Below are 121896 nucleotides of genomic sequence, written 5' to 3'. Positions count from 1 at the left end.
TTGGGCTGTGATTCAGAGAAATAAAAATGGCAAAGTAAAAGCTTTTTGTCTACCTTTCAAGAGAGCATACTTGGATACGTCAGAAGTAAGAGACAGTCTGGCAATTTTAGAGAATTTTTTGACTCAGCTTTCCTCTTTTCTGTCTTTCCGCCTGCCCCCCCCCCCCCCCCCCCCCCAAGATAGAAGAGTTTTCAAGTTTCAAAACTTGAAATAATGTTTGAGGTATGAGCACTATTGTGCTCAAATTAGAGTTCCCACTTGTTCAAACTCTATGTAGCTTAAACAGGCACAGGTTATCTTTAAATGATCTGTTATTGCTATTAAAAACTCCCCTTCAGTTTGCATTTTGTGTTGCTTTTTCATTTTAGATATTCTTTCTTCCTTCATGTGTTTCAGTGACTGCCACATTAGCAAATGGGTGTACAGAATGGAACTTTGTTGCATAAAAGTACTTAAGGGATTGTAGTTGTCATATCAAGCATCCAAAGAAAAACAAGCTTTTCTTTGTATGGAATTATTACAAAGAGGCTTCCTGGTAACACTGAAAACCAGGAAGCTCAATAAAATTTTAAAGCTCTTTAAAATGGTCACAAACCTTAGTTTTGTCTGGCTGATGCTGGAAACGAAGAATTTCAGAGACTAACTTGTCAGTCTTGGCTTTGTAAGCTGGTCTGGTGATCTACAACAGTTTGGGGGAAAAACAAAACAAAAACCAAAGCACTAGATTAATTATTCCACTAAATCACAAAAAGCACTCAGATAGGATGGACCACCAAAGCCATGCAAGAGAGCTGTAAGAAAAGCAGTTCTACAATCCTGTTATGAAACCTACACAGCGGTAGATGTGGAAAGCAAATAAATGAATCAGTGTTTTTAGTTCTGAAGTTGCCAAGCGAGAGATTAGAATGAAATCTGATTTAGTTGTAGAGTTAATACATGACAATGGACCTGTTATTTGAGGTGGGGCTGTTTGTTGAGGGGTAAGCAAAGGATTTCCATGCATTTTACCTCCATGCTGAATTGTGTTTTCAAGTTCGTGTAATGCTTCATGATCAATGATCTCTGAGGAACTGACACAAGCACTTACACTACAAGCCGTGTGACAAAAGCTAGTTATGGGTTCGTCATGTTCAAAAGCAGGATTAATCCTTACAGCATTTTCTGAATTGCAGCTGTTGAGAGTAGGACTTCTACAATGCAGAACATTTTTGTTTAGGTAAGACTTTAAATTGCAGAAGGAAAAAAGGAATATTTTGAAATGTGAAGAAAAAGATCATGAGCGGCTTACTGCAAATGAGAATTTCTTTTGCTTTTTCTTCTTAACTTAATAATTAAAATGACGAAAAGAAAAACAAGGCTTAGTAAGCCAAGAATGAGAGGTTTAAAAATGAAGGGTTGTATGGGTTCTGGAGCAAATTTTGCACAGCGCTGTCCTTGGTAAAGCTTGTGTCTACGTACAGGACATCTAAAATAGGGAGAGGAAGAGAAAAATGTACAGAACGTGAAGGCAGAAAATACAGAGTACCTCAAATGAAAACAAAGGAAAATCTGCAATTAAATACAAGCAGAGTATTCCCAATATAATTAATTGTTATAAGTCTGTATGAAATAACGTGATTGATCATAGAAGAAAGAAAATACTCTTAGATTCATGAGAGTGACTGTTAAACAAAAAGACACTGATACATTCTTTGCCAACCTACAAATTTTAAGGAAATTATGCATTTGGAACATCTCTGACAAATTTCTAGCCCCACAGGTAAAGTTGAAATAACATTTGTGGTTTAGAGCCTTAGAAGTACAGGTGTGTTTTGGAGTATTGTCTAAACACATCTTTGAAGTCTGTATTCTGTTTATTGGTGATTTTAATCTGAGTAGCAAGGTGTGAAATAAGAGTTCTACTACAAATAGCTCCCTTTAAAGCAAGGGAGAACATTGCCTTATTTTATATGAGAATTCAGGGTTCCTGTTAGTGGGAAAACAAGCGTGGTTCTGACTAAATTCACAAGCAATCCAAGTGCTTGACTAAAGCAAATAATAGGCTATAATTTTCTCTCTGCAGACTGTACAAGCTTGCACAAGCTGTCGGTCCGAGACAGGCGGTAAGTTTGTTTGTAACTTGATATAATTCACAAAAAGTTTCATTTATTATTTTTAATACTTCTATCATTCCAGATGATGCTTTGATTATTACTGTACCTTAAGTCAGGGCTTTTCTGAAATGGAAAGGTGTTATTTTTGGTAGTGCATTGGTCTTGGAGGAGTAGGCTATACCCTTTGCTACTTCAGTGAAGTTTTGAAGAGGACCATTTTAGCTCACAGGCTGATTTCTAGTACAAAATACTGCAGCTGCACTACTGTGACTCTGCAAGTCAGGAATTTAGCAATAACTGTGGTGAATTCAGTATGATCTTATTATCATGCCCACTGCAGAAAATTAATTATGGCAGTTCTATTGTTACAGTAAAAATATCATACGAATAATTTGCTCAGTAGTTCTGGTTTTTGATGCTAATCCTAAATATGCTAAAAGATGTATCATTAACCTAGTAAAGTCAATATTAAGAGAGAATAAACAAGTGCAAGAATTGTAACTTGTGTCTTGCTTATACATGTGGCTGGTGAACTACCGTGTGCCAGTCTGGTATACAGAGTTTCACGTAATGCTCTGAAGAGTTTAGTTTTACAATGAGATGAAACTTGATACTTTTAAAAGATAATTACTATGTTCAAGTACTGTGATAGTTTTCAATATGGGCTTAACATCATTTCATGTAAAAATCCTTACGAAATGCCTTTGCAGTTTCATGGAGCTGCTAATCTTCAAGTCTTTTCCAGAAAGCCCTGAGAGCAGCCTCAGCCTTCATGTGCTGTATTGGGTGGTCTGGAATCAGGATAGTGTTCATAGGTGTGTTTATAAGAATATAGGTTTCCTTTTTAATACAACTTAGAAAAAAAAAAGTTTCTTAAAATACTACTGTGTAATCAATAGCAAAACCGTGAATGTGTTATTTCAATTTTCCAAGATGTGTTTGGAAATCTGAAAAGAATGCATGGTTTTGTACTTGTAATCTCTGCCAGTGATGCTGAATTTGTAATAAATTTCTAAAGCATCTCTAAAAAAATAACCAGATCATGATGTTCTATGTGTGCCAACAGGCAGAAATGGATTTATCCATAGAGAGACTATTTATACTGAAGAAAGGTACTGCAATGTAGCTTATAATGTCTGAATGTTGAGGTCTCAGCTTAGCATAGTTTATGCTGTTGAAAAGTATAAATGCAGCCCTGCTCGTTCATGCAATAGACATATCAGGGGTCTGTTAACAGAATTCATGTTAAGCACCATTTGTTTACCTGCAGACAGCTCCTCTTCCTGGAACTAACTCACATTTCCCACCATTGACGCAAAGATGGGGTTCCAACTCACACAGGCTTCGACAGGGTAATCCATCTTGGCTTGCATAACCAGGTTTACAAAGGCAGTCGGCCTCTCTTGTCCCCTCATCCATTATACATTCGGAAAACTCGTCACATGCCATGAATTTGCATGGGTCTGCCTGATCAGCTGTAAAGGATGGGTAAATCATTAATTGATGCATTACCCCAAAGTAACTTGGCAGGCTTTGTGGCAGCTAGAGAAAACAATTCACCTTTACTGTCCTGCTACTTGTGCATGATAATAGGAGGATATAGCCTAGCATAAAAGGACACACATCCTTCTGTAGATGGCACAGCAAGCATGCAAGCTTATATTGTATGTTTGTTTAGCCCATCACTATTAAGCTGCGATTTCATTTTCACCTCATTGACAAGGATTTTCACATTTGGATATTTTGATCCTTTTTTACTGTAAGTGCTTGTTTTATACTCATGGATACTATGCTACAGCCTTGCATATGTGTGAATCCAGAAAGGGGGGAAGAAAAAAAAAGTGTACAAAGACAAGAAGGCAGAGCACAGGAAAGGAGAGCAGATATACAGCTAGGATCTGGGCTATGCAGGACAGCTAGTCCTGAGTGACCATACCTGTTCAAAGGAAGTTTGCACATGTAGTCTTAGCTGTAGAGAGGAACTTGGTCTCAGGTCAGGTCTATAGAAATCAAAATCATCTAATATATCAGTGCAGAAGAAAACGGTCCCTTTTTAGTTACGTGGGCTTAAAATTTCTTAAGAAGAAAAGTCTGTAGTTTAAAAAGAAGGTTCATCCTGGATATTGCAGCTAGTACCTGTAGGTACTATCTGGGCTGAGATTTTTCTTCCAGAGCCACTTCATGGCCGTAGATGCTCTGTAATACTAATTTCAATGAAAAATGAGGATTGCATTCTTTATAGTAGTACTGGAAATCTCAGACATTACTAGGATATGCTTAACTGGTAGAAATTAATCCAGCAGAGCTGTTCACTTTTAACCCCTCTATAATTCTATGGCTAGTTCCTTTTTTTTTTTTTTTTAATTTTAGACTAGTGAGTTTTAGCCTGCTCAATTACCCTTTGCTGTATACAGTGTGTATGTTAATTTGGGATCTACTTTGCTCCTGGACTGTAAATGTATGTACATGTAAGCTCTAACAACTGGGCATCAAATACAATAAATTACAAAGTAACTTTATTGCAGGCAAACCCTTGCTTATAATTAAAAATAAAAAAAAAAAGTTCCAAGTACTTTGCTGTGATCATTGATACTGCTGATTGGGAATTGCAAAGTTTAGTCTCTAATGAAACAAAAGCAGCTGGCAAATCAAAAGGGGATATTGGTTCTTACAGATTTTTTTTCTTATCCCACACGGAATTGCACTCCAAGCAAAACCGAAACACTTCTGAAGGAAAAATGGTTAATAAAAGAGTTTGTATGATTGAGTAATTGATTAAAACAGTAACAGCTGCATAACTGCATATCTCCTGTAAGTATCTCCCCAGTTTTGATGGTCACAGTTTACTTTTATAGTAGTGGAAATAAAGGTTGATACTGCTAATGAGGAGATATAGGCATTACCCAGGGCTGTGTGCCACAGCCCTGCAGTTTTCAGAAGCTGAAAGGTCTCAGCGTGATTCTGTTTGACAAGTAGAGTTAGGCATGAGCAATTTGCTGGGTTAGGGGGTCATTTTTTTGTGATAATGTTTCATTTTCCTTAACAAAGTGTTGGTCTACGTACCTGCCATACGTTGTCGTCTTTTCTGTGTTTTCACTTTGTTTAGGTTACAAAAAAAATGCATGTAGGTATTTTTAAAACCCCACTATGTTATTCCTTATGGTATTATTTATGACCAATGCAGTCAGCCCTTTGCAGCTGCTAAGTCTTGATACATATTTTGGACTGTCAGTTCCCATCAGTGTTTCAATGTGATATAACATTATTACCACTAGATGGCTCTTACTTTCACAATAAATAGGAATTTACTCAGATTACCCTAATGAATTAAACAGGTTGGGGTTTTTTTGTTTGTTGGCTGTTTTCTTTCTGAAGTGAAAAGACAGTAGGACTTTTGAAACACCTGTATGGGAATATACTGGCTTTCTAAACATAATTTCTTCTATTTTGACATTTTACTACTGCTCATAAGCCTTGAAAGAACAGCAAACAGCAAACTCATTGTGATATCATTTTCCTGAATTCATGTTGCAATACCACATCAGTGAAACAGCCAATATGGATGAAGATGAAAGATTTTTAATTTTTTCTGTATTTGCTTTTTAGCAACTTTCTCATTTTAATTTTTATTTAATGAAAATTCACTACCAAAGCAGAGAATGTATGGTAGCCTGAAGTTCACTCTTTCTAGTGAACTCATTTAATACTTTATTCAGCAAAACATCATTTTATCATGGCAGTATTTGAAAGTTTGAATACTGTGATTTTGTTAACTTTCTTTACCACACACTACCTATGCTCTTAGTGGCCACAAGGAATTACATAAAATGAAAACAGATTACAAACTGTCTGCATGAATTGTAAATGAATTTCTGTTCTGGAATTGTCAGAGATTTGTACGTAAAAAGACAGCTTAACCAAAACTGCTAAAGGCATCTACGTGCTGAGGCATTGGTATCTTTCTTTTCTATGCCAGTGGACCTTCCAACATTACAGCGGTGTCTGGAAATGCTGTTACAGATTTTCTGCTGTTTAACAGAGACTACAGACTTCCAGATTTATTTGAAATTTATTACATCAGGAGGTATGCTGGGATTACAAATTTATGGAGTGTTACATATAGTAATGCTCTGGCCAGTGAGTATCTGTAGAATCCAATTATTCCTAGAAATTATCTTTTTCTGTCTTGTACTCCATAGTCCTTTAAAAATAGATTTAATGATGCCCAAAACTATGGTTTGCTCACAACATTGCAAAAATCATCAGAAATAATGTTTACATACTCAGATTCAAGGTTTGTGTAAGTCACTCCTGCCTTCGCCCAGCCCTTATTCTAGAGCGTTTTTAGTTCCCTATAATTGGTCCTGGAAGGCAGTTGGTGCACATGCATAGACCAACACCTCCACCCAACATTTCATTATAGTATGAAAATATGTCTGCAGGTAGTTGAATTTGCAGTATCTTCGGTTTTCTTATTACTCCTGATCACTGGGAGGCTATTGCTAATATTGTTACTTCCAAAACTGTAATCCTTCTGAAGCTGTAACAACCTGGAAAAGATTAACTGCTTGGTTTTTGTTTTGCACATACATTATTAACGCAATCTTACCTGGCTCAATATCGAGGGAATAGCTGTCAATCTCCAAATTGAGGTGTTGGGCTGCAGCATCACAGAAATCTTCCAAAACGCAATGTACTGCTTCCGTGATATTGTATGGCACTGTCCTGGCAAATTTCATTTTGCTGTTCACAATCACACTTCCATTTCTGAAGTTAAGTATTTCAAGATGCTTAAAACCTGTAAGGTTGGACTGAAGGTATGGAAGTAGCTGCAAAACAGAAAGTTGCCTTTATTTTAACTTACTGACAATGTCTACCTGCTATTAATTTCTCTTACAGTCACTTTTCATTATCAAGTGCACACTTCATACACTTATTTCTCTGAATTTAATACAATTGTTAAACTCCACCACTAAATTCACTTTTCTGTTTAGCACTATTTTCTTCTGGACTTCCACATTTTTCTCAATAATGTATTGAGATGGATGGGCAGCAATGTAATGAAATGCACAGCAGTTGGGGAGTTTATTCATCTGGAAGAGAAAAATCACCTCACTCAAAAGCCAAATTTAATTATTTTCAAACATTCAATCCAGGCAGGTTAGGGCATAGCATAATAGGCACGTTACTGAGCTGACCTGCTGCCTTATTGTACCCATAGAGAAAATCCATATCTGATCATATTCCCTCTGCTAAGTTACGATATTTTTTAAAAGGCCTATTTTTAAATCCAGCATGTAGACACAAGCCTTAGATGTAATCAGCACTGCTACACTGTTGACATGAATCTAAGAAAAAACCAAATAAACTCCATGTCTGGCATATATCTGGAGTCTCTTGAACAAGTAAAGACTTTCACCACTGACTTCGTAAACTCTTTCTTCATACTCTGAGAACATCCCAGGCTTACAGGTCCTTTAAAAACACAGCTTATGAGACCAAATTGTAGTAGGTCTGATAATGTTAAAATACTGTGCTCTTCAGTGTATTTCTTTAAACTGTGCCTGCCTACTGCATATGTTGTTCAAGTTGATTTTCACCCACCAATTGCATGAACTGTTGTTCTAGTGCTTTGTATTCTGGCGAACTCCTATTGAAGAGGTCATCAGAAAAGTGCATGTTGGTTACCCTCAGGCTGAAGAAAACCACTAGCTCTTTGCCTTTGGCTGCGGTTGTCATGGAGCTGGTAGTTACATACTTCAGTGTAGGAGCTGGGGTGGTTTCTGCAGGCTTGGTTGTCAGCACTGAGATATAACCGCTGCCATGCTCCACTTCATCCAGTGCTGCTGTGCTCATCACATCGATGTGATCTAACTCAGTAGCAATATCCTGCACTCCTGTCCCGGTACCGTCGGAAGGAACGCTCTCAGATGCAGGCATTGAGGAATCTGGTACTTCAAGGGACTGTTCAATGATCTCGGAGTGGCTGTAGGGCAGGCCGGTTGCTGCCGGCAGCGGTGCTGTTTGGTCTGATGGTGCCGTGTCTGTAATAATATCTTCAGGCTGTGTGGTAGAGAGATCACTTGAACCAATAAAGAAAGGCAACGTTTTGTAAGTGCTGGCTGTAACTAAAATGTCATCGCCTGATGATTCTGGTTCATCCATGATCTTAACTGCTGCAGAAAAAGATGGGAAAAACAAGTAGCTATTTTGAAAAGCAAGCATAACAAACATCAAGCATGGAAACAGCATGTATAGTTGTATTTCCACTAAAGCATTTTTAAAAACAAGCTTTACCACTATCTAAACATGAAAATGCTATTTCCATCACCAAGAAATAACTACGGGAATAAAACACGTCATACACATATTTGAGTGATGAGATTTCTGTGGGTGCTGTGTTTAAATAATAATTACACTTGGTAAGTATTTCCTAAGCCATCCTAAAGTGCATTCTTGTTTTGAAGATACATAATCACACTGTCAGTTTATATTGACTGAAAGAGTAGATAGATCGCAGCTTTGAGCTGTCTGCTCAGATCAGTTGCATGCTGGAGTCATTCTGTTCCCCTCTGCAAGAGGTTAAAGCTATTACTTGCCAGTAATCATGAAATGTGGTTAAGAAAAACAGTGCAGCCTTTTCAGATGCAAACTCTGTCCGTTTACCTAAAAGACAACAGCACCAGTGAAAACAAATTCAAACCTTAAGAAATCATCTGCTGCACCTGAAGCAGCCATTTCATCCAGATGCTGAACTTTGATGAGGTCCCCACTGGGGCTTGGCGTGGATCTGGGATGTGTGATAGCTGTAACTGAAATCCAAATCTAAAATGTGACGAATGAGACTCTTTGAATTTGGCTTGCAGCTACCTGGCCACAATGACTTCACAGAAAATAGTGGCCTCCAAGCAACAGACATCTACTCAAGTGGGCAGCTTTGTCCTTCTCCAGTGATATACTTACGTGGGCTCTTCGCATGGGACTTTTAGCAGCCCCCTGCAGGTAAAATCACTTATCAGCTAATAGGAAAGAATTTTTTCTCCAGTTGATGAACTCTTCCATTCCCTATGCACTAATTTCCTCCCAGTGGCCAATGAAAGTACTAAGGTAGAGCAAACTTTTGCATTATGAATAACCCCAGCTGAAGGAGGTGGCAACTGTCCCGTCCATGGCGTAGGAGTTGCCTGTGGATGTTCTTTGTGTCCCTTTCCATTTCCTTGCTTCTAAATGAATGAGGTCCAATCTTCTGCTTGTTGTGTTGCTGTTTTTAGGAACAAATGTATATTTTCAACAAAGAAAATCTTAATATGAGATAACTGTCTATATTCTTGACATTGTTAATTTAACAGCATGTCCTAGCTCTTTGCTTCCTCCCTGCAGATACAATGCCTTGATCTAATGCGGATTATTTTCTGTATAGCCATATATAGCCCCATTCTGCTAAGCTGACCACACTTCTCAAAAAAGCAAAAAATTGCTCTAAGGTATGGTATGTGGTTTCACTAGAATTAGATGCCTGAAAAGGATTTTCTTCCATTTGGTTACCACTTTACATAAACTTATGTTAAGAGCCGCTACATATATATTTTTTACCCTTTATCGTATGTTTTAGTATATGTATAGTGATTCAGTGATACTAGTGTAAAAAGATGAATAAAACATGCTAATAAACTAAGTTAATAATATAAAAATAAGAAATAGTATAATTTATAAAAATATATAAAATTAATATATAAACAATAAGTAGTATCAATAGATATTTTGCCATCCGGAGGGACCTGGACAAGCTCGAGAACTGGGCCCACGTGAACCTTGTGAGGTTCAACAAGGCCAAGTCCAAGGTCCTGCACCTGGGTCAGGGCAACCCTCAGTATCAATACTGGCTGGGGATGAAGGGATTGAGAGCAGCCCTGCAGAGCAGGACTTGGGGGTGCTGGTGGATGAAAAGCCGGACGTGAGCCTGCAATGTGCACTCACAGCCCAGAAAGCCAACTGTGTCCTGGGCTGCATCAAAAGAAGGGTGGCCGGCAGGTCGAGGGAGGAGATTCTGCCCCTCTACTCCGCTCTGGTGAGACCCCACCTGGAGTACTGCATCCAGCTCTGGGGCCCGCAACACAAGAAGGGCATGGACCTGTTGGAGCAGGCCCAGAGGAGGGCCACAAAAATGATCAGAGGGATGCAACACCTCTCCTGTGAGGAAAGGCTGAGAGAGTTGGTGTTGTTCAGCCTGGAGAAGAGAAGGCTCCAGGGTCACCTTATTGTGGTTTTTCAGTACTTAAAGGGGCCTTATAAGAAAGATGGAGACAGACTTTTCAGTAGGGCCTGTAGCAATAGGACAAGGGGTAACGGTTTTAAACTAAAAGAGGGTAGATTCAGACTAGATCTAAGGAAGAAATTTTTTACAATGAGGGTGATGAAACACTGGAACATGTTGCCCAGAGAGGTGGTAGCTGCCACATCTCTGGAAACATTCAAGGTTAGGCTGGATGGGGTTCTAAGCAACCTGATCTAGTTGAAGATGTCCCTGCTCATTGCAGGGGGGTTGAACTACGTGATCTTTAAAGGTTCCTTACATCCAAACTGTTCTAGGAATAGTAATAAAATGAGTAAAACACGTAATAGACTGACCAGTGGTTAAACTATTCAGGTAGGTTGTGAGAGAGCTAGATTTACTTTTTGGTTCCTCTTCTAACTCCTCAGGAGTCTTGAGGACACGCCTTTTTATGGTATTGATCTCACTTCTAGAAGGCATTTAAAAGTGAGATGCATCCTCTAAGTTGGTTATCTTTGTTCCCTTTTTAGTCAATAGAGAGACATTTATCTTGCATGAAGAAAACCATCTAAACATATGCTGGATCTTTTGAAGTGCCTATATCTTTCTGTTGACTTCAGAACATAAACAACAAATTTATGTAAGATGCCTTATTTTCCTCTTACATAGTTTCTGTTATCTAAATCAATCTCTTCAGCTCCTTGTAGCATTATTGAGGTTCACTGATATCTCTGAGGTCCTCAAGTATTAGAGTGATAAGAACTATTAAAGTTTTTTGAAAAAGGGAAACACTTTCCATTGTGTTGTAGTTTGACACTACCAGCAGGGCAGTGTGGTTCTGGCTTTAGTGAAGGAAGGGTCAGTGAGTTTTACTCTGCAGTACCAGTAACATGGTGTTACTAGAGTGTTCTTCCTCCCACTCTCCATTCTAAGGTTTTCCATTTGTTACAAGTGTTTCGCATGCTTTGGCTGAGGGAAGAACTAGGTCTTTTTTGTCTGTTCTGTGGGGAAGTGAACTTCTAGGAACAATTTACAAAAATAACCTGCATACTCTGAAGCAGAACTTCTCAGATAAAGCATCCTGGAAGGATCATTACTGCATCTGCTTCTATTTATGCAGTGACTACATCAGTACAAATGTTATTCTGTTACAAAGAAAGAAACCTATCTGAAAGCACAATGTATTTTAAGACTGTTTTTAACAGGTATTGAGTAACAGATGCTAATACGGTATTTCAGCAAGGTACTGAGGAATATCAGGCAAATTCTTGCTAGAGCAGAGTTTATCACAGCAGCAGCACATGTTCTCATAGCTACACATGGAAAAGCATTCTAGAAACAAGATGTGGGCTATTCTGACAGGGGTAATCAGGGAAACCTGATTACCTTCCACATTTGCTGCTTTCTGGATGCACAAAATATTGCAAGGTTGTAAGGCAACTGCCTGCAAGATGCTCCTCCTCTTTTGAAGACCAGGTTATTAGCTACTGTTACGTGTTCTTGCAGGATTCCTCTGTTACCTTGCAGCTAAAAGTAGAGCAGTCACCAAAGATGCTCTTCCAAACAGTTCCCAAACTGGCCTGGACAAATGATGATGATGGACAAACATTTTGTTATACTTTGGCACATTGGAACAAATCAGTAGGAGCTGGGTGCTGCCAACGTTTTCCAGAAACCAGGTTTTAAGGGAGGCAACTGCAAAGCAGTGGCATGCCACAAAAGGTGCCTATTTTGCCCTTAACACTAGCTGGCTGATGGTAAGTTACTGAAGATCGCTCATCTCTGTCAATATTTAGTATCCCTTTCCCATATTGGACAAGGCAAATTTTTATAGTTAACTTTGCTGCCTTCATCTTCATGCATGAAAACATTTTCCCCCAAGTGCCTCATTTTAACAGGCAGAATATTTGGAAACCAGAATGATTTAGATGACAAAAATTCCCACTTGATAAGAGACTATATTTCACCTATTTTGGGTTTGATATTTAGGATTGAGTTCTAATCCCATATTTATCAGCAGTGAACTTACTGAAATCAATGGAACTGTGGTAGCACAAAGCCTGAGCAAGTGAGACCAGGATATTTGGATTTGCCCTGAGGATCAGGAGTGCCCAGCCCTATGGCCCTTAGGGGAAAAGCTTTCTGCCAGATCATAAAATAGTTCCTTATGTTTCACATGATGAGCTCCTGCCACCTCCCTCCCACATCCCCAGTGGCTGTTCATGACTGAAGTGTACAAAATAACAAGTGAGCTTAGAGTACTGCTGATTCTGGAAAAGACTCTGAAGTACACTGCTAATATGAAGCATCTGTGTTGGATGGGATGCAGAAAAAACCAAGTGCTGCATTTGCGTTTCCTGCAAGGCTGGACTGTGGTGGTCTGGAAGCACAACAGGACCACAAAGTGAGTGCAGCAAATTCCCATTTAAACTAGCACAGCTGTGCAGCCTCCTTTTATTTGTTGTGATATGTAATTTGCACTGCTGACAGTATAATACAAGGGCTACAGTCAGTCCCTCCAGTCCTAGAGAGTCACCAAAAAAGAATAGCAAAGTGCTGTATGGAACCCAGGGTTGTGCATGCCGCATGTAACACCAAACGCTGCACCACAGCTTGATGCCCTAGTACTTCATTGAGAACTTGAGATGCTCTTCTCTTGTCGTGTCCTCGTATTTCTTGTGTAATCAAGGATATGGACAGATTAGAAAACCAAAGCCTAGTGATGTTCTCTGTTTACAAAGCTCTTGCTGTTACTTGTTACACTGATAAGGAGTGAGAGTCACTTATTAGTTAAGGGAACTCAAAGCAGATTTCCTAGCATTAGTGCTTGAGGCATTAATGCAGGATGATCTACTGATGGGATGAACCCGCAGCTCCACAGAGCAACCTTCTCTCAGCATGACAACATACACTTGAGCATATGATCATGATGGTATTTGTTAGGCAGATTATATTTTAGAAAGAGGTAACTACAGAAGAAACAAGTACTGAAATGGCTTTGAAACTGCAGCAAGTTTGAAGCAGAATAACCATATATATATTACACATTTGGTATATAGCTCTGTATACGTGTGTGTATATATATAGTCTATACATAGACTATAAAGGCCTTCTGGCATCCTCTTATTACAAGCAAAGTAACTTAAAAGGCCTTGGGGGCATACCAAGATGATCTCTGTGCACGTATCATCTGTTTTCATAAGCTGCCAATTTTTATTAGTCACTGTTTCTCCAGCTGAGATAGACAGTGACTGACCACAGAGGTGATGTTAGTCCCGTGCAATGTGAAAGCAAACGGGCTTTTCTAAAAGGCTGCTGAGCACTTACTGAAGCACAACACCAGTCCTGAACCCAGGGGTTACTGACCCCTTCTGTTGGTTGCACTTTGTCTAACGCATGTCATGATACTGCTGCAAGACTTGCCTGCTGAAGAGACATGTTGAAATCATCAGTAAAATGATTGGCAACTGTTTTGCGAAGCTTTTCCACTGTCTATATGAGGCTTTGATAGAAATCAGTCCTAAGAAGTTAAAAACTACAGATGAAACAAAGAAAACCTAGGCATTTGGAATGAAAAAAAAAACCCTTTGCATTTAAAATACTGGTTTTGTATGTATAACCAATATATATTGGTTTTCAGACTAGATATAAGGAAAAAATTTTTTATGATGAAGGTGGTGAAACACTGGAACAGGTTGCCCAGAGAGGTGGAAGTTGCTCCATCCCTGCAAACTTTCAAGGTCAGGTTGGACGGGGCTCTGAGCAACTTGGTCTGGTTGAAGATGGCCCTGCCCATGGCAGGGGAGTTGGACTAGATGACCTTTAAAGGTCCCTTCCAACCCAAACTATTCAATGATTCTATGATTCTATATGCGCATATATATATATATAAAATTTTGAAATAGAACACAAAATACACCTAAACTGGTTCATCAGAAAGCAATTATTTGTAAAACATCACCCAGTTTGCCTTGTGGATGAGATTTTTACAGCAGAAGGCTAGAAAAAACACATGCATTTATTTTATGAAACCTCTAAAAGTACAAACACTGAAGATTTAGACATTCTTAATCTCAGCATTTTTCATTTCAGAATACAGTTTGGTCTACAACACTGTCATTCAGGTGTAGGGAACTCGCAGAGAGCATGAAATAACATGCTGAACTCAAATATATCCCCAGAGTAACCGTATTGAAGGTTAAACAATGGCATGGGATTAAAAACTGCGGTCAGCAATAAAAACCTCAACTCTAACTCTCAGCCACCACTTACCTTTCCACAAAGATATTCACTGAACTCTCCAGATGTTTTTTTTTGTATTACATGGACAAGGCATGACAATATTGTACTGAGGAGAGTTTTATATCTAAAATTAAACTGCTGTTGGCAAAGATGTGTAAACACTAAATTAAGAGGCAATTTCCTGGGTGCATTGCTATATTAAATCTTTGTAAAAGGAGTGCTGCATGCAGGCATTTATTCCCAAGTGAGGGAGTTAAATACATAGGTTTGACTTTTCAGAAAAAATCAACTGCCGTTTCAACAACTTTGTTTTAGGTATCTAATTAGTTGGTCCTCTTACATTTTTTTAAGTGAGGAAAACCCTCCTAATTGACCATGAATAAGGAATTATTGTTTGGGAAAGGTCAAATTGTCATGAGACATTTTTCTAGTGGGTTGCATTAATAAGCAGACCCAGAAGGTTATACATTAAGAGGTCCTGGCATTTCATTTCATTCATAAGCATAATAAGCACTGACATTTCCTATTGGCAATAGACAAATTTTCCAAGTCCACTGACAGATATTGTTCTGTATATGAAAGTTACAGTATTACAATGTATATGTATATATTTGTATACATGCTGGCTGAGGAAAATAACTAACGAAGGGAAAACTGTGCAATTAGGAGATTGGTCCATAAGGCAGGGTAGGAACCTCCTTATGGGCAGCTCTGCTGATATAAATACCAGATGAATTGGGAAGCAAGTAGCTGGATTCAAATTTACATATTTTGTTGGTGCCTGAAATGCCACAAAATCCCTGGATGCAGGACTGTTGTGTACAAACAAATAGATAAAGTGCTGAATTTGTGTTTGAGGTCTTTCATTTTTAACTAGGGCACAAGTAAGATTAGGATTAAGAGAATTAAGAGAAGAGGATCATTAACCTAACGTGTCACAACAAATGTCTCACAGCACATAATTACTGATTAAGTTTGTCTTTTTAACTGTAAGGCCAAGCCAAAAGAGCCAGAATGATCTATGGCTGTCATTCTGTCTGTCTATATGAACTCTCCAGAAGCCAGGTTCAGTGTCCAGTGAAACCAACAGAACTCCTTCTCCACTGACTCCAGTGAACTTCAGTTCACTGGGAGTGAAGCCCATCTTTTCTCCATCTCCAGTCCTAAAAATTCTTGTATCTCTTGACCTTTTTTCCTTAGCATCCTCAGTGAAACTTTCTGACTAGTCTAATTTTTCACAGAACAGCCTCATAGCTGCAGCTCTAGTTCCATTACTATGTAGTGCTCTGTGTAACTTACATAAGAAGCCTTCAGTTTATTCTGAAAATTTTCATATGTTGCAGCTGTGCTTCGTCATCCTGTTCTCACCACCAAAGATGCAAATAAATATAATTCTGACATGATGTCACAAGAACAGTATTTTCTATCCTAATAAAATACTACTTGTAATGATAATCTTCTCTCATTGTTCTCAGAACCATTCAGTTCTCCTTGACACTCTGAAAACTAAGAGGTTAACACAGAATTTGCAAAAGCAAGACCTGAAAAGCTAAAACACTGCAGAATTCAGGGTGTTGAGCAACTACAGTTTACTAATCTTGTTTATGTTCATTATGAAAGAATCTTCCAAGGGTGCTTCTTCAGTTGGGCTCCACACACTGGCATCAAGGCCCACCTTCTATTTGGTAACAACTGGCCAACCTGGACAACTCTGTTTTACTGACTTTCATGCTTAGCTGAGTAATTTGACCGGGGAAACAGACTGTGTGTTTTATTTGGGACGTTTGCTCCCAAACAGAGTTATGACATGGCCCTCATCTCACTTTGGGATCTTTACCATGATTCCTTTTATTGGACGTCAGTAGTATTATATACTTCTGCAATGACTGAAGAAATAAAAAGCAAAGAATTCTTCACTTGTTTCTCAAAGATGCATAAAGATTTAGAGTAAATCATTAAGAACAAAGCCAAGCCCTGACTGCTTTTACTCCCCTGCAAATTTTCCCTCAGTGCAGCTAATTGTGCCTGAGAGAAGCAGAATGATGCAGCTCACAACGGTCTGACTGCCCATAAACTTTTCACTGATGTAAATTAGCTGGTCTTACTTAGCTCACACCAAGTTTTCAGTACAGAGAAAGAATTCCCTTTATGGAATGTCTAAGGGTTAATATTTTTGCTGATCCATCTCTCCTTGGGAAATGCAAGCTCCCTTAGCTTTCGTGGAAGTCGGTCAGTAGCAAAAGGGAGTCACATCTGCCTTTAGCAATTTCATGTTTGGTCACCGTACCCATAAGAGCCCTCTGAAATATTGTTTTCTTGTGAGATTACAAATTCATTTTTTCTTTGATTGTCATTTTCACATGCATTGGCCAATGCATGGCTTAAAAATAGTAATTCAGCTTGCCATTTTATGTTTTATTAAGGACTTTCTTTACTTCAGTTAACTATATGCTACTAGTTTTCTATTAAAAAGGCTTTTAAAGCTTTAAAAAAAAGTGCTATTTAAAAGCTATTAAAGCTTTTTGCATGTTTTTTGAATAAGCCTGTTTCTTTAAAGCTTTGAAATAATGCAATAAATACATTTAATATATGATTTTTTAAATTTTTTTCAGCTTCAAAGTAGTAATTTAAGTACAACAGGTGGAAATACAATAGATATACAATTAATTGGGCAAGCTTACTTTATAAACCTGTGTCAAATTCTTGGCTGTTAAATTTTAACAACTCTTTTTGCCATTCTCATGTTTCAGCAGTTCTAAAGGATTAAGCATTTCAGAAACACATAAGTACTTTGAACAGTACAGGAATAGCTGGTGTTTAAAGCATCCCCCAAAGCTCTGCATAGCAATGTTTGACTTCATTCTGCACTGAAACTATGCAATGGAATTATCTGCGGAAAAGAGACTGGAGAGCAGTCAGTGATAATCTGTTAAACCTGGGCCTGAAGCATCATCCCACTACCATCTCTTCACTGACTTCAAGAGCTGCTGCACCTGGTTATGGTGACTGTTCTGCCTCTCCAAGCTAAGACTCAGAAAAGATGTAGAAACATCCATTTGCCTCAGCACTCTTCTGACTACAGCAGAAGAAAAGTCAGTATTTCCATATTAATTGCTTTAGCCAGTTAACAGCATTCACACTCATAATTAAGGGATTATAAAGTTGGATGTTAAGACAGTATTCCTGCATTTTATAAGAATACTATACAGACAGGTCTATAATTAGATACCTTGTATGGACAGTAGGTCCATGTTAGGTTATTTCTGTAACATGACAAATCACTTTCACCATTTACAGAACCTTTACCTCATCTGCTACTGAGATTGACAGATAAAATGACATTCTAGTGCTCAAGTGCTCTAAAAGTCAGTTTTCTGATTAAAGTCCTCACTAAAGAAGTGATTCAACTGAGATTAGAATACTCTTGTAAAGCAGGGGAATTAGTAAGTACATTTACAATGAAAACATGTCAAAAATGCCAGAGACTCCTGTGACTGTTATTTAATGTAAGCTATTTTGTATTGAAGTTCTGCACTATTTGCTAGCATAATAAAATAATATTAAAATATATATTAAACAAGTACAATACCATGCTAAACTGAGAAGTCTGGACTTGATTGGTATTCACATCAATGAATTAAATAGAGAAGCAAAACTGAGAAGCAGTGAATTTGCAAATATGAACACACTTCTACAAAGGAATGGAATCAAAACTGAATAATAAACATCTCGCTTAAAACCATAGCTTCAGGAGGATTCTTATTCCTTTATGCCCATTGTTGAGTGGTCTACAATTAAATTTGAAAAATTTATTTCATGAATTTAAAATAACAAAGTCTGTGTGAAAATAACCTAAAGCTTTACAAGCATCTGGAAACATAAACAAGCATCCATCTAAATGCAAATACTCCTACATGCTACTGTAACCATTTTGGAGCTCCCCAAATGGAGAACCTGGAACCTGGAATACTATTTTTGATGTATTCTACTTTAGAATGATTAGAAACAAAAGCTGACAGGTTACAACACCTATCCTTCAGAACTGAAAGTAGCCTCCAAATCCCTATCCACTTTCTCTATTTTTCTCAACTGTGTGATAGGAAAAAAAGAGCAAATTTTTGTAGGTGATGGGACGATCAGGCAGTTTTGTGGTATTGAAGTTTATTAGTTTGCAAAATGGTAAAACCAAAATAGAAGTCACACAATATAAATTCGAGTAACGTGTTGACCCAAGGACCTAAAAACAGAAAAGACAAACATGAAATTAGAAAGTTAAAACCCATGACTCTCAAAATCTTGTTATCAGATGAGCACTGTAAAACTTGCCAAGAAAAATGAAAACACTGAATACACTTTTTTTTCCTATACTGTATTGCCACTTGTACATGAATACCATGGAATTAATGGAATGAAAGTCACAGAAGAAGGAGTAATTTATTCTTCTAAACTTGTGCCTTGGATGCAGGTAATCTGATTTTTCTCATAGTTTTGAAATGGAAGAAGCAACTCTGTGAGAGAGAGATGGAAGGAGATGTTTAACTGGGAAGATCCTGCTGGCTTTGCGCTATGTTGCATTGTAAGAATACATTTCAATTTTAGTGATATCGATAATGACTTTGGATCAGATGCCTTAACACTGACTTGGCTTGCTAAATCCATCCATCATGGTTGGATTCTGAATCTGAGCAGCTCATAATATCCAGAGCACTGTTGTTAGGGAGCAGGCAGTTTAAATGTTAAAACCAGCAATAACTACACAGTACAGTAAAACGGATCCATACAGCTTTTAGCTGTATATTTGCTTTGAAATTCCCTAAGAGACTTTCCTATAAGACTGGTGTGCGGAAGTCTTAAGACATATGCTAGTTTCTAAAAAAAAGACATTTAAATAAATATTTGTGATTGTTCTCATGTAAAACGTTTGGATTAAGGTACATGGATTGCATTTAATTTTTCTTAACTGTTGTTGGGTAGCGGTGATAATACAAAGATGAAACATTATTTGTTACTGTAACAAAAAGAAAGAGTCACTGATCATAGAACTTACAGATATAATGGGAAACTAAAAGGAAAAAATAGCTAATTAGCTGTCTGTAAACTACCCTGCTCCCTCCACATGAAAGAAATACTAGATATGACTAGTATTAACCTTACAATAGTTTAAAGAGAAATTGTCAATGAAAGAGGAGAAAACTGGATTGTAATAGATGTGCCTGGACAAAAAGAAACTGATACTTTCTCATTAGCCCTTCCCAACAGAGGAGGAAGAAATTTTTTTTTTTTTTTTTTTTTTTTTTTTGTAACTGCACCTGATGCTGAGCGTATTCTCTTCTGCCCTGCCATGTATCCCCAGCAAATTTGTCTGTCCTGATGCTTTCAGGCATGCATTCTCCTCAAGCTACACTACTTTTTTCTTTATTCAAGCTTTGCAGTATCATGTAGGCATATTCTGAAGTTCTTCAAGAATTGTTCAGCATAATTATGATTTACATTGTTTCACTTTAGAGTGGCATTTAATACCCAATTCTGAAAGGAGGAATAAGATATTTAATAGGGATGAGAATGGAACTTATCTTAATGATCTAAGGCAAGTTTAGCCAGGTCTTCAGCCACTGCTCTAGGCTATGTATACATTTAGGGGAAATGACTGAAATATATTACTGTTGCAGTATTTTTCCAAGCTCATTCCTCCTGATCTCTAGAAAAATAAATCAAAACAATGGCAGGTTTTATTGAAAGTTATTCCATAGGAATTGAAATCGTCAGGAATGAAGATGTAACACATGAATAATACTTCTTGTTTTCTCAGTCAACTCCTGGCAGGTTTTGCTATGCCAAGAATACCCTCCTCCCACTCTGCTTGAAAGCCCATCATTCCGAACTGCATGGCAATAAAGATGGTTATTAAAGGAATATTTGGCCATATATAAAATTTCGACTGTAAACTCAGTTATCTGTTATTGGCACCTCTATTCTACAAGTATTGTATTCTACAATACTTTAATTAAAAAAAAATCCACCAGCTGGAGAAGAATGGAAAAGAAACCTTGACACGTCAATGCAATAAAATGAAGAAGAAACTAATTTGTTTGCATCTAGGCTTGGTTTAATCATGTTCTTACTGATGCACATAGTGATCTTACCATTCTACAGAATGAAAGTGAAACTTCTGCCTTCTAACTTACACCTAGCTATCGTTGCTTGAAACTGTGTTTTGTCCTTTCCTCTATATACTTTTCTATAAAATTGCATCGAGAAAGCAATGTTAAGAACGTATTGCAAAAAATGCTGTTATCTTCAACCAGAAGTCAGAACTTTTTTGTTTCTTTCTTTTTTTTTTTTAAAACTGCAAGGTGCAAATATATGAGATCTATCCTGGCAGGAGTTTTGCACATTCTAGATTGTCACAAACACAAAACCCATTAAATTTAGCATAAACATTATTGCTAATTTGCCTCCATTTAAGATTTTTATGTCTTTTTGTCTGTTAGTTTTAAATAGTATGGCATCTTTCAAATGAAGAACATGCAGCTTAGTTTGATATTAGCATCGGTGTCATCTATGTGAGCCAGCTCAGGTATGGCTGAGAGAATCAAAGTTGGAAGGCCAAGCCCTCTCTGTAGCTAGTACACAGAAGTATAAAACTCTGACCAGAGAGGTGATTCAGAGCACGCAAGTTACAACTTGCCTATAATTGTCTAGTACAGGTGGCATGATTTATCCCCTAACAAGGAATTCACTATTAAAAATGCCAGGCTGAGCTCAGCTAGACTTTCTTACACTGGAAGAATACTGAATCATCTGAAAAGAGGACTGTAATAATTTTAGAAAATAAAAATTTTAGTACCATTTGATCATAACAGGTTATTTCTCAAAGCCAGCATTTCTAACAAGACCAAGGATTTTTAATGAGTGAAGGAAATGCATTATTTAGGGCATATTAGTCTCAGCAGTGCCACTTTACCTGGTATTTGTTCCAACTGGACTATATGATATGTATACTTCATTAGATTTATTCATTTATAACCTGGCAAAGGGTAATCTTACACCCTCAGCCTAAAAATCTGTATTATTTGTTTTAAAATATTTTTCTTATTTTACTACGGCATTGGTCACAGGTTTTTAAATAATTTTATTCAGGACATGAATATGTTATTTTTCAGCTTTAAATCTGTCTCTGCACACAAGCAGAAAGGTGATCATGGATTGGTTTTAACACAAGATGGGATCTGAGACTGGAATGTACGAAAGTCTATATTATGAACGTTAGATCTCACTCGTAGTGGAGGGTTACCTGCAACCAATGAAAAGCTTAAGTTTTGACTAGTGGCCTGATTTTAAGTCAGCAGTATGAATTATGGTGAATTTGGAGGGAAGGAGATGATTAATTTGGAGTGAAATAGCATTGAACATGGAAGGGGACAATCATCAGGGGAATCCTAATTACAGGAGAAGTGATAGCATTTGGAAAACAGAGGTGCTGAAGGACAGTTAGCTTTGAAAGCCTAAAAGGAGGCATGTGAGGTACATGAGAATTAGCTGTAGGAGCAATGGAGTTTACTAGCAACAGTGATGACTGTGTGAGAGAGAAAGCCCCAGTGTGTTTGCAGAATATGAGCATCTGGTGCAGGTGTGCACCTGTGGAAACAATGGGATAGCAATGTGTGCCTGTGTCTGGGAAAGAGACTTAAGAGTAAAAAGTGTGAGTGACCAAGTGGCAGAGCACTGAGGTTTATCTTCCTGCTATCTATATAGATGGAGAATGTGGTGTTACATTTTTTCATTATGCTGTAGCTCAGAAGATTTGCCTCTGGATAAGCAAATTTTCTTAGCAGAAATATAAATTGCTTTCTGTACTTCACACAGTAATTTCAGTAAGTCATTGGAATTACCAATTGCATATAAAGTAAAGTTTCATTTGTTTTGGCTAATGTGCATTTATTTGTGGGGCCATGAATAAGAAATAATATTTTAAGGAAGTAAAGCTTAACCTTAAAGTAAATCTGAACTGAAGTGATTGGAGAGCTTAATAATTTAAACAGGTGATGTGTCTAATTGGGAAAATAGACAGTACTCTGTTTCTCTTATACCTTTTTGCTTGGATTAGGCATTTAATTTTAACCTTTTTAAGTATGTTTTGAAGACGTGATGCAGGTTTTGTTCTATTCAGGTTGTTCCTGCTGTTCCCAGCACAGAGGTAGCTGAGCAGCAGACTGTCATTAAATTTTGGCCATGTGCTAATCACGTACTCTAATATCTTTAGGACTCTTCAGGATACCTGTAGTAGTCCTAGTATGCAATTCTAACTTTATCAAAACATTGAACATACTATGAGCTTTTTCTTAAGTCTGACATATCCTAATACGGGCTTGCTGAAACTTTTGCATTCAGCTTCATCTTCAATTCACAGATAACTTTTAGGCTAATCAATATCATATATAATGCTTGAGAAAATGATGTAGCTAGACCTACCTCTTCACTTCTTCAAGCATCAAACTGAAGCAACACTTCCATGAAAAACACTCTTTGCACAGCTGAAGTGGCAAGTGACAAGTGAAAGGGCACAGAGAAGAGCTGATGGGGGATAATGTTGAGAAAAGCCTGTCAGTTTATGGTCAAAGAGAACATAAGAAAAACAGAAGAACATACAAGGAAACAGAGGCATTCTTACCCTGTATAATCATCAATGTGAAAAAACTGGTGAGCATTCCTGGACCGAAGAATGGGTGACTTCCAGTCCTGGGAACATCCAGAGTGCTTCTTGCAAGAAGTAATGCGGTTTTCTTTTCCATGACAATGCTGGTTATGCCAAATAGAAATCTATGCTAAGCACAGATAGATGGTGCTTAGGCAGCTGGGGATGAAGCAGAGGCAGAAAGAATCCCCAAACATCCAGAAAACTGAGTTTTTCTAGAGATTGCTTAGCAATAGCAGTGGGTGAGGAGTGCACAACGAAATTAACTGTTGAGCAGGAGGAAGATATCAAAGGGGACCACTCACAACAAGGCTGTGTGAACATGAGAGCAATTATGGAAATTAATGAGGTTCTTATCAGTTACACATACAGAGATGTGACTATCATCCACTGCTCACCAGTGTTTTCTTCTCACAGAAAAAACTCTGTGTTACACTCTGCAAAGTCGTCTTCTCTCAGAGTCTTTCTTGAGAGCTTGAAGATGATCTAGGCTGGTGAGTACAACAGAATAGCTGAAGTATTTTACTGCTAGCTTTATTTTGTCTTATGCTTCTGGAATAACTTCTCCAGAAATATTGCTTCCTCCATGATGGTCAAGATTTTGGGATAACCGTTTACCTGGATTGTATAATTTTTTAGTAGCTACAATTAAAACAAATACAAATTAAAATTCTTCTTGCTGTTTAGGAAGTAAAAGTATATCATTATTGTTGTTACAGACTTCATGAACTCTTTTATCTGTTTATACGTTTGTTTGCATTTGTTTTGCTGCTGAAATTTTCTTGGTTTTTGAAATAAAAATCTGTCTAATACATTACACAAGTGGCTTCCTTTCTGAATGTTCATACTGTTTTAGACAGAGTCACAGTAATACTGCAAAGAGAGGGAGAAGAAATTTAACCATACAGAAGAGATATTGATGAGTTAAATCCAGAGGGGAAAAAATATGAAGAAAGAGGAATGCTAGAGAACACTGAACAGGTATCATATCAGACAGAAGAAAAATGCAGGTTTTTTGCACTGGTTGTAAATGGAAAATGGAAATAGCCTAGATTTTGAAGGTGCTACAGCAAAGCAAAACCTTTTTGACATCTGATCCAGGCATTTCAGAACTTTTAATTAAGAGGACTGGAAATTTGTACCAGGGTTTTTCTCTTAATTCTATTGAGAAATCTCAAAACAGAATTTGACATTCGAATGTTAGGCTTAATTTAAAGACAGCTTAGCATCTTCCTAGTAGTTCTGGGCTACTTCAAGGGGTGTAGTAACTGCCATAACAGTGTTTAAAGGGTCAGTACCAGGTGCTTACAGGATCAAACCTGTACTTACAGAAGATCCACACCTCTTAAGTGAATAATTCCATGTTCTTTGGGCACTTGCAATAATGGCTTTAGGAAGAAGATGTATTTTTTTACTGAATTTCAAATTATGTGAGAAAAATTTGTTGAAGGAATCTGGGTTAGTAAGCGGTGAACTTTCCATTTGTATTATCCTTCCTAAAATTTCCTTTGGTCCTGATATTTGCCTGATGACATTGAAACTCATTAAACTATGAGTTTTGTCTCTGAGGATCATTTAGAAACACATAATCTAATCCCCATTTTAATCCAAGGTATCAGAGCCTGTGCGAGAGTCAAATGAACTGTGGTCCTACACTACCACTAGGGAACAATCAAGCAAGCTTGAACTTTGGGGCCAGAGAAAGGTCCATCTCCTGTATCCCTCCTCCCATCCAGTGAAAAACAGTCAGGCAGTAACTATAATAAATTGCAATAAACAAATTCTTCACAATTTTTGATCTGAAGAAAAAGAATGGAACTAGTATCTTCAGCATAAGTTGCTCTGTGTTTTTGGTGAGTCAAATACCCTGTGCTGCTTCTCATCAGTCATTTGGAGCTGTTAGGCTACAAGTTTTTTCAGCTATTTAGTAAATTGCGAAATAGATACGTGGTCTTACGTGGTTTTTATGGCATCAAATCCCTAACCCAGTGAGTGAATAGAAGGAAAAATGCATATGACATTTTTTTTTCCCCTGCAAATGTAACACTTTTCCACAGTTATAATGACTGTTATTTGAAGGTATGCTGTGCTTTTATCAGTAGCATGACAAGACTTCCCAGCATGCATTTGAAAATAGTTGTGTTTAACACTTTTAAACATAAATTTTATTTTCAGGAACTGATTCTTATAAGAAGTGATTTTTCTAATCTTTAAGTCACTCTCAGAACTTTGTGTATAAAGGCAAGACTATAGAACAGGAAGTTCTTATTCAGTACATGAACTGCCAGGTGCAACATGATCATGGAATATGCTATGCTCTTCCCTGTCCAGAGCTGATTAGTGTATGATCCCAAGTGGCAGCATTTGCATTCTTTATTCTTTTACTGGATCCAGAAAGAACAATAATATACACAGCATACTATATGGGCATTCCCCCCTGCTCCCCATTTCTGCTGTGTGGGCCGATTGTGAAGGATGTTATCACCCCGCAGCGGGGTATTTCCGATCAGCTATGCAAACATTGCCTGGTTTGCCTTACAGGATGTGGCCGGGCAGCAGGGATGAAGGTGCCTTCTTGCTGTTTCTGGGCATGCTGGGTCAGGAGGAACATCTTGAAAGCGGGAAGAGGGTTCATTATGCTCTCTCCAAGAGGCTTCTGGAGTGCAGGGTGCGACATGAAAGGCCAAGGACTGAGCAAATCTGAATATTCATCAAAGAACTAATTCCTCCCATGTGTTTGTAGTGACCTCTTGCGTCTCACACAGCTAGCACAGGCTTCTTAGAAGTGTAAGTAAAATGAAAGTTTGCTGACCTAACACTGCATTGGTGAGACCAGGTCAGGGAGCAGGAGAAGGAGCGGACAAGAGCTGGGACAGATGGAGTGCATCGGCAGGAACTGTGCTTTTGCTGTTTTGCCAGAGGACGCTGCTGCCCCGTACAATCCAGTTACCCCCACACCACAATTCACAGTGTCTAGCATGGCTTTCCAAGCTGCTGATGGTGGTGATGGAGGCAGCAGCCTTATTGACATTTTGCTGCTCTAGGGGAAAGCCTAATTTGCCTGAGCCCTAAAGATGACCCCCACTGTCTTTGTCTGAACTTTTTTCATCGTCAGGGTCAACGCTTTTCTGATAACTGTGGGAAACATGTCTATCATGTATTTTTCATTTTAAAGGCTAAATTATACAGACTTTTCTCCGCCAAGGCATATGTATGTGTATACTTTTTTGATTTATTATGTGTTTTTTCTCATATATCTAGGTGTCTCTAAAAAACCCTACTGTAAGGATAAAACTGAATAAACAAACATCGAAACCAGAAATTTAAAATTTTTTTTCACATTGAGCAGACCTGTAGATATGTAATCTTTTCTGGCCCATGGTATTCTTTGCTTGGAACAAATTATTTCATGATATTCTTGCTGCTATCATCCAGATCTGTCTGTAGAACCCAAAGTAATTTACCTTCCAGGTTTAAAATACCAGAATTTTTTGTGTTATCCTGGGATTTCCTTTTTTTTTTTTCCCTGACATATCTTTTTTCTCTGCCTTTTTGCATTTTTACCATAATACTTTGTAGAAAGTGTGCCTTATCCTTAGGCATTTGTTGTTGGGTTGGGTTTATTTTTTTGCTTTGACAACCTTGAAGTCAGGTACATTAGGATTTTCCTGAAGTGGGCATCAGATATGTAAATTTTTCACCTTTGATGGTCCAGAAACATTTCTGTCACAACTGAAAGGAGTGTTTACTGTACTTATACGTGACTGTATGTGTAGTAACAACTGGATCTCTCCTACTCTCTCTATAGAAAAATGGAAAAATCTTTTGTGTCTTACCTTGTCCAGACAGACTATCTTGGTCAGCTTCCTTGAAAGGTGGTTCTGTTGTATCAGTCAGGTCTTTCTTCTCCTCAGCTTCACTATTGTCATCTCTGGCTTGCAGGAGACTAGGTGGGGTAAAGCTACCTGTGGTATAAACTGCCAGTGTGATAGCGTGCTCCGCTGGAGACTCATAGCCATCGGTGATTAAGTCATTGCTAGCAGAATCATCTGCTGAAGGAGGCGAATAGGAATCCTTTGTTTTTGGAGGACTGCTAGTGCTACCCAGAACATTGAAAGGCACTGTGAAACTTTCGTGGTCAGTAGTGATATCTTCTGCGTCTGGAGGAGATTTGTCCTGAAATGGTTCTCTGGAGGGTTTGGTAGGGAACACAGGTTCAGATGAAACAAAATTATTAAGGTCTTCAGGGGCACTGATCTCTCCACTTAGCACAGGGGTTCCAGCTGTAAATTCATTGACCAAGATGCCTCCTCTTTGGTCCACTGTTGCTGGGCTGGGGTAACCTAGTGGGAGTTCCACACTCATGGATTCCTCCTGAAAATTTTTTTAAAAAGCAGCTTTCATTATTATGTTTAACTTTCATTGCTAAAAAGGCCAATCATCTTTAGCCAGGAGCTTGCAAACAGCTAATTCAGCATGAAGTCATGGGATGTATAAAATGTTTGGCATGTGCATGTGAGCCTAATCACATATTGCCTGCAATTTTAAAAATGGTCAAAGAAAGATGACTTTCACTATCCCTGTCAATTGTTCTCCTTCTGTCGCTGAGATTTACTACTGAATTGGTGAAACATCATTGTTTACAGAGTCACAGAATCACTAAGGTTGGAAAAGACCTGTAAGATCATCAAGTCCAACCATCAACCAAAAAAAACCACCACCATGCCCATTGAGCCATGTCCCACAATGCCACACGTCCACACGTTCCTTGAATACCTCCAGGGATGGTGACTCCACCACTTCCCTGGGCAGTTTATTCCAGTGTGTCACCACTCTCTCAGTAAAGAAATTTTTCCTAATATCCAGTCTGAATCTCCCCTGGCGCAACTTGAGGCCATTTCCTCTTGTCCTGTCAAGGACATTACTTTGTAATTACTTTGCAATTAAAACTGGAAAAGGTAATCAAGCAGTAATATTCACCTGTAAATGCTCTAAACAGTATCTCTGTTGCAGTGTAACACCACAACATTCATCCTCACAGCGTTTATAAAAGGCAGATATGTATTTCAGCATAAGAGCCTTTTTTTGTATATTTATGTACATCTTAACACTGTTTAATTTTATTTCTCATGGAGAAATAAATAAATATAACAACCAGTGTTAACTTACCAAATCAGGGCCTGTCAGAGGAATAGTGACCATGGCCTGGATATCATTATCAAAATCACTAGGTGGTATAACAGATTCTGCAAGAAAAAGAGAGAGCACAATATTTCAGCAGTGGCACACTGAAAACTATTCAAAGCACATAAACTCAGTAAAAACAGTACTAAAACTATTCTCCACCAAAAAGTTACTTTTAAAGTTACTTTTAAAAATCCATGTTAAGAAGAAAGAGGCATAAATTTCCATTTAAACTGGCAATTATGAGGAAAACAGGAATTTTATATGCAGTATTCTTTGTACTCTTTATTTAGTATAAATGGGATAGGTCTGCAGAGAGCTGAACTATGGATGAATGCTTAAAATCAGCAGAAGTATGAACCACTCAGTTAAATCCACATGGGCTATGATGACTCATTATATTGTGTTGTTCATTAAGCCTAAATTCTTTTCAGTTTTACCCAGAGTCCACACCATTGTTACTCTCAGTGTTTTGGCTTTAGTGCCCAGTTGGTCCCTTCAGCACCTCAGAGAAACTCTTTAAACACACTTGCATGCAAGCTGTTTTTCTAAAATGGTTATTGAAAAAAACTAGTGGAAAAAGTTGATTAAAATACTTATTATTAAGGTGTTCTATATCCATTAAATTTTTTCTTGGGACTTTTAATCTACACTAAAAGATAACATTTTATTCTTACAGAAAGTATTAGTTCATCTAAATATTTTTTTTGCAAGAAAATACTGCTGTTTGTAAATGAAAGACTACAGCTAAAATTTGGTGTGTATTTTAAGATTGTTTTGGTAAATATGCATATGAAAAAATATTCTAAATTATTTTCCCCATTTTTAACCCACCTCCCCAAAACTAGGGCTATGCTAGCTTTGAAAAAAATAATTGATGGACTAGAGGGGGATATTTATCAGCTGGATTACTGAATAGGATGCAGCCCTTCAACCTTCTGCTGGAGGTCTTCACACCCAGCTTGTCATCTACACTCCTTCTGTGTTTCAGAGAGCAAAATGCACCTTTACAATGTGATTCACACCACTGATTTTAGCTTGGGATCAAATGCTTTTTAAGGTGTCTGTCTCTTTGACTTCACTGGGAGGTTAGATGGCTTGCTTACAATCGAGACTTAGCTTTCAGAAAGCTAAATTTATGTTAGAGGAAGTCCTCACTTTTTGTCTTATTAAAGAATGGAGACTGTCCATACTGGGAAATTAAAATGACTTGGTGAATATTCATAGTCTGTCTTGTTTTTTTTTTCTCCTCTTACTTGTCTTAGTGTGCAAAATATCCAGCTTTTCTAAACAAACATCTAAGAAAAATAGATCCTCCAATATGTCTGGAAGTTAGGCTGTAAAATTATAAGGGAAAATTTTGCTATAAAATTTGACTTAGATCTATGCCTCCTTTGGATGCTATGCAACACTTAGGAGAATGGGATACATCAAACGAAAACAATCTGTTAGAGAAGCAAAGGAGACCTTAGTGAAATTACATCAGTTTGAAAGGGCAAGGTTCAGACTTGTGCCTGGCACCGCCTGCCTACTGACCATCAGTAAACTGAAGTGTTCCAAGGTCCATTGGCAGGGACTGGTCTTCGTGGAGTGCTATAGCAACCAGTTGCTGAAGTTCTGTTACTGTGAGTTTAGTTGCTGATATCTCCCTCTCTTCCTTTGGAGAAAGTGGAATTTTTTCACTTTCAACCTTATTAGATCCAATAGTTGAGATGTCATCTGCTGTGCTTTTGATCTCTGAGCCATCTCTCTCAAAGTTTACCACATATCGTGCTACAGTGCTGCTTGATCTGCAAGGGGAAGACGCAAAAATGCCCAGTGCAGCAAAATCAGTTATTGGCTGAGCATTGATTTTACAAACAAACAAACAAAAATATATGCAACCACAACATATTAGCTTCTGTAAAAATAATGCAGATATACTTCTTTCTAATGAGACTGACATCGTCAAGATACTTCTGTAATACCTAAACCTTTTTTTCTTCAATGCAAAATTTTTAAGAGAAATTCCAATATTGAAGAAAATTATAAAAATATTCTAACATAATCCAGTTTAATATGACTACTCAGAGATCTGTAGAACTGGTAATATAGTTTGAAGTCATTGATTATTGGTTCAAAGAGTCATAAATGTATGCTGGGGTTACTAGAAGTCATAATCACCTATTAATTATACAGGAACCTATGAAAATCATAGAATCATAGAATCATAGAATCATAGAGTCATTTAGGTTGGAAAAGACCTGAAAGATCATCAAGTCCAACTGTAAACCTAACACTGCCAAGTCCACCAATTAACCATGTCCCTAAGTGCCTCATCCACACATTTTTTAAATACCTCCACGGATGGTGACTTAACCACCTCCCTGGGCATCCTATTCCAATGTCTGACAATCCTTTCAGTGAAGAAGTTTTTCCCAATACCCAGCCTAAACCTCCCCTGGTGCAACTTGAGGCCATTTCCTCTTGTCCTGTCACTAGTCACTTGGGAGAAGAGACCAACACCCACCTCTCTGCAACCTCCTTTCAGGTAGTTGTAGAGAGCGATGAGGTCTCCCCTCAGCCTCCTCTTCTCCAGACTGAACAACCCCAGTTCCCTCAGCCACTCCTCATAAGATTTGTGCTCCAGAGCCCTCACCAGCTTCGTTGCCCTTCTCTGGACATGCTCCAGCACCTCAATGTCCTTCTTGTAGTGAGGGGCCCAAAACTGAATACAGTATTCAAAAGGCGGCCTCACCAGTGCCGAGTACAGGGGGACAATCACTTCCATAAAAATGGGATTAGACAGTTCATAAAACTACAGATAAGGAAAAATATCATCACATCTGGGGCAATTTTTTACTCTTTCTTGAAGAAAAACAAGAAAGTTAGCTAATGTGGCAAGCAAATCACTTTCATAATGGGAGTTAGGTTTTCCAAGTCCAAATGAATGTGTATAGCTTCTTTCTATATATATGCTTGTTTAACAGAAGTCTCAAATTTTCACAATTAATACATCAATTTTCATAAATGCTAAATTCACCTAATTGAATGAAAAATAATGAGTACATTGTAAAACATTTGTACTCCACTATGTTGCTTTTTATAATATCAAATAACTAGAGAGAGAGGAATTTCACTTTATCTAGCATGTGCTATGTATATACGTTTGCAAGAATTCAGGAAAAACATTAGAAAATTCTTCCTTTTAAACTATGAGTAAAAGAGAAATTCTGGGAACTGCTAGACAAACAATTCCCCAGCATCACTTTTAAGCAACAACAGACTCTGTAGCTGTTTGTATTACCAGTCAAAAGCTCCCTGCATTTTATGAAGCTAGTAACTGGTCTCTTTGCCATTCTATCTGGCTTGATAATGCAGATAACAAATCAAATTCTACGTACTTATTGAAGATGATATATACATGGGAATACAGCTAGGAAACAGCAGATCAAAAATGAAAATTTAAATACAAGGCTTCCCTATTTTTTTTCACTTCCTGTTTATGACTGATAGAAACCTTTAGTCATCTGAACGGGAATTTTCTTAGGTCAAACAATTTTCTTTCCTTGAGAGAGATTCTGACAAAATTTGATTACATGAACCTTTCAGATAAAGGTAAAAGCTGTCCCTGCTGCTTTATATCACAGATTTTGTAATTAGGCAGAACACAAATCAATTCACTTTGTCACATCAAGATCAAGAACATTTATTGATGTCTCTATCTACATCTAATAGCCCATAAAATGATTAATCTTAATTATTAATTAAGACAAATTACCCATCTTTCTCCTTCTTCTGTCTTCATTTCATCACAGAAGAAAGGGTGTGATGAAGGATTGCAAAAGAAAGAAAAACAAAGATTCATGTATACCAGTAACTCAATCAGTCATACATCAAAAACATCTTTTGACAATTTATCTTATCTTCTATGTGTCATCTATAATTTTTATCTCTGTGTGAAAATGACAGCGTACTCTCCATCATTTCACTTTTTCCCTTCCAAATGGGAATCTCCATGTTTTGAGTGGGGAAACAGGAATTTTACTTTACCCTGACAGTTTGAAATATCTGCTTTCCTATTTCCCGCTACAGATGGTGCAATTTGACCACTGTCATTGCTAATCTGTATTTTTATGGTGGCAATGAACACCTGTGACAGTAGTAGCAACTATTACTGTTACCACACATGGTGCCTACTCAGATCCTAGTCACAGAAGTAACTTGACCTATTAATTACCTCTGGAAGACATGCCTGTGTTGACCTTCTATAATACAATGCCCTGTTATTTTCCCTGATGAATTCTCTAATGTATCTCTAACATTGTCCTTCCATACTACCTTGTGGGAAATGCTGCTAATATATGTAGCAATATGGCTAAAGGAGAATGGACAGCAACACCTGTCTTTGCTGATCTGTAACTCTCAGGAGCTAACTAAATTACTAGATGATGGGAAGCAATCCCAGTCTTCCACATTGATGAATGTACTTTCATATCAGCTCCTAAGACCAAGATACTAAACAGAAATGAATCCCAGATATTCTGGACTCACAACTGAAAGAGGTTAGTTATTGCAAGTTGTAACTGTGCAATGCTACTATGGATTTTCTCTGCTTGTTCTGCAGTTGCCAGCTTTTTGTTTTCCTACTTTCATTATCAAAATGTAAGTAAATAATTTTCCCTTTATTTTGCTTTTCTCTCTCCTTTTCCCCAGCGATTTTGCACAGAGAAAAGCTAGGAAGAAGTATGCTCTTGTCTAAAATTGCATTGCGATATGAATGTTCTTCAACATGTATTAAATATTACTAGAAGGACTGAATGTTCCCAATGCTGTGCCATAGGCCCACATGAATTTATGTCTTTTTTCCTGCTCTTTATTCCTTTTCAATTTTATGTTATTTCTTACTATTAGTAATTTGTTTTTTCCTTGATTCTTTACATAATGTGCTCTTATCTATAGAAGCATAACCATATCAAATACTCAGGTTTTGATCCGCCCTCCCCTGTAGATTCTCTATTGAAAAAATACACAGTAGCTTGTACTAGCAGTAAACATACAAGGAAGCTAAAACTAAAAGAAACGGCAAGACAGAACACAAATTTATTAAAAAATGAAACATTTTTTATTGTTTGAAACACCTGGAAAACACCTATTGGGAAAGTTTCATGTGTGTGAACATGTATCCTTCTGCAACCTTCTTGCCAAGGCACCTCCACTGTGATCTATGAAGGGCACAGGATCCACACACAAAAAGTAGCCACCTAAATAATCACACTCCTAACTCTCTTTACTATGGCATTTAAGAAAGTCCTTAATACAATGTTACTAGCAAACAATTTCAAAGGATTTATTGATTACTTCACCCCTCAGGGAATCAAAGCTACTTCTACTTAGTAATTCAAAACCTCATAGTCTCACCTGGGATGTGTTTGCACTTCTCTCCATATTGTCTCTGTGTTGTTCCCAGAAAACTATTTTCTGTTTCTAGCAATACACACCCCATTATTATACAGATCTCTTAATGTTGGAGGGAAAGAAGGAAGAGGGGAATCCTGGTAGCCAATAGAAAAATGAGTCCCATTTTCTTACTTACTTAAATCCTAATACGTGTATTTCCTTGAATCCTGGAAGTTTCTCAAATATTTTTTGCATCTATAAGAAAACATAAAATCATTAATTCAGTGTAAGTTCTACCACTAAAAAGCAAGCACAGGTTGACTACCTAGACAATATTTTTCATATTTCAGAAAGAACTTGAGGAAACAGTCTCAACTGCCCTCTTTGTGGTATCATAATTTCTCAGCTTAAACACAATATTTGGTTTGTATGTGCTGCCTGTATTACCTGTTAACAGTCAAAATGAAGTACAAAATACAGCTTTTTTTAGTAATGTAATTATGTAAAGCAGTGATAATCTAGTTCATAATAGAGCAAGTCAAACAACATGAATCAAATGTTTTTCTAATTTTCTGCAGTTTTGGTTCATGAATAATTTTGTGATTCAAGTCCCCTTAACTGTAAGTTGTTAATTCTTTAGAAATATTTACCAAATGCAGATGGCTTTAGATTATTCAACAAATCATTTATAAATTAAACAGTTTTAACTGTCTTATACAAATAGAATAACTTAATATATTTTTAATTCTAATGTAAGCAATTGTACAATTACATGGTTTTGAATAGAAGAGACAATATGAAGAATAAACAATGAGCAGAAAAGGCAAATTCTGTATACATTTTTCAGACTCAAGCATAATGAATGTTTTTATCAGCACCTCAAGAATTAACAATTTTTTGAGATCCAGCTGATTGATCTTTTGGTCTTTTCCAATTGTAGCAACATTTATACAGCTAAAAGTCAAATGAAGTATTTTATGTACATTTACTATGTCAGAGGAAAGGGATTTTTTTTAAACACACAGTTCCACAGTTCCTGTCTGATTCAATTCCTGGTTATGTTAAGTACCAGGCAACACATCGTCTAATCCTTTCATCTGCGAGCAAAGCCTGTGAAGTTGAGAGAATTCAGCACTTGAAAAGAAGTGAAAAAGCCTTTTAAGGAATCAGGTCCTTTTAATTCATCATATCACTTAAAAAGTAAATGAACTAATGTGAAGATCTTTCCTCTTAGCTATATGTTTCTGTACAAACCCAGCATACATTTAAAACTCATTCATTCATGCATGAGAGTTTGTCAGAACTGGTAGGGAATGGGCAGTCAGACCCACAGCTTTCTCTGCATCTCTAATGTAGGTTAAGTGAAGAAGAATCACAGAATCATTAAGGTTGGAAAAGACCTGTAAGATCATCAAGTCCAACCATCAACTAACACTACCACGCCCACTAAACCATGTCCTGCAATGCCACATCCACACGTTCCTTGAACACCTCCAGGGAGCGTGACTCAACCACTTCCCTGGGCAGCCTGTTCCAATGCTTCACCACTCTCTCAGTGAAGAAATTTTTCCTAATATCCAGCCTGAACCTCCCCTGGCACAACTTGAGGCCATCTCGTCTTGCCCTATCACTTGTCACTTGAGAGAAGAGACCAACACCCACCTCTCTGCAACCCCCTTTCAGGTAATTGTAGAGAGCGATGAGGTCTCCCCTCAGCCTCCTCTTCTCCAGACTGAACAACCCCAGTTCCCTCAGCCGCTCCTCATCAGACTTGTGCACCAGACCCCTCACCAGCTTCGTCGCCCTTCTCTGGACACGCTCCAGCACCTCCATGTCCTTCTTGTAGTGAGGGGCCGAAAACTGAACACAGGATTCGAGGTGCAGTCTCACAGAAGATCAGTATATTATCACAATACTAGGTATCAGCCACGCTGTATCAGCCTGGATGTGTTTTCCATCGCGGCAAGCAGAAGAGAAGCTGAAATCTAGCACAGAAGATGGCCTACCATCTACACTCCCCTTGCCCATCTCCCACGAGAGGACACTAGGAAAGGAGCTGAGGTAAATACTTAATTTTGAGTTTGGTCTGACTTAGTGAAAGTGGTGCAGAAGTAGCAATTAGACCATGGGAGGATTTTAAATGTTATTCATGTTACTAATGTTCACTGAAAGTAATGGAGATTAAGGGCCTACATCACTAGGATGCAATTAATTTTTCTAGACTTAGGCAAGCACTATCATTTTAGATACCTTAAGGTTGTCTTCTGCTCAGTTGCTGGTTCAAGAGAGCACAGCTCTCTCATATTTGAGAGGCCCTTGCAGATGTGTTGGATAACCTGGGGCACCTAGTCTGTGTTTAGGCAACTGAATCCCATTTTAGCCATGTTCTGCCAGCTGACTCTTGGCATGGGCTCTGCTTAGCCTCTTCTTGGTTCTCTTTATATCATAATGAAGCTGATGCTTTCTTTTAACTGTATGCACATATGTATCTTCATATTTCCTACTTTTGCCAAATGATTCTCGATTCACTGAGAAGCATAAGCATCTGAATCTGCATTCCATTTTTCATGTGATTTTAAATGTCTGTTGGAGTTTACAGAGGTACAGTCTGCTGTAACTCTTCCCTCTTGCTGTGTCCTGGAATGAATTAGAAACTGAGCTTGGAACTCCATGGCCCCAGCCTTTGCAAGGGCTTCTCTGGAATTCGTACAGGAGCTCATGTAGCTGGATGAGGTTTTAATTCTGAATCAACCTCCTCACTCTCACCCTTTGAGTGCACTTGTAGAACTGTCTTGTATGAAGATTGCCCTTTGCCTCATCCGTGACCTATCTTTGGAGGAAAGTACGTCAGGTGTATTTCATGGTACTGGACTACAAATCCTTTTCTAGTCAACGTTGCATGTCAAGAACAGCTTTGGACTCTTTAAAGTGACAGATAAAATTTAATGACAATGGAAAATAATTTAACAATCAAGAAACTTTGCATTTCACCCCTTCCTATTAATGAAATTAATGAAATAACTTAAAAGTCAGATTGCTGAATTACATTATTGTATGTGTAGTAAACAAAGTCTGCAGGCAGTTCTGTTTGAGGATAATACTGGAAATCTCCAGAGAAGCCACTTTTTATCAGCTCTGCCAGCACATTCTTCACTGTTTTTCTATGCATATCTGAAACCGAGCCAGGATAGTGAAATAGCTTGCACTAAGGAATCCTTGTGAAACTGATGAGAAGCTTTAGTTAATTTTACTAAGAAAACCTTTTGGGAACCTCAAGTCATTAACTGTTATCTATTAAATTGATAGATGAACATTCAGTTAATATTATTAATTACATGAAAACACCGCAGATGTTCCAGTTCTTATGGAAACTGTGGTAATGCACAACAAAATGACTGGAAGTCCTTTGAAGAATAGTTCAGACAGCAGTAGCTAATTACTTTTAACATTTACATTACATTTCTCATTAGGTTTATTGTGGAAATTAAATTATGACAAAGTACTGTCCATGAATTCCTGATTAAGCCCAAATGATATTCCTAATGTTACTCTGTTCATCAGTTATCTGAGGCTCTACTGCTGACAAAGACATTGGCTTGTTAGCTTGGTGGCTGAACAGATGGCCTAAACCAGGGGAAAAGCTGACTATAAATGAAGGAAAACTGAAAGTCTTGAGATAACAGGAATTATCTATTTCAAACGAGGGCAGTAAATTCTAATTCTGTTTCATGGTGAAGGTAGTTTCATATTATGAATCTCAGCCAAGGTACAAAGCCAGCATTTTGGCTTTCACTCAGCCTCCTTACCTGTAACTGAAATTTGGCAGCGAGTTGTCGGTACTGTGGGGAGTTGGGATCATTAAGTTCAGCTGTGTACTCCTGATCAGTGAGAGTGACACTGAATTCTACCATTTGCTCCACAGGCAATTCTGGGACTATATTTGTTCCCAGCTCCTGCAAAAGAAGAGGAGAGAAAAAAAGGGGGACAAATAAAACTAAGTGATTTTTTACCACATTTCAGTATTTAATATGCAGAAGGGTTCCCTTTTAAGCCCGTCCCCAAAATAACTTTATGAGCCATATCCTACAAAAAGCGAGGGTTCCTAGCCACATCTGTTGGCTTAATTCTTCTGCCTTTGCAAACAAGTTTCTATTACTGTGACTTGAGAGTTGGCTTTGATACGCATAAATGAAGGTGATGAAGAGAATCAAGCCATTTCTTGCACAGAGACTGTTACCAAGTCTTTTTTCCGTCATCATTAAAGTCATATAGCTTTACTTGCCTTTCAGAGGAAATTGTGTGACATTAAGGAGAGTGACAAGCAAATGCTAAAACTTGGTTGGTATCCTACCCTCAGAATACCCATGGTCAGCCAGAGCAGACTGCCAGACTCTCCGTTACTGTTTCATGTTCAGACATTTGCATTTAGTTTTTCCTCATAATAAAGCAGAATTAGCCCTACCTCTGTTACAGCTTTCCTGTGCAGTTGACTTTACTGTTATTAAAAGTACTCTTATTTTATTTGCTGTTTCCCGACACAATTTGCAGTTTTGGCCTACACTTACTAATTTTTTCCTTTAATAATGTTAAACTCCAAAAGCCCATTCATTTGTAGGCTATGATGTGCTGGCCACAAGGAAGAAAGCCACTATGAGTGTATTCAGAAAGATTTCCTAATTAATCCTAGATATAAAGTTACACATTTGCTAATTTTAAGATCAGAAGGTATCTCTTGTTCCTTATTCACAGAGCTGAGCTTCAGATTTCAAGTCTTGGAATGCAAGTACCTGAGGAGGTGATGCAGAGAGGCCACCCAGGAAACTCCTGCCTTCTACCAGTCTCTCAGTCCTTCTTCACAAATCTTGTTACTAATGTTAACAGATACCATCCTTGTGTTCCACTGCCAATGTAATTTATTAGACAAAAAAGCCTTTTGGTTTTTTCTGAATAAAACCTTTCAGGGTTCTTTAAAGTTTGCCTGTTAAAAATATGAAGGTCTTGGAACACAAAATAAGTTTTTCTTTAGTGTAGGTACTACATGTAAGTTGCATGTTTATACTTATTAGCAATACTTAGACATTCTGTATTCTTTAAACCCTTTTTAATATTTTTATTTGCTTAAGGACAATTCTACTCTCAGCCAGGCTTTTTATACCTTGGAAAACCAAACAAACACAAGAGCAAGACAACGTTCAAGAACAAAATGGCCCAAAAAAGCAGCAAGCTCATCGTCCTGAACCCCACTGAGAGGTGGGGTTTCCACTTCTGCTGCCAGGTGGGTTGGCACGAGGCTGCTAGAGACATCTGTCCCATACATAACACCTAGGTTTTGATAGCTTCCAAAAATAAGCAGAACAAGAAATATATGCAATTACAGTGCATCAGGGGATAAGAGAGAAAATAGGTTGTTAATATAATAAAGAATGGGTGGAACAGGAGAGAACACTTTCTGCACCCATTGACTCTGCGTAACTCAACTCTGCTAAGTAATTCCTTAGGATGCCTCAGTTTTAGAGGAATGTATGTTTTGTGCTGTATGTAGAAATATGGCTCATCAGTTAGAGAAAGAGCATTCTGTAATGTTCTATCATATAAAAAGGTGGTTAAGGAATATGCACTTTCTATATAGCGGCCCTATGACTTCTGAGGAGCCAGCCTTTAGGAAGTTGGTCAAAAGGACTGGGCTGAGAAGGAATGAGGAGACCTATAACACGGAGGAACTGGTTAATGCCAATCTCCCAGTACATCTCAAACATCACAAATAAGCGATTTTAAAACCATTTTTTCCTCATATTCTATCTGCTCTTTCACTCCAACAGCTATGATACAGGTAGGTAATACTCAGTTGAGAATATTAAGATTATTTTGCTTTCTTAGAGCCTAAGGATGAAATCATTTCAGACAGTAAAAATAGAATTTATCTGGGATCACTCTGGTACAATTCCTGTGCTGGAGCTGAGAAGCTTGCAGAGGCGGGATAGAGAACAGTGGCCATTTGCCAGGGGTGTAATGGGCGAGGTTTCAGCACTTCCACCCTCAAATTCTTGGCACCATGGTCGAGACCTTAAGATCACCCAAGTGGGGAGGAGGTGGCACAAGCCTCTTCCTACAGCCAGTATGCACAAACAACAAAAAAACCTCAGAGTGGCTTTTTGAGGAGCTGCTCTAGAAAGGCAAACTTTTTAGAAAGCGAAAAAAATCTCAGAGCAAAGTGGAGGGGAAATGCAAGGGGCCAGCTCCTGCCTGAGGCTCCTTGGTGGCAGGGCCCACCCAGGGCCCTCAGGCCCTGGTGAGGCCTCAGCCTCTCTCCAGAGGAAGGTTCCGGAGGTTCCCCAAAGCCACGCAGCTGTGCTAAGGCCAGGGCTACCTCCTTGCCACTCGAGGCAGAGGCCAGGACAGGGAAAATAACAGCCCCTCCTCTCACCCCCACCCCATCTCAGACATAATCTGCAGCCCACGGTAGCTGCTGTAAACCTGCAGTGAAGGGGGTAGCCCCCAGCACCATGCTGCATGGCTGCTCTGAGGAGCCATCAGCGGAGATTCCCCGTTTGCCAGCTGGCTGGCTGACAGGAAAAAGGCACGAAGGTCCAGTCCTATCCCCTGTGTTGTGGAAAGTTCAGAAGATATGCAATTTTACATTATTTCATGAATAACAAGGTTACAAAATGGTGCAAAATAGGCAACAACCCCCTCATTAAAATAATGAAGACTCTGCCTAAAAGCTGGTTGCCATGTTTTTATACTTTCTACCATGTATGCAAGAAACATCATGCACTATTCCAGTACAGAACAAATGCTTCCTTCAGTCCTACTAGCAGAAACAGAGGGGAGCACATGTGATTTATAAGCACTAAGTGTTTATAAAGCTTCTCCCTCTTTTCTGCTAGCTGAGCTCAAAAAGAAGAGGTGAGTGAAAAAGTGGGATAGGAAAACAGGCTGCCCTCACCTTCACAGGAGTCTTCGTGTCGTTAACAATTTTGTTCAGCAGCGTGACGTTAGGTACTGGTGCATATGGAGAGAGGGATGTGCCGGGAGATCCTGGGGGGGGGTTAAAGTAAAATCAGGCAAGAACAGATTTGCACATCAAAAATCTTCCCCTTTCTCTTTTGGTCAGGTATCAGCTTGTCAGAGAAGCTTTCCTTATGGAGGGTGTGTTTGAGTGCAGGCCTGCTCCAGTGAAAGGTGGTCATCGCTTATGGCATGGGTAAAGCTGCTACCTTTTAAACACTAGACAGCCTTTCTTTCCAGGTCCAACCATCAGTAGCATTGCATGTGAGTGACTGAAGGCAAAAAATGGCGCTGACTATGCATCAATGAAATTTTGTGAATTAAATAATAATATTTGATCATTTCCTGTCATACTGCATTATTATCACCAAATGTCTAAGCTTGATTTTGCCAGTTGAGATCTTTGTTTCTATGATAGCCACCTTTCTTTAGGGCTCGATTTAAAGTAACAAGAGGCTTTGACAGAGTTTTCCAGCTAGAGGCAAAATTACCATGCTGGAAGTGGCTATCAATAAGATTCTGTCATATATGGCCCTCATAAAAAAATGTGTGCAGGGTGTTTCCTCCTTGAACCAAAATGCTCATATTTACAGGTTTGTATCATTGCATACATTTTTAACGTTATTTTAAAGAACTGTAGTACACAACAGTGTTGGTAGGTCTAATTGGAATAATCTGCTCAAATTAATGTTTTGGCGTCACTGTGACTTTCTAGCTAAAGTTGTTCTTTATTTTCATCCACTTGATTATTTTGGCTAACAAAATGCAGCAGCTGACACTCTAAATGTTATTTCACAAGGGAAGCAAAATTAGCTCTACTCTCAATTCTCCTTAAACTAGGAAAACCTATGCATTTAAAGACTGAAACAAACCTGGAATGCTACATTTGAGTAGCAGACATGCGGTAAAGAAATCAAAAAATGCTTCCTATAGATTATTTTGCTGAAGCATTTTCACTGTACTTCACTGAACTTGTCTTGCTTCTACTGCATTCATTAAATTACAGCCTTCTAAGATATATGAATCACTGGTTTTAGCAATTCTATTTAATGGGCAGACGCACAGCAAGCATATTTGACTTTACCTGTCGAAATGGAAGGAATGTCTTCCAGCTTTTTGCCACCTGTTTTCTCTGTGGATATTTCATCCTTCCTATCAATCAAATAGAAATGAGTGATTTAATGATCAGCATGCTGTACTGGCAATGGCAAAGGTGTAAAAAAATGTAGAAATGACTCCTATATTAAGTGTACTTTAAATGAGAGAAATTATTTCTAATGGAATATTTGATAAGCTGGTTAAATAGGCAATGGAACAGTAGTTCGTATTTTATATTCAACAGTTTATATATTTCATTTCCTCTCCTTCAATATGGTATTTGCTCTTACAATGAACAAAAATACTGATTCGATATATTCCTCCACCAAGGACTAGCAATCCTGTCAGGAGTTTGCTCATGAGGTTTCTTGATTCATTTTCTCTGAGCAATCAGAGTGATGGGGTCACAGAGATTAAATCAGTGCACAGAGCCTGCTTTTTCTCTCTTTGAAGTCTATGAATGGTTGACTACTGACTAAAATGGAAACAAGACTTCTTGTATGTTGCTGTATCTCATCCTATCAAGATAGTTCAGTGAGGGCTGAGGGCTTTGGGCTTCTAATTTTAGAACCAATGGACATCTCATGGACATCAAGGGTGTTTCATGGTTTGGTGTGAAGAGAGGTTGGGTGGACTTATAGCTCAGTTGTCAGCCTGCATTATAATATCATAAGGACAATTCCAAATAATGATAGTTTCAAATCAGATTCCTGGATCAAGATTATTACGAATTGTAGGAATGTTTATGTTTGGATCTGGATGTAATATTGATGAGTTAATGCCTACCATGGTCCCCATAGCAGACAGCTGAAAACTCAAGTAAGAATATGGTGGGTGTGATGTACAGATTGTCTGCCTTGTGTCACAGGATTTGTTTTGGTATTGTTGATATTGATATTGCTGATAAAGAAATTTTGGAACTGAGTCTGTTAGCTTGCCTGAAAAGCATAATTGGTATGTATATATAAGTACATTTTATAATAGATGTGTCAAAAATTCCTGCAGTTAAGGCTATAGAGTAATTTCTGCTCTAAAACGAAATTTTTATTCATTTGTAGCTTTTGGAAACATTTAGATTCTTAGATAAGAATCTTCTAAGTGACATTTTGAGACTTTTCTTTCCTGAAATTGGGGAGTGAAGAATTACAGTTGTTTTGGGTTCTAAGTAGAGTGTGGAAAAAACCACAGCATAAAATAAAAAGCCCAATCATGGAAATAAATGAGCATAGAATTCCTCAAAATTTCTATAGAAATAGCTATTATTAAGGCAGTGCACACAGGTGGAGTGTTTGTGAAAACTGATATGAGTGAAAGAACTAAGGGCACAGCAAATGTGTAGTGTGGTGTTAAAGGAGATAACATGAAGCTTGTAGTATAGACTAAAAAGATGGCTGGGCTGCATTTCTATACAGGACCACCCTAGATGTTTAATAATATAAATAAAGACTACAAACAACTCCTGATTTACCACATCCTCTGGATATCTTGTGTGGTGAGAACTAAAGTATTATTTGTAATGTTTTCAGTGTTAACTAATTATGCGTTGTGTCTTAAACTGGAGACTGATGTCTCTACGTGGCATCTACAGAAAATACAAAATGTTTCCCAAACCACACAGTAGTAAAGATGAAGTCCAGCAATGCATAACCATTGCTGCATGTATTTCCAGCTACAATAAGAGTAATTTCATAGAATTTACTTCACCTTCTGAATTGTGTCTAGGGAAAACCGTACTGTTCACAAAGAGCATAAGAACTCTGAGATCAGTCACTTCTCTTATTGCCTTGCTGCTGCTGTTTGCCATAGACTGAGTCAAAAGACCTCCCTTTGGACTTCCAGGGTAGTTTAATTAGGCCCTACATTATTAAAAATACATCTCTGAGAAAGAAGAACACTCAAAGCTCCCATGTCATAATGAATAAAGATACCTAAGACCTCTGTGATCATGAGCCAGTGTAACTTATGAATGGAAAAGATTATTTGCTACACCTGAAAATCTAAGAAAAGTTGAAGAAAAAAAAATACACTAATCAGAGAAACTGTGGACAATGATTTGTCTGGCTGTATTATAGTATTTATATGCAGAGAAGCAGAGTTCAGTATTGTAACTTTAATCCTGCCATTCTCAGACTTCTGAGCATTGCCAGGAGCATACTTTTTTTCCCAAGAGTTTATGGAATAAAGCATCACATTAGGTAACACTATCATGACATGTAAAAATACAGGAGAAAGCTAAAGTGAAGGCATAGAGTTTTCATATTATTGCTTAATGTAGCCTCCCAAATAAACTTTTGTTCAGCTCTCTGACTTTCCTTTTGAGAATTATAGCAATTGTGGGTAATCTTTTGTCACACTCCCAATCAACGCTAGTCTAATGCAAAGCCATGGCTCTGTCAGGGTTTCAAGGTCACATTAGTCTAAGAAGACATTCTGTGGTGTCTAAAAGTGAAGAGGCAACTCAGACATTTGGCCACCTTCATTATTTGTGATTCAATTACTGTGTACTACGATACATACAATATACACATCTCTCACAGCATGCATCAAATACAACACAGTGCTATCTGTATATCCGTTCACATCCACACACATCTACACATATCTTTTTCAAAAAAGGCAGTAACATCAAGTGGCAAGGTTCTACTTGTGCTACTTACCTTTCCTGGAAGGTTCTATGTTTTACTCGCTGCAAAAAGATTAAGAAAAACAGCATTTTACTAGTGGGTGTATCCAACCATTAAGCAGAAGCCTGTTAGTTCTTTCGTTTACGGTACTTTTATGTTTTCCTTCTAACACATGCCCCCTCCTCTTCCTGAGCAATACTTTGCCCTTATATAAGCAGATGGGGAGGCACTTGAAAGTCTCCCCCAGTTTGTAAACAAATGTCAGTAATCCTTACCCGTTGGATTATTTCCAGGTGCTCCTGGGAATTGCTGAAGTTTTTGCCAATGTCAAATATGCAGAAGGTTTCCCTCTGGCAGGCAGTAACCCAGTTCTGATATTCAGAAGTATCAGGAATCCGATCCAGAAAAATACGAAAGGCTTCCCACACAGCTTCCTGGCAGACTGGGTAAAAAGAAAGGGGCTGGGGATGGATGCTTTGTACCAAAAAGTAAACTTGAAAGCCTTTTTAAAGTGATTTGGGATTTACACATTTTAGTGTAATTAGTAAACAATCTAGCTTCTAGATATTTTTAGATATTTAGGTCTTTTAGGTATTTTTGAGTTGACAGTCATTTGCGTTTATGCTGAAGGATTAACCGTCTTTGAGTTAAGGATTGCTAATTTCCTTCATTTTAAAAGAGAGGTTAATTTGGCCTGACATCATCATCATAAATAAGGAGCAAACACAAAGCACACTTCCTTCACCTCAAAGGTACATATATACAAAGATACATACTGGTTGTTCTAGTGAGAGCAAACAGGGAGGTAGAGAAAAATATAATCTAGCAGTCATCATACTTGAATAATTGTATTTTTAACTGTGTACAAAGTTTTTGTACATTAGTATGGTTAACCATGCATAGAACAAACTAAACAGAAAATATTTGAGATTTTTGTATTACCTACACATATAACAAAATATTTTAATGGAAAAAATATTTTTTAAATTCAGCAGGCTAAAATTATTTGATTATATTCCAAATTTTCAGTGTAATTAGTCTTTTAAAAATCTTAAGGACATTTTGCAGCAGGTACATGCTTTTATGTTTCTTTAAACACCTCCGGAAAAATTGAATGGCTTAGTATAGGTAAAATTCCTTTGGAAAGAACATGATTTCCTTGCTCTCTACACAACTGTACACAGTCATTTTTTCAATGTTAAATATCTCCTCCATGGTGATGAATCACCCAGTTAAATACCAGGCTACATCAGAAAAGATTAACAGGTACTGTGGCTGCAGAGAGAACAGTAACGTTCTGCATTGTTTGGGGAAATGAAAATGAACATAAAGAGAGTAAGACAGTGGGGGAGATTTCAAAGAGGTGGTATTCAGGAATGGCTCTAAGGGAGCTTCACTTACTGGATGCAAACTAACTTAATTATATTGACATTATGTAAAACACAATATAATGGAGACTAATAATGTTTACGTATTCTGTTGGCTCACTCTTTATGCAAGAAAGCTGTGAAGTTCAGCTATAGTATGTTACAAAATATATTAGAATGCATATTTGGGCTTGGCAACCAGTTTTGTGATCTATTTTCTACCAGTCAGAACTCTGTCGGGCGTTTCAGGGAAAACATGTAAAAGAAGTTCCTGCTGCAAAGACCTTGCTCTAGCACTGTGAGTGAGGATCATGACATGCATGGGTACGTGAGGGAGGGGAGAAAGGAGCAGCAGCTAGGTTATAAAATGGCTGCTCTGAAATACTTTATAGGGTTTACTTTCCCTTGATGATTCTGATAACAGCGGTTTTAGATATGTCTGCAGAAGTGAGTTTTTGAGAGTCACAGATGGCCAGTGTGCTGGTTTTGGCTGGGACAGAGTTCATTTTCTTCATAGTAGCTAGTATGGGGCTGTGTTTTGGATTTGTGCTGAAAACAGTGTTGATAATACAGAGATGTTTTAGTTACTGCTGAGCAGTGCTTACAGAGTCAAGGCCTTTTCTGCTTCTCACACCACCTCACCAGCGAGTAGACTGGGGGTGCACAAGAAGTTGGGAGGGGACACAGCTGGGGCAGCTGACCCCAAATGACCAAAGGGATATTCCATGCCATCTGACGTTGTGGTCAGCATATAAAGCTGGGGGAAGAAGAAGGAAGGGGGGAACATTCAGAGTTATGGCATTTATCTTCCCAAGTAACTGTTAGGCGTGATGGAGCCCTGCTTTCCTGGAGATGGCTGAACACCTGCCTGCCAATGGGAAGTGGTGAATGAATTCCTTGCTTTGCTTTGCTTGCGTGTGCGGCTTTTGCTTTACCTATTAAACTGTCTTTATCTCAACCTATGAGTTTTCTCACTTTTACTCTTCTGATTCTCTCCCCTGTCCTGCCATGGGGGAGTGAGTGAGCAGCTGTGTGGTGTTTAGTTGCCGTCTGGGGTTAAACCGCGACAGCCAGGTGGGGTTACACTTCTGAGTGCACTTTTACCAACATCTTGCTGAAGTCTCCTCTTTTTTGTAAGTTGAAACCGTTTCTAAAAGGTTCTGGAGGATAAACTGTTCCCTCCTCCAGACAGCTACTGCCTACCTGCCTAACTATACTAATATGTCTTTGGATTTCTGTTCAGATACCAGCCCCTCCCCACACCCAAAATACTTGGGTTTTATGTAACTCACTTTGCACAGCTGCAGACTAAACATAGAATGAATTCTGGCTGCACCTGAGTCATGTTTAAAATCACTGAGTGGTCCAAAGAGATCCTCAAGCTAGCACCGAGCCAGCCAGGAAGTGCTGTTCTGCATGGACTTTCCTGCTTAACTACAGAAATACTCACTTACGCAGGTTGTCCTCTGCAGGGTCTGTGAACTCAGTTGTATAGGATAACCAGCACAGCTTGGTGGCTGCCAGAACCAATGTGTTGAATTGAACCAGTTTAGTTTATCATCTCAGCTGTCACTGTACCTTCCCATTCATGGGTGACTGCCTCTGTCACTACTTGTTGATTTCCTCCAGTATTGCTAGAATCAGCAAAGCCAGCTGTATTTTTGGCTTGGTGAAAATATAATGTACACTCACTCAAGATGAAGGAACACAGTTCTTCAAAATGTTGTTTAAAGTTAAATGCTTTTAGAGAAGGGGATTTTCAAACATACTAGAAAAACTATTTTAACAAAAACTTGCCAGCAATTTAAAAGCTGTTGCCTTTAGCACTTTACTTTGCAAAGTTCATTATTGTGAGATGGGACATTTATTTTCAGTACTTGATACCTGCTTTGACTTAGAGTGAGATCATTATCTGCATTATCTAAAATATCGGTGTCTCTGAAATTAGTGCAATCAGTTTCTCTAGGTATTCTCTGAACTTGCTGTAGGGATGTACTCACCTAGCTGTGTTAGGGCACCTCAACAGTACCTCAGGAACAACCTGCCCTCCCAGTGGAGCAGCTGCATGTGGAGCAGATGTGGTCAGATTATTAAAAAGGAACAGGCTGTCTTTTGAAGAGATTTATTCATTATGAGCTAGCAGTTAAGGCTACTTTCTATCACCTTTTTCTGACTTATAACTCTCTGGTATCTGTTTTTCTGAACATTAACTGCTAGATAAAAATATGCTGTCTGATGAAAAGTAATCCAGTTACCAGGGTTTAGATAAACATGACACATGGCCAGCTGAGGAGGCATCATAGCTGATTCCATGCATGCTCCCAGTTTGCCCCACATGAGGACTGTCTTCATGGTGACTTAAGCTATGGTGTGTTATTTCATAGCTGGTATAGGGTCACAGTAGGCTGAGGTTATCCAATAGCAACTGTCTGAGCTCTTACATCTGAGATTTTGTGTAGTGTGCTCATTCCTGAAAGCCTAGACTGTATATAGACATGTAAAAAAAATTGTATATTTTTTCTTAGGAAGCAGTAAAGTTATCTAGAGAACAGATATGATTCACAGTGCTGTTACAATTCTAAATGTGTCATGGGACTTGGGGAGGTGGAATTGGTCTCCTAGACTTTAGATATGGAAAAGAATGGACCTAATGGTATGTCTACAAAACAAAATGAAGGTAAGATTGTCCCACAGATAGGCACAGGCTGTAAGACTCCAGCATGGCTACCAGATTATCTTTTCATGAAGGCTTGTACTGTGGTTACAGGTTCAAGGATAATGCTCGCATCACCACGTTTTCACTTCTACCTTTTTTTTTTCATTTATCACTTTCATCAGGTAAATTGACATGCTCAGCTGGGAGGGTAGAAGTCTTGGGTTCTGACTTTTTGAGGTTTTAACCAAGGACATACATAGTAATGGAAAATGTGCAACTATTCAAGGGAGCAGAAACACCTTTTTCTGAATGAGTGTACAAATTATTCAGCTGGTTATCTGTTCTCTTGCTTACTTTTTGGGAAGTACTGCAGCTTCAGTTGAAGAACTGGATGACACCTACTCAGAGAATTTTGTAAGTGTAGGACACTCTGCTGGGAAAGAGGAGCTGTAAGTTTAATCCTGCTTGCGCTATGAGACTTATAGGGCCCAATATCACAGCTTATATGCTGCTCTTCAAAAAGGTGGCAGTATTGCCATCATCAGTTTTTAAATGAAAATGTCATAGTTGCAGTTCTTTGAGTTCAAGTCGATGATACCAGCCTGTCCCAGGATAGCTTGTTTTCAGCCCAATCAGATATGTGACCACTGAGTTTTAGGAACTTTCAGGATTAATCAGTATTTAAGAAAGGCTTTTTTGGATCAGCCTCTTTAACACACGTTTCAGAATTCTGTCTAACGCCCATTGGGTTGGAATTCAGTCCCACAATGGATACCAAATATGTTTGTATCTATAGGAATGGCTACAGACATTGGTGTAGTTTGCCCATGCTGCCTGTAGCAAGTGGCTGCTGGAGTAAAATTTTTGCAGCTCTATATCCATTTCAGAGGGAACTAGCTGGTTCCCTGAAAGAGAGCTGAGGAGCAGCCAAATTGCAGACTTACATGTGCATGGTTAGAGATCAATATAGAGGACAAATAGATAAGCAAAGTTGATTTAGAGAGTAGATGTTGCCTTAGATACTTGCATGCCAGAAGTGCTGACTAGGTTTTAGAATTAGCTTTGGACTCTCTAGCTGCAGCACAGAAATATGCATTTTTCTACTACAAATTGGAACAGCCACAGAATGAAAGACTGGGAGACATAGAGGAAGGAAGAGGGGAAATATAAAAACCAGAGGGCTATTTGCACCATGCTCTCTAGGGACCTATAATTGGAGTGGAAACTCTATAGGCTCTCTACGATCAGGGGAGGTAAAGAAAGGGCTGGGGAGGGAGTGAATTAATTGGGAAGGGGCAGAAAAAACATTCTAGACTTTTTAAAAATAAGACTAAGGTCTTTGCATGAGCTGCTGGCAATTATCTCAGGGTTTGTAGCGTACCAACACTGCCACAGACTTAATATAACTACAAATACACCAACATATTTGTGCAATGACTGATGAATAGTTTCATTACTTGTCTTGAGCTGATGGGATTAATTCTGAGTAGCAATGATGGTACCTGCTGCACTTTTGAGAAAGGTGGTACGTCTTTACACAGTAGTGCAAGCATAATTTGGTCTTCATGTTCTGCCATGTTAGACCACTATGCAATTACACTGAGTTCATTAGTCCTTTGAGTGCATTGTTTTATTCTGTTCTGGTAACTGTCTGTCTTGAACCACGCTGATGTACGTGTAGTATTTGATTATGTAAAAATAAAACATAAAGCAAAGAGCACATACACTGCCTAGAGCTAAAGAACAAGATTCTAGAAAATTATTGTATTTCCTCAATTAAAAGAAATACTTTCAAAGAGGAGGTACATGCTACAATCATCATCTTACCTCTTAATCTATAGTAAGCTTGGTGACTGGCTAAAATCTGCTTCACCGATTCTTGTGGGCAAACTTTCACACCAGTTGAGAAAAAGGATGACCTCTTTGTTCGGTGTTTTGCCATGTCAAATATCCGCCTTATGGTTGATACTCTGGACCTCTTTGTCGTTCTTTCTGTTTTGTCTGACCCTGAGGTGTCTGCAAGATGTTTGGCTTCACCACGGTTTATTTTATTAGGGATTTCTGGAAAAGATAAAAAGTAAGCATCTACAGAAACATACATTGCATAGGCAGTAGGTATCCAATGCAAGATCATGTCTGGAAATTGAGCATGAACCTGAGAGTTCTTTTTGTTACATTATATTGGTGTCAATGCCCTGACTGAATTAATGTGCTGAGAAGAAATGTCCTGTGATCACACGGGGGAACCGGGATTCAAGAGACCTGCTAACTCATTTCCGTATATCTCAACACATGACCTCAGGACACACAGGGTAAAAGTCTCAGAAGCCCTAAATCTTGTTTTCAAAAGCAACTTTGGGTTAGATCCACAAAGGACACTTAAGCGCTTGAACTTCATGGTACAGCATCCCATTTGTGAGCATATCATCCTGTAGGGAAATTTACAGTACAGTGATAAGTAATGATCTGGAGCTTGGGGAAAATGAAGCATACCTGTATCAGCTTACAGTGTAAAAAGGTGTCTATGCAAGCAGATAAGTAAAATGAGAAATAGTTGTGCCTTAAATCTGCACCCATTCAAGATATTCTTATCTTTCCTTTGGGCTTCAAGGCACATCTCTCTTCACATCAGGTTCATAGTCTTGAACTCATCCCAAGAACCGGACCCTGAAACACTTTCTTTCAAAAGCTGAACAGGAGTCTGATTGTCTTTGGGGAAAGAAAGAGCTGTTTCCAGTCTCCCTCTTTTACTCCACAGTGCACTCCTCTATCCTTCCTTCACATAAACTGAAGTATTAATCAGCACAGACTGCAATTATGTTTCTTTGCCACTGCATGATAGGAGTTGTGAATGCTCTGGCATTTTATCTCAATAGATCTTTAACTATTCCTGGCAAAGTGGAACAGCTACAGTAGAAAAAAGTGAAATCACTGAGTGGGAATTGAGGATCTAGGCTTCAGTTTTACTTATGGAGCTATTCAGTTATGAAAAATGGAAATGCTTCTAGGGTGTTAAAATAGCCTCAAGCATAGGAACCCCCATCTTAAAAGGCACACAAAAATTCAGGACTCATTTGATTTCACTTCCTAAGTATTTGTGATGCAGTATTACATGACATAGCAGCTAAATCTAATGTAAAAATGTTAATGATAAAAATAGCATATATGGTACACATTTAAATGAGCTGAAATAAGGCATTTTGCAGGATCGTGTGACAGGAACAATTAGTAGCTTTTAGATAATCTTCCAAAATTTTGCATAGACATTAATAAATATGTTAAAGTTGATTTGTAAATACCTTTTTTTTGGTTGCATTTTCATACATTTGATACAGTCATTACAGATGAAAAATAAAAAAAAGTGTAAACAGAATAAAAGACATTTTGAAAGAACTGTTTTGAAAGAAAAGTGTAAAATTTGTAGATAATTGGAAAACTTTAGGGGAGAAAATGTAAGAAAGACATGATATATGTGTACCTGAATGCTGACAAATCAACTGAAAAAAATGCTTTGAAGAATGGATTAAAAACTTTTAAAAGAAGAATAAAAGGAAATAATAGGGTTCAAAAGGAACAAGTTCAGTGAGAGTAATACTGTCAAAAAAATTCAGAGTAAAAAATTATCAGTTTGCTGGAGAAAGAAGAAATGTCATGCTGGATGTAACAAACACTAATTATCATGTTCTTAGGCGAATCAAGAGAAAATAAGGAAGGTAAAAACACATTATCTTGACAATTTTGAACTGTGTTAATTAAATGTTTAAAGAAATGTGGGCAGATAAATGATAAGAGAAAAATAATTGAAAAGCGAACTGTTACAAAAAGAATAGTACTTGAAGTAAAGAATGGGAAAAGTTCTACCATATATGTCAGTATACATGTATATATGTGTGTGTATATATATATCTCAGTTCTTATTCAAATTCAGAATGAACATCCAATGCTTACTGTGTAGAAATCATAATAATGACATATATATTATGAGGTAGGTGGTACTCTGACATGGAAAAAAGTCAACTGCTTGATAATGATGAATACTGTCTGAAAGACATGAAGTTATATCATGAAGGCAACAGGTGATTGTTACTGCTTTGTAAAGCATGCCAGAGGCAGCAACCTGTAGACCTATAACTGTCTAATTGTTGCAAGGTAATTTAAAATGATGACACAGTCATATAGTGTTTGTCATTAAATGAAGTGGAAGTAATTTTTCCACAGTAATGTCAGATCATGACCCATAAACTGCATAAAAGGAATTTCCCCTGTGAAAACATGGCTCTGGGTCCATCAGAAACCACAAGTGGCCAAACACCGTATCAGTTGAGACGCTGGATTATTTGAATGATATATGGGGTGAGACCGGAAGATCCAAAGCCATTGAAATCTCAAAGCAGACCCCTGAAATCCTCTAAAAGAAAATACCAAAAATCTACATGGAAAGTAGCCAGTTGTAAGTCTATTACCTTTTACAAGGTATATTAACTGTGATAGACCAGCTGCCCAGGCAGTCTGACCAACTGGGACAGAGGATTTTGTCACTAAGCTCTTTGATAGCTTTTGTATGGAGCAGAGGCCTTTATTGAAGTATATGCTTCTTCCCCAGGATTTACCCCTAAGTCATTAACTTGAATTAAAAATTATAGGATTCATAAGACTGACAAAGGAGATTCTTCTCAAACGATTGTTGTAATGATTTCAGACTCTCTGTGTTAGGGTCACTATTTGGGCTTTTCAGTCTGAGAAAGTGGTCATATATTATCTGCTTCCAGTTATCACTGTTCTGCTAGTCTATTCAGGGTAGGTGTAAATTTTTTCTCTTTTCATTCTTTCCCTCCGATTTCCACTTTTTTGTGGGAGGGATCCGCTGCTTAAGTATGCTTATTGTAATAGGTTTAATTTCATTTATATCTTGTGATTAGTAAATTTCCCTTACTAGAGTAACTTCATTATCATCAGTTCTTGAAATCACTTTTTTACTAAACTTAAGCAAAATTTGAATTGGAGAAAGCATCAGCCCCTCTCTGCACATGATTGTCCAATACTTACATCCTAATATTTACTGAACGTGAATGGAAGAAAACCTGTCTTCTGGTACAAACATTATTTTTTCATAATTCTTAAGACCTGTGCTTTCCACTGTGTCTGTGGAAATGCTGAACTGAGAAATTTTTACCTAAGACTTCTAGATGGTTCACCCATATGCTGTACTATAATATGCCTCCATCTACAACTTTATAGATGCTTTGGTTTCGGTGTCCTGGATTGAAAAAAATAATGTAAAATACCTGTGCTATTATGAAATTGAACCCAGATATATTAACTGATCCCTTTTCTTTTTACCATGCAACACAATAATCAAGTAAACTGGAGTGGTGCAAATTTTACAGGATACATCATCTGATCATGTAAAAAATCCCAATAATACTAGGCTGTTTTCCTTTTCTTAAAATAAGTAATTTTTGTAATTTTTTTCTTCTCATTCTCTTTTCTGAAGCAAACATATGCAATTAATGTATTTAGTGTTTAATCTGCCCAATTTGACTTTTCTTATTTAACTCTTGTTTCACAAAGGTGACTGTCTCAGTTTTACCTTTAAAAGGTATGTCTAAGATTTTTAGTTTTCTTTGATAGTACTAGGGCAGAAGGGCAGATAACCGTCAAAGTCTGGTAACATTTTACTGTACTTTAGCTTAATCTCCAAGGTGCCTTAAACAAAGCTATAACTCTCCTTTATTCTCACATGAAAGAATGTGCATCATTGTCCCCATTTTCCAGGTGGCATACTTGAGGAAAAAAGTTGAGGTAGTTTTCCCAAGGTGATCTATACTCATTGTCAGCTGTTATTAAAATTTGGAGTTCCTGACCTCTAGTCCTGACCTGAGACAGATATAACAAAAGATTTTCAAATTATGATAAAGCAATTTTCAAAATATGGTATAGCAATCTTATTCGTATGGGACCCAATCAAAGTGCTTTGACATCCATACAGGTCTCTCAAGCGCATAGTACTGTTCTTCAGGTTTTGTTTTCAGGCAGATAAATGGTATTCATTCCTCAAATTAAAAATCTAAAATCCTAAGAATTAGGCCAGGCCTCTCCCCTGTGTTTCTTGAGACCTGCATTATCAAATTTATACCCTCACTAAAAAAACAAAGCAGGGGAAATAGATTTCAAAGGTGAGAGTTCCTATATGTGTTTAATAATCTGCATGATGAAAAAGGAAAAATACATCATTATTTAACTGGATTCTAGAAAAAAAAAGAGTTTAAACCCATTCAGGTAATTGGTCAGCATTTTGGGGTTTTTTTAATTTGCTTTTATAAGCACAGGAGCAAGAAGCTTGTATTCATACTTTTTTTTGTATAACTGTAGTGGATGCTTTTCTATATGGCTTTATTAATTTCTAGGTGTTAATAGTATCAGTTTTAGGAGGCCTCAAGTTTAGGTGTGAGTTGTTTGGGGTTTTTTCAGTAACGTAGGCAATCTTTGTGTAGGAACATTTACCTACAGCATTAATTTGGAAGTAAACCTTTAGTTTTATTTGACCTTAGAAAATTAAGATGTCATTGTATACAAAGAGAAGAATTTAAAATAAGGTAACTAAAGGTTTCAGCAGCAAAAGTAAAGGTGACATCAGGACAAAACTGTCGAAGTCTGAATAATTCATCATTAAAATAATCACAAGGTTTGACATGTATGAAAAAGCAGATTAGTCTGCAAAATAAGTGGATGTTCTTAGGATAGAGAGGAATGCTTGATTGATAAATGAGACATATTGCCTACACAATAAAATAATTATTAATTAAAAGACAAGGGTTATTTAAGGGGAACTGCTGAAATAGGGTGAGGAAAGCTTATCAAAGAAGGTTAATTCAACAAAGATCCCATAAATGTGTTGTTGTGATCCAATTAAATACACAGCAAGGCCAACAGCCCCTGTGTTGATAATTCAACCAGTAACGAAAGCAAAGATGACTAGTCATGGAAAGTTGATTTTGAGATCTCTGAAAGGGCTGATCAATGTAAACACCAGATGGAGCACAGAAAGTACAAAGAGAGGTAATATCCTGGACTCTCTGCTTAGAGGCAGTCTCCTCCTGTCAAGGAAATAGTGAGGACCCCAAATTCTAATAGCAATTGTCAGTGACAGACAGGGTGCCCATTACATGTTCTCTCCTTATATTCCTTTTTAAAACTTTTTTATGCCACATTGCCTCAGTCCCAGTTGCATGGGAAGGGTCTGACTGGATTGAAGGGGTTTAGATGAGCAGGGGCAGATTAAAATATGGCACGGCTTTATCGTCAAATGCAGCCTAGATCCTGCAAATGAGTCCTAGGAGCAGCACCTATCTTCTCCCAGAGAATCATGCAACAACCTCTATCTTCCCATGCAGATGTGGAAGTAGAGGCCCTTTCCTCATACTCTTGCTGATGTTCAGGGCTGCTTTGCCAGACATTGTAGCTCTGACTGTGTTTGCATTACATTTCCAAGCTTGTTTTCACAACTGTGAAGGCTCACAACTTTAAAAACTTGAGAGTTTGGAATCCCATATTAGAAAAATTAATACTAATATTTAATCTGTTCAGGTCTTGTCTCTGAGAGCTCAGTGCCCTTAAACACAAGATTGTATGTCTTGCTTGTACTAATCTTTGGGTCCAATATATTCTATAACTATTTTTAATACACACAGTGAAAGAACTTCGAGAGGAATTGCTGAGGGGACTCGGCCCCAACAGTTGGTGGGTAGTGGGTCTTATCTGGAAGCTAACTGGGGTATCTGAGGCACAGGAGAGAACTCAGTTTGGATCTCACTTCTTCAGGTTTAGTGCACTTAGCCAGTGAACTGCTGGGTAAGAGGGCAGTATCCACTACTGTGGGGATGTTTCGCTGAAAGGTAAGGAGGTGACATTGATCACAGAATCACAGAATCACAGAATCACAGAATCACTAAGGTTGGAAAAGACCTGTAAGATCATCAAGTCCAACCAAAAAAAAAAAAAAACCACCACACTACACAACAACAACAAACCACAACACACCAAAAACCAACCCACCCAACACCACACAGCTCCATGCCCATCAAGCTACATCCCACAATGCCACATCCACACGCTCCTTGAACACCTCCAGGGAGGGTGACTCCACCACCTCCCTGGGCAGCCTATTCCAATGTTTCACTACTCTCTCAGTAAAGAACTTTTTCCTAATATCTAGCCTGAACCTCCCCTGGCGCAACTTGAGGCCATTTCCTCTAGTCCTGTCACTAGTCACTTGGGAGAAGAGACCAGCACCCACCTCTCTGCAACCCCCTTTCAGGTAGTTGTAGAGAGCGATGAGGTCTCCCCTCAGCCTCCTCTTCTCCAGACTGAACAACCCCAGCTCCCTCAGCCGCTCCTCATAAGACTTGTGTTCCAGACCCCTCACCAGCTTCGTCGCCCTTCTCTGGACACACTCCAGCACCTCAATGTCCTTCTTGTAGTGAGGGGCCCAAAACTGAACACAGGATTTGAGGTGCGGCCTCACCAGCGACAAGTACAGGGGCATGATCACCTCCCTGCTCCTGCTGGCCACACCATTTCTGATACAAGCCAGGATGCCGTTGGCCTTCTTGGCCACCTGGGCACACTGCTGGCTCATATTCAGCCGGCTGTCGATCAACACCCCCAGGTCCTTTTCTGCGGGGGAGCTTTCCAGCCACTCATCCCCAAGCCTGTAGCGTTGCCTGGGGTTGTTGTGGCCGAAGTGTAGAACCCGGCACTTGGCCTTGTTGAACCTCATCCAGTTGGCCTCAGCCCATCGATCCAGCCTGTCCAGATCCCTCTGCAGAGCCTTCCTACCCTCAAGCAGATCAACACTCCCGCCCAACTTTGTGTCGTCTGCAAACTTGCTGAGGGTGCACTCTATCCCCTCATCCAGATCATCAATAAAGACATTAAACAAGACCGGTCCCAAAACTGAGCCCTGGGGGACTCCGCTTGTGACCGGCCGCCAGCTGGATTTCACCCCATTCACTACAACTCTCTGGGCTCGGCCATCCAGCCAGTTTTTTACCCAGCGAAGAGTGTACCTGTCTAAACCACGGGCCGCCATATTCTCTAGGAGAATACTGTGGGGAACAGTGTCAAAGGCTTTGCTGAATTCCAGGTAGACAACATCAACAGCCTTCCCCTCATCCACTAGGTGGGTCACCTGGTCATAGAAGGAGATCAGGTTGGTCAAGCAAATGCCTAGCCTAGCTTCAGAAGAAGGTGAACACTATCCAGAGAAGAATGCCTGTGTTTCAAAAAGAGAGGAAGAGGGCTAAGGCATTTTTATTAAAAGTAGTTATTTTTAATACTTCAGAATGAATATTGACAATGATGAGCTTGATAATTCCTGTTTGGTATGTTGGCTTGCATGAATGCCATTTTTAAATGTCACTAAATATTAACATTACCTGTGGAATGAGGCCTGGGTATCTAATTGTGGCAAAGAGTTACAGGGGCCAGGTCCAGGCCCCTGGACTTGGAAGTTGCTGTGTTCAGTTGACCTATGATGTCCACTAGCAAACTTCTTGCACAGGTACCACAAAGCTGGTGTCTACATACCCAGCACTACCGGACCTTTCATGTACCTACTAATATCTTGTCTTATGCAAGACTCAACATCACCTTATGTGTCAGGGAGGTGCTAGGCCCTGCCTGTGCAGTGGGGACTTTGTACTGGAGACAGAATACATCTGATCCCTGTATCTCTTGTTTGGATTCATCATGACAAAATGTCACCTGCACATGTTCACAAGCTGCGCTCAAGCTCTCTACGACACAGGAAGGAGCTCCAGACTCCTGCTTAAAAGGTAAGTTCTGTAATTTTCAACATTTTAAAGACTATGTTCTTGTTTTGAATTAGATCTGTACCAAGGGGTTTTCCTTCTTGAGAAATCAGGAAAGTGGTGGGTTTTCATAAATCCTGCTTCTTGGCAGGAATGCATGATGATGCTCCTTTAAACATTTATGGAGGGTGAAGAATTTAGTTACTGTTAACATAGTACTCAAATAAGGCAAGGCTCCCATGAATCCTTATGTGATATATTCCTGTTGTTATGTTAAAAATACTAAATGTTTGGTTATAGTGAAACAATCTACACCTCAGAACATATATGAAAATAAATCTGGAGGAGAATGTGATAAATTATTTTGAAATATATGGTATAGTAATAACAGCAGTAAATGTCTAAATTTTAATAAAACCCCCCAAACTTTATGTTTTAATGGTGTTGCATTCAAAGCTAGGAGATGTCATTAGGTAATGGTTCTTCTGCAGAACCCTTTAAATTAACCTGGATTTACATTTCGGTACCAAAGATCACTGTTGTCATCAATCAATGTGCTTTGGAATTTCAGTAAGTATGAAGAATTTAATTTCTGCAAGTAGGTAACACTGAGAAACTAAACTAGATATCATAATCCCTCAGCTGTTCCCTTGCTCCCAGATACTCACACAGATCTGTGTGGTTTTCTATGCCATGTGGAGAAACACAATTGTTAAATCAATCAACTTCAGAAAGAAAGCTAAGAAGATAATTTCAAACATTTTTTATGAAATTTATGCTTAGGCCTTATATCAGACAAACATAATTTTTTCTCCATCTCTAAATAGACAATTTGGTAACATCTTTGAATTATGCTAATTATACAATTCATGGCAAAATAACTATGGTGAATTATCTGCCTATTATAGATGAGAATAGAAAACATAATATACCACTGGTTAGATTCTCCTGCTTTTGTGAATATAGTTGTCATATGCTGACTACAATGAATCCACATTCACAATAAATGCAGTCTGTACCAACCACAAATATTGAACACGCTGAATGCTTTATGAGTCAACACATGTGATTTTGACACATTTCCTACCTACCTGAAAGAGCATCATAAGAAACTCATGTTTTCCTTGACACCATATGTCTCCTTTAAGGTAGAAATATATACCACCTCTTTCAGACAGGTAAGGGCAAATTCTGGTGAAGAATCCTCCTTGTTATTCATCAGCTCTACTAACCGCTGCTGCTGGAATTCACAGAAAATATCAAAGGCCATCTATGGTTTCATTGCCAACATGTGAATCCTGTAACAGTCTGCCTAACGTCCAGGACCCGGACTAGAAACAGCATTGAAGAAGGATTGGGTTTAATGTTGGCAGATGAAACATGTATCTATTTGCATTTCCTTGGTCATCTTAGAAACATTTGACCTGAAATTCTGTTCTATTATCTGATATGATTTGCATCAAAGAATGTAAGAAAATGCTTTAAATGTTTGAGAAGTTCTTGGAGGGATGCATCTAATCTGCAGTGATGAAACAGTCACCTGAGCACCTCTGCTATTCATTTTCTGATCAGTCTTACTCAAGATGTACAGCCATCCTCTGAGAAAGTCAATGAGACAGTGTAAGTCCAAGTTCCAGAGATATTTTGCCATGTATGTCAACATTTCAACAATTTTGATGGTGTGAGTCAAAGAGTCAAAGAGTCACAATGCAGAATGGGCTTATTGAGGTAACTGTATTAAAATATGATGACGATTAGGATGGTTGGCATATAAGAAAGCTTCCAGGAGCCAGAAGCCACAGTGCCATTTCTTTCCTTGAACCTATGTAATTGGAACTGATCAATTTTATTCACAGTTTAGGTGCAATACAATCTACTGTCTCTGGCTAATTGACTCCATCTCATTTTGGCAGAGAGTGATTTGGACTTAACCTTACTTAACTCAGTTGTGTGTCAAGCTGCATAGACCAAGTTAGGCTGGGAGGACACCTGAAGGTCACCTAGTCCAATTCCTTGCTCTAAGCATAGTGAACTTCTGAACTAGATGAAACTGATCTAGTTTTCAGGGAGAGGAGGAAAGGGGAAAGGACTTGATTAGAACTGTCTTCATTTTGCACAGTAATGACAAAATCACAAAATGAAAGATGAGTGTATTACTGCTTCCTAACTGAAACTGCTGTGGCTTCTATAATTTGTGTTGACTCAAATGTATGAAAGGTATGCCTGGAGCATAGCCACTAAAACTGGTATTTCAGGTCAGAGGGTTACCAAGATTGTTAATATACAATTGGATAAAGTCAGAGAGAGGTACTGAAAGCTTCAGAGTGGCCAGTAAGAAGGTAATTTTAGCTCTGCACTAAAGCAGAAATTTAAAATCCAGTACAACCTTGCCACTGAAAAGATAAGCATGGTGGCCTAAGTATAATTAGCTATGTAGCTATGAGTCTGGGTCCTACTGATTTGCAGACCTCTGTGTGACTAGGCAGTTGCTTTGAGAACCAGCTTGCTGAACTCTGCTGTTGTCCTGCTTTATGACCGCAATGCTTCTTACAGGTCAGGTCTTCAGTTTCTGTGTTACATCTCAGGTCCTCAAGCTTTTGTGAAATGAGGATGAGAGTGTTACTCTGTCAGACAGGTACATTGTAAGGTTAAAACTGGTGGTACGCTTGCTTAAAATGATAAGGTGTGCTACAATTATGTAAGGGTATATAAACACACCTACACTGTGGCAGGTGTCAGGGTACTCCTGGTACGCAGGTTTTCCAGATATGTTACTATTCTGAAGTGTCTGTCCAGTAAATAGCAGCTGATAGTGACTAAATGCCAGTATATATGTATATACAAGCAGACAGATAGATAGATTTTTTTTTAGGAAGTGTGTTGTTCAATATCACACATTCCTAAGGGGAAAAAAATTACTGCTGCGCTTGCAAAGTGCAAAACACATGGAATGTGCAGGATAGTGCACCTAACCCCTGATAAAAATGGAACAATTGTGTGATAGAGAATGAGCAGAAGACTCATTTTAATCCCAAAGGGACTAGGAATAGGACAGAGGTACAGAAGTAGAGGGGAAAACATATATTTTAAATATTTTAAACCATCAAAATGCAGTAGAATGCATACATAGTTTTCCTTCTGGGAAGAAGACAGTGTGTTTGCTACATCTGATGAATGTTGGCCTTATCGCTTAGTGCACTGCTGAAGCCACTAGGACACCAAAATTAGCTGAGAAATGAAGAATAACATAAATAATACTCTGGATTTCTAGCAGGTTAAGACTCCAAGTATGGTTACTTTATTGTAGCCTGTAAATTAATGTCCTGTAGAGGGAGAAAACCTTTTATTATAATAGTGATCATCTTGTCCACAGGTGTTTTCAGAGAAAAAACCCCCACACATCTAACTGTTCATTCACACATAGTTCACTAATCACTATGGTATAGGTGTGATTATATCTGGAATTAATCTTTAAGATTCAGCAACAATATTCTAGTATTTTTATTCAAGTTTGGCTTTTAGCCAGGAAATAGATAAGATTAAAACCCACATATAATCCAGTGTTACATTTGTTTGGGAAGGGTAAAAAAAAAAAAAAGGTTTACTTTTCATTTGTTTATAAGCATGAGGAAAGCTAACATTAACTTGGTAATACTTATTTTATGGATGAAAGTAGAAAATAATCTTAGTGCAAAAACCAGATGTCTTTTTTTTCTTTCTTTCTTTGAAGCTTTATGTTCTTTGACTTCCCTTTTCCTTTGGCACAAATTTGCTTAACCCTTTTTTGAGGGCAATTATAGTAATGAAGAACTGCAACACTTACTGCTGAATTGGAACAGCCAAGCGGGAAGGGGTAAGTCAGAATGAATTAAAATGATTTCATAGAGTACACACAAAGCCTTTGTGTCCTAAAGAAAAGCTGAATAAATAGCAGATATTTGCTTGCTGAATAAAAAAAACATTAAACAGCCTTGAACGCTCTCTGGCTCCCTTACTTTCTCCATATCAAGTGCTAGGATGTACCCAGCATCATTGTATAGTTTTGGGAGTTCAAAGATCCGCTGTATTTTGCTAGTTAGTCTGGGTTTTCAGTGGTTTACAGTTCAACAGTTAAAAATTACTGTCATATTTTGCGTGTAGATTTTTTCCCCCTCACTTTCCCTTCCCATTGTTAGAGAAGTTTGTGTCAGGACTGTGGCAAAGACCTGAGTTCAAGTCCTGAGGTAATTTCCTGGATTCTAGCACTAGTCATGGCCAAAGATAAACACTCTATCTCTGAAGTCTTTATTTTGCTCCCTACAGTTTCCTGTTTCTTTACTGTAGAATTGGAGGTGCTCCTGGGCAGCCTCCAAATGGCTGGGAGAAGGACTCTCTTGGTCCTAAAATAGGGATGGGTAGGAAGGACCAAAAGGCATTCCTGAGCAAACCCCACTTTTGTTAACCCACTTTTTGTTAAGTATAGATATGACTAAATTAGGAATTTGAATTTAAGATAGTTTTGATCATGAGGGGAAAAAAAAATGAACTGATTAACCCTATAAATATTTAGACTTTATTAGCTCTACTTTTTTCTTTTAAGATGGAAGTATTTTATTAGTCTCGTGTTTCCTAGTCTGTCACAGTTGACATGTACTGCACACTTGAATAGCCATAAAAGCCTCAAATCATCTATGTTAGGATCACTAATGAGCGATAAATATAAATATTCAGACTATTGGGAGAGCCTGTGTACTTTTGAAAATGTTTTCTGTGAGTATCTGACCCTAATGCTAAGTCATAAAATAACAGTTCTGGAAGCATCTCTGCTCTGGTAAAGAAGTTTCTTAACACAAGCATTACGTTTTTTGAGATCTGTGTGCATATCTTTGAGATAATGTAGTTTTAAAATATTATATATGGCAGGACTACATGGCAATAAAAATTAATTATTATGCATTTACGCATACAACATGTACTTTATAAAACTGGTGGGAAGCAATTTTTCCAATTATCATTCACATGCATGTATAGAAAAAATATATTTTCCCCTGAAAGCTACCAAAAATGAGAAAATTCCAACACTGCTACATAAGCAAGATGCTATGTGAAGTTTATTATTGGTCATTGTTTCCTGAGTGTTGACAAACATTCTATGCACCAAGTCTTCAACTACATCACTTAGGGAGATAATATACAGTTCTGTATTCCTCTCTGTCAGGATAGCCTCCCAGAATTTTGCCAAAGTCTTTTACGGGAAATGTGTTGTAACATACAATCACAATTTGCAATGGGTGAAACTGTGTGACCCCAATTTTTAGATTATCACTTTCTCAGTTCATAATTATAAATATGGACTGTAATGATACCACCAAGCATGCATGAACTACCTGTAATTCATTCTCTTTCCATCATAGAATATGCAACTTAAATGCAAAAGCAGTGCATTTTGATATAACTTTTCTTCCTGTCAGACATGAACTATGACTCATTCTCTCATTTTTTACCACACTTCCAAAATATCATTAATGATTAACTGACTCTATTTACATGGAATTAAGAAGTAAAAACAAAGAGCAACAGAATATAAATCTAGTGTTAACTAATAAACTACTTTTTCCCAAGGATTTTTTCAGTAGTGTAATTGTCCACTAGAGAAGATGTACATCATTTCAGTGAGCTACAAGAACTGTGTTCTTTATTTTTTAAAGAAAATACGTGCAAAGAAAAGCAAGACCAAAAAAGAAAGTGTAAATAAAACTTTCCAAGTAGTATGGACAGCAGACTATGTTTGACACCATGTCTTCAACAAATATTTAAAGATCATTGAGGAGACTTCTCTTTTATCATTTTACATTCTTTGTAAACATTAATATGCCTTTGTAAAAATTAACATGCCTGAGATTGATATAAAATAGGAGGTCATTGACCTCCAACATAAAGCAGTTATAATGTTGGCTTTTAATTCAATTATATAAATATCAAAACATAAGTGGAAAAGTTAGTAAGAAACCTCCCCCAAAATTAGACATATTCCCCAAAGCTCTAAATCTATTTAATATGGAACTGAAAAGGGAAAAATCACATCACCATCTTTTCTTTTTTGTTGTTGAAGAAGCTTTAAAATTGCTGTGAGCTTTTTGATGTTTTGAAAAAGAGAAATAGTTAGTTGTTGTACTAAGTGCAGAGGAGTTTTCTTGCAAATATTTTTACAATTATCATTACAGTAACCCTTACTAGTATTGCCATTTTTCTGTATATTTGCCAGTATGGTTTATTCCTCCAGAATTTGTATATCTAAAAGTTTTTGAAGTTGCTTCTGACAATGGCTAGTAAATACAAAGATATACTTTACTACTTTCTCTTCATTTCAGGGATGACAGACCATCTTTAACAATGTCAGCACACAGATGTTCTTTCAGCTATTTTGCCCCTTCCATATAAGTTTTTTTGAAATTATATTTTTTCATAACAGAACATATGCATGTAAATCAAAACTAAATGGCATCTCTATAAAGCCTGGGAAACACACATAAGAAATCTTGCTAATGTTTCCATTTCCAACTTCATAGCAGTGTCAGTAACTGTACTGTTTCTAGCTGAATTGTCAAAACACCAAATTCCAAACAAAGAATTCTGTAATGTGAAAATACACAATTTTTTTTTCAACATATGTCATGTAAATGCATATAAACCTTTAATATATGAACTTACCTCTGCTTCCCTGAACTTGGAGAGCAAGGCAAATGATCAAAAATATTAATCCAGTTTTCAAATGCATGCTGTCTATTGGTCATTCACGGTTTTCAAGATCAATCATGCAGGAAATAAGACTGTTTAGGTCAAGTAGAAGAATTTTGTTTTCTTAAAGAACTAAAATCCCCGAACGTCTTCCCTCTGATTATTTTTCAGGTGTCCCCTGCCTTGGACTGCATTGAATTGCAACTACACAAAGAGTGCAACAGGTGCCAGAATGCAAGAGCTGGGCAAACCCCTCCAATGCACACACTTCTAGCTTGGGGGACTGGAGTGGTAAGACAAGAGTGACGAAGGTTTAAAAAAAAGCAGTGTCTGTTTCTGGAATAATCTGTTTATCTGCTGCTCAGACATAATCCCTCTTACGGTCCAGCTGGAAGAGCTTTCTTCATCTTATTAACCTTCTGGAGCAGCATCTGTCAACCCCAGAAGACATCAGCAGCACCATGATAAACAACCGAAGTCTCTTCTAGTGCCCACTGCCTTCGAACATTGATCCTTTGGGCATTCCAGAGGTACAGCATGTGAGCAGAGGCGAAATCACGGGGAGAGCTAATTGTGCTATTTCCAAACCAGTGATCATAAAACCCAGGGAACTTCCTTTGAAGAGGAAGACAGCTTTTTCTGAAAGAACATACTATAGTCAGCTTTTCCGCTGCATATGTCTTGGAAGCCTCTCTCCCTTCTCATACCAAAAGGTTGCTGTTTCAATATTCCTGTCAGAGCAGTGATGATGATGTTCTGTGACAGCAGTGAAAATATGTGACTCAGCAGTAAATTGCAGCAATGTTCAGGGCTGGCACAACCTGATGCCAAACTGGGAGTGGGGGAGGGAAGGTGCTGCATCGAGGGAGAATAAGAAACGGTGTTGAGGAATGCTGTTTCAAGCACATGGCTATAATCAGGCCAAGAATTGGTGGTGAGTGAATATGCTTTTCAAACAGCTCTGTTCCAGTTTCCCAAATAACTGTTCCGGTTACATATTTGGCATGTGTAAGTGTTCTATACTTACTTTTTATTTTCCAGAATGTTTTTTATTGTTGTATTACACCTAAAAAAGCTACCAGGTGGGCATTTGTAATGGTCTGTCCCCCTTAGAGATTTTTGTGCAACTGTGCCTTAACATAGGAAGTATCTAGACTGGCAGCAAGAATCCGTAAGTACAAGTTACTTTAAGAACAACCTTCATTTGAACCCAATCAGTATTCTATTTTTACTTAGGATTTAAACAATGGCAACCTCCCTCCTTTCCTGAGAATGCCTAATTTTAACTACTCAGACCAGCTAGTACAGACACTGGGCTGGGACCAAACAAGATCTGCTTTTTTTTTATTTTCACAATCCTTTTCTGATTTTCAGTGCTCATTTTAATGCTTTATGTATTTTGTTTCATGCACATTGTTTTATTGTTCTAACAAAACAAATTAAAAATACCTTGCCAGCAGCACAATGCAAAGCAACAGTGGAGATGATCAGGATTTCTACTGGAGAAAGTTTGAGTATTACATAAGGATCATTCTTTAGCAGTACTGGTATCTGTCTTTACATATTATATATATCATAATCATATGGTATATAGTGTAGTCATGTAAGTACTACCTCTATGAACCAGCTAAGCTTTAGTAAACATTTATAAGCATGTTATAGTTGAAAGATGAAGTTCCCGCCAATATGTTATCTTATTTTTAGTTGCTTCAGCTCTCAATCTGCAACAATTGGAAGTGTAGGGAATTTTTCTGAGGATGATAGAACCCGCTGTTTCTGGTGATATCTGAAAGTGCAGGACTGGCGAAAGTCACAGATTATTTCCTCAGAGCACCCTAGGTACCAAACTCCCTGTGGAATTTGGTAGGAATGTGATCTTAATTTCATTAGGAATCTAATTTAAGCATCAGACTACATTTTGAAAATGTGCAATAAAGTGATTTACTTAATTATTATGCAGAGACCTGTTGGCGAAGCCTGAGCCAGAAATCAGAAATCCTTTATTAAAGCTTTCATTTAAAAATGTATTTTTGAGCCCTCCACATGTTGAAGAAGACAAATATTTAATAAAACATACTCTTATCTTTCAGAGATAAAGGAACAGGAACAATCCTGGAACACACCACAACGTTGTTTAGTGTCAAGTTACAACTTAAGGAAAATATTGAGCTCCATAGGTAAACTGCAACCAAAAATTTGTAGGGCAGGAGTCTGCATACTTTGAGATGATGCTTAAATCACAAATATTTCAAGCTGTTTTGTGTTAAGGCAATGACTTCTATGTATTTTCATTTAATTAAGAAATTTGGTAACTAACCTTGGTAACTGCCACAGTGGAAGCAAACAAGAATGATAAACACTCATTAAAGCTAAAGCAATATTATCTAGGGACCAGTCCATCTTTAAATACTGTTGTGTTTAATTATAGGTCACTGTTAATTAATCTAAATCTGTTTCTTCCAGTTGGTTTGCCGTCAACAATAATCATATATTGTTAAAGAGGCGATTAAAAAAATTCTGCTGGAATTCAATAGTGCATTACAAATATGCTACCAAGACATGGGAAGGGCAAAAATGAAGGGCAAAAATATCCATTCACTCAGGATAAGTGCTTGTAAATGGGTTAAATCGGACCCGTTAATGGTCATCTCAGTGAATCACTGCACATATCTAGAATAATACACTGATGTGCTGTTTAAATACAACTAAACCTGTTTCCCTTACTTGCAGAAAAATGTCGGTTTAGGCAATCAAGGACTCTGTTTAGAAGACTTCTGATGTAAATTGTTGGTAAGTCTGGGGCTCAAGGCGTTGTCATATAAAGATGATCTAAAAGTTGCTATGCATAGTGCAGAATTTTAGGTACCCTACATAGGTATGTAAATCAGGGCACCAGCCAAATCATGTTACCCATAAAGGCAAATCAGATTCTATACCATCAGAGTCAGAGTCTATACCACCTAAGTTTGACTTCTGGTTTTAGTTGTCCTGAGTAATTTCTCCTACTGGTCTAGCCAACTGTTTTCCTTATAATTTCCATGATGCATTTACCTGAGAGACCTGTCCCACCCTGAGGAAGGGGAAATACATAATTGTGAAGTACATTTTAAATAACTTCAAGTCTTTAGATGGTATTTATTATTTCCACAGGAGCCAGATTGGTACCTGGCAGCCAGCACACACCAGGCACAGCTTTAGGCTTCTGATTAAAAGTGAGGAAACCTGGGTTCTTCTGCTCCCTTCTTTGCTGTTGAGTTTGGCCAAACCAAGCCCTGTCTCTCAGCCTCCATATCTGCAAATGGAGGAGATGACCCTGGGAGAGCTAAAAAAAGCCTCTATAGGGACAAACAAGATGATACGTGTAAGCAAGAATGGTCTTTTAGCCCTTTCTCATGCATTAAAATGTAGATAAAATATTTTACAAATTATTATTTTAAATTTTAAAAATAGTATTTTATTTTTAGATGTTCTGGTTTGCATATCAAGGTTAGGCATTAGCAGTAGTCCTGTAGTGGATTTAAAGAGTTTGTCACAAAGAACACAAATTGTCTTTTTGCTCTTTGAGCTTTTCCAGTTGGGCAGTATTTATATTTTGCCCTCTACTGCTGCCCAGCCACCATGTTTTCTTTTTCTTATTGAACTAATGCAAGATGGATATATAGTCAGTAAATTCAATCAAATAAAAAAGACAAATAAACACATATCTCTGAGGACAGCTAAAAAATACCTATGCTTTGTTTACTGGTTTTTTTTATAGTTCACAGACAATTCCTCTTTCTGGTGTCTCTCCTTAGTAGCAGGGAACAAATATGATCTCGTCAGGGAAAGCCGGTTTGAAACTAAGCAAAGTATTTTCTCCCTGAAAGAACTGATCAATGTCCAGACATTGTGCTTGCAAATGTTCTCTTGTTTTTCAAACCAATTGTTCTTTAAAACCTATTTCTTATGGAAATTCTTACATTCTTCCTTCAAAACTGAACTCAGCCAGTATATCCTGGAAGAATGCCTTATAACTCACTTTGCTGATGGCCGTAGACAGTGATAGCATTGGCATAATGCACTACATTTCTACTGGGGTGTCATTAAAATATTAGTAATGCGGCAAATTCTGTGGAAATTAAGTTCATTTTCAGTCTGAGTAAATGCCAGAAGTGGAGTAATAATTTGGTTTAGAATAAAGCAGTAAATCTGAATTGTGAGAAAAAGCCAGTAACAGATATCAGTTCAAAAGAAACTCAGAGATTAAGGTTCTAAGTTGCTGACTGTGCAACTGAGTGTTTAACTCGGAAAGAGTTTTCAGAAAGGTTTTGGTACAAATCTGGAGAACTGTGCTTCAGAAAGTCTAACTTCTGTCAAATTGATAGCAACCATAATAAAAGAAATAAGCACAATAACAAGAATGATCTCGCTGATACAATATCCTTGCACAGCCAATGGTTTTTGATGAGGTCTGCTCTTAAAGAAACTAAGCTGTCATGGAGTAAAAAGAAAAATCTTCTGTATTAATAGCTTGTTAAAAGATGAGAAATAAGGGAAAGAAATAAGCATTTCAATGGCTAGATGTTACCATTAGGTTCTATTCTGGAAGAGGGGGCAAATGATAAGGTGAAAAGATTTGCTGATGGTACAGAATTACTCAGAATCATTAAGGTTTACACTAATAGTGAAAAGATGCAGACCTGTGTCCTGCTACTGAATGTGGATAATAAAGTTGCAGATAAAATATATCCATGGGAAAAAATAATGCTGTCAATGAACAGATAATTATTTACTCTAGATTAGGAGTAGCCATTGGGCAAGGAGAGTTTGAAAGAATAATTTGCTGATAATGGAAGCTCAATCTTTAGCCACGATCAAAAGGAGAAACAGAATATTAGTGCTTTATTAGAAAGGAATAGAAAGGAAAGCAGATTTTTTTTTTAATAAAATGGTATATCATGCATATTTAATGATGCTCTGGTCCTGCAATAACAATAATACCTAGTAAAGCTAGAGATGTTAATGGGATGGTAGCGAGGATTATCAGAGGAATGGAATGGTTTCCATATAAGGAAGTATTACACAGGCTAGGAGTTTTTGGCTCGAAAGAGAGGGGACAGAAAGGTTGAAGAAATTATTAAATTACTTAATTTTTCTCATACTATGAGAAAAGGAAAATTCCAAATTTAATTTTCAGGCATTTATTGTCTACCTTCTTCCTGAGCCTTTTATATTTTTAGTCTCCACAGCTTGCCGGGACAACAAATTTTCCAATTTAATTATGCGTTTTATGGAAGTTTACTTCCTTTACATAGGAATAAGAAGGAATTTGACAAATTCATGTACAATAGGTCCATCAAGGAATGGGTTTCACATGCTGTTCCAGTTGCAACCTCTTGCACGAAGTCCATTCATCACTGATCGTCAAACACTGTGAGGGCAAGCTAGGAACTGGATCACTTTTGCTTGCCTGTTCCTTGTATTATTTTGCTATCCATTTATTGGCCATAAATGTAGATAAGATAGTAGATTAACTGGGTCTTTGATCTGATCCAATATGACTATTGTTAGGCACTGAACTGTAGACCCTAAGTCAGACTAACCTGCCATTAAAGTCAAGCTTACCCAGTAGTTATAACAACTCCTGCTCATACTGAATGGTACAGCAAACTCATCGGTTTTCTGTGATACCTCTCTCCTCCAAAACAAGGACCCTGATGCTCTCTTTTGCAGTTGCAGCAAACATTGTAGAATTCTAGTCTGATCACAAAATTGAAGCAGGTGATACATTAATGCATCTTTGTCTCCTTTCATGAACATAAGCCTAGACCTCTTCTGCAATCAAAAGATATCTCCAAGATTCTCTGGGGTCTTTAAAAAGCTTTGCTGTTTTGCTGTTACTAACACAGTTATGAAGTCCTAGCACCCCTTTTTATTTAGAATGGGAAAAAGTATTTTGTGCATACATTTACATGATGAGTTACAGATATATCTCTGACGACTGCTTGACCCCATCATCTGTGCTTTCTTTTGAAACTTTTTATACTCTACACTCTTAAAAGGATTATTTAGATGCTGTTTAGTGTGATAAGGGAGGTAAGGGTATGAAAAAAGCATGGTATTAACTGAGTAATTCAGCATAATTATGAGGAAAATACCCCAGCCTGACTGCTGCATCAGGATGATCACTGATAAACAAATTATGCTCATGTTGATAGTTGTATGATCTTTCTTTGGTATCACCAAACACCTAAATGGGATTAAAATGATTTTTTTCTAGTGGGCAGTGATACAGCACGCTGACCATTAGCTTCCAGTCAGTGGACTACAGTACATCTGCTCAAACCGATTATCATGCGCTAGCTTGCATACCAATACACAACTTTCTGTTATTCCTTGAGCTGCTTAAGCTTGTATCATGGGGAGCTGTAATGAGCTGAAACATGTTTCTTCCAGTGCTTGACAAGCTGTTTTTTTCTTGATGCTTGGAAAGGATCTTTCTAGATTTAGGGGATAGAGTCAAGTGATGGATTTACTATTCACAAAACTGTCCTCAGCAGTGTAGCAAATTAAGTTGAACATCATTGGCTATAAAAATTCAAACTATCAAATATGTCTCTATACATGAAGCAAGCCTGCAGAGATGTGGTCTTTTACAATATGTGTTGTCTAATCAGAAGCAGGAAACATCACAGAAGTAGCTGGTAGATCAGTTTCTTTTTATGGTAATGGGAGAAGATGTTTAGTAGTGAGTGAGAAGGCAAGAAGGGAGGTATCTAAAGTGTTAGGTGTGCTTGTATCTTTATACTAGCTTAGTTTTTCCTGCTTTGAGAGATTTGGCATGAGATGATAGTTACTCTTTATTGCTTAGCCTAATGCTGTTTAGTTTTTTCTTTCACAGTTTCTCTTTCAATTATTCCTTGTCATGCACAGTGGCTGCATTTGTTCATCAGTGTTTTACTTTCTAGATTTACCATGTGAGAGTGAAGTATGAAATGACCGTATTTCCCGTGCACAGGACTGATCTGGTAGGCAAGAGTTTTTGGCTCAAGAAAAGGTCTTGCAAAAAAACCTAGTGTGTGCACCAGTGTTGTGTGGCACTGAAGCTCTTGAAAGGAGAGAAATTAAAAACCTACCCAGAAAGACAAAAATATGTGCAGATGTATAGAAATTTATTATCTTTACGGTGGAAACTCTATTTTTTAATACTTATCATTTTTTTACTCTCCTTTTTGAGGAGGGGTGGGTGTTGCTTTCGTTTTCAGCAAGGGACAGGTGACAGTCAGCAGGACTCTTGTGGACCTGACCATACCCTGGAACTTCCTGATCTGTATGTCTGATGATAACTGTCATTAACAAAGTTAATGGCTGTGATAACACATAGTTCCAGCAAGAGTAAATATCCAAATTTAATTCCAGTATTTTCCTAACAAAATGTAGGAAAATCGGAAGAAGTGTGGAGGTTGCATTTAACTAGGCCTGGCAAGGCTTGGAGAATTATTTCAGTAATTTAAACACTGTTATCTATATTATTGGTCTTTTTGCTTCAGTTACTTTCAGTAATAAACCTACTGTGTTTGAACTCAGAGGAATGCTGCGAAAAACCTCTTCTGTCAAAGATGTTTTGAGAAGCAGGTTATATATCAACTTTACAAGTATTGACCTCTCATAACAAGCTTGTTTTATGCTTTTGATAGATTCTTCTCTCTTTTCTATCCACCCAACAGTATCAAACTTGTCATTGTTTACATAAGGGATTCTGTGTATGTGCAGAAGCTGTTTTTTGCAGCAGTGTTGCTGCTGGATCCCTCCATGGAATCTCACACGGTTAACTTCGATGTCATGGTTACCACCAATAAACTCCTTTATGGTTTGTTCAGTATAACGTTACCAGTGTGACATTGCCATTGTTTAGATCATACTTTGTTCCTTGTATCACTAATCACCTTATCTTAGACTGTTAAATAAAGTTTTATTATTATTTTACATTCTTTTCAAAGGGCTCTGTACCACTTGGGCCATATTCTCCATCTCATAGCTACATTTTTGGAAATACAGCTGATGCAGACTAAGGATATGAAAATATTTGCACTAGTTCTTTCAAACCACATTATAGTTCTTGTTTGTATTGATCAGTTTCCCTTTCCCATTTTGATAGTTTGTTATTGATAAACTTTAAGGGAAATATCAATTAGATGAGTTCTTAGTCAGTGTCCATTCCAAATAGAAAAATTTTGAATACATTTTGACTATTTTCTGTGAAGACAGGTATATTTTTATTCTTTCCAAAAGTAGAAATTGTGAAGTTGTTCTTATGTTTAGAAATTGCTTTTTCACTTTCATTAAGCATCTTGAGAAGTTGTCATATATTATTTAGTAAGATTGCGACCTTACTTTTCTATGAAAATACCAATTGCCTCTCACTTCCGTTTATTTTTCTTTCTTGCAGATGTGTATTTCTGGAAGTGTTTGCAGTTTCAGTGCACTATTCTACAAGGCCAAATGTATTATACATGTGTTACTCTGCATGCTGAGTAGAGCTGGGATTGTTTAGCTTTCAGAAGAGAAGACTTGGGGGAATCTTACCAACATTTTTAAATACCTGATGGGAGGGAGTAAAAAGGCAGAACCAGACTCTCAGTGTTGCCCAGTGAAAGGATAGGAGGCAATGGGCACAAACTCAAATACGAGAAATTCCATTTGAACAAACTTTTTTAATATAAGTGTGATCAAACACTGGAACAGTGATCTCCAGAGAGGCTGTAAAGTCTCTGTTCTTGGAAATACTCAAAAACCAACTGGACATGGTCCCGAGCAACCTGCTCTAGCTGACCCTGGTCATACTGTGGGGTTGAATTAGGTGATCTCCAGAGGCCGCTTCCTACCTCAGCCAGTCATAGTGAGCGAACAGAAACAACTCCCTGTAAAGAGGCAAGTAGCTATTTTTCAATTTCATTTGAGCACCACTCCAGCCTGCTGGAGGGCCTCTATAAGCCACGTTCAGCTCCAAACAGTATTTTCAATGGGAGATTCTTTGATGTGACAAATACATTCACATACAAAGATTTTAGAGTATAACCCACACAGAACAGGAAGAATTATTGCATGTACAGTTAGGAGTTTATCAAGTCTAGAAAGCTAAAATTACATTTTAAAGAAAGAAAACTTTAGACTCAGTAAGAAGAAAAAAATTCTAGAATTTGTTCATTTCTGGAACAGAATTCTGTGATGTGGCAAAAGTTCCTTTGTGTGTATTGTTAGAAATGGTGTTAATAGCATGTTCAGGTTTCTATTTTTTAATCATAATTCTTACTGTGATTCCTAAACTAGGCTTCAACAATCCAAGGCACACTGTACAAATGCTCAGTTAAAGATGACCCATTCCCAGAAAAGAGTACACAGAACTGAACAAAGTAATAGGACGGGAGTTCAAAAATGTTTTCACAGTATAAACAGGATCAATTGTTGTTAAGTTACTTCCAGTTTATAATCTACAGCCTTCAGTTAGGGTACAGTTACTCTCCGCATATGGATGGCAGGAAAGGAGAAGCTGGGTCAGGAAATCTGTTGTACACAAATCCTATTGTTCCTTCCCCTTCAGTTCAGAATGAACCCTAAATATTAAATTTTTCTCTGATCTTTTGCTCCATTTTTTAAAATCACATTCTCTACCAAGTTGTTATTTACCCATTTTGTGATCCTCTGCCCTGGTGCCCATCTGCCCTCTTGTCTGGTCTCTTTTCCCCTGGTGTCCATCCTCTCCATTCCTGCATTCTCTCCTTTCTGACCTTCCCATTTCATCCCACCTCCTAATTTCATTCTGCTTCTTTCCACAGTTTTCTCATCTCCTCCATGTCCTTGGCCTGAAGTGGCTTTCCAGCCCACTATGCTGTGTTATTTTGAAAGCTAAGAGTGGAGGATTGTTGTGGTGTTTATTAGCTACCCCTGGTTGGTAACTCCAAGGCAAGAAGGGAGAAGCTACTTATTTTATCTTATACAATACCACCCTCCACTGGCAGTTCCTCCTTCCTTCCCTCTGCATTTCACTGACGACTACAGCAATATATAGGTAGCTCCTGCATTCAAAATTCGCAAGAGAATTGTCATTTAGAAAGGCTGAATAGCTTATCTTTTTATTAGGAAAAAATAAACAACACTACTGTACCTTCTTTATACCCCCGACATTGGATTGTGTTAACATGAGGGTTTGTTTGGCTCCTTTTCAGACATCTTTTTCATTCCAACTCCTCTTTCTTCATTGCTGCCTTCAGTTTTCCACAGTGGTCCCCAGCTTCCCCATGCCACAATACAATAAGGGCCTTTTCTGGAGCCAAAGCAGGCTCCAGAAACCTGTTGTCAGCTGGACTTGGCGCTCTGTTCAATGTAGATGTAAGAGGATATGTTATGTGGATTCCTCCCACCTCATCTCTGAGATGACTGGGCAGTGAACTGGGGATCCCTGGGGCTCCTCAGGTCTCAGATCTGGAACAGTAAAGGAGAGGCACCCTCTGCAATGCATCAGCTTTTTGCACTACTTTGACTCTCAACCAGACAAATGGTTTTGGAGGAGCCAGCTCAAGGGTGATTTTGGCACAGAAGTTAAAAACCCAAAACTTTCTGTATAGCAGCGGTGTGAGACACACCGTGGGCTGGCTGAGTATCCTTATTACCCATTCAGGGCTGCCTCTTTGCTATGAACTTGTTAGAGGCAAGACAAGATAGTGCCTCTGTCCCTGTACATTAAACACCACAGACATCAAACTGCTTTTTGCAGTTCTAGTTATGAATACCTCTCCCCTGTGCTATGCAGTCACCTTCTGCAATGCCCTGAGCTTCCTTTCTTACAAACTTTTTCAGCTCATCCTCACTCCAGCCACTTCCTGTGTGCCTTTCCTCCCTCCCTCTGGCCATTGCCTTCTCTCTTTCATGCCTATCTTTAACATCGCCTGTCCTCTGTCTTTCTGTCAACTAACCCCTTACTAATTAAACTCTGCCAAAAGGACAAGTAAACAAAAGTATCTGAACTGACATGAAATTTGCAGGCTGTTACTCCTCTTGCTCTGTTTGTGTATTTAATCCTCCTCTCTAGCTTTTATCTGCTTGTCTATTTAGATAAGAAGCTGTTGTGGAGTAGGGATGCTGTGTGTGTATTGTACAAGCCCCACTTTCATAAGCACTGTGGTAACAAATATAATAAATGCTACTGTCACACTATATCTGAAGGTTATCAGAGGCTGCTGTTGCCGTGCCTTGAGGGTGCTAGTGGCAGCTATTTTACTGCTGTCTGGTTGAAATCTGTTTGGGATCCTGCTTCTGCGAACAGGTCCTGCTTGTGAAACTGACCACCTTCATTGGCACCATCTTGTCAGGTGGGAAGCTTTTTTGGGGATCAGATGCTTTCCTGGGTGCCAGCTTTCATGAAAATGTTCCAGGAGCATTTTATAGACTAGCACTTTAAAACAAACAGGTTCTGGCATTGACCTGTCTTCACATGAGAAGACATGGGGACATGTGGCATTAGTTGGCAGCGCCAACTTACTTCCTCAAAGAGCTTGAATAGCTTGGGATGAAAGAAAGGGATGGATGGAGGGAAGCCACTGCCCTGTGTTTCCTTCATTTACTGCAGATGCCTCTGGTTTCAGTTTGAATGAGCATTTTTTGAGAACTTCCATAACTTGTGTAGCAATAGCCGAAATCCACCCACATTTACATGCAGCTAGTGGTGGAGCCACACAGCACATGCTCAACATATCTTTTGAAAGTGAGGCAAGAAAAAAACTAAGCAGCCAGGCAGTGCAAAGCTCGATATTACTTTTTTAGCAGTGACTGAATTATCTAGCTTAAAACAAGCATGGTCATCCTTATTTGAAGCACAGAACATGTGGAGTCCTAGGTTAGGGTGGTAGCACCTCTCAGCGGGAGTTCATGCAGGGTTTTAGCAGCTGTCTTGTCTTGCCCTATGGTCTCCACATAGGTAAGTGTGCTCAGCATATGTGAAGATGCTCCTGCTTTCTTGGGACCTAAGTTTCCTCTGAAAATAATTTGTGGGCTGTCCATGAGGGCCATTTGCTCAAACACCTTTGAAGTGTTTATCAGTCAAATGGCCCTGCTTTGTTGGAATTCTGTCTATAGGGCGTCTGCTTTACCCTAGGAAAGTGATAAGCGTATGATTGTCTATGCTAGACTACAAAAACAAGGTGAAAGCAACATTCTGCCCTACTTTCATGTTGAAGATAATGTAAAAATCCTATTTATCTCCATTTTTCTGTCAATATATTTTTCCCTGGATCTCATTTTCATCCAAGACAAATACGTCTACAAACCTTCGTGTTGAAATTGGCTTTCTGTTCTTAGCTGGAAAGAATTAACTATTTTGGGAAACCAACTCCTTTTTGAGAGCAATGCAAGGAAATGCCTCACTAAGCTGAAATTCCTGAACTGGCATTGTTGGGTCTTACTAGTAGTAATGTCATCTGGACAGCTGATTTTAAAACAGAGAACAATGCATAGTAAGAAGCAATTTTTTTTTTGTGTTAAGGGCTTTCATGAATAAGCTTGTGGGATTTCTGTGGTCGATCTGAGTTTCAGGTCAGGGTTTCAGGTCAGATATATAGGTCAGGGTTCAATACAAATTGTTGATAATCAGGCTTTCTAGCTGTCAGATGGGGCAGTTTCCCACACTGATATCTTCAGGACTGTAGTTTCGGGATTAGTGCTGTCTGGATTTGGGGTCAGACATCTGTCAAATCTGCTCCTGCAACACAGAAGTGCGATGCAGTTTATACCACAGAATGGATTTATGTGTGAGATACTCCCATTCACAGAAAGTCTAACACTGTGTTAGGATATGAAGAGGTTCATGGTAAAATCTCCAAACAAGTTAGGTAATATGATCCATGAAGGTCAGAAAAGAGAAGTTAATTTGCATAGATTAAAAGACTGAGTTCTTGGTGTTATGGAAGTGATTAGCAAAAATCCCTCATGGCGACCAGGATTTCATCCAGAAGCATACTGTGAAAGCAAGTGTAAAAACCCAAACAAACCTACACAATAAAAAGAGAGTGGAATGCAGACGTTGTAATGAAATAAAATGGGTCATAAGGCAGAAGCAGAGAGGGGAGAAAGAGGAGGTCCAGTAGTAGCAAACAGTAATAACAATATGAGAAATAACAATGAAAACAATGGAATATGGTGCTATGTATATTCATTAAATGCTCTGGAAACAGAGGTAATTTTTAGCTAAAATCTCCTAGAACTTTGCTAAACTAGGCAACAAGATGGGAGACATGGACTGAGATCCAATCTTACAAATATTTTACAAATCCATGAGTAGGACCACTGTCAATATTCCTACACCAGCTATGAAAGGGAGCTAGTGTACTCCATGTTCTTTCCTAATGTAATTTTTTGGATCTAGAAACAGGCTTCTGTTCTGCTACAATATGGCAGTTTGGTCAAATTTTCATCATTCGTAATAGCCTCTTATCAGTATTCATTTTTCTAATGCAGTAACAAACAGTCTTATCACATCTGTGACAAAAAGATTCCTGATAACAAAGGTAACATAGATTAAGTAACACAGTAAAAAATTTTAAACACATTAGAATTCCCCCAGCAAGGCTTTTGACACTGATTTCCTGTTGCACCTTGGAAACACTGCTTACCCTGCAAATTTCACAGCAAAATAAATAAATGAGCAAAACTAGTGAATAAAAACATCTCACTACTGAATTCATAGAAGCTGTATTGAAGCCATGTGCACTGCATGTCTCATGGCAACAGACTGGATAAAAATGGAATTCACTGGGAGGAATAATGCCAATTGCATACACCTAGGTATAGAGGTATAAATGATTTACCTGGCAGAACTAACACTTGTCTGTAAAACAAACTATTGGCTACCACCACTGGGATGGTTGAGAAGCATAAAACAAAGATACATATCTTCCCATTCAATATTACAGAGCTTACCAAAAGGTACAGAAAGGTTTCTATAATACATCATCAATACTTCAAAACTGGGTCTTTATTCACAATGGAGGAGAAATGTTTTCAAATTATATTTTGCTTTACTGCAGACAAGCAGTTAATGTCGCATAAATTTAATTTGTTATGTATTATGCTACATGCTTAATTTTATTGCATTGCTTAAATTACATTTCTTTCCACAAAGAATTGTGTGCTGTAGAATAGTTGTCAGTTTAAGTGTTTTGTAGGAGTAACTGAAAAGTCCCACATGGGACTTAATAATTTTCTTCTATAGAATTCAGATACCAATGCACACACTTCTACTGAAAACTTGCAGAAGACTGAAGGTAGGGCTTCTGCTGAACGGGAAGACAGCTTCTCCTTCCAGAAAATTGCATGGAGCCAGCAACATCAGATAAGTATATTTGCATTACTGATTCTTCTTCTCGTAACCCTCTTATTAGATTGGATTTGTGGTTTTTTTAGTGAAAGTGCATTGCCTTTGAGCTCTTAAATTAGCTTTATTCTAATTCTTATTAACACACAACAGATGGAGAGCTATAATCTGAAGGGTCCTGTAACTGAGTGTCCCAAGTGTACTCTTAATAAAGGACTGGATTCCATCATCTTATTGACTGGAGTTCTACAAAATGGTATATAATTGACTTAAAGTACACAATTAGTTTCATCAAAACTACTGTTTCCACTTGTGAGCAAAGTGTAGCACACATGCATGTGTTTCTATGACTGAAGCCCTGGATACAAACTTTTCTTTTAACTTATGTTCATAGTTGTCTACTTCAGCATAATAAATGTATTAGTCTCCTTAGATTGTCAGGTAAGATTTACAGAGACAGAAATCTTAGAATGATGAGTGGCAGAGACGTGGTATAAATAATATATCAAGCCAAACTCACTATTTGTTTTGGATTCTGGATTTGGATTTGTTTGGGATTGTGACTGGATTCTAAAACTAGACATTTTAAAAAATTTTACACAAGAAGTTCAATGTATCTGGCCTTTACAAACGTTGGTACAAATTTAGGATGGGAATGTATCATGACACTTACATACTTTGTCAGAATCTCATAGCTCATTTATGACATTTTATACAGAATATAAAAATGATGAAAAGAGCACGAGGTAAAAGGTTCACTAAAAAGCTTTTTTGCTCAGACTTTTTTTGAGGATGGGAAACCTACACAGTCCTACACATGTTCAGAATACATAAACCAATATAAGGGAAATAATAGGAATAGACATCTTTGTTAAATTGTAGAGATTAAATTTCCATTAAAATGCCATAATTTCTTTCAGTACTATAGGAAAGTAATTAGAATTGTTGCTACAGTAGTTGCTTTTGTTACATTTACAGAGTCTTCATTACAGAGAGCAACATTTAATATCAGGGAATTCTGATGCTTCTGAATATATTTTCTACTTCATAATATAAAAGGGCTTTGTGAAACTCACATGACAGCTACTGAAGCATTAGGGAATATGAAAATATTGTGCAACACTCGTGCAGTTTGCCAAGTGATAGGGCAGAAAAGCACCTTTCTCCCCTGTTTTTGCAAGGCTTATTTCAAGTCCACAAATGAAGAATGGATACTTTGATACTAACAGTCAGTGCTGAAAATTCCACCATTTGCTGAGTGCACTGCAAAAACCCGTTCCTCCTGTTGATATGGCAGATAATAATAATAATATTAATTCTTTTGATATAATACAAACTGGTCTGTTCTGTTTAATTGTGCAGTCAGTGCTGTTGAAGTTGTTTATAGTCTCAAGGGAATCAGTGTGTAGAATTTTATACCCATATTTGTATCTTATGATTTATTGTTTGCTTTTTTAATGCTTCTTAACTAATTTGTAGTGAATATGAGGGGGAATGGTTATAAAATTGCTGAGTCCAGAATTCCAATCTAATGAGAAACTGAAAACTTATGAGAAAAACAGCAGGTTTTCATCCCCACAGAATCTACTCCATTATTCAGGGAACTGCATATTGTACGAGGAGGATGAGTAGAGAGCAAAAGCCACACAAAGGCACAGGCTCAAGTGGAGAGGGAAAGGAAGATACAAAGATGCTCATGACACATGAACAAGTTGATCTCATCTTTAGTTCTCATTGATAAAGCTATTAATCTAAACTGGACAAACTAAAGGGGTTGACTTAAAGGATAGTCGACAGCATCTTGTCCTGCTGAATAAAAAGAACTATGCTATTTAACTAGGATTAGCCAGCTGATGTTTCTGGATATGTAATCACCTGGATTCTGCAAAATGGTAAACAACAGGCCTTCTTAAAGAGGGGGGCTGTTAACTGGATGGTAACAAGCATAAATACAACAAGCAGATTTCCCAGAACCAGTCTAATTCAGCTCTATGTTATTTACCAGGGACTACACCTCACACAGAATCCTTCACAGTGCACAGGGACATCTAATGACTGAATCAGAAACTGCAACTAAACATATTCCTCAGGCTGCCTGAGCACACAAGACATAAGCGTACACAGGTGAGGCTGGGGTGTGTGCAGGCCAAGCAGGTATTCAGAAAATTACCTCGCATGTATACAAAGATTGCCTTACACAATCCAAATAAAACTGAGTATTATTTGAATGCGAACCCTGAATAAGACTGTCAAGTGAGTAAGTATCTGAGATTATCCTGACCGATGCAATATTAAAGCTAAGTGAAACAACTTAAAACCAACACCCCCCTATCCCCTTTATTTTTGCCACTGAACAGTCTGTAGCTTTAAAATGGTGGGAGATGTCTATATGTAAAAAATCAGAGTATTGCTGAATACAGGAAAATTATCTCAGCAATCTACTTAAGGCATAGGGTTTCGAGGAAGTGTAATTAGATTAGTATTCTGGGAATTTAGAAAGCTAGATTGAATTCTGTGTTCATCTACAGACATCCTGTGTGACCTTCAGCAAAGTCCTTGGGTCAGATCCCAAGGCTGCAGTCAGGGGGAGTTAGGGGCCTAACAGCCCTTGAAGATCTGGAACTTTGTTGATCAGTCTAACTCATTTCCATAAAACTTTCCTATCTCAGGGCAGTATTGGGAGGATGAACATGTTAAAAAAGTGTGCTTTTATGATTGTAAGAGAAGTACCACAGACATTTCAAAACTGGAAGGCTGACTTGTGCATAGTTTCTGACCTTACCAATACCTTCAAAAGGTGCATGCAGATGCCTGACTGTTTGAATCATAGAATAGAATCACAGAATAGCTTGGGCTGGAAGGGACCTTTGAAGGCCATCTAGTCCAACCCCCCCCCCCTGCAATGAGCAGGGACATAATAATAGAGATTTCCTTTCCTGCATAGGAGAAAAAGTTTTCTTGAGGTTTTTTAGATCACAGACAAAACAACTTCAAATCAAGTTTGATGATCTGAATAAAACACTAGCAAAGAAACTTTTAGCTGGTCAATTCTGTTTTCGTCAGGAGGTGACTCTTCAGTCAGTAGGAATTGTTATAAAAAATTTCGTTGAACACTTATTTTATTAAGACAAAAAGATAGACTGCCTGTCATCACCTGCTTAACTTTAATATCTCTCTAGGATTTATATAACTCCCATTGCCTACCAAGAAAAAAGAATTCCTTACAGATTTTCTCTACGTTGGAAATGTCAGTGGACTCTGGGGACATCTCCTCATACTTTATAGGCCTCCCTGTTGCTTTTAAATCATTGATGTAATGTTTCTCCGTACAATTTCTCTTTACTTATAAAAATCTGTTTGAAAATTTCTCTCCTGAGGAATGAAAGCAAAATCCCACCTTTGAACGGTCCCTATTTTGTGTCTTTCTCTTACAAAATGGATTTTCAGGAATCATCTTAATCATTTTTTCAGCAGTTCCTGACACATGAGTGATAGCTTATTTGTAGAAAAGATAAAGGCTGTTTTAAGTTTGTTTACATAAGACTAGAATAGCCACCTTACTTTTCGATTCAGAGACATTGTTTGAATTTACCTGTGCTGATCCAATTTGTGCACTTTTTTCAAACTCACCCCTCTAAAATTATTAGATTTGCACACACAGAGCTGCGGACACAGACTGCAGAAATGGTATGGAAGCGCATTTATGCTCTGGCTCAGAACTATCTGTTTGTCTACACGGTTGATTATTAAAATTCAAGAATGAATATGAAAAAAAGGGAACTATCCAATATATTAATAATAATTCTTTTCTGCAGAGAAGGGTTGAACTGATGGCAACAATGGTGTACTCCTTTCCTGATTAAAACTTTAAAAAGTTTAGTTCTACACAGTCGTAAATATGTTCAGCTTCTTTGACATCAAGAGAGCTATACATGCTGATATATTGGTCACTGGAAAGCATTATTACTCAGATGTATTATGTTTGTGTATGATTCTACAAATAACCTTGAGAATCAGAGAATCATAGAATCTTTTAGGTTGGAAAAGACCTTTAAGGTCATCAAGTTCAACCATAAACCTAGCACTGCCAAGTCCACCACTAAACCATGTCCCTAAGCACCACATATACAAGACTTTTAAATACCTCCAGGGATGGTGACTCAACCACTTCCCTGGGCAGCCTGTTCCAATGCTTGATAACCCTTCCGGTGAAGAAATTTTTCCAGCTATCCAACCTAAACCTCCCCTGACGTAACTTGCAGCCGTTTCCTCTCGTCCTATCACTTGTCACTTGGGAGAAGAGACCAACACCCACCTCTCTGCAACCCCCTTTCAGGTAGTTGTAGAGAGTGATAAGGTCTCCCCTCAGCCTCCTTTTCTCTAGACTGAACAACCCCAGTTCTCTCAACAGCTCCTCATAAGACTTGTTGTCCTCCAGACCCCTCACCAGCTTTGCTGCCCTTCTCTGGACACGCTCCAGCACCTCAATGTCCTTCTTGTAGTGAGAAGCCCAAAACTGAACACAGGATTCAAGGTGCGGCCTTGTTAGCGCCGAGTACAGGGGCACGATCACCTCCCTACTCCTGCTGGCCACACTATTTCTGATACAGGCCAGGATGCCATTGGCCTTCTTGGCCACCTGGGCACACTGCTGGCTCATATTCAGCCGTCTGTCGACCAACACCCCCAGGTCCTTTTCTGTAGGGCAGCTTCCCAGCCACTCTTCCCCGCCACTCTTCCCCAAGCCTGTAGCGTTTCATGGGGTTATTGTGACCCAAGTGCAGGACCCGGCACTTGGCCTTGTTGAACCTCATACAATTGGCCTCGGCCCATCGATCCAGCCTGTCCAGATCCCTCTGAAGAGTATTCCTACCCTCAAGCAGATCAACACTCCCGCTCAATTTGGTGGCGTCTGCAAACTTGCTGCGGGCCCACTCGATCCCTTCATCCAGGTCATTGATAAAGATATTAAACAAAACTGGCCCCAATACTGAGCCCTGCAGAACAGCACTTGTGACTGGCTGCCAGCTGCATTTAACTCCATTCACCACAACTCCTTGGGCCTGGCCGTCCAGCCAGTTTTTTACGCAGTGAAGCGTACACCCATCCAAGCCATGAGCAGCCAGTTTCTCCGGGAGAATGCTGTGGGAAACATTTGCTAACCTCCAGTCAACTGGGACCTCCCCGGTTAGTCAGGAACGCTGATAAATGATGGAGAGTGGCTTGCTGAACACTTCTGCCAACTCCCTCACACAGAATCACACAGAATCATTAAGGTTGGAAAAGACCTGTAAGATCATCAAGTCCAACCATCAATGAACACCACCATGCCCACTAAACCATGTCCTGCAATGCCACGTCTATATATTTTTTGAACACCTCCAGTGATGGTGACTCCACCACCTCCCTGGGCAGTCTGTTGCAATGCTCGACCACTCTTTCAGTAAAGAAGTTTTTCTTAATATCCAGTCTAAACCTTCCCTGGCACAACTTGAGGCCATTTCCTCTTGTCCTGTTGCTAGTCACTTGGGAGAAGAGACCAACAGTCACCCCTCTGCAACCCCCTTTCAGGTAACTGTAGAGAGCAATAAGGTCTCCCCTCAGCCTCCTCTTCTCCAGACCGAACAACCCCAGTTCCCTCAGCCGCTCCTCATAAGACTTGTGCTCCAGACCTCAGTACCCTTGGGTGGATCCCATCCGAACACATAGACCTGTGGGTGTCTAAGTGGTGTAGCAGGTCGTAACCATTTCCCCTTGGATTGTGGGTGCTTCATTCTGCTCTCTGTCCCTATCTTCCAGCTCACGGGGTTGGGTACTGAGAGAACAACTGGTCTTCCTATTAAAGACTGAGGCAAAAAAGACATTAAGTACCTCAGCCTTTTCCTCATCCTTTGTCACTACATTTCCCTCTGCATCCAATAAAGGATGGAGATTCTCCTTAGCCCTCCTTTTGTTGCTAATGTATTTATAGAAATATTTTTTATTGTCTTTTATGGCAGTAGCCAGATTAAGTTCTAGCTGGGCTTTGGCCCTTCTAATTTTCTCCCTGCATAACCTGACAACATCTTTGTAGTCCTCCTGAGTGGTCTGCCCCTTCTTCCAAAGGTCATAAACTCTCCTTTTTTCCCCAAGTTCCATCCAAAGCTCTCTGTTCTGCCCGCTGGCTCGCCTTCCGGCACACAGGGACAGCCTGCTCCTGTACCTTTAAGGCTTTTTTTCTTGAAGAATGTCCAGCCTTTCTGGACTCCTTTGCCTTTCAGAACTGCCTCCCAAGGGGCTCTGTCTACCAGGCTCCTAAACAGGCCAAAGTCTACCTTCTGGAAATCCAAGGTGGCAGTTCTGCTGACGCCCCTCCTTACTTCTCCAAGAATCGAATACTCTTCATTTCATGATCACTATGCCCAAGACGGCCTCCCACTGTTACATCCCCCACAAGGCCTTCTCTGTTCACAAACAACAGGTCCAGTGGGGCGCCTTCCCTAGTTGGCTCACTCACCAGCTGTGTCAGGCAGTTATCTTCCTCACCCTCCAAGAAACCTCCTAGACTGTTTCCTCTCTGCCATATTGTATTTCCAGCAGATGTCTGGTAAGTTGAATTCTGTCACGAGAACAAGGGCTAGTGATCATGAGATTTCTCCCAGCTGCTTATAGAATGTTTCATCTGTCTCTTCATCCTGGTTGAGTGGTGTATAACAAACTCCCACCATGATATCTGCCTTGTTGGCCTTCCCCCTGATTCTTACCCATAAACACTGAACCCTATCATCACCATCATTAAGCTCTAGACAATCAAACCACTCCCTAACATACAGGGCTACCCCACCACCTCTCCTTCCTTGCCTATCCCTTCTGAAGAGTTTATAGTCATCCGTTGCAGCACTACAGTTGTGTGAGTCATCCCACCATATTTCTGTGATGACCACTATACCATCGTTTTCCAGCTGCACAATGGCTTCCAGCTCCTCCTGTTTGTTGCCCATGCTGCATGCATTGGTACAGATGCTCTTTAGTTGGGCTATTGATCCCACCACCTTTTTGGGGGGAGAAGCCCTAATTCCTACGTGACCATTCTCAGGAGCTTCCATGGTTTCTAACACATCCATAACCCCTACATCTTTGCTGCTGCTTAGATCTCCATCCCCTACCTCCACTGAGATGGCAGACCGAAGGACCTCACCATCCCTCAAACATTGGCGTGCTGCCCCCAGACTTATCTCTAGCAAGCTTGGTTTTATCCCTTTCCCCCTTCAAATCTAATTTAAAGCTGTTTCAATGAGCCCTGCTAATTCCTGTGCAAAGATCCTTTTCCCCCTTTGAGACAGGTGTACCCCGTCTGTTGCCAGCAGTCCTGGTGTTGTGTAGACAGACCCATGATCAAAAAACCCCAAAATTCTGCCAGTAACACCAGACTTGGAGCCAGGTATTGATCAGTTGGCTCTTCCTGTTTCTTCCCTCGTCGTTCCCTGCAACTGGAAGGATAGAGGAGAACACTACTTGTGCTCCTGATCCCTTAACCAGTCATCCCAAAGCCCAGAATTCTCTCTTGATTGCCCTCAGACTTCTTGTTGCAACTTCATTGCTGCCTACTTGAAAAATCAATAATGGGTAATAATCTGAGGGCCGTACCATGGTAGGAAGCTTTCTCTTCACATCTTTAACCCAGGCCCCAGGGAGGCAGCAGACCTCACTAAGAAGTGGGTCCGGTCTGCATATTGGGCCTTCTGTTCCCTTCAGAAAGGAGTGTCCTATGAGAATGACCCATCTTTTTTTCTTTATGGAAGCAGTTTTGATGCAGAGCGTAGGACATCCTAACCTCAGTGACACCTCCAAGCTAGATGAACCATCATCCTCACTATTGTTGAGTTCCACTTGCAGGACCTCATACCTGTTATGCAAGGGCACCTGGGAAAGTGGGGTAGTCACAGAGGAGATGCGCCTGCTGCGCCGGGCAGGAACTTGTCGCCATTGCCCCCTATTCCTTAAGTCACTGTGTTCAGCCAGGAGGAGAGAAGATAGGGAATCCTCTGTATCATGCGTCCCGTCTGCCTGTTGGGCCTGTCTCAGGGAAGGTAAGGTGCGATTCCAGTAGTCTGTCTCTCTCTCGGACTCCCTGATACTCCTCAACCTACTCGCCTCCTCCCGGAGCTCTGTCGCTAAGCGGAGGAGTTCCTCTACCCGGGCGCACCTCCCACAGGTGTGCTCACTATTGCCGTCCAATACTGGCATAAGAGTAGGGCACAGCCTGCAGCCTGGCACCTGGGTGGCAGCATGTTCCCACCGGAGCTCTGTCTGGGAAGCTGCATCAGTCGTGGTGGGTGCAGAGCTTAGAGAAGCCATGGCTTTCTGCTGGGGGGATACCATTGCTCCCTGGTCAAGGTGGCAGAGCTTCAGCACTCTTCCTGCCGCACGAACTGCCACACAAACTTCCATGCCACGCACACTGCCGCACGGCGCCCTTCCTGAGGCACCACACCTCGTTTGCCCGCCCTGGTTGCTAGCGCCCCCTAAGGGCTTCTTTTGCACAGGGGGGGCTTAGCCGCTGTTGCTCCTGGCCCCGCCTGGGTTTCATCAGCCGCTGTTGCACAAGCTGCGGGCTCCTGGCGGCTCTCTTGGCTCCCCCTCAGGTTCCCCTGGTTTGGGAAACCCTCCTGTGCACCACACTAGAGTGCTCCACTGAACTCCTTAGGGAATATTAGGAAGTTGAGCAGTAAGATGGCAAACATAATTCATGGCTGATGTATGCAATGTAGTCAGTGTTAGAAGAAATAATTGGAACTTCGCATATCTCTCACTGGGGTCTGAATACAGAGCCACCCAGATACAGAGACCTAACCATCACTGTTGACACCTCAGTGAAAACTAAGACAAGGTTAAAGAAAACCCCAAATAGAAGACAAATGATCCTGAACTTATGGAAAGTTTTCATGTGACTTAATGGGATACACTTACCTGGAATACTGTTTTTGGTTCTATCTTCTATAACATTTCTTGCATAATCTTTAGCAAGACATGGAACCATTCTTTTCCTGTTTCCTTTCCAGCAAAATAATCTGATGTAACAATGATTTTTTGAGGCTTAATTTATGGATGCCAGATAACTATCTTGAGACCCCTAGCTGGAAGGTGATATAATAGGTGCAGAGCATTATTGTTACATCACATTAGCATTTAAGTGGCAAAGATTTTTAATGCTTAAAGAGACTCCATGTATATTGATTAATTAAAAATGTTAATTCACAGTCCAAAATTCCTGTGAAACAAGTTTTCTGCTCATCCTGCACCTATTGTACCTCCCAAATGAGATAAATCATTCATAAAATCCTAGTATCTCTGATGAGGCACCTGATGAAAATAAAATTCAAGGAAGTACTTTTATCTGTGCATACAAATTAATTTTCAAACCGATTTTTATGTGACTGATTAACCTCTATCATTTCTACGAGCCACGGCTATGAAAAGTTTGGAAGAATTCTGAAAATATTCTCTCTCCTGGACAATCTTTCTGAGAATTACTTTGAGAGTTTCAGCTCTCTTTTTTTTTTTTTTTAAATACAGTTAATTGTTCTAGTACCACTCATAAATAACAACTATTACTATGTGTTATATAAGGGAGACTGCACTGCTTAAGTGGAAGAATCTGCTTAGTCTTTGATGTTTCTTTAAACTTTTTTTAAGGAAGGACAGCTTAGGATCTTAAATTTCTAGTGAAAGCTTATATCCAAGATTATGTTTTAAAAGAAGGCATTTGATTACATTATAAAGCTATCATGTTCAAAATAAAAACCACAGTATTGGGATATCTTTTTTTCAATTTTCAACATTTTCTTCATAAAAAACCAAGAAAGATATAGACATAATGGATCAGGCTAAATATTTTTCCTGATTTGTCTATCTCTCTCCACTGTCACCAATGGCAAGTATTTAGGGACAAAGTATAAAAAATAGAGAAAGAGGTAGTAGTACTACTAGTAGTAGTAGTACTACTAGTAGTAGTAGTAGTAATTCTCCACAGAACTTTCTGAACCTCATAAATTATGCTTATGGGATTCCACTTTTTTAAGTAAATAGCCAAACCCACCTTCTTACTTAAGCAAAGGATTCAGATTGAGAATAAAACATAGGAATTCAGGATTCTGAACGTAGGGTTCTATACAGGAGATAAGTGTCTAAGACATCATCAGTGGAGATCTAGTCAGCACAGTCAGAAAAATTCAGCTGATGATTAAGAAAATCCCTAGGGCTTGATTCAGTTACCCCATATTTTTTGTGTCAATAGTAGGTGCCCAAAGGCATCCAAAACATCTGTACAAGACTGACAGATCTGACACAGTGCCTCTGCTAGACCTGCCACCTCCTGGATCAGCAGCTGGCGTGCAGGCAAGTAACTGGGTCATTTCAGGCCTGAGACCTCAGACCATGAAGTGGCAGAAGCATTCTGGAGACTCTGTTGCTGAGGTGGTCAGGTCAGTTTTGGATGAAAATTCTAGCAGTAAGTTTTGTGTGTCTTTTCAGAGGCCGCAATGATGCTCAACGCAGCTTGGTCAGCACTGGTCCTGGTCAGCATTGAAATGGGTGTCAGTAGGCAAAAAGATCTGATGTGAAATAGGTTGAGTTCTAACAAGCTTTTAGAATTCAGGAGTCAATGGGTGCCTCACAGTGTACAGTGGTATTATATACAGATATAAATCACCTCATCATCAAGAGCACAGCTTCATCAGTTGGAAGGAGTGCAATTTTTGGTATGGCTTGGTGGATTTCTTGCTACTGTGTGTTGTTGGGATACATGTCTGAGAATAATTATGTAGGGTATATTGAAGTAAATGCTCCAGATCTTCTGCAATACCTTTGGACAGAGGCACTTGAGAATCTGGAGCCAGGCTGGTAACACCGCACTCATACAATGGAACTGGGGACTACTAACCACGTTTCAGCTGGCAGCAACGATGAAATGAGTGTATGGGACTGAACACCAACAATTTTAATTTAGTTACAATAGGAATAGCCACTTCTGCTTCAGTTATGAGGTTGCAACATGGACAGACACAGTCTGCAGAGCAACAGAGAATTGTTGTAGAAATTGTGCTTGTCATTATGGGGCCGTTCTGTGCATATTATTGAAACATATAGAATATCACCAAGTGTCATGACTTAAATGCATGTCTTAAATGAACTGAGTTCATTGAAAAGCAGGCTAGACATACTGTATCTGGATATAGGTGTCCATACTGCTCATATCACAGTTAGTGCAAAGTTCAGAGAAGCTGGAGGGTCAAAGACCACTCCTTAGAAGGAAAAAATATTAAGAGTATAAGTAACTGTTCCTGGAGGCTGACTGATGGACCATTAGCTTGCTACAAAAGGTGGACACCTCTAGGTGTATGTGAACTGCGTTCCTTGCTCTATAACCAGCAAGAGCTAAAACTAGATTTAGGAACCTCAGGGTAGAGTATTCCTATGGTCTCAACAGGATTTATGCTTAGAGGTATCTCTATTTGCAGTTGTAAATAAAATTGGAGAATACTCTCTCATTTCATTTCTTTCTTTGTGTCATGCTTCCATTCATGGCATTTTTGCCCACCCAGTGGTCTGGGTTTGCAGTCCACTGTAGCATGGAAGTAACTATAGGAAATACTAAGGCTTTGAAGAAGTGCTTAGACACTGGTCTCAGCTGGGTTGCCTGTTAAACGTTAAAGAAGGATTTAGTCTGAACTGCCAGAATGTTTAAGCAATAGTATTACCTAGAAGTAAATCATCTGAGTATGTTGTAGTAAACCTCTCATCTGTTAGATCTATAAAAAGTCTGCATATTTTTCTTGTAATTAGAGTTTCTCAATAGCATATATGCAGATTATATACGTGTATTATCTACTATTTTCATGCCATTGAAGGAAAATTAATTATGCAAATGTTTCTATTTTAGTACAAGTAGATGTGATTTTAATAATTTCTTGAGAATGTTTCCAGCCCCTTGCAAAATTCTTGGCTTCAGGCTGTTTATTTTCTTGCATTATACATTTCTTAGTCATTAAAGGTAAGTGGAGACACCTCCATTCTAGGAAAACTAGGAGTTGGGTGAAGTACTTATCCATATTTTGTGGATTCAGAATTGCATTTTAAAAACAACTTTTTGATAATTTTTCAGCAAATGTTCTATAAATAAAGTTCTTTATACAATTGGTTATGGAAAGTGGAGTTCTGGTTAGTGAAATCACTTTGTTTAACCAAGAAAGTAAATTCTAACTCTCTATGATGGCTAAAAAAAATCATGATTGGAATTGGAATCACCTTTTAATTTGAAAGATAACATTATGTAGAGGTTTTTATGTGAGATCTCTATATCATGGAAGAAGAATTTGTCAAGTCTACTTCATGTTTGTGTTCTGTCTTTCTTTTTCTTGTTTTCTCTTCAGGGGCAACACTTAAATCCTCAGCTACATAACTAAACACTCAGATATCACTGCTGTTTAGCATTTCCTATGTTAGGATGTTGTGAAAGATTGAGGTGATGAGACATTTCTCTGTGGTGTGCAAGGACTATTGCTATGAGATTCGAGATTGGTTTAGGTGATGATTTGGAAATTATTGATCTTTTCCTGAATTTAAGTTCATGAAACAGATGAAAAGGACACAGAGACTGTGATGTCTAAATGTGACAAAATTTTAGCAATATGCACTTGTCTCAGAAGAATAAATCATTTAACTTTATTGCTACTTATTTTGTACCATGTTCAAACTTGATTGCAGGCTTGCAGTTTTGGATGACATACAAATTATTTTCAAATATGCCGAGACACACCTTAGCACTTAATAGATAGCCTGGGAAAATAAATGAAAGGCTGTAGAACTGAAATCTATTGTCCAGTATTTTTTCAGAGATATGGGGTGTGTTTTCTGAATGCTGGCTCACACCTCTTAAATTTTCCTTTAAATAACTTGCTACTCTTCAGTCTAAGTTTAAAAAAATGTGAGAAATAACCTTTTCTCAGAAGAATTTGCAAGAAGAAATGCAATAGGCAGAGGTCAGATGAATCTAAAACATTGACTTGCTGGAACTTCATTAATGCCAACATCAGGCCAGTTCTGCTGCATTCTTATTCCTAGCAAGCTCTTAAGATTCAGCTAAGTTTTCTAATTCACTTATCAGGTGCAGATGTTCTATTTTTCACAATGTCCTTGTCACTCTGCAATGCTAAAAGATATCAGAAATAGTGCAAACATTGGAAAGAGGTATTCAGCGTGACCCAGCATATAAAAATATCAGCTGTCTTTCCCACCCTTCTTTTTCACTGGCTTTAATCTACTGATTATTTGAGTTACTGTTTTAATAAGTTTTTTCTACCATTAATGTTAATTATTGAGTCCTGACAATGTACTTAATCTTGCATAGAAATGCAGTTGTGACTCACAGGCAGTACAAAAGTCATAATATATTGCCAAGAGTCAAATCATGAAGCCTTTCCCCTTCAGGGAAAAAAATATTCACTGCATTTCTAATTTGAATATTCTTGTGCCAAAATGGGTTTTAGTTTGAGCATGACTTTTCAGACACTTCTTTATGGCACTAAATCTTTCATCCCACGCCATTCTGTTATTCTGTTACAATGCTAGGATATCAAACTCTGAAGAATGCCTGCAGAACCTATGTAGTAATTCTGCTTTTCTAAGGACTTATATTAGGCAATTTTTTTTGTATCACTGCAGATCACATATACATATACATTGCATCAGACCTTGTGTTCTTGGCTTTTTTGGTTAAATAAATTCTTAAACTTCAATAACTTGGTAGCTATTAGTGCTTATGCAGGTGAGAGCTGAATCACGATCATTATTTCCCTTAAAGGTTGCTGAACAGATGTATAAATTTGTTTCATGATTACTATGTATTAAAAGTTTCAGCAGGTGAACTGTGGAATTAGATTATATTCTCAAATGACAGGAGGGGAAAAGTTCTTCATTATGTGTATGGAGCTTGAACAGCATTTAAATAAATGCTGAAGTCATTCTTATGCTTTTCAAAGTAAAACATTTTTCATCTTTCTGAATGTGAAATACAAACTTAATGATGTTCTCCCACATACAAAATGCGAACTAGTTTGAAGAATGCACAGTACACATTGTTGCGGTATTTTCAGAAGGGAGATATGGTAACTTGCCTCTAACACATGATTAATTCGATACTTTATTTTAAAGATGTCAAATTTAACTATACAAAGAGACCTTTTACCTTGGTTTGGATGCAAACGTGAAGTCAAATGTAAGTATACGTTTTTAAACGCAAATAATGATCTGTTCACATTAATATACCTCTAGAACTTCAGAGCTCTTGAGAGTTCAGAGAACTTGCCTCATCTATTGCATCCTCTAGCATGAAAATGAACTAGTACAGAATGACAAGAGCCAAATGTTTTTCATATTTACCAAAGTACATCAAGGAAGATTTTCCAAGTATAATTTTTAATATACTTCCAATGTGTTCTTAAAATCTGTTAAATCAGATCTGCAGCACTGTGATTAATGGCAAATTTAGGGTGTATGCGAAGCTATCAGGAGAGTTACACTTCCTTGCTCCTCTAAGCCGAGCGTAGCTCTATTAATGTTGAAGGAGCTGCTGGGGAATTACTGAATGTTGCATTGTTACTGATGAGTGTGTTTGAAGACAAAGCACAAACCTCTTTGGTGTTACAAAACTTCCCTTACACTTCCTATTAGACAGCAAATGCGAACCAGAGTGTCTGACTAAACTAGGGGAAAAGCTGACTGCATCAAATCATCAACTGAAGAGCTTCATCAGACAAACTGAAGGATCCCTCAAGGCCTGCAGAATTTCAGCTGCATTGGCTTCTGCCACAAATTGAAGTACCAGACACTGGCGTTTCTTGAAATGTTAATAACTGTTTGAAAAGTTTGCTCCCTCCACTTAGATAAGCAAAACAACAGCAGCAAGCTGCAACAGTTTTTGTAGGCCTGTCAACTGACATTTTAAAGTGATGTCATTCATACTGCAAGGTCAATTAAAGTTTTTCTTATGAGAGAAGGAAAATTTAGATATTTTATAAGCAGATTCCTTTGACTGATATGGGAAAGCCTTTATATTGCAGGCCAATTATATGACCAGCATTCAGAAATCTCTGCTAGTGTGCTGCATTCATAATACTGGAATATTCCTGCTGAATTGATAAAGATCTGGCAGGCTAATATAAGCTGCAACTAAAGGACTGAACAGTTTTGCACCTGGACTACAGGATATACTTTATCTGTAAAGCAGAACAATGAGGTTGAAAGTAAGCCCTCTGTGTTTTTACTAATAATACGTAGGAAAAATCCGTACAGTGACTCTGAGTTGTGTTTATTTCCCTCCCCACTTATAATGCCTGACAATTTATTTTGTATTAGTGTCATTTCATCTCAAGGGTAATTGGCATGTGACTGTACGCAGGCCCACACTATCTTGCCAGTGCAGCAATAGATGTAAGCCATATCTACAGATGCAGCCACAACATACAGTTGTAGCCACAAGGTAAGAACAGAGTACACTGAGGGAAAATTCACCCTGCTTCTGAGTGTGTCTTCATTATCAAAGTAGTGCGGCTCAGTAAAAACTGTTAACCTCTAAGAAGGGTTTGGCTGTCTGTCCTCCGTATACCCTCCTATTTAATGGATGAAGACAGCCATAAAATCCCCCCTGCACCTTCTCTTCCTAAGGCTGTACAAGCCCATTTCTCTCAGCCATTTTTTAGACATCTTGTGCTCTGGCCCCTGCCATCCTGGTGGCTCCCATTGGACTCACTACAGTGTGTTAATGTTTTTCTTGTACCCTGGGAGCCCAGAACCAGACACAGTATGCTGTATGCAGTCACACAAATACCGAACACAAACAGGACTTTTGATGCATTTAGTGGCAGATGGAGCTTACCTTTGCCTATGCAGGTAAGTACATCAGCCTAGAACAGATCCAGCACTTCCCACTCTTCATCCCGTGAAGCTGAAATACTTAGTCAGCATTCAGCCTAGGTCAATAACTACATCAATCCCTAGATGTTTTTGAAAATATACCTAACTGTAATAATTATTTTTCCCTTTCCCTTTGCTAGCACAAAAAGAAGTCAAGTCACTGTCTAGTGAAAGGCCTTTTCTGAAGTCAGTATCACATAGTGATGGTGGCAAAGTGTTCCCTGCTTTGCTCTGGCCTGGACCTAGCCACTGCCACTGCCTAAGGGAGACAAACAAATCTTTAAAAATGTCTGCAAAATGAGTTTAATTTCATTTTCTAAATTCAGAGTAACTGTTTTGTTTAGTAGTGGTGGTTGTATTTTTACAGAAACATTAATTTTATGGCTTCCTCCTCTTAGAATAAGCTTTAGTTTTTATTTCAAACTTGCTTAGCCCTATTGACTGCCATCTTCCAGTTAGGACTGGCTCCCATTTCTCTCAGTAATGTTGATTGTCATTGTATGCCTTTTGATTGAGCCTTTCTGTGGCCATCTTTGCAAAGCCATCAGAGAAGTTATTCACTGAGGAATTATTTCTGGGATATAGCTACTTCTGAAAGAAATGAGATAGGCTGTGTCTTACAAATTTGTCAGTTCCAGGACAATATTATAGGGTTCCTATTTTTCATTAGGATTCATGTTTTATTACTTTGTAATAATTAATGTGTATTAGATGTGAAGAAATGATTTTCAAATGGTTAATAAATGACACAACTATAAAATATATTTGACTTTTTGATAATCATGGGCATGTCAGAAGGCATTCATATTGAAATTCTATGTAGTAAGATGACTGAAGCCACACTTCAGGCATTTGTATAATCATGGAAGCTTATTGAAAAAGAGAAATAAATGTATTGATCTCAGTCACTTAATTACACCCTGGGAATTGACAGAATCCCATTGTTATCCTCTCAAGATGGTAAAAGCATAGTTTTATTTCTCTACATAAGTTTTTTGTATCCAAAGAAATTAAAAAATGTTAAGAGGGGAGGAGGTTCTCAGTGGTTTCTTAAGCTGGCATTGTGTTGTATTTTTATTTTCAAGTCCTTACACTCAGAATAGCTTACAAATTGTGAACTCTAGATAAAAAGGATTAGCCTGGAGGGTTTTCTGCCCTTCATCTGTAAACTGCTCTGTGTCAGGGTTCACAGTATAAGCAGTGATGTTATTATCTGCTAGATACGAATGCATTCTGAACTTAAATGGACCTGCCTGAAAATAATAGGAGTTCAACATGGTATTTAGTACAACACTATTTGAGAGCAATCTCTTGAATATGTTTAACTTTGTCCAGAAAACACAGAGGCACCTACCACTCTCATCTCATAAAAGATCAGACAGCTTCTACTTTGTTTAGATCAGTGGCTTGCTATTGAAGCTTTGTTAAATTTCTTGATCCGTGAAGCTATTATTTAGTATATGTGGTACAGACATTAACAGTTAATTTGCACATTTGTATTGAAGGTCAAGTGTTTAGCATACTATTTAGGATTAAAAAACTTTTTTTTTGGTGAATTTTATATATTAGAAGAAGCACTTTCACTGCAAGAAAAAAAGAACTGACAGAAAAACCAATTCACTTTTTGTTGTGTTCCACTTGTGTTTATTGAAGAAATGTATATTTAAATGAGAAATCTTTCCTCCTAGATACAACTTAGCACAACTTCTCCTTTTGCTGTTGCTGGAAAGGCAAATTCTTCCATTTATGATATTACAGTCTAATACTATGACACACTGTAATTTCTCAAATAAACTTGGATTGACTAGGGGCATTGCAGGTTTAATTAGAAAAAGATGCTTACTGAAAAATAAGCAAGCACAAAAACCTTATTCTAAAACTAGTAGTTAAAACAAGAACCCTAAAAATCATAAGTATGATTCTATAACTTGAAGGTAAGGAGATAACTGAAGTTCAGTGTCTACTATTTCATTATACAGTTAATTCCTCTGACTTAAAATCCATTATTTAAGCACTTTATGTGTGAAATTCATACTTAAGCTCAGTTCTGGTGCAGGCTAGAATTATGAAAATTGCTGCTTAGCAGGATGGCTGAAACCACAATTTTGCCATCTTGGGCTTGTTGTAACAGAGTGTACTCCATCTGCATGTGCTGAATGAAGCTCTGCTCAACCCAAACATAGAAGAAAAGGACAATGAAGGATAACGAAATGGTCAGAGGTATAGGATTGTTGCTATATGAGAACACACTAAACATTATGATCTCACAGATTGTAGAAATAATATCTGGGAATACTTCCTCTTTATTTCACATAAGCAGGAAGGGATATCCAGTGAAACCATCAGACATCATATTCAACACAAATAAAAAGAAGAGCTGCTGCTCAAACATAATTAAACTTTGATATTTAGTGCATTGGGATACTGTACAGGCGAAACGACTATACAGGTTTTAATAACAGTTGGAGAAATTTATGAAGCACCTGTTAAACATGATAGTCTGTCTACAACTTCTGACTGAAGAAGTCCCTCAACATGCTCTTTTCAGGAAGCTGGAATCTACTAGGGAAAGGATCAATCTTTAGTCACCTTGTTTCTTGTATTCTTTCCCTTAGCATGGTCACTGGCCTATAGGCAGAGAGAGTTTGTTGGGCTAAGCAGCCTTTTACTTAACTCTGTGTTCAAACATGTGTATTTTTTACCTAACCAGCAGCCCATGTGGCACTGTTGGCTGGCAAGATCTCTGTAGCATATATCTATCCATACAGCTGCTTCTTTCAAAGACTTCACTGCTGTAAACACAAAGGAAGACTGTAATGAAATACCGGTAGAAAGACATTACTTCGATAAATAATTATAGTGTAGAATATTAATATGTTTTCTTATACTCTGCAGAAGTCTATGTACAATAGCTGAGAAATTTCACGTAGAAGCAGAAAATACCTCCAGAATATTTTTAACATATTCCTGGTTTGTTCTTCTTTTTCTAATCTTCCCTCCAACAGTAGTTCAGTATTGTCCTTTAATTATAGTTTAGTGTAGTTGTTCTTTGCATTGGAGGAGAAGCTGAAAACCTGCAATAGCAAAGACAAAAAGAAATTTGAAGAAATATATGAAACTGGATGGTTATATAAAAGGGGTCAGTGAAAAACATTACAGGGTTTCTTCTACTGAGAGAAAATCAGAGAAAGCTAATTGTACCAGAAAGTATGATTGCCAGAAAGTGGTTGTTTAGCTTCTACTGTTAATTATTTTGCACAGCAATAGACAGACATATGGAGAGTCTTCTTTTCTGTAATGTTTCTGGAAGACGTTTCTGACCGTATGACTTTTCTTTCATAGGTCCTGTTCTCCTGTTCTGGACTAGGTTAGGAGGCATGAAGCAGTGTCGAAAGACAGCTAGTTTATGTGTATTATTTGCATTTACGTAATAATACATGTACATAATACACATGTATGTGCATTATTTATGTTTCTTTTTCCTTTCTCAAGGAAGCTTTTGTTGTCTGCTAAAAAATCTTCTTGACTGAAGTAATGCTCTTTCCTGTAACATGCTACGATGGGCCATTCCTGAGGCATCTGCTAATAGGTTGCAGAAAAAGTTCAGTAACAATTACAAAAAGAATTCCATATGTTTCACCAGGTTTCTCACCTAGATATTAAGGGCATTAAATCCTTCCTTTTTCTAGGATGGAAAATGAGCTGGGGCACAAATCTATTTGCTTTATATTGGCATGATAAGAGATGCTGTTTTGAGGGTCAATTGCATCTTTAAAAAATGTCAACATCTCTCATGACCGAAAGGTCAGCAGGAACAGTGTCATTACAGATATTTGCAGGGACCTGGATACTTTCAGGATTATGAAATAGTAAAGATGAGACCAGGTGAATTAAAGATGTGTATGTACCTGCAGCTGTCATAAAAATGCACATATTTCTTTAAAGTATTTTTTTTGCCTTATTTTCCAACTATCTCGTTGTTCCTCAGCTAATGATCACCTCTGGAATTAAGCCAAGTGCTGATATTTTGTTGATAAAGTACTGAGGAAAAAAAGAGCTATGCCTGCTGAAGTTACTCTTAAATATTGCAGTGCCTAAGAGCTAGGTTTTGAGCCTAGCAGCAGCAATAGGTAGCTAGGTTCCCTATTTAAGCAATAAATTGGGACTGTTTTAGGGTAATCTCAAAAAGCCGCACATGGAGCTAGATGAATGCAAATACTGCACAAATACATGGCTTTGAGTTCCTTCTCTCTGAACCTCATGGCTCATCTTCTTTAAAACTTAAGAAGTGAGTGGGAACACTGGTTGACAGCCAATGCCACCACTGTGCTTCTTGAATGAACATTTTCACTATGCTCTATGTCCCAGTTCTGTAAAAGGGTAGGCACCACACCTGAACTGCCTAATGGTTAGACTTATCCAGAGAACCCGAAATGAGACTTTGTATTCCCTTTTCTTGAAGAAGGCCTAGAATCTGCATGGGGACTTTGAACAATGGATTTATTATGCAAAATATGTCTGGTCCATCTTCAGCAGTGTTCAATTTTTTTTTTTTTTTAATTAAATTATCCGCTGCTGATTTGGGTTGTGCTGAATGATGTCAGTATTTTTGATTTGCGTTATGAATGTTCATATCATGCTTGATACATTAGACTACTATAGTGATTAGTTGCTTTATCTCCAGATTGTATGATTATTTAGACAGTAGCGATCATGTCAGCAAGACAGGCAGCCCAGAGGTGGTCATGGGGCCTGTGTCGAGACAGTCCAGACTGTCTAGCCCTTTGACCACTCTTGAGGATATCATGAGGTACCCTGGTTGACATAGTGGGGAGCAAGACACAAAACATTGCTTGCACTCTCTCAGCCTCCATCTGCCATGAGTCATGCTCTGATCTTGAGTCAAGTTTCTTCTTACATGATCCATAGGCACCTGCTAGAAATGTACCTCAGGTGTCCCATCTAGCAGGTCAGGAGCTCCTTGACCATTGCCATATGTTTCCAGCTCCTGTCTGCCTCCTAAAGTCCATCAGATGCTGTGCACACACTAAATAGGCATTCAGTCCTCTTAGCTTGGCCTCTGGTGTAAGCCTCAGATCATGCAAAGTCTTCTTCTCAGGGAGGATTGGACAGTTTGTCTGCTATTCCTTTTGTTGGTGGTATTCTCCAAGAATACCTACTGGGAATGTCTCTTTCTGCTCCACATCTGCTGGTGCATGCTAGAGGTTAGGCCAGCTGGTGTGTCCCTGGAGAAATATCCTACTGAAATATGTTGTTAATAGTCAGCCTCATGTTGTCACCATTCCTGTGCCTTCCCACTTCATCATATTTTGGGGAACAGAAAATACTGTGGGTATCTTTGGAAGCACATGCATTCATGTGAGAATTAAAGTTACCCATGTCTCAATTTCTGGCATTAAAGAGTCCTGTAAAAGTAGCTGTAATGCTGCTGTTTACATAAGGTAGCCAGGAGGATCATGTTGAAGTTAGTATATCAGGGAATTCACCACCGGGTCATGGGTTAAAAATGGCAAAGGATATATGTCTATGGATGCTGGGCTCTTTAGACAGCTTATCTAGCTCTTGCCTTTCTCTGGCCCCAGATACTATTTGCTCTGTTCTCTGAAAGAGGCAACAAGACCATTTTCCAAGGGAACCACTTCAGATGCCAGTCTCTTTTATCCTGGGATCCCTTGTATTCACTGTCACCTAGATGGTGACGCCACAGTAGAGGAAGGAAGGTTCCTGTCCATCCTCACTGGCCAGCAAATGCCAGATGAGTGTTTCCTGTGACAGCAGAACTGGTAATTCTTGAAAAGTGTCAACAGAATTGGGGCCACAGTATTTCAGTCCAAAATTTCAGAGCGGTAACTTATGGATTAGAATCATGTCTAGAAGTCATGTTCATTCATGAGGACAATGTAGGAAAAGAAAATTTGTGCATGGTAGTTACTTAGATATCATGGGCAGAGCTTTTAACTGCAATTTTAAAGGCTGTCAACTAATAAAGGAACATGCCATATCTTTCATAACCTTAAAGTAAAAGAAAAGCAGAAAATAACACTATCACCAGGTTCTATAAATTTTTCCCTTTTGTCAAAGTTCCTTTGAAATATTAAAATGATCTAAACTATATTCTGTGACTTTGAGGGCATACAGAGAACTGTTTGTATCACTGTGGAGAATGAATGAAGGTGATTTGTGATAAGCATTTGAGGTTTTTTCCCCACAACTTTAACTTATCTGTAATGCGTAAAAAAATATCTTGGAAAAAATCTGACAGATTTTTACACAAAGTGTTCTTTTCTTGTTTCTGGGAATCATTGTCTATTTCTGCCAATGTCTGCTTAAGCAGAGGGAAATAATATCCAATGAAAAAAAGAATTACATTCTTAATATAGCAATGTTTGAGGTTTAAACATATACTTTAGCTATTTGTCTAGGTGTTTTCATCATGCCACACTTGCAGGATTTTAGCAACTGCGATATGTACGGCTGAGGAGAAACACCAAGGAATGACAAGGAGTAAAATGCAGAGACAGAGAGAGAAGGATTGAAGGATCAGAGGTCAGATAGTGGGAGTTGTTGTATATAAGATTTACTTCTGGAACTATTTGAGATGGAGAGGAGCAAGGAGCCAGCACCTCTTATTATCTAGCAATCTCACTATTCAGATAGAACATCTCTGAGGAGCACAAGTTTCAACAGTGCTTCCACCCACTTTTTATATCACTCATTAATAACTGCTCTATCAGAAACTGTGGTCTCCTGGCCCTGGTGCACTAAATCTGCTCCTTCAGCAAGATCCCAATAAGAAAATATGCCTTTAGTGAGCCCCCAAGGCTAAAATTTTCTGCCCCTTTACCAGTTAACTTCTTGAAATAATAGGGAAGAGATGTTAGCTGTTTTAAGTCAGGTTTATTATGTGTGTACAATTTCTTTTCCCATGATGCCGCTGACAATACTCAGGGGTTACTTTTAAAAGTCCAGTTGCTGCTTCCGCATAACCTACAGACAGTCGCTGAGTTGTAACTGGACATATAGACTGTGGTTCCATAACAAAATTCTTGCGAATTTTTCTACAGATAAGGAATAAAATCAATGTATGTGGTTTTGATTTAGAGATAAGCAATCATCTGGGGTCTGATTCATTATTATTTGCTGAATGATGCCATTGCGTTTAGTACAATATTAACACAGGAGGTTCTTCAATACTGTGCAGAGAATTTCAATGTCTGGTTCCATTAATATTCATCCTGTTAAACCTGGTGTCCCACACCCACTGCAGAATCATGACAAACTCCATCCTTAGATCTAAATAGGACAAATAATATGGTTTTGCAAAAAGATGAAGCATATTCTTCTCTGTCTTCCTGATTCACTCAGTCTTACAAGCTAAAAATGCAGACTCAGTATGTACCTAGGTATGTACATGTCTTGGGAAACCAGTAAGTATATTGCACAGAAGTACTCTGAAAATAAGTAGGGGTGTCTTTGACACTGATCCTGGCAAAGCACTGGCATCAATCTGTGCTGCGGAGCACGGTAAAAAGAGCAGAGAAAACAGAAGGTTCCTTGCACTGTTTTGTTGTCAATGTCCACTGTAGTTTTTCTGGCTGAAGTCTGGGAATGACATTTTTGATATGCAGATTGTTAACACTGGGATTATACACCTTTTGTTTCATTTCTCTCTGGATACATAGAGGGTGATTTCCATAGGTAAGGTTGGATGGAATCTGGCAGTCTAAGCAGAAATTAAATTACTTTATTGCTTATTCACCTCAAAATTACAGAACCTGCTTTTTCTGGGTGCAGAAACAATTTCCTAGGATTAGACACAAAACATGATTATGATTTAAAAGAGATCTTTCAGAAATGTACCCCTTTGTGTCAGCTCATTTTCTGTTCTGACTAAATTCAGTAACAACAATCATACAACAGGGTAGTCTGTACCTAAAACTCACTTCACTCCTGTATACCTGTTACACTGCAGTATTTTTTCAACTGTAAGGCCTTTATTCACTACCATTTCGCATAACTGAAATAAAATCCTTACACAGAGACTGACAAATACTGTTTTCCTACAGAAAATGTCACAAAGACCTGCCTTCCTCCCTAGGTGGGCCTTTATCCATGTTTTTCCTTGCAGACTTTTTGCAGTGGATGTCCTGGGGCCCTGCGTGGAGCACCATTGCCAGCTTCACAGTCACTTCACTCCTTTTCTGACTGTGCAACAACCTTTCATTCTCTTATCTCCTCCTCTGCTTTGTTTTTCTTTCTTTTTTTTCTCTTTGTTCTTTCATTTCATTGATTCACATTCTAGCAAAATTCCACACAGAAACAGTCCCACCAACACCTGTCATCCCCATCCCAGAAAAAGTACCAAAGTGATAGTTTCTCTTGCAAGCTCTACCACTTCACTGTGATTTTTGTATCAACTACTTAAGATTCTGTTTTGTGAAATGGCCTCCAGAATGGGATCCCATATTAATATGGCTCTTACAATATGTGTAAAAAAGGGAACAAAATCTCATGTTACATTCATGATATACTTGTTTAGACTTGTTCTTGGCTGCATGATTAATTATGCAAGGTAAACAACTAATTTATAAATTAAATATGTATGCAACTTTTTAATGTATGTAATTATTTAATTTGCTCAGGTATTCTTTTATCATTTCCAGTGAAACTATTATAATTAATGCTATTTTAAGAGCAAATGAGTGTAAAATTGCAGATGTCTTTGAAGGAACAGACTTCATTTAGGCAGGAGGTGGTAATTGAAATAATTGAACCTCACATTGTAGTTAAATTTGCCTCCTGCTTCTTTCTTTTAACAGTCACAAAAGAATATGGAATTAAGTCCTTTAAACTTTGAGATGAGATTAATTTCATGTCAGTGTACCTGAGACAAAGATAAAAGAAGGTAGAGTGCTTGAAATGGGGCTTCCATGTTCTTTCTCACAAAACAGCTTCTGCTAGAACAAATCTTTCTGACAGGACTTTCTCTTTGGATATGTAAGAAGGCAAGGCTGCAAGTGTCAGAAACTGGCAGGCCTCAGGACAGGCTTTTCAAAACATTTCAAAATGCTTATGTCTCTGTGAGGCCCTTTTCTTGGAATGGAAGGGACACGGCTGCCCTGAAAGCCAAACATCTTTCCTGTGGATGGCCCCTCACAAAGCTGAGCCGACAGGCCTGGGCGTGGGGAGGACATAGAGTTTCGAGGCACCTACCTGAATGGTGAACCTCTCCTGTCCCTGCCCCATCCTTGATGTGCTTGCCCTGCTCTCCAGGACAACACCTGAGCAGACTAGATGGGTATTTCCATTTGTCTCTTGCAGCAAAAGCAGCTGAGGAAGCTTTGGTCTTGCCTTTTGTCCTTCTTCAATCCCATTCCTGTGCCACAACTCTCAGTCCCTGTTGCTTTGCCAGTGCATCTGTTCTGTAATGGTCTGGGCCAAAGAAGTCTTCTAAAAAAGAGGGGTTTTCTTCCCCGTCATACCGTACAGTGCAGGCCATTGACACTCACTGATAGGGCTTGAAGCACTCCAGCAGCACTATCTGATGACTGGAAATAGTTGATTCAGTGATTCAGGGTCCTGCTGAGGGCTTGTAGCACGTGGCAGACCTCTCCTGCAGATTAAGCAGAAGACATAAGCAATTTAAGGGCACTAATGATTGTGCAATCATCGTATGCCTCTATCTGAAAGCACATGGCTGAGCCTAACAAGTAAGGGCTATGGAGTGGAGAGGGAGTGGAGGTGGGCTGTGGGTCAGCCAACAGGGTTAGGAGAAGATGAGTTTTGGAAGAAGGTGGGGGATATGGAAGTTACAGCAAAACGGAATGAAAAGTGGAGCCATGGGATCTCCCCTTGGGATAGGGTGGAGATCCCGCAGACGAATTTAAGAAGAATTATTAACACTTTTGTGCTTATTGCGTAAGTTCCCAAGCAGAAGCCTCCAGCTGGACAATACTGTTATCCATTCATCTTCTTTTTCCTGTATTGGGGGAGGTTTCCGTGACCTTCTGACTGTCTCAGGGTAACCTGACAGAATTTCACTTTAACAAAGTTCATGTAGTACAGATTTATACTGCATCATGTTGTATAACAGTTTTCTTGTCTAGTTTGTACAGCGCAGAGCTCATGTAGTAGACTTAAGATGCTGACAAGTTCTCCCCTGGGAATCATGAGTTGCTTTAAAGTTATTAAGGTTTCAATGTGAAACAAGAAATAGTGAGTTACAAAGAAAATAATCCCATTGATTTTGTGTAGCTTTTTGACTGAAAGGTTGTTCTAAAGCCAAAAGAAAACACTTTTGAGTAAAATGAGGAGATTGAGAAGCGAAGGAGGAGGTTCCTGGAGTGTGTGGAAGATAACTTCTTGACACAGCTGGTAAGTGAGCCTACCAAGGGAGGTGCCCTGCTCAGTCTTTAATAGCCAGACCACGTATCCTCAGGGTATTCAGCTCCCTGAGCTGGAAGACAAGGATGGAGAGCAAAATAAACTCTCCGTGATCCAGGAGGAAGCAGTTAACGACCTGCTACGTCACCTGGACACTCACAAGTCTATGGGGCCTGATGGCATCCACCCAAGGGTGCTGAGGGAGCTGGCGGAGGAGCTTGCCAAGCCACTCTCCATCATTTATCAACAGTCCTGGTTAACAGGGGAGGTCCCAGATGACTGGAGGCTTGCCAACGTGACGCCCATCTACAAGAAGGGCCGGAAGGAGGAGCTGGGAAACTATAGGCCTGTCAGCCTGACCTCGGTGCCGGGGAAGATTATGGAGAGATTCCTCTTGAGGGTGCTCACAGGGCATGTGTAGGACAACCAAGGGATCAGGCCCAGCCAGCACGGGTTCATGAAAGGCAGGTCCTGCTTGACCAACCTGATCTCCTTCTATGACCAGGTGACCCGTCTAGTGGATGAGGGAAAGGCTGTGGATGTTGTCTACCTGGACTTTAGTAAAGCCTTCGACACTGTCTCCCACAGTATTCTCCTGGAGAAGCTGGCGACTCGTGGCTTAGACAGGTGCACTCTTCACTGGGTAAAAAACTGGCTGGATGGCCGAGCCCAGAGAATTGTGGTGAATGGAGTGGAATCCAGTTGGCGGCCGGTCACAAGCGGAGTCCCCCAGGGCTCATTTTTGGGGCCGGTCTTGTTTAATATCTTTATCGATGATCTGGATGAGGGGATTGAGTGCTCCCTCAGCAATTTTGCAGACAACACCAAGTTGGGCAGGAGTGTTGATCTGCTGGAGGGTCAGAAGTCTCTGCAGAGGGATCTGGACAGGCTGGATGGATGGGCCCAGGCCAATTGTATGAGGTTCAACAAGGCCAAGTGCTGGGTCCTGCACTTTGGCCACAATAACCCCATGCAACGCTACAGGCTTGGGGAAGAGTGGCTGGAAAGCTGCCTGGCAGAAAAGGACCTGGGGGTGTTGACTGACAGCCGGCTGAAGATGAGCCAGCAGTGTGCCCAGGTGGCCAAGAAGGCCAACAGCATCCTGGCCTGTATCAGAAATAGTATGGCCAGCAGGAGCAGGGAGGTGATCGTGCCCCTGTACTCGGCGCTGGTGAGGCCGCACCTTGAATGCTGTGTTCAGTTTTGGGCCCCTCACCACAAGAAGGACATTGAGGTGCTGGAACGTGTCCAGAGAAGGGCGACGAAGCTGGTGAGGGGTCTGGAGCACAAGTCTTATAAGGAGCAGCTGAGGGAACTGGGGTTGTTCAGTCTGGAGAAGAGGAGGCTGAGGGGAGACCTTATCGCTCTCTACAATTACCTGAAAGGGGGTTGCAGAGAGGTGGGTGTTGGTCTCTTCTCCCAAGTGACTAGCGACAGCACAAGAGGAAATGGCCTCAAGTTGAGCCAGGGGAGGTTTAGGCTGGATATTAGGAAAACGTTCTTTACTGAGAGAGTAGTGAAACATTGGAACAGGCTGCCCAGGGAGGTGGTGGATTCACCATCCCTGGAGGTGTTCAAGGAACATGTAGATGAGGCATTGTGGGACATGGTTTAGAGGGCATGGTGGTATTGGTTGATGGTTGGAGTTGATGATTTTACAGGTCTTTTCCAACTGTAGTGATTCTGTGAGAAAGAATATTTCTGCTGATTGTTGCAGTTTTGGCTTTTAGCCACTTGTCAGGTACCTCTTGTTAAGAGGGAAAAATCAGTAGAGAAATTGGAAAGTTTCGTGGATAATTATCAAAAAGCCTCAACATAGTCCTTCCTGACTGTACTTGCCTGTCATTTTTACATGGAAATGTGTTGGTTTTAGTAACATGTAACAATTCTAAATATAAATGGTAAAAAAACCTAACCCTTTTTATTGTAATCCTAGAAAGCACAGGCCCTGTATGAGATCCAATGGTGTTGTATTGGGATCTTCCAGTGTGGTTGTAGTGGAACTTACCATACCCCTCTCCTCGATGGTCTCCTTCTGTGAAATGTGCACAACTCTGCACTCCTCTCTCTTCACTGTGATATGAAGCCAATTTCCCCTCTCTCCTTTTAAGTTGGAGAGTCAAAAAGTGACCAGTCTGCCAGTAAGGTGGCAAATGCACATAAGGGGTAGGAGGTTTCTCTTCAAAAACTACATTTTTTTTAGAGTTTATAATAGATGACCAGCATTACATGTTAATACAGCTAGGATGGATGTTAAAGCACTTGAAGTATATGTCAAATTCAACAACAGCTGTGAAATAGAAGTCTAGTTTTGAGGTAGTTTTGAGGATGATAATGACTCTTAACTTCATTGCTGGAAGACTGCTACAATAGCACACTGCAAAGCTGAACAAATTTTTGTCGGTCACATGTTTTGTTGAGTATTACTTCTAGTTTTTCACTGGTCCGCTAAGCCAATATATTATTGAATGAAGACAGAAGTATGCCAAAGAAAAGAAAGGGTTAGAAAAGGGATAGAAAAAACATAGGCAGGAGGTGTTAAGAGCAGGACCGCAAGTCTGCACACCATTCATAATTTAGTCACAAACCTTGGCTTCATTCTCCTCAATCTGACCTGATCTGCTGTCGATGCCTCTGAAAGGCCAGGTCTATAAAAGCATGAACTGGGCTGAGGAGTTTCAGGATTTCGGTATGGGTATGGTAACCATGATGACAAAGCTCACAGTTAATTCCAGTCATCTCCTGTGTTTCCACACATGAGTGCCTTATAACCAGTTTCAAGAGGGATAAGCAGCCTCAACCCATTATCAGTGTACAGGAAAAGTATCTGTAAGTGGCCTCAATATTAAATGTCTCCTTTTGCTTGTAGAATCCTTTAGACCAGATTCATGCTGACCTAGAACCATACCAGGCACTTTTGAGACCCCTTTGCCAGAGAGCTTTTCAACCATACAGTTCATACCATTCTGTTTCTGAAACCAGTATTTTAAGCTTCTGGTTTAAAGTCTAGCTTTGGTGCTCACGCTTAAAAATGAGTCAAAAAACTGGAGAATATTTAGGAAAGAACCAGAGGAATGATTTGGCATCTGGAAAACTGGATTACACTGGTAAGACTTAAGGAAATGAATCTATTTCTATCTTAATGAAAGGTTAAGAAATTATTTGACTGCAGTGTATAGGGAAAAAAGGGAGCAGATATTGGAAAGTAGGGAACTTTTTAACCTAACAGACAAAGAACACAAGATTTTCCATTTTTATTATTAGAATACATATTATGAATAAGCTGCAATTTTCTTTTTATCTTGAATGATGATTAACTATTGGAGTAAGGGTTTTTTGCATTTGAATCTTCTGGTCCTTGTACAACAGAAGAATGAAAAATCTTTCAAATCTTTGTGGCAGAGACAGAAATGTGTCAAAGAAATAATATCTGTCCTGGGATCTGGATCAAACATTGATTTCTTTTTACTAGACTGACCTTAGCTGTCTGAATCAGGAAGGTAGAAAAGCTGGTCATGGAGAAAGAGCCTGAATCTTCCTTGTATTTTTTTTCATATTTGTGGAATACTCTTTTTTAAAGTTACAGTTTTTGCTATAGGATTTTTTAAATTTAATTCTATGGAAAAGTAGAAGGGAGGAATATCTCAAACCATATAGTGTGCTTTTCTTTTTTAAGGTCTGTAAGGGTATACTTCTATGAGTCTCTGCATAGAAATAATGCTCTGCTTGAAATTTCATGTATGCTTGAAAATTTAATACAGAAATTATACTCATTAAATCAAGCAAACAACTCCCCAAAGCCTTCCACACACACACAGGTCCCTTCACCCACACAGGATAAACAAGCAGGGAATCTCCCTTGCTCATCAGAAGAATTAATTTATATGCCTCAATTAGTTAGGAGTTACTTGGGCTGCAGGCATTATAACTAGAACAATACATATGTTTACATCATAGCTTCCTCTTAAATTTTTAGAATTCAGTTATAATAGGGACTTCTGGGAACTTAGAAATTGGTAGCTTCTGGCTACCCTGCAAGAGTTTGTAAATTCCTCATATCACACAGTCCGCTCAGATTCTCTGCATCTAGCCCTGCATGACCCCAACAAAAGGTAAAGTAGATCTTCCTGCAGCATATCTGGAGAGTTCAGCTAAGATAGTAATGAATTTACAGGCTACCTAGCTTAACCAGCTAAGGCAACAGTTCCTAGCAATACTTTAAATTGTTGATGAGCATAATTTCTAATTTACCTGCTCAGACCTCAAACTGTCTGCTTTCCTTCCTTTTCCTTGTAGGCAAATATAAACCTTTATGTAAGCATTAGTAATTCAGTTTTAAAGCTCAGTAATATTGTTACAGGGTTCTGATTTAGATCTTGCTTACTCACTTCAATGGGGTCAGTCTTGGTTTGTACTATAGCTTCAGAAACCTCATTGTCAAAGTGTGCCTACATTACGGTCCTGGTTTGGGCCAGGAGTGCTCTTGTGAAGTGTCTCTCAGGTAGAGAGATTGGACAGGAACTCGCTCCTTTCTGATGAAATTAAGTCAGAAGGTGCACTACAGGAACTCACCTACTTACTCCAACAGCTAACTGGCTGTCCACTGGAGCAGAGTAGGGCTAGTCCATAGTAAAACACCCAAAATGTGTATTTGTCTATTGTTGCCAACAGTAGGTACTCAGCACTAATTTTTTCACCTATAAATCTGCTTCTATTGGCAGCTCTACCTCTTGCTAATGGAAATGTAGCCTCAACAGTCCTCAGATTTTTTAATTTTTGTGGTATCTTTTCATGACTTGTAGTAACTGAAATGGCTAGAGGCAAAATACTCAGTTTGATAAATTTAGCTGCAGTTAGCACAAGCAGTTAGTTACTGCCTCTCTTTATACATTGCTGATGCGAAAGGGATTGGTTTAGGCTACTGATGATATGAATGTCCATATTTGTAGTTTTAAGGGTGTGTAGGTGTAGGATATGTAAAAAGGATTATGGTAATCAGAGAAAATAGATTTTAAGGAAAACTTAGGAAGGCATGAATCCATCCTTCTGTCCCAAGTCAAGAAAGGCTGCACACAAACCATTCCCAACCAGTATTCGTTGAACCTAGAAAGACATAGAGTTTCTAGTTTTATAATCTGTTACAAACATAGTATGCAAAATGTTACAGGTTTTTCCTAATAAATAATTTAATTCCCACAGAAACACAGGAGTTAAAAGATACATGAACATAGTTGTATAAAACCTTTTACAGCATTTCCTTACAATAAGTGGCAATCGGAAACTGGTCTGAACAGGATACCTTAATAGGTATGTAGCTTTTCAAATTTTCACTTTGCATGTTTGAATTTTTTTTTTAAATTTCAGCAAAAATGATACAGTCATTTTTTTCAGTCACTTCCTTTTATCATTCTCTCTTGTTTGCTCCTCACATACTGTTATACTATCAGAGGAAAGATATTTTGTTTTGCCCATGCTGTAATGTTCTAAGACTGTATCTTTAAAATTCTCTAGCCTTCCCAGGTGTTTGGAGAAAAGGTTCTCTTTTTGTCAGGGAGAACCTTTTTGCAATCTCTGTGAAAACTGAAATTGGCAGCTACTTGGTAGAGAATTTTTGAATTTCTATAGTTAAAATGGCCAAAAAATTCAGTCACCATTTGTCTTCACACTGGTTTTCCTCAGACAGATCCTAAAATTATGCTCAAGCTACATCTGTATCATCCATATAGAATAACTGATCATGGTCCGTGTAGCTCAGAAATGACCATGCTGAGTAACTGCTGCTGCTGCTGCTGCTACAAAAAATTTGACCATGCTCGAGGTCAGGACTACAGGAGTTTCAGAAGCCTTTCCCCTTAATCGATTTCTGGTGAGCCTGGACTACTGAAGGAGAGCAAGTAATCTGTTCTTGCTGTGAGGAGTAGAGTAAAAGCAGAAGGGGGAAATGGAATAAATTCAAAGTGTGGTGAGACAGAGACTGGAGGAGTCAGAAAAGAAAACTGGAGGAGGGACTGGAGAAAGCAGTTGGTAATGAATTAAGGCAAGAAAGCAAAATATTGGATTTTGCTGTGGTAGTTGGGTGAGGAATGATGGAGATCCTGCTGTTAGGATTAGAGAAGGGGGAAGAAATGGGAAACTGGAAGTCAGCTGTTCAAAAGCAGAATGATGAGAACAGGAATTAGAGTGGAAGAGTCAAAGAATGAAATGGACTTGCCAAGTACCTCAGGAACCAATAAAACAGGATAACTAGCTAGGGTTCTCTTTAGTGAGGCAGGATCCCAGGCTTGGGAATGGTGTGAGTAAAACTATGACTTTATCATCTGCTTCAGATTCAGTCATACAAGGTTAATGCCCCTAGTCTCTTTCACAGATGTGTTTTGGGAAGATGGTTGAATGCCCACAAAGTCTTCAGAAATTCTGTTGAGCACCTCTGTAGGAAGAACTGGGAATAAGTTAATCATACTGCCTACGTAAAAACTTTTGAAGAGTGTGCAGGAAAGAGGCAAGCCCATTAGCTAAGCATAGTCCATTCTGTGCATCACATAGACAGGTTCTGCAGTTGAAGAAATGATGCATGCCGCCGTTTTTTTCCCTCTTGGTGTACTCATTATGATACATCTGGACACTATGACATGAAGTGGACCACACCGGTGAAGCACTGGGTGGCACATTACCCATCAAGCACAACTCATCTCCCAGTGCCTCATCTGTGGGCTGCACACAGACCGCCTCAGATCCATGCACTTGGATAAACCTGATGCGAAGTCACAGGACAGGAGGAAGGCCCCATATTACACTGAAAGGTATAGAGCTTGCAGCATGAGAGTGATGGGATGTGAGCCCATTGTCAGAGTCTAACTGTTGGTCTGTGAGATTTGGTAGGTCTGCACTCAGAGTATGATTATGCAACAAAATGTTGTTGTAGATGATATATTCCTGGAGCAGATGAGAGGTGAATGTTGATGTCTGTGCAGACAGTTCTGTCATTCCCTAAGTCTGAATTCCAGCATTTGAATGGCAACTTTAATAATGCTCTTTTAACATAGGTTCTTTTATGTATCATTAATTTGTAATTTTGCAGTCTAGTTGTAGTCTGAGCCAATGTATTTGTTTAGTTTGCTTCAAGAAGATGGGAACCTGCTTGCGATTATTCTGGTGTCTCTTGTCATCTTCATTAGTTGAGGAGTGTAATTTGCCCCAACTCTGTTTCTCTCTCTGCACTCATTCCAATACATGGCTTTATTTCCAGATATATGTGATGTGAGAAGCAGCCCTGCAGGAACTATTCTCCCCCCCACCTCTCTCTTCCAGAGCAGGCTCTGACAATACAGATAACCAAAATAGCATATGCATCTTTGCAAAAGTAGATCAGAGGCTTACAAGCAACACAGGTAGGAAGGAATATCACAGACTCCTTTGTTCTTCCTTGTGTAACTTGCTCTCTTTCCTTAAGGTGGCATCCCTTGGGTGTGGAAAGGGAAGAAATAAGGAGATTGGGTTGCACTTGACCTTGAAAAAAAGAAAATCCTCTTGAACTCAGAATTGCCTTTTTAGATTCTGTAGACATGGAGGTCTTGAAGAGCTGAAAATGTCATTAAAAATACGATGAAGCAATAAATTGAGAGTTTGAACCATTCCATAAGACACTCCTCTCCAGAGAGATAAAGTTTGAGAACTTCAACTTCAGAGGAACAACTCTGGATGTGAAAATTATGGACTGAGCAACAGAAGAAATTCTATTAGGTACAACAGAAAAAAACAGATTGTGGGATTAGGCAGCTCTGTGATTTAACTGGGGTTTGAATTAAGATCCCTGAAATCACCTTGAATGTAATTTAAGTGGGATGTTGTCTCCTGTCTACAAAAATAAGAGCTTGAACATCTAGTCCCTTTTTGTTTATATCATGAAACAGAGTAGCTGGTGTGATTTACAGACTGCATGTTGCATTGGAGAGGGGATGCCCAGTGTTACAGGGAATGCTGAAGTTTGGGAAGGAAGTGTCTCAGTAGTGGTCCATGACAGAGCTTGCTTAGGGCCTAATTAAGCCAGTACTGTCAGGGACACCTGCTGTTGAAGGAAATTGTAATAATCTTCTGTTTTAACTAAATAGAGTTTTTCTTTCATGTTCTTCACCTCCTTGGATCACTATGCTGAAGAGGCTTGTATCCTGTCCTATGCTGCACATTCAAGTGCTTGTGAGGCTAAGCGCACATCTGCTGAATTGTCTTTAAATAAACTTTGAGTAACACTTTTAATTTGTTGCCTTTGAACACCAAGATTTTTAATAAAAGCTTTGGAAAAGAGGCATTTACATCTAATGTTCCAGTCAAGTTGTCATGTAATGCTTTTTTGAAGACATCATGGTTTTAGCTAACTTCCTTACTTGGTACCTGATCATAGTCCTTAAAACAGAATCAGCATCAAAAGACTTGTGTGGCCATTTGAATTTCATAGCCTTGAAAGACAGAATTAGTGTTTTACAGTATTTCTGTTTTCTTTTCCTTAGTACACCTCCTAGAAGCTTAGAAATAAATGCCCAGTGAGCCACTGAAGTGCTTAAATTACTGCAAACACCAACAACTGGTGCAAATATGTTAGTTCACTACATATAATTAGCAGTGTGCAAATACACCATTTTTAGCCTTTCCAAAAGTTCATGCAGCTCAGTGGCCAGAAGCCAGTGCAGAGTTCAGGGGCCTGATTTTAGAACATACTTAAGACCATGAGTTGTCACCTTTCATTCATGCCCTTGCCTTCAAGCAGTGGCGGTGGCCTTGCCAGAGGAAGTAATAGTTTGGTAGGGTAGGAGCTGCTTTTATCACAGGAGTCCTGACTTTGTACCTTAAAGCACCCACTCTTAGGCTGTCTCATAAGGTGGTTTCAAGCCCAAGAGCCAGTGTTTCCTTTTGAATTTATATTCTGATTTGCACAGGTGGGCTCCCATGACCACTGCCTGAAAACGCTTCTGCAGAGTTCTGTGTGGGTAGTGCACAACGCCTTTCTGTAGAATAAAGGGTTTTTTTTTGAAGGTTCAGATTTATTCATATACTATATCCCTTGAAGTATTTGAGGCAGAGGTGGTGAACTATGGTTCAGATCCCTGTGCATTCTTGGAATATGGAGTGTAACTTTGCCATTTAAACATCGAATATATAATTTTGCCTCTAAATTTCTTCTTCGCATCAGTTTTCCATTGTATGCTCTATTTTTGTAAACAAAAAGTATGTTTTAGATAGTAGTGGAATTAGATAGAAATATATGGAAAATAGTATCTCATCAGCTGCAACATCTGATGAGCTGGCAGCTGCCACAGTCTGCTCTGGCTGTTGCTTTGGAAATGTTGTGGGCTTGCCAGCTGGCTGTCTTGCTAGGGTCTTGATGAGTTGCCTTGCTTTTTGGGCACTCTTGAATGATTCTCTAAAATGATTTCAACAGGTGCTGCTTATGTTTTCCTTTTCTAATAGTTGCTTCAGCTCTTTGGGAAGCATTTTTTATTAAAATGTGTGTGTATATCTCACATATGTTCCACCTAACATGGCACCAATACAAAATATTTACTTTTAAGTCAAACCCACCTAGAAAACAAGGATGGGCTATGGCAACTCCCCTGAAAGTCGCTGGGAGCTGTGTCCCTCAGCTCTTCAGACCATGCCCATGTCATGCAGCGGAGCCCAGTAGAAGCAACCCTGAACTAGTAGTACTCACCTGACTCATTTCCACCAAACCAGAGTTGGAGGCAATGTAGCCACCTCACAGCAGTGGACTACTTATGCTAAGCATGGTTTATTTGCTTATGGAGCACAGTATATTCGTTTAACCAAGTGTCACTGCGATACCCCTGTACTCCTCTGGGACCAGTAGCTAAAAATCATTTCACTGCGTCTGCCTGTGTCATTTTGCCATACAGGGAGGCTTTAGGGCTATTTCAGAGATTGCACTGCCTTGTGTTATTCTGCATTCACAGGCCCCCTTTGGCAGTTGCAAATATTTTATCATCTGAAGTTTATCATGTGATTGAACTAGGGTTCAGATAGATAATTAAAATATTGTCTACTAATTCATGCTGGTCAATATGTCAGCTCCTTCGACACTTCAACAGAAAAACAGAAGTGATTATCTTTCTGTAGCCTCTGTGGGTTATACAATTGATCTGGAGCTGCACTGCAATCTTTTTCTAGTGTGGTGTATTGACCAAGCTGTGGGAATGTTTCCTGTTTGTTTTTGTTTGGTTTAATATGGGTCTGCTAGGAAAAACAAGCAAGAAGAGGAAAAATTATAGCTGAACATAAGACAGACATCTACATCCCTTACAATTTTTTCAAGCACAAACTTTAAGTGAAACCACTAATATTTTCAGATATCTGAGCCAGTACTGAGCCAACTTGGTATTTGAAGACAGTGAAATAGATGTGTCTTAAAATCCAGTTTTGCAAGTGTTTTGCTCCAACTGTCAAAATAACAATGCTTTTTTCAGAAATATCCTGATGGCCTTTAGATCCATGACAGATCCTTTAAGGTGATTTTATTTCTTTAAGATATTAAAAATTACTTCAATGAAAAACTGTTTGTGATTTTTGAATTGGATTTTTCTGGTTGTTTAGAAGAAGAAATATTTCAGAAAAATGAGAAGCAGGCAGTGCTTTCCAGCACTTTTTAACCAAAGTTTCTTCTGTAGCCTTTTTTTGTCCAAATTTTCCATAGGCAAATTGAGAGCATGCTATCTCGCATGGTCTCTTGTGCAATTCCACTTGCAGGAAAAGCATCTTAGCTGAGGCACTGACTGAAACTGGGTTTTGCAAGTAAACTATCTATCAGCTGTAAAATAGTTCTTACTTCCTTTCTAATGTAATGTATATTGCACTTTTCTGTAAAAGGTGTTGGTGTCAAGAAGAGGGATTGAGAACAATTTACTGAGAAATATGCTGAAACCTGTTGGTAAAGATACTCTCCTGGGATAGAAAGGTTCAAATCCCATCAAAAGGAACAGGTATGTGCTTGAACACGAGTCTCACATCTGACTGAAAGGCCCTGCTTTTGGGCTGCTTGGAAAAAAAGGAAGATGCCACATCTTCCCGATCAATTCTGTGAATGTCTTCTCAGTCTATCCCATTAATTTTTAATATTTAGGTGTTAATAAAATGAGAGAAGAGAGCCTCTTAATTCATCCTGAAATGCTTAATTCATCCTGCTTTTTTTCTTTGTTGAAGAAAACAAAGATTTACATTTCTGATCCAAATGTATAATTTTCCACTTGATTTTTAATTGTTATTAAAATGAAGAATCATTTGCTTGAAGAGACAGAATCATAGATTTACAAGCTTGTATGGGAAATGAATTTCTCAATAGGAAGAATAGATAGTACAGCAGATAGTCTAGAATATTCTTGATTTCAGAATTAGCAGGAAGAGAAATATGGAGATGCAGCTTGAAAAGAACCATGCTGCTTCTTTCATTCTAATTTGCACTTTCCTTAGGATGGACTGGGCAAAACAAGCATTTCCCAGCACATCCATCTATGGCAATAATTGGTAATTTAATAAAGTACATTAGCAGCTCACGAAAGTTCCTTTATAACTGCATTAATCAAAACACATACCTCCACCATAGTTGCAAATAATGCAAGATTATTCTATTTTTAATTATTATTTTGAAGGATTCATAGCACTGAAACCCATTAAATAAAAATGTTTTAACCTGTTTAATACTGGAGCTTTAATGAATTATATATGAAAGTAATTTCATCTAGACTGTGCTAAGTAGCAGAACTGTGTTTTGCTTTTTGATTGTTTACCCCTTTTTTCTCTTTTCACAGAACAGCTTATGTAAAGTAGTTCTAGAACAAGTTTTAAAACCAGGTTTTGACTTTGTGCCACCATCCACTGATGAACATAATTGATGTGGGTACAAATAACAGGATTTTGACTTTCAATATACTGCGATAAGATAGATGAAGACACATGTGATGCCAGACACATTTCTTGTCAGAAATTATCCTTCTGGACACAAAGGTTCGGAAGGTGTTGGTTCTCAAAATTTCTCCCTAAATCTTTTATCAGAAATGAATTAATAAGATGAAGATGGCCATGAATAAAAAAGTTCCTCTTTTATTATGTGTGCTGTACTTTCGTAGCGCTAGCAAGTTAGTCAAACCACATTTGCACAGTTATTTGCTGCAGAATGAAGAGTAGAGCGTTGTTTTCCCTTGAAAGCTGTTTTTTCCTTTCAGTTCATCTGAAAAGCACCTTCCTTCATTGCATCAGCCCCATCTTGCTGAATGCTCCACATGGCAAACAAACAGGGAGTCTAAAGAGCCCCCTATTTTTGCAAAACAAGACTGATGTTAAATCACCTTTTTTTACCATGCTTGATTAATGCCACCTCTCCTATGCAGCCTGTAGTTTTAAAATTGTGCTTATCAAGATCAAGTCTGGTTAAACCAAATGTTAAAACAAAGCACAGGTGTGTTGATATTTGTTTTAGCATTTGTAACTAAGTTCTTAGTGTGAGTGGGAGAAAGGCCAAGAGACAGAAGAAAATGAAGGAGATGGTATGAAGAGTTCACCCCAACTATTATCTATCAAAGCTACATCACTGTGTAATTCACTTTGAAAAAGAGTTCTGAAAGCTTGTGACCACCAAGGGGGAATGGCATTGATAATACACTTCATGATTAACAACTTGAATGGAAGGGGTAAAAGGAAGATATCTAATCAACAAGGCCAACTAGATCTAAACTTTCCACATTAGCTTCTCAAGTGTAATTGTATGTGCAAAAGCACTTTTTGAAAAGGTGAGCAGTAAAATATGGGTACCAAAGTATGTCCCCTTACATAGTGAAAGCTTAACATTCTCTGTCATACATTTTTTATTTACTTTCATTAGTGCCTTTTTAAAAATACAAGACTAAACAGAATATCTCTTGTACTTCAACATGTAGGGCCAACTGCAATTTTTTTTTTACAAGTTTTGTTTGTTCATATTTTCACATTCTGGGTCAGATTCCACTTCAACTTTGGCCTGGTTGTTGAGCAAAATAGTTACCTTTTGCTGACAGCGCAGCTGTGTATCTTTGTGATAGCTCACTCATTTAAAATGAGGATGCACATCTGCATGAGAACATTACCAAATAATATTTTATACCATCAGTGGCTAATAGGCTTTTGATATTAACCACCTGTCTCTTTGTTACTACCTCATAGTGCTCTCCCAATGCAGTGAACTATTCAAATTTCTTTTTTCCTCTGGGATTTAAGCTTTCTTAAAGTGCTCCTTAGATTAGCAAAATTCTTTTCATATTATTCATACAAAACTTCCACAGCTAACATCATCTACGCAGCAGCCAAAAGTGAGCACAGCATATTACAGAGTGAATAGAGATATCTACAATGACTTACTGTGTAATTTTGACATCCTGCAACAAGTAAGAATAACAAATAATATGAGATGCAAGGTAAGACTAAAAGAAAGCCATGGGAAGAGTATCATATAGTTATTTACTTATGGTACATATCTTGATGGATTTACTTTAGAAACATCAGTGAAGAAGACATGGTGTTAGAGACGGAAAAAAATGATTACACCAAGATTTCTTGAGCTATGAGCCATGAATCAGGGAAGAACAAGGCAGCACTATTCAGTTTATAGGAAATCAGAAAACTATTTTTGGGGACACTGTAGGAAAAATGCCAGGTAATGAGGAGAGATTATAGAGGGTAGTGGAAGTTTTATGTGTATATGTATTTCCAAAAACCTTTCTGCATACAGGGATCGGGTGACAAAAAAAAAAAAAAAAGAAAGAGAGATTTTGAGAGAGGTCAACAGAAGGAACACGAATGGCCATTGGCATAGGAGAACATGAGAATTGGAAAGAAGGGTAACAGGTGACTGAAAATAGTACATGGGCAGTAACATAGCTATACAGAGTGTTGAAAATCAAGGAAATGAATATGAAGCAGATGCAGATGGTGATGCCAGGACAGGAAAGGTATTTGTGAAAGGGGTGACTGTAAAGTAAACAAATAGATGCTTGCACTCAATGAACTTGACAAAAATGGCAATAGGGGAAACCTACAGAAAAGGAGGTGTACGAATAACTAGGCAAGGACAAGAAGTGAAGATCGATAGCAGGAATTAGGTAAGTTTGTTTTGAATGGTTAAATGTGATATTTAGTGGATAGTATTCCTTGTAGGAAAAGACTCCTTGACTTGCTGGAAACAGCAGTACTTAAAAAAAATTGTACAATAATTTAATGCTGGGAAAAAGTAATTTCTGAAGCAGGCTGATGTTGTAGATGCCCTTAGCCGAACTCACTTTCAAGAACTGAAGTGAGATTTTTCAATACTGAAACACTCATGTCTGCACCACAAGTGAAAGGGGTACTGGGGACAGCAGCGATGGTAAATATAAACTAGTGAATTATACTTTCTATCCACAGTTCAGTGTTTTCAAAGATACCAAAGTATTGTAAACTGCAGGGCTTTTGTCATTTAACTGTATTTAATTCTTACTTATTGCCAGCTGGACCTAGATAAGTCTTAGGACTCTATTGGCCCAGGCCTGTATAGAGTTAAGCCAAAAAGGCAGTCCTTGTCCCCAGACATATATGGTTTAACCATATGGGTGAAATGGGGGTATCATAAATGGGGAGTATAGTACATTAGGACAAAACTTTTCACCTAGAAAGGAAAATTTTTACAGAGTATTAGTAGCCTAAATGTTCTCAAGCTTTCTGTAGGCATCCCAGACATGCAGGCACAACTTGGAAGAAGGCAGCAGGGTGGCTATCCAGCTGTTGACAGCTGCTACCCTATACAAGGGAGACTTCACAAGAACAAGTGCAAAGCTTTGAAAATCAAACTATGCATAGTAGTGGAAGATTTTATTCTAGGATGGTCAAAGCAGAGGCATTGTTTAGAGCAAGACTTTAATTAGAAACAGTCTGCTGAAACTCAGTCTGCCTGTGAGTGCCTTACACCATGTGCTCCAGGTCTTGCTGTTGTCTATGATTGTCTTTGGTGATTCCTGATGCTCAGTTTATGTGCCTCCTAAAAAGTCTTTAGAAACTAATCTTTGAGTACTGAATATTGCAAATAGGTTCTGAATGGACTGTGAAGGACTTCGAAATACAGTCAGATACTGTTCTAGATGATGCCTACTTGAAAAACCTATAGGAAAATAAACGTATTTTTCCGGGGGACTCCCTTTCTTTTTAAAAAAATTGTTTTAATCATGCAATTTGAGGAATACTCAGAGCTTCATTAATTTTAAGAGCAAAAGGGACCATTGTGTTCATTTAGTGACAGTCCCTAGGCTGCACGTAATTTCTGCATAAGATATGGCATGTGTTGAAAAAAAAGGTATGATTTAAAAAAGACAAAAATGCTTGAGAATCCACCTCTCTCCTAATATTTTCCCAGTGATTCTTTAGGCTCGCAGTTGAAATGTAAAGCTGAGCCTGAACTTTATCTTTCATTGTTTTCTGGTTACTGGATCTCATTATACATTTTAAAAATTGTAACTGTAAGGAACCATAAGCTAGGAATCTTTTACTTACATGTATTTGTAGATGCTGATCAAGTCATATCTTAGTCTTCTGATTGATAAACTAATTAGAGCTTATTGATGCTTTCACAGATGGATTTTCCACATTACAAGTTATTTTGAAGACCTTTTTTGAATCCCTTCTAACTTTTTACCAAGTAATTTTTAAAGTGTGCACTGCACAGCATGACCTAATATTCCAGTAATGGTCTCACTAATACTCTTTACAAAGATAAATACCAGCTCTTCAGTAATCTTGGTATTTGCTGCCTTAAGCATCCAGGGATCACAGTCATTTTCTTATCTATAGCACTGTGCTGAATGTTCATGCTTAATTAGCTCATTTACTATGACCCCAGAATCTTTCTCAGTGTAAATGTGTTTCAGAATGTGGTCTCCCATTTTGGTCTTAGATCTTGGTTTTGTCTCTGCAAATTGCATGGTCTTCAAAAAAATAAATCTTCTGGAACAATCAGGTTACTGTGCATAGCAGCCTTATACACTGTTACTT

The 121896-nt window shown here is 38.7% G+C and overlaps 1 protein-coding gene across 1 annotated transcript; it reads right to left on the bottom strand.

Annotated features, from left to right (window-relative positions):
- Positions 1-647: 647 nt before the first annotated feature.
- IMPG1 (interphotoreceptor matrix proteoglycan 1) lies at positions 648-65187 on the bottom strand. Its single transcript, XM_059835735.1, has 18 exons — positions 65121-65187; positions 50446-50679; positions 44871-45037; positions 44629-44657; positions 41958-42025; positions 40812-40903; positions 37672-37818; positions 34062-34120; positions 32247-32267; positions 30023-30276; positions 28472-28548; positions 27139-27676; positions 7698-8269; positions 6703-6922; positions 3358-3568; positions 1289-1465; positions 1009-1190; positions 648-679 (listed from the first exon to the last, which is right to left on the bottom strand). Exons 1-18 carry the CDS (start codon positions 65185-65187, stop codon positions 648-650), a joined length of 3147 nt encoding a protein of 1048 aa, XP_059691718.1.
- Positions 65188-121896: the final 56709 nt, after the last annotated feature.

Source organism: Gavia stellata, chromosome 2, assembly GCF_030936135.1.
Source record: "Gavia stellata isolate bGavSte3 chromosome 2, bGavSte3.hap2, whole genome shotgun sequence".
Lineage (NCBI taxonomy): Eukaryota > Metazoa > Chordata > Aves > Gaviiformes > Gaviidae > Gavia > Gavia stellata.
The sequence above is the reverse complement of the archived record's forward strand: the minus strand, read 5'-3'. Positions and strand labels throughout refer to the sequence as shown.

Bases quoted from the DNA above. Each gene is read 5' to 3' on its own strand.
- IMPG1 (XM_059835735.1), bottom strand. From the start codon at position 65,187: ATGCATTTGAAAACTGGATTAATATTTTTGATCATTTGCCTTGCTCTC. The intron at 6,923-7,697 runs GTGGGTGAAAAT...TCTGTTTTGCAG, and splicing joins AACAACAGTTCATGCAATTG to CTACTTCCATACCTTCAGTC. The intron at 3,569-6,702 runs GTAAGATTGCGT...CATCCTTTACAG, and splicing joins TTCCCTCGATATTGAGCCAG to CTGATCAGGCAGACCCATGC.